Source organism: Neolamprologus brichardi, chromosome 3 (genome assembly GCF_056152115.1).
Source record: "Neolamprologus brichardi isolate AB-2024 chromosome 3, ASM5615211v1, whole genome shotgun sequence".
NCBI lineage: Eukaryota > Metazoa > Chordata > Actinopteri > Cichliformes > Cichlidae > Neolamprologus > Neolamprologus brichardi.
In genome coordinates this window covers 22,772,301-22,916,479 of record NC_142106.1, presented here as the reverse complement: position 1 = coordinate 22,916,479, position 144,179 = coordinate 22,772,301, and the positions used below count along the sequence as shown (strand labels likewise).

General features: G+C 39.4%; 5 protein-coding genes and 1 long non-coding RNA gene across 7 annotated transcripts in view; 4 read left to right on the top strand and 2 right to left on the bottom strand.

Moving 5' to 3' along the window:
* The first annotated feature begins 21,740 nt into the window (after nt 1–21,740).
* Nucleotides 21,741–27,840, top strand: LOC102779111 (uncharacterized). The gene is made up of 9 exons (XM_087839228.1): nt 21,741–21,929; nt 22,019–22,206; nt 22,419–22,553; nt 23,440–23,578; nt 23,681–23,861; nt 23,993–24,134; nt 24,656–24,799; nt 26,764–26,852; nt 27,782–27,840. The coding sequence occupies exons 1-9, from the start codon at nt 21,786–21,788 to the stop codon at nt 27,838–27,840; spliced, it is 1,221 nt and encodes a 406-aa protein (XP_087695354.1). The 5' UTR covers nt 21,741–21,785.
* A 6,843-nt stretch (nt 27,841–34,683) lies between these two features.
* Nucleotides 34,684–39,752, top strand: LOC148103932 (uncharacterized). Its single transcript, XM_087839226.1, has 8 exons — nt 34,684–34,696; nt 34,871–35,026; nt 35,113–35,288; nt 35,493–35,660; nt 37,882–38,014; nt 38,105–38,285; nt 39,227–39,368; nt 39,605–39,752. Exons 2-8 carry the CDS (start codon nt 34,886–34,888, stop codon nt 39,750–39,752), a joined length of 1,089 nt encoding a protein of 362 aa, XP_087695352.1. The 5' UTR covers nt 34,684–34,696; nt 34,871–34,885.
* Nucleotides 39,753–63,408: 23,656 nt separating this feature from the next.
* LOC118455175 (uncharacterized) lies at nt 63,409–64,673 on the top strand. Of its 2 annotated transcripts, XR_004844051.2 has the most exons (4): nt 63,409–63,600; nt 63,743–63,788; nt 63,877–63,904; nt 64,043–64,673. It is a non-coding gene; the product is annotated as an uncharacterized LOC118455175 (long non-coding RNA). The 2 variants fall into 2 exon arrangements; XR_015718633.1 differs by having other exon boundaries at nt 63,409–63,788.
* Nucleotides 64,674–78,351: 13,678 nt separating this feature from the next.
* On the bottom strand, nt 78,352–89,917 carry zgc:77880 (zf-DHHC domain-containing protein). Its single transcript, XM_087834925.1, has 9 exons — nt 89,697–89,917; nt 88,487–88,575; nt 87,922–87,995; nt 85,021–85,133; nt 84,843–84,904; nt 84,511–84,631; nt 84,359–84,431; nt 83,725–83,902; nt 78,352–83,647 (listed from the first exon to the last, which is right to left on the bottom strand). The coding sequence occupies exons 1-9, from the start codon at nt 89,915–89,917 to the stop codon at nt 83,556–83,558; spliced, it is 1,023 nt and encodes a 340-aa protein (XP_087691051.1). The 3' UTR covers nt 78,352–83,555.
* Nucleotides 89,918–92,947: 3,030 nt separating this feature from the next.
* Nucleotides 92,948–138,782, top strand: stk26 (serine/threonine protein kinase 26). The gene is made up of 12 exons (XM_087834922.1): nt 92,948–93,234; nt 125,387–125,455; nt 125,629–125,790; nt 125,995–126,051; nt 126,480–126,588; nt 127,516–127,673; nt 133,681–133,866; nt 136,171–136,313; nt 136,416–136,521; nt 136,949–137,005; nt 137,230–137,357; nt 137,598–138,782. The coding sequence occupies exons 1-12, from the start codon at nt 93,214–93,216 to the stop codon at nt 137,611–137,613; spliced, it is 1,212 nt and encodes a 403-aa protein (XP_087691048.1). The 5' UTR covers nt 92,948–93,213; the 3' UTR covers nt 137,614–138,782.
* Nucleotides 138,783–142,064: 3,282 nt separating this feature from the next.
* The window catches only part of LOC102797882 (FERM domain-containing protein 7), a 22,359-nt gene continuing 20,244 nt past the window's right edge, over nt 142,065–144,179 (bottom strand). Inside the window, exons 10-12 of the mRNA XM_006803427.3 lie at nt 144,075–144,143; nt 143,772–143,847; nt 142,065–143,462 (exon numbers count right to left, since the gene is read on the bottom strand). Of these exons, the coding sequence (XP_006803490.2) occupies nt 142,227–143,462; nt 143,772–143,847; nt 144,075–144,143 (1,381 nt within the window). The 3' untranslated portion in view covers nt 142,065–142,226. The remainder of the gene's footprint in view (nt 143,463–143,771; nt 143,848–144,074; nt 144,144–144,179) is intronic.

Sequence of the window (144,179 nt, the reverse complement as noted above, 5' to 3'; positions counted from 1 at the left end):
TGTGTGTGTGTGTGTGTGTGTGTGTGTGTGTGTGTGTGTGTGGGGGGGGGGGGGGGTGGGGGGGGGGTCAGAGTGTGACCCCATAAAGACTTCCCTAAACCTGCTGGTCTGGAAGTCCAGCAGTTCATCTAAACAAAAGGCACTTAGACTAAAACTGACATAGATACGTTTATCCTACCACAAAACAATAAGAGAAGGTATGACCTCTCCCATGCTCCCAGCATGTGGGTGTGAATGCCAGAGCACTCTGGAATGCAAGTCTTGTAGTGAACAACAGCCTAAGTCATCAAAAGGTCAACATGCAGTATTCCACCATATGCAAACTTATATTATTAAAAGATTATACTGACTACTAAGTACAATTTTCTATTGACAGCCGGAAAAGGTAAGTGACACTAGAGAATGCTGTAGGTGATGTCAGATGCTGGACTCTTGGCAGAAAGAAAGCAAATGGTAGCTTAGAATTTAACAAATGTTTTTTTAAGCTTCAGTTATATTAACATTACATCATGGAGAGAATCTAAACAAGAGGATATAGTGATGAAGAAAGCCCAGAACACAGCCTCCATGGCCAAAATTAGGATGCCATCATCGAAAAGATGTCGCCAGGCAGACTCCCCCGGCACAGCATCGCCTGACTTTGCTAATGTCCTGGAGTTAATCGATATGCAAATGCCAGCTTCGATGCAAGGTTGTCCTGGTGGAGGTTTTACACCATGAATTTAAATCTGTGAGAGAATCCATGGAGTTCAACCAGCAGCAGGTGGAAACGCTGCTGAAAAAGCCACGCTATGGGAGCCGGTTAAGTCTCTTACCGAGAATGGGACCCAGCTGAACTTAGAAAATAAAAAAAGAAAAGACTGTTATTACACTGCATGCCAGTAGTACGATAGACAATCTTGTGTTTTCTGGTATCCCAGAATCTGCTGGAGAGGACACAGAAGCAACAGTGAAAAGCTTCATTAAAACCCACCTGAAGCTTCCGAGGACACCATAAAGAACAGTCACGAAAGATTATCGGAGCTAAGAGAGGGCTGGGAGACCACATCCAATTGTGGCCAAATTTGGCCATTTCAAGTAGGAGGAGCAGGTGAAGTGTCGTAGCAGGTAGGAAAGGAAAGGAAGTCATTAAGTAGTGTTGAGAATAATAGATTGCTTGGTATACATTGGAGTTAGAGAGACTGTAGTTTGTGATTGTTTGCAACATTATAATATGGCGCAGGGGCGATTCTAGGATCAGAGCTTTGGGGGTGCTGAGCACCCAGAGAGCTGCCCAGCCAGGCCAGATAAACTTACATACTTGTCACAATGAGACTTCTTCCCCATCTCTGTCAGTCCCTGCATCCCTAAATGCCTCCAGTTGTCCCGAGTTCTCTCTGACTGTCTTCTTGGTGCATTTAAACCCCTGTTCCTCCCTGTCCTCGTTGTCTGTTGTCTTTGTCTCCGTTATCAGTCATCATAATTTTACCATCTCTGTGCAAGTCTGCAAATTTCTTAATTAAATCATAAGATTCTTAAATTCATCAAGTCTCTCTGTGCCTGGGTCCTCGTCACAAAACATGAGATCACTGTTTTGTACATTTTAACACAATTTAATAAGGATAACGTAAGGTTAACAGTTACTGTTTTGCCTGTCTGTTTTCCTACCTGGTACTTCCTGATCTTGTACTTTCTCCTCACATTCCCCTCTTTCCTCTCTCCTTCTTTGGGACTGACAATCATACCCAAATAGATTGTATTAGATGAAAAAATTAAATTAATTTGAAAAAAATACTATTGAAATCGCTAATAGAAAAGTCCTCTCTCAGTGTACTTTCGACCAAAAGGCAAATAACCAAACCACAGGAACATCTAATAAAAGATATAAATACTAAAACACTGATACAAAGTTATCCTATATTGACGGATTATTTGTTCTTACACTTTTACCTGAATGTGGCTCCTTTTTTTTGAAAAAACTTATATCCATTATGAACCTGGCTGTCTCTCTGTACACAAACACACAAACACACACACACACACACACACACACACACACACACACAAAACAGGAGTTATAAGGTTAATGGGAATCCAGTCAGTTAGCTAGTAAGTACCTTGGGTGTAATATCGGCACATATGACAAAATAACCAGATTCTCTCATTCCTTTTCAAAAAGGACAGTGGTAACAACAGCAAGCTACAGATAATTTTAAGTTTTATATTTTAAATAGGCTAAATACATTTCAATGCGAGCAACAGGACAGTCAAATGTCACTGATTTTACTACAGAGTAGGACGGATTGTAGGGTAGCAAACATTGTCGGAAAACATGTTTTCAACACAGCAAGTTACCTGGGTGTAATGTTTTTCAGCTAAAAAGAAACATGGCCTGACTCCTACCTAACTATATAAAGAGTAACTGAAGGTTAAATGCCGCTAACGTGTCCTGTTTAAAGCAAGGCACTTACACATCCGCTCCGCTGCGTCTCAGCCACCATCGCTCTGGCAGCAAGAGCACTACAACCAGAGCAGGGGAGAGGTGAGCTGGAACAAATCATTTTGGGAGGGGGGGTATCTATACTTTTGTTGTTAAAATATTACATCTCAACAAAGTACTGTATGCTACTGAAATCTTTGGGGGTGTTTTGATTCATTTTGGGGGTGCTTCAGCATTAGTAATTCATTTTGTGCATAATTTTATATTGCTATTAATGATAAATTAATTAAAGCAACAAAACAACCTGAAGAGCCACTTTTGAGCCGAAAGAGCTCTGTTTAGTGAGCCGAGCAGAAAGAGCCAATTCTCTAAAGAGAGCTGGAATTCCCATCACTAATCCAGAGTAAGAATCTGGTTAGATACCATGTTTTTAAGGTTTTCAGGGCAGAGTGCAATAACCTCAGTTTTCACTGAATTGAGAAGCAGACAGTTAGAGGCCATCTAGGTATTGATGTCTTTAAGACAATTCTGCAGTTTAACTAATTGGTGTGTGTTATCTGGCTTCATGGATAGATAAAGGTGGGTGTCATCTGCATAGCAGTGAAAATGTATACTATGCCTATGTCACCGGTGTAAGTTAGAAGGGAACCCCTTCTATAACAGGGAGAGCAGGAGGGGGTGATCACGGAAACAGAAGACGTAATACCCAGTTGAAATAGTCAATAAAAATAGTACACTAAAAATGCCCTGATCAGGGGAGAGAAAAATAAAAATTTGAGAAAAACACTGGAATAAGATATCAACAAGATACTGTACACAATAGAATAGAATACAATAAAATAAAATACTATATACAATTAAATGAAATAGAAAAAAATAGAATACAGAGGCTGCCATCCACTGACTCTGTGGTTTGCACTACCTTTAGCAGTGACCTCCTGGACAGCCACTTCTTGTGGCGGCGTCTGCCGCCATGCTACTCCATGACTCTCCTGCTGCCCTACGTCCGGCCACATAAGTCTTTCTCTGACCTACCAGAACCTCTTATTGGCTGCTGCAAACAAAGGAGGCCCAATTGATTCCTGTCCCCTTTGCCCTCCAGGTGTATCTAATTGGGGAAGCAAGGGGGGGGGAGTCTCTCTGGGAGAAGTCCCAATAAATATAATAAAAGCATGCAGCTAAAATACATTCAACATTAAAACACAAATAATGCAACCATTCGATTATAAAATCCTGTATGACACCTACATATGCAGGCTGTAATGTTCATACATGTTACAAATACGTGTAAATAAAATGAGTTCAGTGACAATTACTGTTTTTTGCAATCAATTTATTCATAAAATTAAATTGAAACAGCACATATAGCAATGTAAAAATATATTCAAATAAATACATTTCTTAATGCATAACCCATTTTGGAACTAAACTTTCAGGAAGAGAAAACAGTTTGTCCCTCCTTCCCCTGCTCTCTCCTCTTCTCAGCCTCTCTTTGCTGCCCCATGTCCTCTCTAATGAGATCAAGCAGCTCATGATCCCTGTCTATTGTCCTCTTTCTCCCTGCAGGCCCATCTCTTCCAGAATTGTCCTGATAACACACAAAAGATAAGAGAAGAGCGAAAACCATGGCAACTATTTAATCCCTAAATCCAAATGTTTTCACAGCAGAACACAAGAGGAACACCATCTGGACATTACAGGTTCTGTACAGCATGAGGGCTAATAAAACTGGGAAACAGGGTAACTATGTGAGAATGCTGTTTGTTGATTACAGTTCAGCATTTAACACAATAGTGCCCTGCAGACTGTTCACAAAGCTCAGGGATCTGGGACTCAACAGCCGTCTGTGTGCATGGGTGTTGGACTTCCTCACTGGCAGAACTCAGGTGGTGAGGGTGGGTAGATGCGTCTCTAACAGCATCACCATCAACACAGGAGCACCTCAGGGATGTGTCCTCTCGCCACTGCTCTACTCCCTCTACACTTCAGACTGTGTGACCATCCACGGCTCCAACACCATTGTGAAGTTTGCTGGCAACACAGTGGTGTTGGGTGCCATCTCCAACAACGATGAGGCGGCCTACATGGACGAAGTAAAGAATCTGGTATCATGGTGCCAGGACAACCACCTCCAGCTGAACGTCGGCAAGACCAAGGAGCTGGTGGTGGACTTCAGAATGAGTCAGCACAGAGACTACAAGCCCATTATCATCAATGGAGCTCCAGTGGAGAGGGTGCAGTCCTTCAAGTATCTTGGTGTCCACATCTCCTCAAACCTGACATGGTCTGCCCACATTCAGGTCAAGACCAAAAAGGCTAGGCAGCACCTGTACCACCTACGACAACTGAGGAAGTTCAGGGTCTCTCCAAAGATCCTCAGGATTTTCTATACAGGCGCTGTGGAGAGCATCCTCACACAGAACATCTCATCATGGTTTGGGAACAGCTGTGTGAAGGACCAAAAAGCTCTCCAGAGAGTGATCCGTACAGCAGAACGCTGCTGCAGGATTGCTCTCCCCCCGCTTCAGGACACCTACACCAGGAGATGCCGGACTAGAGCAGCGCAGATACTGAAGGACCTGTCCCATCCTGGCAACAAACTGTTCCAACTTCTGCAATCTGGTAGAAGGTTCCGCATCATCCGGGCAAGGACAGAGAGACTCAAGAGGAGCTTCTATCCCCAAGCCATCCGGGCCCTAAACACACACACCCGCCCACTCACATCATCTATAATTGACTGAGACAGGACTCTCTTCCAAACACTCTAAACCCAGGCACAATGTACATGTCAAATTCCTTTAATTTTAAATATGTTTATATTGTCTATTCTGTAAAATAGTCAGATGTCTATTCATATTAATGTACAGAATTCACCTGCTTGCTGCTACTGCTGCACATTCACCCAATGTATATACTATAAATATATAATGTTCTTCCTTGAACCTTGAACCTTGAAACTTAAAACTGTAATCATATGAATATGATGTGTAAATTGATATATTCTTGTACCTCCAAGAATGGCCAAGTTCTTCACCCCCGTGAAGAGGTGATCATTTTCTCTTTTCATTTTAATAAATTGAGCTGTTTGCTCTTTGGTCCCTAACTAATATAGGGTTAAGGTTAATAAGGTTAATTCACATAAATCAAAATTAGCTATATGTAAGCAGCAATACATGAAATACCGCCATACAAGTTAATTTACAGGCAATTTTTACAAAGATTATTTTAAATTTAAAAATAACCATACACAAATGCCCAAAGCTGCCTAAAAATGTACGCTTTGTACCACCAGTTTTTTATATACTTAAGTGTATTCCTCTCCCGCATTAACTCCCGCTTCATCTGCGATTGTTATGAGAAAAATTCTCCTGTATGACACTCAGTTAATCTGGGGATATGTTGGGCCACGAACGATATACCGGACCCATCCTTCAAAACTGGGGAAAAGTAGGACATCGGGCCATGTGTAAACTTCCCTAAACCTTCGTACTCCCTGCTTCCTTCAACTTCCTGCATCCTGCATTGTTACCAGGTGTTAGAACTATTCACAAAATTACCTATTGGGGGTCCTAAAGGGAGAGCTGCACTAACACTATCAGCACAAGAGGGAAACCGCATGCATGCAAAATGCTGCAATAAGAGTACTAACCACAGACTGTATATAAAACCCAATGTCGCCAATGTAATTCAATTCAACCTCATTTAAATCTCTTCACCGTGTTTCTCTTCCATTTGCACATAAAAGTAACTGATTTGAGATTGAGACTGTACCAGCACTTTGCAAAATTAAATAATTTATCTTGTGTTAACTGTGTCATAGTTCTCACTATTACAACTAAAAAATTAAATTAAAAACAAACATGTGCCAGAGGTTTTTTGAAAATGTTTTGACAAATAAAAACAACCTTATTTAAATATATTTAAAATAATTTAAAAAAATAAATATAAGATAAGATAACCTTTATTAGTCCCACATGTGGGAAATTTGTTTTGTTACAGCAGAAAGTGGAGAGTGCAATGTTATATAGCAAAAATGAGAGACCACTGGAATAGAATAAGAATAAGATACTGTACAGAATAGAATAGAATAAAATACTATATACAATAGAATACAATAAAATAAAATAATATATACAATAGGATAAAAATAGAAAACAAATGCTATATACAAGTGAGTAAAATTACAACTTTGTCAGAAAAACAGTATTGTGTGGTGGATTTTTGTATGATGTGTATAACTATGTAACTATATACACTATATGTGCACTGAACATATATATTTTAACTTTCATGTAGAGTCTTAAGCACAAGACATTTTGCTTCTCCGAGGTTTATTAAGGTGGTACAGTAACAGGGCAGTTAATGTAAGGGGAGAGTTCTCCTGAATAATTTACTCTCCGGTAACTAACCTTCCCTAATACACACTCAACGTCTTTCATGCAGCACAACCAAAACAGTAACATTGTAACAGAGATCCTGAACACATCACGATAAAATATCATACGATATAATCACACACACACACACACACACACACACACACACATTGAACTACACTGAAGTGTTTTGACCTATGTAGCTATAAGATTATATATTATGAGATTGTGCCACTTGCTGTGTAAGATTTAGTAATTAGGATTAACGTGTGATGTTTGACCGTGTCATGACCTGTTGTGATAAGCCAGAGCAAGGGGTAGTCAGAGTCCTGACTGGCCTTTGGCCAAGACCTTGGCCACTACCTGACCCCTGCAGCTGTGTTTGAACAGGTGGGAAAGTTACCCAGCAGTAGCGGGCGGGGATACTGGTCCCTCTATATTAGAGGACCAGAGGACGCCCCCAGCACTTTTTCCCCTATGTTGTTTCTCTCTGTCCGGCTCTGTGTTGCTCTACTGTCTGTGCTTAAGGCTGTACACCCCAGGGTTTTGCTTTGCTTGCTTTCTGCTATGTAATTCTCTTGCTAAATGTCTGCATGTATTTTTCCCGCTGTTCATATGATTCAGTGTATTAAACTCTGTTCCAAGAATTCTACTCTTTTCCAGAGCATCTTTTTGAGTGTCTTGATTTTAATTGGATCTAAAGAGGTTGGATCTCCACATCGTTGGTGGGAGAAGGTTGTCAGGATTCAATTTTTGCAAAATTTGGTCGCTTGAAAAATTTGCGACCACATTTGGTGACGTACGAAGGGACAAGGAATTAAGGTGATTACTGGGAGCCTTGGGGAATGCCAAAGCCTTGCACATCAGAGAACACCAAGCGGCCGCTATAATAAGGTCAGCAGAGTTTTTTTCCTGCTCAATGTTGGTGTTGTCTGAGTGCGGGGGGGTTCCCACCTTGGCTCCAAGTAGATTTCACCTAACCTTGAAAAGGACTTTAATCAAACGGTCGCTGTTATTCTAAGTGATAAAGTGTTATACTTTAAGAAATAATGCTAGCTGCAGATGCTGAAGGAGCAGAATTTAATGTTGCATCATACGTGTGTGTATGTGTGTTTTTCCTGTAATTTGTGTGACCCGCGGGGGGAGTGTGAGTGATCGCTGTGTGTGTGTATTTGGGGTTTGTGTGTGTAAAAGGCTGCTCTGCCCTGTACTGGAGTTAGACTCCAGGGCTGTGTTGGGGGAGTTTGGGTTTATTTTTCCGCTATTTTTCAGTGTATCTGAAGAATAGGCGTAAGTTGCGCAGAAGTAAAAAGTTGAAGTGATGAAAAGTCATGAAAAGTGAAGCATATGTCGGCACCCTCAAAGTGGTTACCGCTGGAAACCTAGTTATCCATTTAGGTTGATAAGTTGACACAGGCTAACCTGTTAACTGGTTGACCTGGTTAACCCAAGTGAATTGCTAGGTAGTCAGGTCTGCTCGGGTTTTGGGGGATTTTTGAAGATAAATTCCTAGCAAGTAACACGGGGACTTGGGGCTCACAGTAGGAATCTGAGGGCCTTCGAGTCCACCAGTCTGGACAGGCCAGATGAACTGCTCGCGTCGCTGTATGAAAGGCGACACCTTCGGCAAAAGTGTAAATATGTAAATAGCTGTTACTAACCCTTAAGTATAATCACGGCTGTAAATATTGCTAAGTAGTAGTCTAGAGTATAGCCATGTATTGCTGTAAATATTGCTTAAAATAACTCTTTCTGTAAATGAGAGTTAGAGGAATATGCGTAAGGGGTGGGTTTTGACAAATGAATAAGAAAAATGGGAAGTTATTAGGTAGATGAATAAAAAGTTGTGGAGGGACTGTTTTGAGAGACTAAAAAAAACTGAGTTCACTGTGCTGCAGAGCGCTGTGTCTGCAGGCAGGTTGTGAATCTTCCCTAAGATATGTGGACGAGTGAGAAGAGCATCAGAGCAGTGAAAAGAGATAAATCAGCAAAAATTAAGAATAGTTGAATATAAAGAGGAAAATAGACACACTGTTGCTGAAATATAATGTTGTTGTTTACGGAATTTAATCAGAAAGATCTGCAGAAATAATATTTGTTAAGCAGCAGTATGAAGTAATGAAATTTGTGGGTAAAATTGAGTAAAATATAATATTAATTGCCAAAATAGGGATCATGAGTAAATAGGGATTGCAGGATTATTAACTTAATGGAGGTATGACCAAAAGGTAAATAAATTGGAAATAGAGCTGCTTAACTAAAGTTACAAAAAAAGGATAACCTACACTGTTAAAAAAAAAACAACCTAAAACAACGGTAATATTCCGGCAGCTGGGGCGCCAAAATACGACCGTGAAATAACAGAAAATAACTCCCCATAAAAATACGGTTATTTCCAGTAATGAAAATACAATTAGTTGCGCTAATTTGACATGGGATCTCGCCTTTTTCAAGTGTCGCTAAACATTAAATTAGGAACATGTTAATGTGATTAAACAATAAAATCATCTATAAATAGGAGAAAAAAACACATCTTAAAAAAACGGTAATATTCCGGCAGCTGGGGCGCCAAAATACGACCGTAAAATAACAGAAAATAACTGTCCCATAAAAATACGGTCATTTTCAGTAATGAAAATAGAGTTTGTTGCGCTAATTTTACATGGGATTCTGCCTTTTCCAAGTGCTTTTAGACATTAAATTAGGAACATTTTAACGTGATCAAACAATGAAATTACCTATAAACAAGGTGAATGAATGTGGCAATATGAATCATAATACGTAAATGTACAGAAATATACAGTTAACAGTTGGTTTAAATAATAATGGATTGCACGCCCTAGGACAGACTGACAGAGGCGAGGCTGCCATATCGCGCCATCGGCCCCTCTGGCCATCGCCAGTAGGCGGTAGATGAAGTGTCTTGACCACGGACACAACGACGGAGAGTGTCCGAGCCGGGGCTCGAACCGGTAACCTTCTGATCACAAGGCGAACTGCCAACTCTTGAGCCACGATCGCCCTAACTAGCAATGATAACAATACTTATGTGATGTAACACAAGCTTATAGGGATCATGATATATGCTTTTCCATGGCATTACATTTGAATTCAACAGTTCGATCTTTCAAATAACGGACAGATATTTGTGAAATCATGATACATTTGTGAATGTATTTTAACAATCTAAATATGCATATGTACAGACAGATACATTTAATAATCATGAAAATTATGTTTCATTACATTACAGTGATTTAACGTTAATTTACATTTGAAATGTGAAGTCAAAGTCTATTTACGTAACTTTAATGATATTCTAGAAGAACAGACCGTTACTGTAAAATGCACAATAAAATACCTTCATATTAGGATTTTTTCCTAGGGTCGCAGCCATACCCGCGACCTGGTTGTTAGTTCACATTCATTGGCCGATGCTTAGCGTCATGTTATTATGTGTCCCAACATCCAATGGCATGTCACATTGTTTTCTTGGCCACACCCTCACCCCAGGTGCAGAGGCCTATTTCTGTTCTGAGATTTATATTAATTGCAATTCCTAACTCTACATTTCTTGTTCAAAATTTATAAGTAGCACAGCATGGCCTGCAGCATTTTACATTGTGGCATGCAAAGAAATCTTAACAAAGAAGCTCACAGAGAGAGATTGAACTTGTCATCCAACCCCAAGCTGGTAGGGGGAGCTCTTTATTAAAACATTTGCTGGTGCTACGATGTGCCTCAATGTTCAACAACAGCACAACAGAAGTCGTCAAAGGAGCTTGCAAACAGACATATTGCCGTACATTTTGGGAGGAACACCCTTCAACTGGTGCGGGAGTATGAAAGGGAATCAAGGAAACTAGCGGATTATAGGAACCATCTCCGTTTCAACCTAAGATGCAGACAAACCAGAGTTGTTCCTAAGAGCCTGCGCCTTGGATCCACTGTCAGGGGATACAGAACAGACTTGATTCTACAGAGAGCGCAAAATCACCTTTTAAGTGAAAGGATAAGACAGGTCCATTTCACTATAGATGCCCTCCAGATCAAGATCAGCCAGACTCTGCAGGAACTGGAAACCCTTCTACCCTCTCCAATCTTAGAAGAGGTTTACAAGTTTGTGGACAAGGCTCAGCGGGCCCAACACTCGAAAGGATCTACGATGACCTGGATGACTGAGAACCTTCACAGCCACAACAGAAGTCATTAATGGTACAGCACTCCCCCTACAAAACAACAACTGTCAGTGCACTCTGCACCACGGCATAAACACAACATTCAAGATAACAGTTAAAAGTAACGTAACCATAAACAATAAAACAAGAACATCTAAGCAGCACATGTCCCAAGGCATGATGGGAGAGAACTAGCTGTTCCCCCAACACGCCACAATATGTTTTTTTTAGTTTTTATTCCTATTAATTATATTTTCACTAGTTACCTCTTAATTATTGAATCAGACCTAGGTGACATGAAATTTTCAGCAAAATTATAATTCAAATACTCCTTTAATTATTGATTATTCTCATTAATTTTCGATCATTTTATATATTTTTCCATAGTATTACATTTGAATTTAACAGATCATTCTCTCACATAACAGACAAATATTCGTGAAATTATGATACATTTCTGGATGTATTTTTACAATCTAAATATGCATATGTACAAAAAAATATATTTAAAAAACAAGTAAATTGTGTTTTACTATATTTACAGAGCTGTTACGTTATTTTACCTTTGACATGTAAGATCACAGTCTACTTATGTAAATTTAATGATATCCTAGAAAGACAGTACAAAACTGTAAAATATACAGTAAGATACTTTGACATTACTATTTTTTGGAACAGTGTAACCTAGGGCTAGATTGTAACATATCCAAACTAATAACAGTAAGAATGAGAACTATAAACTAATTCTAATAATAAAACATAGCTGGGATAAAACCCAGGCCTAAAACAATTAGAGGAAAAGTAAATAAATCACACAAACAAATAATAAATGAAATAGGGAGGTTTGTGTTGTGTTTGGAGAAATATAGAAGGTAGTGGTGATGATCTAAATTAACATCTGAACATCTTAGTAAGGAACGAGAGATAGAGACCAAATAAATAAGAACATGTTTGGGTTAGAAAGAATATAAGAAGAGAGTTAAAACAGCATCCATATATTGATCTCAGTAAAATGCAGGAATTGTAGAAGAATCTAATAATGTCTCAGAGTTTGCATGTGAAATGTATATTGAGGGTTTGTTATCACTCACCAAAGAGGAGTGCAAGAGAAGTAAATAATGAAGTTTTGCCTTTGTTAGAAAGTTCTGCAGAGGGCTCATGAACTCACCCAAAAGCATACAGAGAGTGCAAGAGGTACCTGAGTAATATGATCTGAAAAAAATGATTGTTGGAAATAAGTTGTGTGACACTTAGAGGAGTTCAGAATAAATAGGCTCACATGTGGGGTGAAGTGGTAATGAGGACAAATATGAACAAATTAACAATTAGAGACACCTGCTAGAGATCTGTTTGAAATGCTGCCGTCACAAATAAGTAGTTGGGAAGAGAAAAGAAGGTAGACAGGGTTTAAATGCAAGTAACTGATATATTAAACCCAGAGCATAATAGCTAAAATCACTGGATGGATAATAGTGACTTGAAATAGAAGAGTTTTGTTAGAGATGATGGTGGTGGTGGTGGTGGTGGTGGTGGTGGTGGGGGGTGGGGGGTGGGGGGGGGGGGTTCAGTTTTTGGACTTAATAATTTAGAATCAAGTTGCTCTGACTGTGGAGTGTGTGGGGTGGGCCCTGACATGCTGCCAAGAGTGTCCTTGACCAGTGCACAGGCTTTCAAATGATCTAAGCCAAATGCAAGTGTGTGAGAAGAAGAGTAAAAGACTGACCTGCATGTCTCAAAGAGGTTATTGTTATGGTGAGCTTGTGCGAAGCTCAGAGGAGTCACTTGAGACAGGAAGCAAAATTGTTTGCTTAAAAAAAAAAGAAAAGAAAAAGATGTAACTTGTTTCTAAAGTTTAGGGCCCACATCAGTGAAGATGCTTAAACAAGTGATCAAATGCTGAGTACTATGAACAAAAAACATCAAAAAATGTCAAAAAGAATAGTGCCCATTAGAGTGTTATTTATTTATTATTAAATTTAAAGATAAAGATTATTTGGCTGGGAAAAGAAACAACAGAAATAAAAGTTGTGGGATACATGGCTGGTTAACCTGCAGCTGTGGATCATTAGAAATGCTGATCAAGAAAGAAAAGCATGGTTAGATATTGTGCAGGGGAAAGACTTGATAAAGGGATCTTTGGTATCTAAAACACTTGCCTTGATGCTGGTCAGACTGTGTGCAATCCTTCTTCTATAGCTATAAGAGAAATAACATTTAGAAGAGATTCAGAGGCACGTGACACAAGAGGGCCTTAACCCTTTAAGGCCTAGAGGGTCAGGCTTGAAGTTTTAAGAGTCCCAAAACATCAGAATGATTTTTACCATCCAAGAAAGTAAATAAATAAATAAATTGCACTTCATACGTTTAAGGAATAACTTGCAAAATGCTGTCTTTAGCAAATGCAATATGGTAACTCTTACATATGCAAAATTACTATTGCTTTAAATTTCTTCAAGTTTAATAGGTATTGTGGCAAATTTTGGGGTAATTGTTTCAGGAATCAGGGTTTTGAATAGTGACAGGGTTGATCCCACAGCTGCATCTTGTCACTTACAGGAAAGTTGAGCAGAAAAATATAAAAACTGTTGTATATGATAATAAAGCCCCTATGATCTTGTTTTAGTTTTACAAGAAAAATAAAGAAGCAAATATAGATGAATCTGTGCTGCCAGTAGGAAACAGAAAACTCCCTGAATAAGCATCATGCAGGTGGAAATACACAGGAGCAGGGTTTGGAGGGGATGACAGAGCCTTTGTTCCAGCAAAAGCTGGTAATTAGAAAGAAAACACATTGACCTAAAATGCAATGAGAAAAATCAAAAGTTGAGCCTTTGTATTTAGAAAATGTTAGAAAAGTGATTATGGCTTAGAAGAGGAGAAGTAAACATGAGAAAGTCTGAAATGTAGGAAGTCAGATAAAGGAGCTGAAGAGTGAAGAGTGATTAGACAGGTGTCTGGGGAAGTTTTGAGTTCCCTCCTCAGACGCCTTAACACCCACTCACATCCTGGGCCATCTGACCTCAGGAATTTGCATGATAAGGTGGGGCCAGGTTTCACAATGAGCTCACCCGAAACTCTGGCTGATTGGGACCCACACCCAGTTTCACACCTTGGCTCAGGTGATTAGAGGATCATCAGGGGGTCCTTTTGTCCCTCTGTGGGGGGATACTCCCACTAGGTTTAAATCTGGGACTCTCCACCATTTGACCTTAGAACTGAAGAAGCTTCTCGGATGAGAGGTGAAACATCTTCAAGCAACTTAAAGAAGTCCAGACGCTTTTCTTTGCAAGCTCCTTTGACTTAGGGTCACATGACTATGTGAACTCTGCCAATTTAACCTTTTAGTTGTAATTTTTCTGGGTGCCTGTGAATTTACCAGGGTTGTGTTATTCATGGGCTTGTGTTGCTCACAGAGATCACTGTGAGAAAGTGTGTATGTGTGTGTTTCTACCACAGGATTACTGGGTTCATGTGTGAAGGAAACTGTTTACAGGCTGTGTGTTGGTTGTGCTATTACACTGTGTTGTTGAGAAAATGTTGAATATTATCGGGGAAAATGTGAATGTAGTGCGAGACACATCCTGTGTTGAAACCAGTGTCATGCTTTTTACAGCAGTGTTAACTTTATGATTTTTTATAGCACCTCTGGAACCTGTTGACCTACATCTGACCACCAGGAGGATCTGTGTGTTTTGTAAATGTTTGTTTTCTTTATGAGTGCTTGTAGAGGATTCAGCAGAGACAGACACGTGACATGAGATAACAAATAAGAGATGCAGTGTTTATGGAATAGTTTAATATGGGGCTCATTAGATGACCAATATAAAGCTCATAGTGATAAATGAGTGACATTGGTTAAGGAAAGTCACTGATTACAATGTGAAATAAATTGGGATGATTCATGATTTGGGGCAAATTATGGCAATAATTGTGGTTTAATGATTTGAGAAAACCTGCACATGATACTTGTCTTTTATGCTGAATACTTTATTACGCTTATGAGCTACAGTTGGTTGCAAATGTGAAGTTTGATTTAACGTACAGAATTGTCTTCAAGGATACAGGCTCCAGGTGAGGCTGGGAGTTGAACAATCTTGACATTTATCCACTGGCTAATGTTTTCTTATGAAATGGATACAGGCTTGGAGTAGAGTTACTCCAAGGGAGAAGTGTCACGATTAGCGGAGCGGACTCAGGCACAGACCACAAGTTCCTTCAAATCAAAAGTGAATTTATTTACAGTGTTCTCCACAGTGAAATATATATACACACAACGGTGTCTGGGGAAAAGGGGCCAGGGTTCCAGGGTCCGGGAGTGAAAGGGGCAGGAGTCCAGGGAGGGGAGATTCCCATACAGCTCTCACAAACACACACAGCTCTTCTTCTTTCCTCTACCACTCTTGCTCACGCTCAGTCACAGTGCACAGGGAAACGGGTCCGGGGGGGGGGGGGGGGGGGGGGGGGGGATCTATACACAGACAGAGAAACAGTTAGTCTCCAGGTTCAGACGTGCTCACGAACAAAACTTTGCAGAGTGCAGGACGACTGACGCTGATGGCTCAACGATCCAGCGACGAGTAGAGCAGACTCGCCATCTTAAGTAGGACTCTAATTCTTGTAATCAGCGGCAGGTGTGCTGATCATCCCCAGGTGCGTGGGCCAGGGGCGGGAGCCCATACTGAGCTCTGCCCCGGCAGGAGAAAGAGAGAGAGGGAGAGGACGAGAGAGGAGAATAAACAAAACAAAACATAGCGCCTGACTGCTGTCAGCTGGCGAGGTGCGGGGACCATGACAAGAAGCCCTGGGAATTTTTTGAGAGAATGTGCAACTTTCTTGTGAATCTCTAATTGTGTGGAGTTGACGCATGGCGAGGTCCATGTGCCAAAAGAGGGTTTTCTGGGGAGATTCGTTTTTCAGTTACAGGTGGAGCGATGGAGTTATGGTTCTGTAAGCAGTACAGACACCAGGAGCATGCAGTGCCAGAGGAGAAGTGGGTCTGTCGGAAAGGGTTCAAGAGGAAGTGGTCAGGCCCAAGCTGGACCAGACAATTCGAGGTGATGGAAAGGATCTCACACCCAGTCCAAAGTCAAGACCTGGCAACACGGGAACCAGTGTGCTGTGGCGGAAGAGCCTAGGAGGTCTGGAAGGCTCTAGGCCAAAAAGGGGGACTCAACTAATTACCCATACATGGATCCTAGCCCAGTGTCAGAATAAATCCCCTGATCCATGTAACGAACTGAAGGGTAGTCTACTCCGGAAGTTGATGAAAGAAGAGGAGCAGAAAATCACCCGACTCGGAAGATAGAAGGACAGACATTAATTCACTCCAGCAACTCTAACATCACAGGTCAGGGTGGAGCAAACCAAACGCAGACCCCATGATGCCACTTTTGGGAAATGGGGAGAGCCTCTATGAAATCAGTTTGTTAACAGATTTAGAGTAGTGTCGATCTGCCATGGGGCCAGCTCCAGTATTCAGGATGCTTTGTCCATAATCTGGAAGAACACCAAATGGCCAGACATCATGCTCCTGGGGAGCCAGCTGTGGGATGTCCAGAGGACAGGTGGGTGTCACCAATGGAAAAGATGTACTCCTCATCAATGTCTCAGGGGTTTCCCTGGCTAATAAAGTAAAATGCTGTGAGCCTAGACATAACACTCAATGATCATGACCATCCTCTAATGGCATCAAAATTCCACAATCCAAAATACTCCAAACAATTTTGGGATGTAGGGGCCCATACTTCTGGCAACAAAAGGGCTAAAATACGGACTATGTAATGGAATGCAGAGATACTTAGTAGGACATTAGGAGTTCACATTAAATGACATATCCTGGTCAAAATTACTCCAAGATTTCTTATAGTGTTACTGGAGGCTAAGGTAATGACATCAAGTTAGACATCATGTTTCTACAATTGTGGAATTGATTCTACAAAGTGGAATACCTTGTTACTGCTTGTTCATGTTTCTAAAGTAGAATAACTGTGGTTATTGTTAGTAGGTCTTTTTGAACTGTTTTTTAACTTTTCTTTCTCTTGTCAGCTTTGTGTTCACATGTTAACACTAAAAAAAAAGATTATATAGCCCCTTTTCCATTAATCTCAGATTGTATCGCCACAGTCCAGCACAGTTTTTTGGGTTTTCTATTAGGTCATAGAACCTGGTACCACTAGTAAAATAACATGCTCAGCCGGTGTTCCAAGTGATCAGAGCAGGTACTAAAATATCACTGGTCAGTTGTGTCACTCAGTGTGGCATGAGGGCGTCTTGTTCATGAAAATCATCACTGTCATTTTTGAAACCCAGCAATGGGGAAAATGGCTACAAAAAACATCGCCATGGTCCCCGAGTCTGACAAAAAGCCACAGCAATTATATTCTTGCTTTGATGTCCACCTGTGTTGTAGCGTTCGCGCCACAAATTAATTACGTCACCAGACGTTTGGATGCATTGCTATGACAACGATAACCCACATTAGGTGGTACTTGATGTACTTGTAATGGTAAACCAGTCAATCTGAATTGATCTCTGTAGGTACTAATGGAAAAGGGGTAATTTCCTCATCAGGAAACAGTGTTTTTGTTTATCAGATGGACTGTAGCGTCAGGTTTATGTTGTTAACTTGCCATTAAGAATTAATGATAATTTAATGGAGTAAAAAGAAAAGTAATGTAACGAGCAGTGTGACAAATTACTTTGTCCAATGAGTAATTAAATAACATGCTCTGTTACTTACCACATTCCAAGTTATTTTTAATACTTTCCTGCTTTTTTTAAATTAAAGACAGCAACACTGACTGCCACATTATTCCTGATCTGCAATAAAAAAAAGTGCTACCACTACTCTCAATCAGAAGACAGTATTTTGTTTGACTTTATTTTAACTTCTTGTTTTTTTTTAGCTTTGGGAACAGAAAAGATGGAAGTGACATCACAACATCAAACTCATCCAAATGAGATGTTCAGAGCTTTTCATTAATCATAAACAAAGTACGTAAAAAGTTAAAAGTGAGATTTCTGTCACTGTTGCTGAGAGTTCAAGGTGCCAACAAACATCTTGTGATTATCCCTGACACTCAAAAATCTCACAAAGCAGCATTAGATGATACTCTAGGAATGATGCCGCTTATTGTGTTATCAGTTCTTGCACACTAGGGACCTTTGACAGGAAGTAATGTCAAATATGAGAAAAATGTTGTTGTTTAAACGGGTTATGTAAACAATTTTATTTCATTTATATAGTGCCAAATCACAACAACAGTAGCCTCAAGGTGCTTTGTATTGTAAGGTAAAAAACCTAAAAAGTCTAGTTTTGTGGAGAGAGTAAAAAGAAATAAATTATATAGTGTTCGCAGATGGCTCTGAGGCCATTACCACATGAATAAGAAACATACTTAAACACATATAAACTCAAATAAGTGGCAATATAATAAACAGGGAGCAGGGCATCTACAGGTTGGGCCATTTATATGGATACACCGTAATAACATGGGAATGGTTGGTGATATTAAAGTCCTGTTTGTGGCACATTAGTATATGTGAGGGGGCAAACTCCTCAAGACGGGTGGTGACCATGGTGGCCATTTAGAAGTCGGCCATCTTGGATACAACTTTTGTTTTTTCAATATGAAGAGGGCCATGTGACACATCAAACTTATTGGTAATGTCTGGTAATGTGCTGCAAAATGGTTTGTGGCACAATTTGCATAGTACAGTTTTCTAAAAAAAAAAAAAAGAGAATAATGTATATCGTTTCAGTTTATTTTGAGAAGTCTCAACAGGATCTTTAGCTTTATTGTGAAAGGTTTATGTAGAAAATAAGCAAGCAGATGGTGGAGCCACGCAGTGGTTTTACCGTCGTTGTTGCTAATGAAATTAAGCATAAAAACAGCCGCTCGTCAGTCCATGGTGTGGTTATTTTAAATATAAGTGAAAGAGAGAAATTTAAGAAATTAATATAGCCACTACAGTGACCATCAAAACCATGAAAAAATATTGCTGTAAACATTTTGCGACACCACGAAACCAACAATAGCGTATAATATGAAACAATAGATGTTATAATATCTTCAGCCAATAAATATCATCATATCGAACAGCCCTAGAGTGTAATGAAATTTTTTAACATAAAACACTACCCCCCCCCCCCCTCCCCATGGGGAGGAGTTGTGTTTTGATTTTAAGTCCAGTGTCATTTAACATAAAGTGGAAAAAACAAACAAACAAAACACATAATTTTCAGCAGAACTGAACAAACTGACGTGCCAAAATCATAACTGTAATCTGTATTCCCCACAGAATTACTTGCACTCTTCAAATATGCCTTTACCCTCATAAAATTAAAAATTGGATTTTTTATTTCTTATTTTTCCTTAATTTGAAAGGTCTGTGAGTTGTTTACCCCAGTGACTGACATCATACTTTACTGTAACAACCGTAGTTAGTTCACCTACTTCCTGCATTGAAAGGTTGTATGGTTGTCACATCTGATGAAGATGTGAAGGGTGTCAAACCACAAAAGAATTACCCGTTAAACAACAATCCACACAAAGCATCCAAAATTATCTGATGTCAGATAACATTCTTTCAGTTTCTGTTGATAAGTTGTCTCATTGTCTGTCTCAGTTGTAGCCTTTTGTAAAGAACAACGCACATTCTCACACTGTGGTGTCTAGTGAGGACGTGTTTGAGGAGAGATCTCAGTCCTTATCGAATTATTCACATTCTCCGACATCTAAGCATGAGCGTGCTTTTGATTTTACAAAGAAAAAAAGTGATTGATCAGAACAGATAACAGTTCAGACTTTCCAGAACAAGTTAAGATTGTGTGAGCTCACATCTCATCATTTGCTGATGTGGTGATTTGTGTTGGTTTGTCAGCATAAAATAATTTATCTACATGTCACTTAAATCATTATGTTGATAATTAGTATTATTAAAGAACATAGAGCCTTGTTCCTGGATTGTTACCATCCCAACTAATTTCCTCTCATCTGAAGGTGACAGTTTGGGTTTTCTTCCAGACACACAGTGTGAATAACTTATACTTAGGTACATTTGTTTGAGCTGATGATCTTGAATGCATTTATTGGGGTATGAATGTTAGATAGGATGTAGTTAGTTTAAGTAAATGGGCAATAGAGACATGCATAAAAAACTTCAAGTTTTTATGCACAGAAAACACGCTATGAAAACAGTCCGTTTAGAAATGGCTTGTAAATCTACATTTCTCTGTCTAATCGCTTCACTGGCTACATCCATACTAATGCGTTTTCATTTGAAAACGCATCGTTTTCTCTCCGTTTTGGCCTTCCATTCACACTGAGACTGTGTTTTCCCAAGGAAAAACGCATACATTTCAGAACAGAGCTGTCCCGTAGCAGTGTGGACACTCGAAAACGCAGACTTTCTAAAACGATGACGCATTTTATTCATGTGATGCAGTCATGTGACCAATTAAACTAGGATAGCAGAGGGCATTATACTGCAGTTGTTTGGATTGCTCTCAATTTTGACAGCCCTAAAAAAGATTAATATCAATTTGTACATGCTCCAGATAGCTTTTCTTCCAATTCTTTAATTCTCACTCACTTTTGCGCATGCGCAGGACTGGAATGTAAGTGTTTTCGGCGGTTTCAATGTGGACGCACAACTCTGTGAAAACAACTGAAAACGCTAGTGTGGACGCAGAGCGTTTTCAGACAAAAACACGAACACAGTGTGGACGTAGCCTGAGCTCCCTGGACATCTCCATTGCTTTTTGGTCAGTGAAATGAGTAGTTCAAACAAATCATTTTCAAGCTGGTAAAAACTATCAGTCATAACCTTCAGCACCACCTACATATGCTTATGAACCTGTTTGGAAAATCCTAAATAAATTCAAACTTCTACAGTCAATTCTTGTATTCTTGTTATTAAATTTCAATAAATCATTAAAAGTCCCATATTATCATGATATTCCTTCCCATGATTAGTCGATGAAAACTTCTGACTTACTGTGCTCTTAGATGATTTTCTCTACATGAGTAACGTAAGTCAGTTTAATGATATTGTAATAGAAACTTTAAAGGTGAGACTGGGAAGTCAAGGAAGACATTCTGGTCAACAAATTGTATTGAACAAATTATCATCTAGCTAGTTGGACAGTGGATTTGGTCTGTTGCAATAATATCTGTCTTTTACTATAGAAATTGTACATCAGCAGTTTGCAGCTGGAGGTCTGGTATTGCCTATGCCTATTCTGGCATGAATAGGCAAAATAGATGCAGAAGTGATAAAATAACAATGAGATCAAATTCTAAATAGCAGTGCTTTAAAAATAAAATTAATACACACATTAAAATGCTTTATTACATTTGGTTGAAGCAGCAATTAAAACATTTCTCTTTTTAGTTTTGAAACAAATCTCATTTACTAACAGTTGGTTGACCCAGGACACGTTGGAGCGATTATATCTCTCGGTTGGCCTGGGAATGCCTTGGTGTTTCCCTGGATAAGCTGGAGGAGGTGGCTGGGAAGAGGGAGGTCTGGGCTTCTCTGCTTAGGCTGCTGCCCCCACGACCCGGCTCCAGATAAAGCGGAAGAAGATGGATGGAAACTAATCTCATTTACTGACAGTTGGTTGAGACATTTGTTCATTATCAGTTATCAGGTACCATCTCAAACTCATGAGCATGAAACATTTCCTCATACCAGAACAGTTTACTACATAGGATGCGGGAAACAGCAAGTAGATAAAAGGAGGAGAGTCAGAGAGGGGCTGTATTTGACTTACAAGTGTCTTTGTGAAGACAGACTAACAGATTGACCATGTCGCTCTCCGCAGTGCTGCTGCTGCTGCATCTGACGGTCTGCAACTCGCAGAATATTGATTTCTTCCTTAGCAATTTAAATGGCTTTGTTAGCGCAATCAACTTCTATACAAAAGAGAAGTTTGTAAAGGATTCTTCCTCGGTATGTACAGGTTTTTTTTTTCTAAAATGTGTTTATATTTTGAAATGTAGGTTTACTTTACTAAATTCCAATTCACTGTGACTCCACAGCTGACCATTCGCCTAATGGGGAACAGTCTCAACTGCACTCCCAATTTCTCATTTGATTGCCAAAATAGCAACTGTGGGTTTGTGAGCACTTTGGTACACAAGGTCGACCAAGAAGGCAGTGGAGAGTGGTGTCAGAATGAACTTAGGTCTGTTCAGCCATCTCCCATTAATGTGGTTGGTTCACTCAGGTGAGTGTACCTCGAAAATATATAAAACGAACTTATTACTCATATTGTTATCATTCTTACACACACACACACACACACACACACACATATATATATATATATATATATATATATATATATATATATATATATATATATATATTAGTCCATGTGTTTTGCTATATACAGTGTAACACGCTGAAAACTGACTCTCCCACTATTTTCTATTGAAGGGTCCCTGGTGTTAATTGGGTGAGTGGCATCAAAAATAACAACTGGACAACTGTAGTAGCATTCGACCTGAGGAACCGCTCTGACATCAATAAAGAAAACTCCTCACCCCAGTCTACCGTGATCCCATTTGTGAGGTGAGCCAACTCACTGTTTGTGTCTCTGCTAAAAAAGCAACAGCAGTAGCAGGACAAGAGTGACTGTGGCATTACTGCAAACTTCAAATCTGATATTGTTTCCATGTAGAAGACAAAACTGCTCACAGTATAAGGGCAAAGTCTAAAAATATAGACAAAACATTATTAATGTTTAACTTGCTGCATGGTCAACTTTAACAGCCATTGCAACCACTTCCTCTGTAATAATATGGCAATAAACTAATTAAATGAACAAAAATAATTTACCAAAAATAGTTTTCACACTAAAGCTTTTGCATTTAAAGGTTTTAATTGTAATCCTATAACTCTTTCCTTAAAGAGCTTCTCTTACAGTACCCCCAGGCTCCAAATAGGAATAAAACAGAAAATGAGGATGAGTATGAAGATGAGTTAACGTCTATGTCACCAAATGACAAAAATCTCTTTTAAGTTTAGTTTAACAAACAGACTTCCTGTCAGAAACCTCCCAAAGAGAAAATATGCAGTTATTTTGTACCTGTGGCAAGTTTAAATTTAAAAAGATATTTTATTTGTCTGTTGTTGTTCCTTATGGCAGCAAATTATAGAGTAATTTTAATGTTCCTCCATGTTTGCTGTAATATTTAAGTAGTTTAGTGATGCTTTAAATTAAATCTCGCTTAATATATAAACTATACAATTTAAAGTTTTATTTTGAGACAGTGAACTGAATATTGCCATGTTTAAAATTACCTTGTGTGGTTTTTAACCAAAAATATTTCAGTTCCAGTGATCAGGCTGTGGCTGTATTTTGCAGATTTTAAGAGTGAATGCATGGAGCTGCACATTAACTTCACACTAAAGTGAATCCTGGAAAATGAAGATTGTATTTGTAATTCTTTCTCAGAGTTCCTTCAAACTGTCGGAGAGATTTCAGCCTGTTGATGTTTGACCCTGATGGGGATCAGGTTAAATGCAGATATGGAAACTCCTCACTCTTTGAGTGTAACGGCTGTGATCCACCATCTGTCCTCAGCCTCTCATCAGTGAGCATGACTGTTAATCTAGTGTTTAATGAGACAGAAGGATAGTTGTAATAATAAAAATTTGCTCATTTGATCTCTTTTCCTTTTTTATTCCTCATGCAGTCCACTTGTACCCTGTCGTTCGGCCCCACTGCCGACAGTAATGTGGGCTCCTATGGAGTACAGCTGCTGATGGAGGACTTTCCCATGAAGAACATCACCATGACTGGAGTCAATGGCACAAAAACAACACAAACACCTAACGATGCTCTCAGCAAAGTACCGATCCAGTTTGTTCTGATAGGTACAAGTCCATATTTTAATAGATGGAGTTGAATCTGTAAAGATCTGATCTAAACTTAGAAATACTGTTCTAACTTCGAACTATGAATTCCACCCCGAAAAAAAACTTGTTGGTTTTCTGTCATCTTTCAGTGGATCCCCAGGTCTCATCCTGCACAGAGGGAGACTTTTTACCCAAATTCTTGCCTCCAACCCCAAACAACAGAGCTCGGCTCTACACGCCTGTTGATAAGACTCTGGAAATCAGCATCAGTGCAGAGGCACAAAACTCCACGTAAGTCAAAGAAAAACACATTTGACATTCTTGACATTGTAAAGTAAGGTTAACTATGTCCCACAGAACTGTTTTCAGGTTAGACAAGAAATACATTCACACGTCAGTCGATTCCGGTCATGTTTCTGTTCATTGATCAAATCAAGATTTTATCCGTTGTGTTCTGTTTAATCTGTGCATCAGTCCTGCACTGGCACACAAAACAGGTTTAACAAGACACGTAAGAGCGTAACCCAGTCAGATATATACAAGGCTGTATGAGCTATAAAGAGTAGGTTCAACACATATTTAATCCAAAGTCAAATCTGTTTTAAGGCTATTTTGCTTTAATGCAACATGAGTAATTAAAAACTCGTGAAATTATGTTTAAGTAAAATTAGGCTTATTAACTCAAACCCTTAAAACCAAACAGAAGTGAGTCAAAGTGATGCTCATTCACAGACAAACACTTTGCTTTGTGCGTAGTTGAAGAAGCTATGAGAATTAAGTTGATTCATTTTTTGTTTTTCTCTTCGTTGAAGGATCTCTGAGCTGCTGTTCAGCGGACCATATGATGCAATTCAGAATAAAACTGGACCAGGAAAGTTCACCCTGACATGGACGCCATCTAAATCACAAGACAATGACACCCTCCCCTTCTGCTTTGTTGTCCAGGCGCTTTCCAAGTCAGTACCTTTTTACAAATTCATCCCTTAGAGCATGAGTGTTAGGCAGAAAGCACTTAAGCATAGACAAAAGAGCTTGTTTGAACGGGTGAATGAGGCGTGCTGCATAAAGCAGAAAAGCACTAAAGAAGAATCAGTCCATTTACAATTTTGCAGCCATAAACTATATTGGTGAATGTTTAAATCTGACTTTTTATTTAGACCCCAGGCCCAGAAGGAGTCATGGCAAGAAAATTAAATCCCCACCAAAAACCAAAACCCCTTCCTCTGCTTCCAATGACCAACCAAAAAGTTATTGGTTTGTCATAAACAAAGTTTGTTTATGTTAAACTACATCCTAGATAATAAATTGGAGTTTTCCCTTTGAAGGTATGATGTGAGGCTTTCATGCTTTAGTCATATGTGGTTACATTTTAACATCGTGACATTTGGAGCGGGTGTGAAATTACAGATGAGCCCAAACATGTTTTTCAGCCCTGAAAATTTCATGTGAACATCTTCTGTACTTACCAAGATATACAGGCTGTAAAATACAACAGAAATTCAAAAATAATAAATATCAGCCAACAAAAACAGATAACTCTGTGGGGGTTCACAAACAGATTTTTCATTGAATCCGTCTACACTACCGGCATTTGAAATAATAATTACTAAAATGAAAAAGGTGAACTCAAGGACAAATTTGACCTTAGTTAGACAGTTTGACCTATATGCTTTATTTTGCAGATTTTACACAAAGACCCACTTTAATGTTGACTCGAAACAATAACTTATTACGCATTACTCATTCCTTTTGTTAAAAGAGATAATGTTCCTTAATTACCTACTTATTTAGAACAGTAACATATATTATGCTGTTAGTTAAAAATATAATCAGATTACAATAACACATTAGTTTGAAATGTGTTGCGCCCAAAACTGGTGATTGACAGGTTTAGCTGTCCTAGAAATGTTTTTATTGTTTTGTTTTGTTTTATCTGAAGAGATTATAAGATTATGTGAAAAACAAGAAACTATCTAAAACAGGAAAAATAGCGTATCTGTTAGAAGGGGAAGTTGCAGTGCAGGAAATGCTTTAATCAGGCAGATCTGTGTATGAGTCTACTTACTGTCAACAAACCAAGGCTACGTCCACAACTACATGGGTATTTTTCATTTTTTCCAAAAATCCCGTGGACACGTGTACAGTTTTGAAAAAATACTTCTGTCCACAATAAAACACCAAAAACGCATTCAAACTCTGTCAAGAACATGCCAAATCCTAATCATGTAGAAATGTTGGCCAATCAACATTTGGCCAAGTGTAGAAGCCTGGGAGGGAAAAAGAAGTTGGAAAGGCAGCTAATTATGTGCCACTGTTCAAGTGCCTTTATAATTTTGAATGTTAATAACCAAAGTATTAACAGTATTTTGGCTGGTGTAGAGTAGCAACCTAGGAAGGAAAAAAAATGCATAAATTTATTCAAAATCATGGTAACGGATTTGGGTTGTGAGAGCGTCTGTGTTGAATGGAGAAGTTCACTCTGACTCCTCCGTCCTTTTAAAATGGAGGGACAGTAACTGTGTGTGTATATGTAAGTGCGTAAAAACTGTACATAGTAAGATTAACAGCAACAGTATTTTGTCTATATCCACCATTGCAAAAATTCATCTCATGTAAATAATAACGTGGCACACAGCGTGACGCCAAAAACGTTGTGAGTAAATCTCAGTTTTCCTCACCCACAGCTAAACGCAAAATGCAGTTTACATGTGAACGAAAGGCCCAAATGCATAGAAAAACCTGCGTTTTCAAAAATACCTGTGTACATGTGGACATAGGCTAAGGGTCATTTAGAACTGTTAATCAAACACACCCATATTGCTTGTACATATACGTTGTGTCATTAACAGAAAAGACGATCTTAAAATATAATATAATCTCATGGAAATAATGTAATCACTGTTCTGATTTATTTCCGTAGGGAAACCAAGTATCACTCAGACCTTCGATGTGTCAGCGTGACTGTTGGAAATAGTCCTGTTAGTAGTGCCCCAGCCAGTGCTTCAGCTTGTAAGTATCAATGCCAGGAAGTAACTGTTAACAAATATATAAAGTTGCTAAATGTTTCTAAATCTGCGTATTTGTAAATAATTTTTGACATTGTTGCAAAACTCATTCTTTAGAAATGAAAAGCTAAAACAGGATAAATCACTGTAGATTATTCAAATGTGTTAAATATTTTACATTTTATTCCCTGGTCAGAGTATTCAAAATGACACAGAAAACACAACGTCTACATGGATTGAGTCTTTACAAATGCCACTGATTTGTTCTCGAGCTCTAGCTAAGACTAAAAAAAAAAAGGTAATGTACCATGCTAGCAAGTTAGTTGGTGAACACAAGAGAGTTCAACAACTGGCAAACAGAAATGAATTTCTCTTCATATTTATCCGTTTTCTTAGAGGCAGAAATTATTTTCTGTTAGCTAGTTATCGAACAGTCTGACGTTCAGCAGCTAACTTACTAGTTGCTCATTCTGCTATTAACAGGCAATAATCATATTTAGCATTGCATAAATATGACATATTTGTTATGTCAATTTATGTTATATCATAAATATGACATAAACATATTTAGCATACTCAAATTAATCCTTCACCAATTTTCACTGACACAAATCTACACCAGTTGTGTTCCTGAATATCTGATGGATGAATTTTAACAGGGAGAATGCTAACAAGGCTACACCTAACTAAAACTGAGTTTATTTTAAGTCAGCTTTATAGCCGTTTACCTGCTCATAAAATTGTATTGCATTTGTATTGCCGGGGCAGTGCTCAGACCTTAATTTATCTTTAAAAGCCATATATAGATATAGTTTTTAAACTTTGTGACAGCATTTGTCAGCCAATCAGGTCGACTAAATCTTGTGTTTGTTTCTAAATGAAAAGTCTATTTGGTTGGTCAGAAGTTCTTTAATCATTTTCTACTTGTTTTAGTTGTCCTGGTCATGGGATCTTTCCTTTCAACTCTTGTTCTTGCCTTACCTTCCATGTAAGTATGTGTATGCTTATTAAGATCTTTTTAAGTCAACATTTGACATTTTGTGTATTTTTTAAACCTGTTAGGCCCATAAAATTATCATTACTATTGTTAACTTTTAAAATGAAACAAAATCAACCCCTTTGATCATCATTCTGATGTTTAGTTTTTGTCTCTTGTCTCAGATGAATATGGATAAAATCAGAGGTAAGTCTCTTCTATAATCAGATTTTCTACCATAGCATCAGATACCTGCTGTTTACCACTAAGTACTAATAGTACAACTGGTATTGCTAAAAGTAGTAGTGTTGATGTCCAGTGATTGAGCTACAGAAAACTATGAACACACACACAATGGCTATGGCAACCTCTGTAGCAGCATACAAATAATTCGCAAAATATGCTAACGCCACACAAAGCACAATTTATTCTATGACATATTCAAGAAATGAATCACATCATCCAATCACTAAATAACATATCAATCTGAGGATTATCTCAAATGTAAAGAAAAGAAATTATATGAATTAACTGTTTCTAATTTCATTCTAGATTGAAGATGTACCTGACTCTGGATTGATGCAACAGTATCACCCTCTACTGTTACAACATGAATGTCATCTGACTCTGCACAAATAACTTTTTTCAAGTTTCTTTAAGTTTTATTCCAACCAATGTAATCCAAGCACTAAGTGGAGTTTTTACTCACTTGTCCTCGCTTGTTCCAGTCGATTTATTGAATTGATGTAAATTTCATTTCTGATAGTTTACCTTGATTTATTATATCAAGTTATTAATCGCATCATCTGTAACAACACCTCCTATTAGTCCATTAAGTTTTGTTCCAACCAATGTAATCAAATTAAATAAGTAACGTAAAAAATATAATGTTAAGTGCAAGGTTATATATCTGAATTGATTTGATTCTGTCATTCTTTTCATTTATCAGTACTTTTAATCTGTGCTTTGGAACTGTTTTTTATTTTTATTTTACTGTGGTTTTATTGATTTTACAATCTTTTGCGTTTATATTTGGAGTACTACTGTATTCAACATAAATAAACATAGTACTCATCACCCAGTAAATCATTGTCCTAGTAAAGTGGAAATTATTGTTAATATAATTACTGGTTTTGTAACCTTGCTTTTCGAGGAATGGAACAATTACAAATCTTGAAATGTTGTAAAACTAATAATAGTATGAAGAGCTGACCTAATAACACTATCACACTGATATTTATCTGGAAACAAAATCCATCAAAATATTTTTAAGCTGTTAATAAGGTATAACATAACATCCAAAATGGACTCGTGGTATTTATTTATTTGCAGAGTGCTGGGCAAGTATGACTGATCTTTGAAGTGTCACTGTTGCAAACACTGATTGGAGTCTTTACTAATTTGTCCTCATTTGTTTCAGGCGATTTACTGAATTGATATAAATTTTATTTCTGATAGTTTAGCTTGATTTATTTTACCAAGTTATTAATCAGATCATCTGTAACAACACCTCCTATTAGTCCACAAACTACTGCACTTTAACCAACACTTTCTAGTCAACTAAACACTACTTTTACAAACCTTTCAAAAACAACATTCCCAGGCAATACTCCTGTTTATGAGTATGAATTACAGATAGTAACTGTTACCAAACACTAAAGCTTCATAGACATGTCGCATCAAGAGCAAAAACTAAACTTGCATGCTTTAATGACCATTAAAATCTAAACAGCAAATTTTTGTATCAGTTTTACTTGATAGAAATCCTCATCATTCTCTGATGGCAGTGCTGATCTTTGAGAGGAAAAACAGAGAAACACTGACTTGGATTGGATGTGTGTGATGATGTTGTTATTGTCATGTTAGCATTGAATTGTAGGCGTGGCAGGGAAGATTGGAACAGATAAATGGATGTAACATCACTTTTACTCAGATCATGTGATCAGTTCCATGGATGCCAACTTCCACCCCGACCTTGCATAAATGATTTGTTAAAAGAAACAACGATTCCTATGATGACTTTCTTTTTAACTGAGTATGTCTGACTGAGGCAAGTGCTTTTTTGCACTGATGAACACCAAGAAGTTGGTAAAATACAGATTTTGTGTTGCAACTTACCCCAGTTGGGTACTGGGATGTAACAGTGAATTAATCATGTGAAATATTTAAAGAAGTTAAAAGAGATTGCTATTTGCTGTAGACAAATAAGGATATCTCAAAATTTAAGAATACTAGCACATGTATTCTGTGAGTTGTAGGTAGGTGATAACATAAAAAGTGTAGTAATCATCTAAATTTGACAAACTATTAGATAGGAGTGACAAAACTATAGAGGCTCTGGTGCCTTGCTAGCAGGTTAGCCAGTGGACTAACGCTTGATGATTATTTGAAGGTCTAGTTAGATAAACAGCCAAGACAAAGTTGCTTTTCCTTGATTGCGCAAAGTCAGTTTAAAATGTCACCAACTTTCTAGAGCAAGCGCTTTTGCAGAGCTCAATTTTGCAGCACCACATTGTAGTATTACCAAGTTATTATGTTACAACCAGCTTAGAAAAGCTCACATGTCATACATGGCAGCAATCCAGGCTGACAAACGTGGAAGTTAGACAGTTTGTTAAAAGCACCATTACCTTTAACTCCATGATGCATTGTTATATCAGGGCGACTCTCCAAAACATTCAGAGATTCATTATGCAACAGGAATACGCATGGCAAAAGTGAGGGTGTTAGACCTAGTGTTATGGCTCGTCTAGGCGTGGCCAGACCATAACATAAGGGTGATCCATCCCTGTCCAACCCCAAGCAGCACATCACGCAAATAATACTTTTTGGCAGTGATTTATTTACAATGAGTGAATTTAGAAACAAAGGAAGGGAGCGAGTTATAATTTGGGGGTGAGCCCAAGGCCAAAAAAACAAACAAAAGGGATCTCCGGGGTAAATCAAACTTACCTATTCAAAAGAATTAAACCAAACGACAATGACTTACCTCCCTACCTAACAAAAACAGGAGAAAACTGTATTCAAACAAAAAGGCGGTCCACCCCTACATGCTCCTACATTAAACAAACATTGCTAAACAGTGAACACAGTCTGCCGGTTGGGTTGGGCCGAGGATGAATCCCCTGGCAGTCCATGGCGGTCTCTTCTTATGTGCTGCCTCAGTATGATCCGTCCACTCTGGATGCACCAATCATGAAGAAGCACCTGCACACTCAGATTTACATATTAAAATTACAACAACAGTCGTGACAGTATCTATAGAAATACTCACAAGAGCTGAAATTTTCAGTAGACCCACCAATCGTGTGGGAGCCCAGATATTCTCCCAATATGATTAACAGTATAAGAGATGCCCTTTACTTGCCACTCACATAAGCCTGACACAAGCTTACTGAAAACTTTATCCACAACAGAGCAGTTGCAAACTTCCTCTAGACAGAGCCATGCCAACTGTATTTGGTCAACAGCTGATTGGTGGTGTGGACAAACTATGGCTTGAAGTCTGAAATGATCTGACCAAACTCAAACTTCATACAGGATAATATGGGATTAATGCCAAACAGAGCAAGCTTAATTTAAGATAAAATATCATGGACTTGACATCAGATTTTAAAAAAAAATTGCGGTTCGCTGCTGTAAAGTTAGTTCAAGTTTGAATCACAGAACTGTCTGCCAGAAGAATGCTGTCTTGGTTTTTGGTTTTCATTCCTGGTTGGATTATGTTTGCTAAACACTGGTCGTTAAAAAGGAATGCACATGTGCCTGCATGTTGATATTAAGAGTACCTAATGGGCTGAACATTCTCAATATGAAACCCAGTGAAACCCTATCGTTGCACAAAAAATCCCAGAGCGCAAAGATATCTTTACCAACATCTGTCTGTGATGCCACAACTTTCGCAAAACACCAGCTCTTGACTCGTTGGGAACTAACAATAAAATCATGTCTTTATTGTGTTTGGTTTATGAAAAAAGCTCAATTTCTAATTAATTTTAAACATGCTCTTGGGCACACAAAGTCTTGATGACTGGAATGTAAAGAATTACACATTACAGGTCCATCTACACATACAAATGCATTGCTTTTCAGTGATTATTTCAATGTTGGCGATGGGACTGGAATGACATTTACAGTCAGGGGTCATGATATTAGCTTGGCATCAAGTAACACTGTGAGGAATCTTGGAGTCATTGTTGACCAGGATATGTCCTTCAGTGTGTACATTATACAAAGTTGTTTAACTGCTTTCTTGCTTTTGGCCTGTCCTAAAATCGTCCTGAAAAGTACTTGATCCAGAAAGAGAGAGAAGATTTCTTCCACACTGGCTATTCTTCACTGGCTCCCTGTTAAATGAAGAATTTAACATTTAAAAAATTTAAAATTTAAAATCCTTCTCCTCAAATACAAGGTGTTGAATAATCAGATGCCATCTTATCTTAATAACCTTATAGCAGATCATTACATGAAGGAACCTTTTAATACAAGCGCGCTCATGCTCACAGGTCTACACACGGGGACTCACACACAAACTACACCCTTTTTGGCTCCTACCTCGAAGCACAGTGTGCGCTGTCGATCTTACGTGCTGCACAATAATGTTTAATATTTAGTATTTACTGTTACATTCCCATAGATCATCGTGATGTTGTTTATTATGTTGCTCTATTTTTTTTCTTCTGCTTGTTTTCTCTTTTTTTCTTTCTCAACAGGTGATCCAGGTGATTGATATATGTATTTTTTGTCTGCTTATTTTGTTGGTTTTTGTTTTTTGCCCCATCCCTCTTCCCCGCTGTTTTTCTTTCCCTCTTTCTTTCTCCTCTTTCTTTTCCCCAGTCAGGTCTGTCCTGTATTTAGCAGGTGAAAATAAAATAAAATAAACAATAAAAGGTGAATCAAATAGACCATTACTGCAAGGCTGGGATGGTCCATTTGGTAAAGTAAATCCGTTGGGCATCTTTCTTTGCCTTTAGACAATAATTCTGATGGCAAAAAACGGGACAGGCAACAAAAAAATAACAATAATAATAACCTTATAACACCATAACACCCCATTAAAGAACTTCACTCTCAGACTGCAGGCTTACTTGTGGTTTCTAGAGTATTTAGAAGTAGAATGTGAGTGTATAGCCTTCAGCGCTCAGGCCCTTCTTCTTCTTCAGTTGCCTTTTTCTGTTACTAGTGTTTATAATTCTCTGTGCATTTAATTATCAGCTATTAATAATCTCTGGCCCTCTTCCACAGTGTGTGTTAGCCCTGCCTTCCTCCCCTCACCTTCAACCAGTGACAGCAGGTAGCTGCCGCTCCCTGAGAGTGATTTCTGTTTTTCTTTCTTTTTAAAGCCCAAAGACCTAAAGGTTGAGGAGCTCATTTACCTTCAAATTACTTAGAAATTCGAATTCAGCCACTGACAAAACCACAAGCAGAACAAAATGATGAAAAACTTGGGGGCAGATGTGTGCTCAAGTCAGTTTACCTTTGGAAACGTCTGATCTCATTGAGTAATGAGCAATGAGTGAATCTGATCTGTGAACAAGTTTCAGTATCTTCACTCAAAAAATAAGTAAATAAAACTATACCATCTTCAAATCCTTAAATGTGACACATTTTTCCAGTATTATTATTTGGGACTGATAATAAAACCACATTAATAATTAATTATAAAACTGTTCATGTTCATAACTACAAAAAATATAAAATTAACATCATTTATGAGGAATCAGTGTCAGATAGGTAGCTCAGATGCAGCAGGAGGGGAGGACTCAGAGAGAGACTCAGAGTGTATTGAAGAAAACCGTCAGCGAGCAGCTTAAATTCACAGACTCCGTAACCATGGTTTTTGGCTCAAGTTAACATCTCTTTCTTTTATATAAAAGCAGGAATTTCTCTAAACTCTGGTTCAAGAAACTGCAATAGGGCACCTAGAGAGAGCCATGTGTGCCCTCTTTACCAGCTTTGTGTTTTAGTTTCGCTTTTCACACTTAACTCACTGTGTGAGTTTGTTTAGGAAACACTGAAGCTCTAGGTTAAAAACCTGTATACATAAAGTGTTGATGTATGTTGACGATGCGGGTACCAAGTGCGTTGAAGGGTGCTGATCAAGCATTTCATGGTGCTGCTGGTGTCACTTTGTCAAGGACAAAAGACATAAAGACCCCTTTACCAAAGTCTCGTTGTCTTATCTAAAGAAACGCACACAAAATACTATTTAACATAACTGAATAAACACCTTATTGCATTAGGTATTTTCACATGCTGTATTTACCTGTCAATAAGACCCACCATATTGAGAGGTAACAATATTCTGCTAACAGTTTGGAGTGAAATAAGTAAAGTCAATTTGTAAGTAAGCATAGTGCCACATTTATGCAGGATAAATATTGAAACATACACAGCGGCTGCAAATCAGGAAATTATATCAGTGTTTAAAACCTAAATTATTCTCACTGATCACAAGTCTGCACAGAAATTATCACAGAAATTCACATTAATACACTGAACAGCCACAAAAGACATTCAGGTAATGCAGTTGTTTGAAAAATGACTGAAAAGATTAAAATGCAGACATTTGACCAATCAAATCAATTGTTAGGCAAAAGAAAACATTTGACAAACATATTACGTACAAATAAAACTAATTTCTGCCGCCTGTATGAGGCAATCACAGCACATTAGGATTTGTCATTGCTGACCTCAGTCCTGCAGGCTAGTTATGGAATTTCTCACTGATGTGGAATAAAATCTTGTATACTGTAAACTAAATCACATGCCATGTTAAAAATACATGAGTCAGTCAGAAAGAGGCTGTCTTTGTAGTTACAAATGAATGACTTCAGTTGCTTAGCGAGGTTTTACTCAAGTGGTTTAGTGAGGTATTTTTTTTTTCTATTTTCACCTCTTTTGTAATTTTTGTATTTCATCCCCTTTTTAACCTCTGAGTTTTTTTGAGCTGTAATATTTTATATATTTCATTGATTTTGATATTTTGGCTGTTGTAACAGTAATTTCTCAGCTTAGGATAAAAGTGCATCTTATCTTATCCACAGACAAACAGACTCACTATGTCGCGCTCTGTGCTGCCGCTGCTCTTCTTTGGGGTTTGCAGCACACAGGCTTTTGACTTCTTGAGTAACCAGCATCCTGGATTTTATGGCACAGCTACATACTACACAAAAGACGCTGATGTAAATGGATCTGCTATGGTATGTGTGCTTTCTTTTGTAAAATGTGCTTACTTTTTAAAATTTTCTTGTCCTTTAGTAAAAGCATACTGGCTGTTATTCCGCAGCTGACTGTTCGTTATACACTGAACAACCGCTACTGCTACAATGCTTCCTCGTATAACTGCCAAGATAACAGCTGTGGAAATGTGACGAAAAAAATCAGTGAAATCAGTGGAGAGTGGTGCCAGATGGAGGAAATCTATTATGGTAGGGTTCCTGACAAAGATGTGCACCTGGTTATGTGAGTACATCTTAGGAATAACCTTCTCTTAAACTTTAATATTTCAACTAAACATGAACTTTATTAAAAGAAAAGTAAGCGATTGACTCTGATGATATAATAACACATTTTATATTAGGTTTGATTGTCCTAGTGTATAGTACATACCTAATATACACCATGGAACATAGTGAAAACTCAATCTCCAACAAATTTCTACTGAAGGCTGCATGGTGATAATTGGATGTATGCCAGTAACTTGACTTCTGGTGCTAACAAGACAAATGGAGTCATGAGCAACATTACAACTGAAGCACTGATAGACCTGAGGACCCGCTCCGACACTGGCAAAGAAAATTCATCTCCACAGACCACCATCCTGCCAGTTATGATGTAAGTTTGCTGACTGTTTGAGTCACTGTTTTACAGCTGAAAGCTTTAAACCGTTGTGTGTGTGTGTATGTGTGTGTGTGTGTGTGTTTTTTTTTTTAGATTTGGCCCTCTCTGTGCTTTTGTATAGTTCAATTTATCCTAAAATTAAATTACAACATTTCACATTTCTCTGGGCTGTACTGACATCTGCATCTGTTTTATTCCCAACACAACTAGAATATCTCGTTTTGGAGGTAGTCCACCTTCTTCTATCCACTTTGTGCAATATATACCAGGAAGCAAAACAATTCCAGAGTATGATGCTACAACCTAGGAGTGTTCTTAAGTTTGAAAGCCTTACCTTTACTCCTCCACACATGCCGCTTTTCATTGAAGCCAAATAGCTCAGTCTTTGCATCATCTGACTCTAAAACTCTTCTCCAGAAGGCATTTGGTTCATCAGTGAGGTTGTCTTGGAACTTGAAGTTGTGGATTTTAGACCAGGGGCTTCTTTCATTGTAAACACTTTGTCAATTTATGTCAGGCTTGAGCCTAGGTGGTTACTGGGTCATTCCTGTACATCCTAACCACTTTCTTCTGATCTGAGGGTGACCATTTGGGTCTTACTCCAAATCTTTATAAAATGGTGAAATATCCAAATAACTTGCACATAAATGCTGTTGTTTGAATTGATCATATTGTGTTGTCTTTATAGCACTTGTCAAAAATAACACAGCATCCACTTATGCTTTGCAAACTACTGCTCCAAACATTTTATTAACATCATTATTAGTGATGTGTCGGTTGCGAACTAAATGGCTCTTGTTTGTTTTTTTTTCTCTCACCCCCTCTCTCACACTTTTTTTCCCTTGTGCTTTGCGCTGGGCAGAGGGGGGAGGGGCCGTAGTTACACTCTCAGTAGCACAGGAACAGAGCAGGAGGGAGAGAGAGAGAAAGAGAGCCAGGGACAACAACGTCACATTAGAAAGGTATAGTAATCATCCACAACTATTTTCAGTTGCAGATGATAAAGGATTCAGAAAGCTTATTCATGCAGGCCCATATGACAGAGAATATGCATCTTCTTTTTGTTTTCATATTTTAATTTATATTTAATTGTGTTGTGGTTTGCAGTGTTTTGTGTTGTTTCACTTTAAATTTGTTTAAAAGGAAAAAGCTGAAAATTTAAATAGTTAAAAGTTGAACTGTAAATAGTTGTTTTTGTATTATATGATTTATTTATTACATTTTATGTGGAGTAAATAAATAAAAGTATATTTACGGTGGCCCCTAGAGACAAAGAACGTACAAACTCCAAAACACAACAGAAGTGCTCCAGGATGCTAGGTGCAGTGTTGAGCTTTTGTTAACTAGTGGCTACACAAGCCAGCAAGTACCAACGACCGGATTTGGTGTGTGGTAGTAACAGGTAAATTAACTTTTTTTTTTAAAATTATTTGAATATATATGAGTGCTTGTGTATAAATACACAAACCATACACATATGCTTTCAATTGTGTAATTTAAGTGATCTAGGTAGCTCTGCTTTTGAAGTTCAGTTAACGCTAGAAATGTTTTTTGGAGTTTGTATGTGCTTTGTCTCTAGGGGCCACCGTATATATTTATATATAAACATATATAAATAAAACCACTTTTTTTTACATTAGTAATTCCTTGTGCATAATTTTATATTATTGTTAATAATAAATTAATTAAAGCAACAAAACAACCTGAAGAGCCGGTTCGGAGCCGAAAGAGCCGGCTCTTTCTAGTGAGTCAAACCGAAGGAGCCGGTTCTCTAAAAAGAGCCGGAAATCCCATCACTAATCATTATGCAACATCACAGACCAGTCTTCTTTTATGTGCTCCCCTCGAGGCATTCATGAGCTTTCTTAAATACAGTGCCCCCTGCTGGTAAACCCTATCATTACATCAACATCTACATATCAACACAGATATTGGAATCTGTATTTTTTCGAAATGCTTCCACGTAACCTTCCCAATGTACAATTCTTCTTCTTAGAGCTTCTCTGAGTGCTTTGTACTTTTCCAGTGTTTCGAGCATTGGTCGATCCAATGACTGCTGACTAACAAACCTTTTTGACACCAAAGAGAAACTACTAACTTCATGTTTAGTGGCCATGAATAAGCTCAGTAAAAACTTACTGCTCTTCAATAAAGTTGCTAACCAAAAACTGTTCCAGTTGAGCTGCTTAATTAAGTGGATATTTATAATTCACAGAGTTCCTTCAAACTGTCAGATGAATTTCACCTTGTTGATGTTTGATCCTGATGGAGACAAGGTTAAATGCAGATTTGGAAACACATCAGAGTGTCAGCCGTGCAATTTGTCATCTTTCCTCACCATTTTACCAGTAAGTATGGCTTTCATTTAGAGGATAGTTGGCCCAAAACTAACTTATTAGGCTACTTTGACCACATGTCCTTTTTCTGTCCTCTTGCAGTCATCTTGTACTCTGTCATTCAGCCCCACCAGCAGCACTACTGAAGGCGTGTATGTAGTACAGCTGATGATGGAGGACTTTCCCATAAAGAACATCAGACTGACTCAAACTAATGGGACAGAGACAGAAATAACGACCGATGATGCTATCAGCAAAGTGCCAGTCCAATTTATTTTGAGAGGTATATGTCTATATTATAATGTTTTCATATTTTATAAACATTTAAATATTTGGCAACATCAGTGATATGCACTAAAATATTGTATATATTTGGGCTGATCTTCACAGGGAGTGAAAACATTGTCTGTCCAAGGTTGCATCACTAGCTTAAACTGTGTCACTTATTAAGTTAAGACCGACACTGACAAAAAGAATTCAAGCCTCTACAGTTTCATTAAAACCACAAAGCTGGGAGTTGACTGTAAGGGGATGGTTTACATCATACATATTAAATTATGATAATAACAACTCTTGCTGTAATGAATTGCTTGCACCTTTAATTTGTGTAACTCAATGAGCGATTGCAAGCATAAATCATAGGATACTGTTTGTATCATGAAATTTGCAGAAAATGTGTGGATGTCACTGGGTTTAATTAGCTAAGGTCACCATGCTGCACAAGCCTCCTCAAATCACTGACTTCCTGTCTAGTGATGACATCATTTCCTATTACAGACTACACTGATTTAAAGGGGCCAAGTAAAGTCATTTTAAAATGAAGACTCACCCCAGTCACCTACCCATACCCAGACCATCACAAGATGCTGCTTTCAATAGGAAGATTAAAGGCTGTACTCCCCTAAAGTAGAGCCCAGCCCCCTTTGAAGAAAACCATTTTCTAACCGCTTATATCTGCAATCTAGCTGAGGGTAGTAAAATAGATTCACTGGTAAACTGACAGCTTCACATTCATGCTCAGCTCTCTTCACCACAACATTAAAAAATTACATTGGTGTACCCAAAACCTGTCAGTCTATATGCTCCACTAGGTCCTCACTCATGAGCAAGACCTCTTATACTCCACCACCTGGGTAGTAATGCATCCCTGACCTGAAGTGGGCAGTTTATTTCAGTATAAAAATGTCAGTATGACTTACAAATTTGTTTTATGTATTGTTTCAGTGACTACTGCTGTGACATCCTGTGCAGAAGGAGAGTTTTTGCCCAAGTTCCTGCTTCCAACACCAGCCAACGGTGCTCAGCTCAAAAACAATGCCAATCAGACTCTGGAAATTAACATCACTGCAGAGGCAACAAACTCTACGTAAGTGAAAGGGAAAGGTTAATAAGATCTTCAGGGCTGAACTTGTTAGAGATATATCTCTACAAATCATCTGTGGAAGTTGGTAAGGATTTTCCAGGTGATTAGTTGAGCAATCTGATTTCACAAGGCAGCGAAGAATGTGACAAAGGAATGATATTATTTGTCTCTATTACATCTAATATTGAATTCATAATACATCTTTGTAAAGAGGTGTTTTGCTTTTCTGTTTGCTGAAGGATCTCTGAGCTGCTGTTCACCGGTCCATCTAATGTAACTGTGAATAAAACGGGACCAGGGCAGTTCAGTCTGGGATGGATGCCGTCTGAAAGAGAATATGTTGGAAGCTATCCATTCTGCTTTGTTATACAGGCAGACTCCAAGTAAGTAACTTGATTTATACAGTACTGTGCAAAAGTCCTGACTAGCTCTTATTTCATATTTTGCTTGTAAGGAGGTTTCGAGTAGAAGGGCTTTCTTATTTTTTAAGTGAGTGTTCTCCAGGTTTTCTGGAGGTCTTTTAAAGTTTTCTTAACACATTGGCTGGTTTTTCACAAATTTTCAGTTTAGCCCTTGTACCTGACCATTTCCAGAGAAATGACCTATGAATTATCAAAGCATTATGGGTGCATCCCAACTCAAGGAAGTAGTAAGTATCTAGCTGTACTCCCCTATAGCGAGTTTTCAATTGTATCTTTAGGCTCTTTGCTATACTAGCATCCTGTTTCAAAAACACAATTTTTTTCTATTTCTTCAATTGATTCCATAAAAAATGCCAAAGATAACATAGTTTGACAGAAATAAAATAGTATTTTTGCACCAACAAGACGATTCTCAGATAGCTATGAGACTCAAACTTTGAATGTCTAAGCTTGATGTGTGGTGCACCCTTAATTATTTTTTAAGTAGTGACAGGTTTAAAAATCTATCAAAAGTACATGAATATTATTTGAAAATCATGTTTTGCATCTAGCCATTCAGTTGAGCTTTCTACTCAAAACACAGACAAAAGGACTGATGTATACCAAACTGCAAAATAACTGCACTAAAAAGCAGCTATTAATTTGATGGAGGTGGTCAGGAGAGAGGTACAACAGTGGTACCTATGGCTATTTGCAAAAATACTGACATCACATGTGTGGTCAAAAGTGAAGGAGTTAAGAATACAGAAAAGTATCAGCAGATTTTGCTCAACAACACAAAGCCATTTGAAAAGTGTCTGGTTAACAACAAATTCATTTTTGAGTACAACAATAATCCCAAACACATTGCAGTAAAAAACGCACCAAGGAAAACTATCAGTCATCAATTTGCGCCCCAGAGCCCAGGCCTTGACATTACAGAAGCAGTGTGGGATCACCTTGACAGAGAATGGATCAGAAGGTAGCCGACATTCAAAAAAGAGCTTTGACTGTCCTTCAAGAAGCCTGGAGAACCATTCCTTGAGACTGCTTAAAGAAAGTATAAGAAAGCTTGGCTGTGTTGAAGTGTAAACTTTTTTAAGAGTGAACTTCTTGCAGATTTTATAAAATGACCTGTTTTGATGTTGGTCTTTATATGAAATCTACACTGTCTAGAAGTGTTTGCTTGTTTACTTGATTATTTTTAACATGTATTTTCACATTTGAAATTTTGCACGAATCTCACTTTTTTTTCCAGTAAACGTTTTCATCTTTTGAGGTTACAGTTGGAGCCAGAAGATGACATGAAGTCCTGGAAATGTCTACAATACTTAAAAAATTTATTAGACCAGCTATCATAAAAACAAACAAAAGAAAAACCATAAATGTTTTAGAAACCTGCCAAAAACATCTATAAACAATTATTATATTAGTATTTATTAGGCAAATAAAGTGCATGTTTTGGGCCACACTTAAATTCAGACAACCCCTTATGTTGAGCAAAAAACCAAGGGTCCAGGTGCACCCTGCCTAGGGCAGGATTACAAGGGTCCTACCCTGGAGCCAGGTTTGGGGAAGAGACTCCGGGGTGAGTATCTGGTGGCTAGGCCTTAGCCCATGAGACCTAGGTGAGCTCAGTCTGAAGAAGCTACAGGCAAAAGATGGATGGACAGACTTCTCTCATTCTGCTGTTGGCCAATGCAAGCAAATGACTATAACTTGGCATCTTAATAAGAAAGAAATAGAAAATTATACAACAGCTGTGCCATAAAGATTACATAAGGTGGTGATTTAATAAATCTATTAAGCACTGTATGACTAAAATTCTTTGAGCTCTGCTAAACTGTACAGCACCATATTTTTTAAATCTGATAAACCATTAATTATTTACAAGATTAAGAATGAAAGTAAATACTTTGGGAACCAAAAGAATTGAAAAAAAAAAAATACAATTTGTACCACAAATACTGATGCATCTACATTAATTTATAGCCACAGTGGAACCAAGTACTACTCAGAGCTTCGATGCGTCATTGTGAGCGTTGGAAACAGTGAGCAAAGCCGTTACCCTTTTCTCCCAAGTCTTACATTTTGCTACTGATGTACCCAATTCATGTATTTAAGTTAACATCTCTACTTAACTTGATTCACAGAGTCAGAAATAATTATAACAACGACCACTGGAGCAACTCTTACAAGTGAAGCAACTACTACAACTGGAGGAACTAATACCACTAAAGCAACTACTACAACTGGAGCAATTCAAACAAGTGGAGAAACTACTACAACTGGAACAATTCAAACAAATGGAGAAACTACTACAACAGGAGCAATTCAAACAAGTGTAGAAGCTCCTACAACTGGAGCAATTCAAACAAGTGGAGAAACTACTACAACAGGAACAATTCAAACAAGTGGAGAAACTACTACAACAGGAACAATTCAAACAAGTGGAGAAACTACTACAACTGGAACAATCCAAACAAATGGAGAAACAACTACAACTGGAGCAATTCAAACAAGTGTAGAAGCTCCTACAACTGGAGCAACTAATACCAATAAAGAAACTAGTACAACTGGAGCAATTCAAACAAGTGTAGAAGCTCCTACAACTGGAGCAACTAATACCAATAAAGAAACTACTACAACAGGAACAATTCAAACAAGTGGAGAAACTACTACAACAGGAACAATTCAAACAAGTGGAGAAACTACTAAAAAAGGAACAATTCAAACAAGTGTAGAAGTTCCTACAACTGGAGCAACTAATACCAATAAAGCAACTACTACAACTGGAGCAATTCAGACAAGTGGAGAAAATATTACAACTGGAGCAATTCAAACAAGTGTAGAAGCTCCTACAACTGGAGCAACTAATACCAATAAAGAAACTACTACAACAGGAACAATTCAAAAAAGTGGAGAAACTACTACAACTGGAACAATTCAAACAAGTAGAGAAAGTACTACAACTGGAGCAATTCAAACAAGTGTAGAAGCTCCTACAACTGGAGCAACTAATACCAATAAAGAAACTACTACAACAGGAACAATTCAAACAAGTGGAGAAACTACTACAACAGGAACAATTCAAACAAGTGGAGAAACTACTACAACAAGAACAATTCAAACAAGTGGAGAAACTACTACAACTGGAGCAATTCAGACAAGTGTAGAAGCTCCTACAACTGGAGCAACTACTACCAATAAAGCAACTACTACAACTGGAGCAATTCAAACAAGTGTAGAAACTCCTACAACTGGAGCAATTCAAACAAGTGGAGAAACTACTACAACAGGAACAATTCAAACAAGTGGAGAAACTACTACAACTGGAACAATCCAAACAAATGGAGAAACAACTACAACTGGAGCAATTCAAACAAGTGTACAAGCTCCTACAACTGGAGCAATTCAAACAAGTGGAGAAACTACAACAACAGGAACAATTCAAACAAGTGGAGAAACTACTACAACTGGAACAATTCAAACAGGTGGAGAAGCTCCAACAACTGGAGAAACTAATACCAATGAAGAAACAACTACAACAGGAACAATTCAAACAAGTGGAGAAACTACTACAACAGGAACAATTCAAACAAGTGTAGAAGCTCCTACACCTGGAGCAATTCAAACAAGTGGAGAAACTACAACTACTGGAGCAATTCAAACAAGTGTAGAAGATCCTACAACTGAAGCAATTAATACCAATAAAGAAACTACTACAACAGGAACAATTCAAACAAGTGGAGAAACTACTACAACAGGAACAATTCAAACAAGTGGAGAAACTACTACAACAGCAACAATTCAAACAAGTGAAGAAACTACTACAACTGGAGCAATTCAAACAAGTGTAGAAGCTCCTAAAACTGGAGCAACTAATACCAATAAAGCAACTACTACAACTGGAGCAATTCAAACAAGTGTAGAAGCTCCTACAACTGGAGCAACTAATACCAATAAAGAAACTACTACAACAGGAACAATTCAAAAAAGTGGAGAAACTACTACAACTGGAACAATTCAAACAAGTAGAGAAAGTACTACAACTGGAGCAATTCAAACAAGTGTAAAAGTTCCTACAACTGGAGCAACTAATACCAATAAAGCAACTACTACAACTGGAGCAATTCAGACAAGTGGACAAACTATTACAACTGGAGCAATTCAAACAAGTGTAGAAGCTCCTACAACTGGAGCAACTAATACCAATAAAGAAACTACTAAAACAGGAACAATTCAAACAAGTGGAGAAACTACTACAACAGGAACAATTCAAACAAGTGGAGAAACTACTACAACAAGAACAATTCAAACAAGTGGAGAAACTACTACAACTGGAGCAATTCAGACAAGAGTAGAAGCTCCTACAACTGGAGCAACTACTACCAATAAAGCAACTACTACAACTGGAGCAATTCAAACAAGTGTAGAAGCTCCTACAACTGGAGCAATTCAAACAAGTGGAGAAACTACTACAACAGGAACAATTCAAACAAGTGGAGAAACTACTACAACTGGAACAATCCAAACAAATGGAGAAACAACTACAACTGGAGCAATTCAAACAAGTGTACAAGCTCCTACAACTGGAGCAATTCAAACAAGTGGAGAAACTACAACAACAGGAACAATTCAAACAAGTGGAGAAACTACTACAACTGGAGCAATTCAAACAGGTGGAGAAGCTCCAACAACTGGAGCAACTAATACCAATGAAGAAACAACTACAACAGGAACAATTCAAACAAGTGGAGAAACTACTACAACAGGAACAATTCAAACAAGTGTAGAAGCTCCTACACCTGGAGCAATTCAAACAAGTGGAGAAACTACAACTACTGGAGCAATTCAAACAAGTGTAGAAGATCCTACAACTGAAGCAATTAATACCAATAAAGAAACTACTACAACAGGAACAATTCAAACAAGTGGAGAAACTACTACAACAGGAACAATTCAAACAAGTGGAGAAACTACTACAACAGCAACAATTCAAACAAGTGAAGAAACTACTACAACTGGAGCAATTCAAACAAATGTAGAAGCTCCTACAACTGGAGAAACTAATACCAATAAAGCAACTACTACAACTGGAGCAATTGAAACAAGTGTAGAAGCTCCTAAAACTGGAGCAACTAATACCAATAAAGCAACTACTACAACTGGAGCAATTCAAACAAGTGTAGAAGCTCCTACAACTGGAGCAACTAATACCAATAAAGAAACTACTACAACAGGAACAATTCAAACAAGTGGAGAAACTACTACAACTGGAACAATTCAAACAAGTAGAGAAAGTACTACAACTGGAGCAATTCAAACAAGTGTAGAAGTTCCTACAACTGGAGCAACTAATACCAATAAAGCAACTACTACAACTGGAGCAATTCAGACAAGTGGAGAAACTATTACAACTGGAGCAATTCAAACAAGTGTAGAAGCTCCTACAACTGGAGCAACTAATACCAATAAAGAAACTACTACAACAGGAACAATTCAAACAAGTGGAGAAACTACTACAACAGGAACAATTCAAACAAGTGGAGAAACTACTACAACAGGAACAATTCAAACAAGTGGAGAAACTACTACAACTGGAACAATTCAAACAAGTGGAGAAACTACTACAACTGGAGCAATTCAAACAAGTGTAGAAGTTTCTACAACTGGAGCAACTAATACCAATGAAGCAACTACTACAAATGGAGCAATTCAAACAAGTGTAGAAGCTCCTACAACTGGAGCAATTCAAACAAGTGGAGAAACTACTACAACAGGAACAATTCAAACAAGTGGAGAAACTACTACAACTGGAGCAATTCAAACAAGTGTTGAAGCTCCTACAACTGGAGTAATTCAAACAAGTGGAGAAACTACTACAACAGGAACAATTCAAACAAGTGGAAAAACTACTACAACTGGAGCAAGTCAAACAAGTGTAGAAGATCCTACAACTGGAGCAACTAATACCAATAAAGCAACTACTACAACTGGAGCAATTCAAACAAGTGTAGAAGCTCCTACAACTGGAGCAACTAATACCAATAAAGAAACAACTAAAAAAGGAACAATTCAAACAAGTGGAGAAACTACTACAACAGGAACAATTCAAACAAGTGTAGAAGCTCCTACACCTGGAGCAATTCAAACAAGTGGAGAAACTACTACACCTGGAGCAATTCAAACAAGTGTAGAAGCTCCTACAACTGGAGCAACTAATACCAATAAAGAAACTACGACAACAGGAACAATTCAAACAAGTGGAGAAACTACAACAACAGGAACAATTCAAACAAGTGGAGAAACTACTACAACTGGAGCAATTCAAACAAGTGTAGAAGCTCCTACAACTGGAGAAACGAATACTAATAAAGCAACTATTACAACTGGAGCAATTCAAACAAGTGTAGAAGCTCCTACAACTGGAGCAACGAATACCAATAAAGAAACTACTACAACTGGAGCAATTCAAACAAGTGTAGAAGCTCCTACAACTGGAGCAACTAATACCAATAAAGAAACTACTACAACAGGAAAAATTCAAACAAGTGAAGCAACTACTACAACAGGAACATTTCAAACAAGTGGAGAAACTACTACAACAGGAACAATACAAACAAGTATAGAAGTTCCTACAACTGGAGCAACTAATACCAATAAAGCAACTACTACAACTGGAGCAATTCAAACAAGTGGAGAAACTACTACAGCTGGAGCAATTCAAAAAAGTGGAGAAACTACTACAACAGGAACAATTCAAACAAGTGGAGAAACTACTACAACAGGAACAATTCAAACAAGTGGAGAAACTACTACAACTGGAGCAATTCAGAAAAGTGTAGAAGCTCCTACAACTGGAGCAACTAATACCAATAAAGCAACTACTACAACTGGAGCAATTCAAACAAGTGTAGAAGCTCCTACAACTGGAGCAACTAATACCAATAAAGAAACTACTACAACAGGAACAATTCAAACAAGTGGAGAAACTACTAAAACAGGAACAATTCAAACAAGTCGAGAAACTACTACAACAGGAACAATTCAAACAAGTGGAGAAACTACTACAACTGGAACAATTCAAACAAGTGGAGAAACTACTACAACTGGAGCAATTCAAACAAGTGTAGAAGTTCCTACAACTGGAGCAACTAATAAAAAAGAAGAGACTACTACAACTGGAGCAATTCAAACAAGTGTAGAAGCTCCTACAACTGGAGTAATTCAAACAAGTGGAGAAACTACTACAACAGGAACAATTCAAACAAGTGTAGAAACTACTACAACTGGAACAATCCAAACAAATGGAGAAACTACTACAACTGGAGCAATTCAAAAAAGTGTAGAAGCTCCTACAACTGGAGCAATTCAAACAAGTGGAGAAACTACTACAACAGGAGCAATTCAAACAAATGGAGAAACTACTACAACTGGAGCAAGTCAAACAAGTGTAGAAGCTCCTACAACTGGAGCAATTCAAACAAGTGTTGAAGCTCCTACAACTGGAGCAACTAATACCAATAAATCAACTACTACAACTGGAGCAATTCAAACAAGTGGAGAAGCTCCTACAACTGGAGCAACTAATACCAATAAAGAAACAACTACAACAGGAACAATTCAAACAAGTGGAGAAACTACTACAACAGGAACAATTCAAACAAGTGTAGAAGCTCCTACACCTGGAGCAATTCAAACAAGTGGAGAAACTACTACAACTGGAACAATCCAAACAAGTGGAGAAACTACTACAACTGGAGCAATTCAAAAAAGTGGAGAAGCTCCTACAACTGGAGCAACTAATATCAATAAAGAAACTACTACAACAGGAACAATTCAAACAAGTGGAGAAACTACTACAACAGGAACAATTCAAACAAGTGGAGAAACTACTACAACAGGAAAAATTCAAACAAGTGTAGAAGTTCCTACAACTGGACCAACTAATACCAATAAAGCAACTACTACAACTGGAGCAATTCAGACAAGTGGAGAAACTATGACAACTGGAGCAATTCAAACAAGTGGAGAAACTACTACAACTGGAACAATTCAAACAAGTGGAGAAACTACTACAACTGGAACAATTCAAACAAGTGGAGAAACTACTACAACTGGAACAATTCAAACAAATAGAGAAACTACTACAACTGGAGCAATTCAAACAAGTGTAGAAGTTCCTACAACTGGAGCAACTAATACCAATAAAGCAACTACTACAACTGGAGCAATTCAAACAAGTGTAGAAACTACTACAACTGGAGCAACTAATACCAATAAAGAAACTACTACAACAGGAACAATTCAAACAAGTGGAGAAACTACTATAACAGGAACAATTCAAACAAGTGGAGAAACTACTACAACAGGAACAATTCAAACAAGTGGAGAAACTACTACAACTGGAGCAATTCAAACAAGTGTAGAAGTTCCTACAACTGGAGCAACTAATACCAATAAAGCAACTACTACAACTGGAGCAATTCAAACAAGTGGAGAAACTACCTCAACTGGAACAATTCAAACAAATGGAGAAACTACTACAACTGGAGCAATTCAAACAAGTGTAGAAGCTCCTACAACTGGAGCAACTAATACCAATAAAGAAACTACTACAACAGGAACAATTCAAACAAGTGGAGAAACTACTACAACAGGAACAATTCAAACAAGTGGAGAAACTACTACAACTGGAGTAATTCAAACAAGTGGAGAAACTACTACAACAGGAACAATTCAAACAAGTGGAAAAACTACTACAACTGGAGCAAGTCAAACAAGTGGAGAAACTCCTACAACTGGAGCAATTCAAACAAGTGTTGAAGCTCCTACAACTGGAGCAACTAATACCAATAAAGCAACTACTACAACTGGAGCAATTCAAACAAGTGTAGAAGCTCCTACTACTGGAGCAACTAATACCAATAAAGAAACAACTAAAAAAGGAACAATTCAAACAAGTGGAGAAACTACTACAACAGGAACAATTCAAACAAGTGTAGAAGCTCCTACACCTGGAGCAATTCAAACAAGTGGAGAAACTACTACACCTGGAGCAATTCAAACAAGTGTAGAAGCTCCTACAACTGGAGCAACTAATACCAATAAAGAAACTACGACAACAGGAACAATTCAAACAAGTGGAGAAACTACAACAACAGGAACAATTCAAACAAGTGGAGAAACTACTACAACTGGAGCAATTCAAACAAGTGTAGAAGCTCCTACAACTGGAGAAACGAATACTAATAAAGCAACTATTACAACTGGAGCAATTCAAACAAGTGTAGAAGCTCCTACAACTGGAGAAACGAATACCAATAAAGAAACTACTACAACTGGAGCAATTCAAACAAGTGTAGAAGCTCCTACAACTGGAGCAACTAATACCAATAAAGAAACTACTACAACAGGAAAAATTCAAACAAGTGAAGCAACTACTACAACAGGAACATTTCAAACAAGTGGAGAAACTACTACAACAGGAACAATACAAACAAGTATAGAAGTACCTACAACTGGAGCAACTAATACCAATAAAGCAACTACTACAACTGGAGCAATTCAAACAAGTGGAGAAACTACTACAACTGGAGCAATTCAAACAAGTGGAGAAACTACTACAACAGGAACAATTCAAACAAGTGGAGAAACTACTACAACTGGAGCAATTCAGAAAAGTGTAGAAGCTCCTACAACTGGAGCAACTAATACCAATAAAGCAACTACTACAACTGGAGCAATTCAAACAAGTGTAGAAGCTCCTACAACTGGAGCAACTAATACCAATAAAGAAACTACTACAACAGGAACAATTCAAACAAGTGGAGAAACTACTAAAACAGGAACAATTCAAACTAGTCGAGAAACTACTACAACAGGAACAATTCAAACAAGTGGAGAAACTACTACAACTGGAGCAATTCAAACAAGTGTAGAAGTTCCTACAACTGGAGCAACTAATACCAATAAAGAAACAACTACAACAGGAACAATTCAAACAAGTGGAGAAACTACTACAACAGGAACAATTCAAACAAGTGTAGAAGCTCCTACACCTGGAGCAATTCAAACAAGTGGAGAAACTACTACAACTGGAACAATCCAAACAAGTGGAGAAACTACTACAACTGGAGCAATTCAAAAAAGTGGAGAAGCTCCTACAACTGGAGCAACTAATATCAATAAAGAAACTACTACAACAGGAACAATTCAAACAAGTGGAGAAACTACTACAACAGGAACAATTCAAACAAGTGGAGAAACTACTACAACAGGAAAAATTCAAACAAGTGTAGAAGTTCCTACAACTGGACCAACTAATACCAATAAAGCAACTACTACAACTGGAGCAATTCAGACAAGTGGAGAAACTATGAAAACTGGAGCAATTCAAACAAGTGGAGAAACTACTACAACTGGAGCAATTCAAACAAGTGTAGAAGTTCCTACAACTGGAGCAACTAATACCAATAAAGCAACTACTACAACTGGAGCAATTCAAACAAGTGTAGAAACTACTACAACTGGAGCAACTAATACCAATAAAGAAACTACTACAACAGGAACAATTCAAACAAGTGGAGAAACTACTATAACAGGAACAATTCAAACAAGTGGAGAAACTACTACAACAGGAACAATTCAAACAAGTGGAGAAACTACTACAACTGGAGCAATTCAAACAAGTGTAGAAGTTCCTACAACTGGAGCAACTAATACCAATAAAGCAACTACTACAACTGGAGCAATTCAAACAAGTGGAGAAACTACCTCAACTGGAACAATTCAAACAAATGGAGAAACTACTACAACTGGAGCAATTCAAACAAGTGTAGAAGCTCCTACAACTGGAGCAACTAATACCAATAAAGAAACTACTACAACAGGAACAATTCAAACAAGTGGAGAAACTACTACAACAGGAACAATTCAAACAAGTGGAGAAACTACTACAACTGGAACAATTCAAACAAGTGGAGAAACTACTACAACTGGAGCAATTGAAACAAGTGTAGAAGTTCCTACAACTGGAGCAACTAATACCAATAAAGCAACTACTACAACTGGAGCAATTCAGACAAGTGGAGAAACTATTACAACTGGAGCAATTCAAACGAGTGTAGAAGCTCCTAAAACTGGAGCAACTAATACCAATAAAGACTCTACTAAAACAGGAACAATTCAAACAAGTGGAGAAACTACTACAACAGGAAAAATTCAAACATGTGGAGAAACTACTACAAAAGGAACAATTCAAACAAGTGGAGAAACTACTACAACTGGAGCAATTCAAAAAAGTGTAGAAGTTCCTACAACTGGAGCAACTAATACCAATAAAGCAACTACTACAACAGGAGCAATTCAAACAAGTGGAGAAGCTCCTACAACTGGAGCAACTAATACCAATAAAGAAACTACTGCAACAGGAACAATTCAAACAAGTGGAGAAGCTCCAACAACTGGAGCAACTAATACCAATAAAGAAACAACTACAACAGGAACAATTCAAACAAGTGGAGAAACTACTACAACAGGAAAAATTCAAACAAGTGGAGAAACTACTACAACTGGAGCAATTCAAACAAGTGTAGAAGTTCCTACAACTGGAGCAACTAATACCAATAAAGCAACTACTACAACTGGAGCAATTCAAACAAGTGGAGAAGCTCCTACAACTGGAGCAACTAATACCAATAAAGAAAATACTACAACAGGAACAATTCAAACAAGTGGAGAAGCTCCTACAACTGGAGCAACTAATACCAATAAAGAAACAACTACAACAGGAACAATTCAAACAAGTGGAGAAACTACTACAACAGGAACAATTCAAACAAGTGTAGAAGCTCCTACACCTGGAGTATTTCAAACAAGTGGAGAAACTACTACAACTGGAGCAATTCAAACAAGTGTAGAAGCTCCTACAACCGGAGCAACTAATACCAATGAAGCAACTACTGCAACTGGAGCAATTCAAACAAGTGTAGAAGCTCCTACACCTGGAGTATTTCAAACAAGTGGAGAAACTACTACAACAGGAACAATTCAAACAAGTGGAGAAACTACTACTACAGGAACAATTCAAACAAGTGGAGAAACTACTACAACTGGAGCAATTCAAACAAGTGTAGAAGTTCCTACAACTGGAGCAACTAATACCAATAAAGCAACTACTACAACTGGAGCAATTCAAAAAAGTGGAGAAGCTCCTACAACTGGAGCAACTAATACCAATAAAGAAACTACTACAACAGGAACAATTCAAACAAGTGTAGAAGCTCCTACAACTGGAGCAACTAATACCAATGAAGCAACTACTACAACAGGAACAATTCAAACAAGTGGAGAAACTACTACAACTGGAGCAATTCAAACAAGTGTAGAAGCTCCTACAACTGGAGCAACTAATACCAATAAAGCAACTACTACAACTGGAGCAATTCAAACAAGTGTAGAAGCTCCTACACCTGGAGCAATTCAAACAAGTGGAGAAACTACTACAACTGGAGCAATTCAAACAAGTGTAGAAGATCCTACAACTGGAGCAACTAATATCAATAAAGAAACTACTACAACAGGAACAATTCAAACAAGTGGAGAAACTACTACAACAGGAACAATTCAAACAAGTGGAGAAACTACTACAACAGGAACAATTCAAACAAGTGGAGAAACTACTACAACTGGAGCAATTCAAACAAGTGTAGAAGCTCCTACAACTGGAGCAACTAATACCAATAAAGCAACTACTACAACTGGAGCAATTCAAACAAGTGGAGAAACTACTACAACAGGAACAATACAAACAAGTGGAGAAACTACTACAACAGGAACAATTCAAACAAGTGTAGAAGCTCCTACACCTGGAGCAATTCAAACAAGTGGAGAAACTACTACAACTGGAGCAATTCAAACAAGTGTAGAAGATCCTACAACTGAAGCAATTCAAACAAGTGTAGAAGATCCTACAACTGGAGCAACTAATACCAATAAAGCAACTACTACAACTGGAACAATTCAAACAAGTGTAGAAATTCCTACAACTGGAGCAACTAATACCAATAAAGCAACTACTACAACTGGAGAAATTCAAACAAGTAGAGAAACTATTACAACTGGAGCAATTCAAACAAGTGTAGAAGCTCCTACAACTGGAGCAACTAATACCAATAAAGAAACTACTACAACAGGAACAATTCAAACAAGTGGAGGAACTACTACAACAGGAACAATTCAAACAAGTGGAGAAACAACTACAACAGGAACGATTCAAACAAGCGGAGAAACTACTGCAACAGGAACAATTCAAACAAGTGGAGAAACTACTACAACTGGAGCAATTCAAACAAGTGTAGACGTTCCTACAACTGGAGCAACTAATACCAATAAAGCAACTACTACAACTGGAGCAATTCAAACAAGTGGAGAAACTACTACAACTGGAACAATTCAAACAAATGGAGAAACTACTACAACTGGAGCAATTCAAACAAGTGTAGAAGCTCCTACAACTGGAGCAACTAATACCAATAAAGAAACTACTACAACAGGAACAATTCAAACAAGTGGAGGAACTACTACAACAGGAACAATTCAAACAAGTGGAGAAACAACTACAACAGGAACGATTCAAACAAGCGGAGAAACTACTGCAACAGGAACAATTCAAACAAGTGGAGAAACTACTACAACTGGAGCAATTCAAACAAGTGTAGACGTTCCTACAACTGGAGCAACTAATACCAATAAAGCAACTACTACAACTGGAGCAATTCAAACAAGTGGAGAAACTACTACAACTGGAACAATTCAAACAAATGGAGAAACTACTACAACTGGAGCAATTCAAACAAGTGTAGAAGCTCCTAAAACTGGAGCAACTAATACCAATAAAGAAACTACTACAAATGGAACAATTCAAACAAGTGGAGAAACTACTACAACTGGAGCAATTCAAACAAGTGTAGAAGCTCCTACAACTGGAGCAACTAATACCAATAAAGCAACTACTACAACTGGAGCAATTCAAACAAGTGTAGAAGCTCCTACACCTGGAGCAATTCAAACAAGTGGAGAAACTACTACAACTGGAGCAATTCAAACAAGTGGAGAAGCTCCTACAACTGGAGCAACTAATACCAATGAAGCAACTACTGCAACTGGAGCAATTCAAACAAGTGTAGAAGCTCCTACACCTGGAGTATTTCAAACAAGTGGAGAAACTACTACAACAGGAACAATTCAAACAAGTGGAGAAACTACTACTACAGGAACAATTCAAACAAGTGGAGAAACTACTACAACTGGAGCAATTCAAACAAGTGTAGAAGTTCCTACAACTGGAGCAACTAATACCAATAAAGCAACTACTACAACTGGAGCAATTCAAAAAAGTGGAGAAGCTCCTACAACTGGAGCAACTAATACCAATAAAGAAACTACTACAACAGGAACAATTCAAACAAGTGTAGAAGCTCCTACAACTGGAGCAACTAATACCAATGAAGCAACTACTACAACAGGAACAATTCAAACAAGTGGAGAAACTACTACAACTGGAGCAATTCAAACAAGTGTAGAAGCTCCTACAACTGGAGCAACTAATACCAATAAAGCAACTACTACAACTGGAGCAATTCAAACAAGTGTAGAAGCTCCTACACCTGGAGCAATTCAAACAAGTGGAGAAACTACTACAACTGGAGCAATTCAAACAAGTGTAGAAGATCCTACAACTGGAGCAACTAATATCAATAAAGAAACTACTACAACAGGAACAATTCAAACAAGTGGAGAAACTACTACAACAGGAACAATTCAAACAAGTGGAGAAACTACTACAACAGGAACAATTCAAACAAGTGGAGAAACTACTACAACTGGAGCAATTCAAACAAGTGTAGAAGCTCCTACAACTGGAGCAACTAATACCAATAAAGCAACTACTACAACTGGAGCAATTCAAACAAGTGGAGAAACTACTACAACAGGAACAATACAAACAAGTGGAGAAACTACTACAACAGGAACAATTCAAACAAGTGTAGAAGCTCCTACACCTGGAGCAATTCAAACAAGTGGAGAAACTACTACAACTGGAGCAATTCAAACAAGTGTAGAAGATCCTACAACTGAAGCAATTCAAACAAGTGTAGAAGATCCTACAACTGGAGCAACTAATACCAATAAAGCAACTACTACAACTGGAACAATTCAAACAAGTGTAGAAATTCCTACAACTGGAGCAACTAATACCAATAAAGCAACTACTACAACTGGAGAAATTCAAACAAGTAGAGAAACTATTACAACTGGAGCAATTCAAACAAGTGTAGAAGCTCCTACAACTGGAGCAACTAATACCAATAAAGAAACTACTACAACAGGAACAATTCAAACAAGTGGAGGAACTACTGCAACAGGAACAATTCAAACAAGTGGAGAAACTACTACAACTGGAGCAATTCAAACAAGTGTAGACGTTCCTACAACTGGAGCAACTAATACCAATAAAGCAACTACTACAACTGGAGCAATTCAAACAAGTGGAGAAACTACTACAACTGGAACAATTCAAACAAATGGAGAAACTACTACAACTGGAGCAATTCAAACAAGTGTAGAAGCTCCTACAACTGGAGCAACTAATACCAATAAAGAAACTACTACAACAGGAACAATTCAAACAAGTGGAGGAACTACTACAACAGGAACAATTCAAACAAGTGGAGAAACAACTACAACAGGAACGATTCAAACAAGCGGAGAAACTACTGCAACAGGAACAATTCAAACAAGTGGAGAAACTACTACAACTGGAGCAATTCAAACAAGTGTAGACGTTCCTACAACTGGAGCAACTAATACCAATAAAGCAACTACTACAACTGGAGCAATTCAAACAAGTGGAGAAACTACTACAACTGGAACAATTCAAACAAATGGAGAAACTACTACAACTGGAGCAATTCAAACAAGTGTAGAAGCTCCTAAAACTGGAGCAACTAATACCAATAAAGAAACTACTACAAATGGAACAATTCAAACAAGTGGAGAAACTAATACAACAGGAACAATTCAAACAAGTGGAGAAACTACTACAACAGGAACAATTCAAATAAGTGGAGAAACTACTACAACTGGAAAAATTCAAACAAGTGTAGAAGCTCCTACAACTGGAGCAACTAATACCAATAAAGACACTACTACAACAGGAACAATTCAAACAAGTAGAGAAACTACTACAACAGGAACAATTCAAACAAGTGGAGAAACTACTACAACAGGAACAATACAAACAAGTGGAGAAACTACTACAACAGGAACAATTCAAACAAGTGTAGAAGCTCCTACACCTGGAGCAATTCAAACAAGTGGAGAAACTACTACAACTGGAGCAATTCAAACAAGTGTAGAAGATCCTACAACTGGAGCAACTAATACCAATAAAGAAACTACTACAACAGGAACAATTCAAACAAGTGGAGAAACTACTACAACAGGAACAATTCAAACAAGTGTAGAAGCACCTACAACAGGAACAATTCAAACAAGTGGAGAAACCAATACAACTGGAGCAATTCAAACAAGTGTAGAAGCTCCTACAACTGGAGCAACTAATACCAATAAAGAAACTACCACAACAGGAACAATTCAAACAAGTGGAGAAACTACTACAACAGGAACAATTCAAACAAGTGGAGAAACTACTACAACTGGAACAATTCAAACAAGTGGAGAAACTACTACAACTGGAACAATTCAAACAAGTGGAGAAACTCCTACAACTGGAGCAATTCAAACAAGTGTAGAAGCTCCTACAACGGGAGCAACTAATACCAATAGAGAAACTATTACAACAGGAACAATTCAAACAAGTGGAGAAACTACTACAACAGGAACAATTCAAACAAGTGTAGAAGTTCCTACAACTGGAACAACTAATACCAATAAAGCAACTACTACAACTGGAGCAATTCAAACAAGTGGAGAAGCTCCTACAACTGGAGCAACTAATACCAATAAAGAAACTACTACAACAGGAACAATTCAAACAAGTGGAGAAACTACTACAACAGGAACAATTCAAACAAGTGGAGAAACTACTACAACAGGAACAATTCAAACAAGTGTAGAAGCTCCTACACCTGGAGCAATTCAAACAAGTGGAGAAACTACTACAACTGGAGCAATTCAAACAAGTGTAGAAGATCCTACAACTGGAGCAACTAATACCAATAAAGAAACTACTACAACAGGAACAATTCAAACAAGTGGAGAAACTACTACAACTGGAGCAATTCAAACAAGTGTAGAAGCTCCTACAACTGGAGCAACTAATACCAATAAAGCAACTACTACAACTGGAGCAATTCAAACAAGTGTAGAAGCTCCTACAACTGGAGCAACTAATACCAATAAAGAAAGTACTACAACAGGAACAATTCAAACAAGTGGAGAAACTACTACAACAGGAACAATTCAAACAAGTGGAGAAAGTACTACAACAGGAACAATTCAAACAAGTGGAGAAACTACTACAACAGGAACAATTCAAACAAGTGGAGAAACTACTACAACTGGAGCATTTCAAACAAGTGTAGAAGTTCCTACAACTGGAACAACTAATACCAATAAAGCAACTACTACAACTGGAGCAATTCAAACAAGTGGAGAAACTATTACAACTGGAGCAATTCAAACAAGTGTAGAAACTACTACAACAGGAGCAACTAATACCAATAAAGAAACTACTACAACAGGAACAATTCAAACAAGTGTAGAAGCTTCTACACCTGGAGCAATTCAAACAAGTGGAGAAACTACTACAACTGGAGCAATTCAAACAAGTGTAGAAGATCCTACAACTGAAGCAATTCAAACAAGTGTAGAAGATCCTACAACTGGAGCAACTAATACCAATAAAGCAACTACTACAACTGGAACAATTCAAACAAGTGGAGAAACTACTACAACAGGAACAATTCAAACAAGTGGAGAAGCACCTACAACAGGAACAATTCAAACAAGTGGAGAAACCAATACAACTGGAGCAATTCAAACAAGTGTAGAAGCTCCTACAACTGGAGCAACTAATACCAATAAAGAAACTACCACAACAGGAACAATTCAAACAAGTGGAGAAACTACTACAACAGGAACAATTCAAACAAGTGGAGAAACTACTACAACTGGAACAATTCAAACAAGTGGAGAAACTACTACAACTGGAACAATTCAAACAAGTGGAGAAACTCCTACAACTGGAGCAATTCAAACAAGTGTAGAAGCTCCTACAACGGGAGCAACTAATACCAATAGAGAAACTATTACAACAGGAACAATTCAAACAAGTGGAGAAACTACTACAACAGGAACAATTCAAACAAGTGTAGAAGTTCCTACAACTGGAACAACTAATACCAATAAAGCAACTACTACAACTGGAGCAATTCAAACAAGTGGAGAAGCTCCTACAACTGGAGCAACTAATACCAATAAAGCAACTACTACAACTGGAACAATTCAAACAAGTGGAGAAACTACTACAACAGGAACAATTCAAACAAGTGGAGAAGCTCCTACAACAGGAACAATTCAAACAAGTGGAGAAACCAATACAACTGGAGCAATTCAAACAAGTGTAGAAGCTCCTACAACTGGAGCAACTAATACCAATAAAGAAACTACCACAACAGGAACAATTCAAACAAGTGGAGAAACTACTACAACAGGAACAATTCAAACAAGTGGAGAAACTACTACAACTGGAACAATTCAAACAAGTGGAGAAACTACTACAACTGGAACAATTCAAACAAGTGGAGAAACTCCTACAACTGGAGCAATTCAAACAAGTGTAGAAGCTCCTACAACGGGAGCAACTAATACCAATAGAGAAACTATTACAACAGGAACAATTCAAACAAGTGGAGAAACTACTACAACAGGAACAATTCAAACAAGTGTAGAAGTTCCTACAACTGGAACAACTAATACCAATAAAGCAACTACTACAACTGGAGCAATTCAAACAAGTGGAGAAGCTCCTACAACTGGAGCAACTAATACCAATAAAGAAACTACTACAACAGGAACAATTCAAACAAGTGGAGAAACTACTACAACAGGAACAATTCAAACAAGTGGAGAAACTACTACAACAGGAACAATTCAAACAAGTGTAGAAGCTCCTACACCTGGAGCAATTCAAACAAGTGGAGAAACTACTACAACTGGAGCAATTCAAACAAGTGTAGAAGATCCTACAACTGGAGCAACTAATACCAATAAAGAAACTACTACAACAGGAACAATTCAAACAAGTGGAGAAACTACTACAACTGGAGCAATTCAAACAAGTGTAGAAGCTCCTACAACTGGAGCAACTAATACCAATAAAGCAACTACTACAACTGGAGCAATTCAAACAAGTGTAGAAGCTCCTACAACTGGAGCAACTAATACCAATAAAGAAACTACTACAACAGGAACAATTCAAACAAGTGGAGAAACTACTACAACAGGAACAATTCAAACAAGTGGAGAAAGTACTACAACAGGAACAATTCAAACAAGTGGAGAAACTACTACAACAGGAACAATTCAAACAAGTGGAGAAACTACTACAACTGGAGCATTTCAAACAAGTGTAGAAGTTCCTACAACTGGAACAACTAATACCAATAAAGCAACTACTACAACTGGAGCAATTCAAACAAGTGGAGAAACTATTACAACTGGAGCAATTCAAACAAGTGTAGAAACTACTACAACAGGAGCAACTAATACCAATAAAGAAACTACTACAACAGGAACAATTCAAACAAGTGTAGAAGCTTCTACACCTGGAGCAATTCAAACAAGTGGAGAAACTACTACAACTGGAGCAATTCAAACAAGTGTAGAAGATCCTACAACTGAAGCAATTCAAACAAGTGTAGAAGATCCTACAACTGGAGCAACTAATACCAATAAAGCAACTACTACAACTGGAACAATTCAAACAAGTGGAGAAACTACTACAACAGGAACAATTCAAACAAGTGGAGAAGCACCTACAACAGGAACAATTCAAACAAGTGGAGAAACCAATACAACTGGAGCAATTCAAACAAGTGTAGAAGCTCCTACAACTGGAGCAACTAATACCAATAAAGAAACTACCACAACAGGAACAATTCAAACAAGTGGAGAAACTACTACAACAGGAACAATTCAAACAAGTGGAGAAACTACTACAACTGGAACAATTCAAACAAGTGGAGAAACTACTACAACTGGAGCAATTCAGACAAGTGGAGAAACTCCTACAACTGGAGCAATTCAAACAAGTGTAGAAGCTCCTACAACGGGAGCAACTAATACCAATAGAGAAACTATTACAACAGGAACAATTCAAACAAGTGGAGAAACTACTACAACAGGAACAATTCAAACAAGTGTAGAAGTTCCTACAACTGGAACAACTAATACCAATAAAGCAACTACTACAACTGGAGCAATTCAAACAAGTGGAGAAGCTCCTACAACTGGAGCAACTAATACCAATAAAGCAACTACTACAACTGGAACAATTCAAACAAGTGGAGAAACTACTACAACAGGAACAATTCAAACAAGTGGAGAAGCTCCTACAACAGGAACAATTCAAACAAGTGGAGAAACCAATACAACTGGAGCAATTCAAACAAGTGTAGAAGCTCCTACAACTGGAGCAACTAATACCAATAAAGAAACTACCACAACAGGAACAATTCAAACAAGTGGAGAAACTACTACAACAGGAACAATTCAAACAAGTGGAGAAACTACTACAACTGGAACAATTCAAACAAGTGGAGAAACTACTACAACTGGAACAATTCAAACAAGTGGAGAAACTCCTAGAACTGGAGCAATTCAAACAAGTGTAGAAGCTCCTACAACGGGAGCAACTAATACCAATAGAGAAACTATTACAACAGGAACAATTCAAACAAGTGGAGAAACTACTACAACAGGAACAATTCAAACAAGTGTAGAAGTTCCTACAACTGGAACAACTAATACCAATAAAGCAACTACTACAACTGGAGCAATTCAAACAAGTGGAGAAGCTCCTACAACTGGAGCAACTAATACCAATAAAGAAACTACTACAACAGGAACAATTCAAACAAGTGGAGAAACTACTACAACAGGAACAATTCAAACAAGTGGAGAAACTACTACAACAGGAACAATTCAAACAAGTGTAGAAGCTCCTACACCTGGAGCAATTCAAACAAGTGGAGAAACTACTACAACTGGAGCAATTCAAACAAGTGTAGAAGATCCTACAACTGGAGCAACTAATACCAATAAAGAAACTACTACAACAGGAACAATTCAAACAAGTGGAGAAACTACTACAACTGGAGCAATTCAAACAAGTGTAGAAGCTCCTACAACTGGAGCAACTAATACCAATAAAGCAACTACTACAACTGGAGCAATTCAAACAAGTGTAGAAGCTCCTACAACTGGAGCAACTAATACCAATAAAGAAACTACTACAACAGGAACAATTCAAACAAGTGGAGAAACTACTACAACAGGAACAATTCAAACAAGTGGAGAAAGTACTACAACAGGAACAATTCAAACAAGTGGAGAAACTACTACAACAGGAACAATTCAAACAAGTGGAGCAACTACTACAACTGGAGCATTTCAAACAAGTGTAGAAGTTCCTACAACTGGAACAACTAATACCAATAAAGCAACTACTACAACTGGAGCAATTCAAACAAGTGGAGAAACTATTACAACTGGAGCAATTCAAACAAGTGTAGAAACTACTACAACAGGAGCAACTAATACCAATAAAGAAACTACTACAACAGGAACAATTCAAACAAGTGTAGAAGCTTCTACACCTGGAGCAATTCAAACAAGTGGAGAAGATCCTACAACTGAAGCAATTCAAACAAGTGTAGAAGATCCTACAACTGGAGCAACTAATACCAATAAAGCAACTACTACAACTGGAACAATTCAAACAAGTGGAGAAACTACTACAACAGGAACAATTCAAACAAGTGGAGAAGCACCTACAACAGGAACAATTCAAACAAGTGGAGAAACCAATACAACTGGAGCAATTCAAACAAGTGTAGAAGCTCCTACAACTGGAGCAACTAATACCAATAAAGAAACTACCACAACAGGAACAATTCAAACAAGTGGAGAAACTACTACAACAGGAACAATTCAAACAAGTGGAGAAACTACTACAACTGGAACAATTCAAACAAGTGGAGAAACTACTACAACTGGAACAATTCAAACAAGTGGAGAAACTCCTACAACTGGAGCAATTCAAACAAGTGTAGAAGCTCCTACAACGGGAGCAACTAATACCAATAGAGAAACTATTACAACAGGAACAATTCAAACAAGTGGAGAAACTACTACAACAGGAACAATTCAAACAAGTGTAGAAGTTCCTACAACTGGAACAACTAATACCAATAAAGAAACTACTACAACAGGAACAATTCAAACAAGTGGAGAAACTACTACAACAGGAACAATTCAAACAAGTGGAGAAAGTACTACAACAGGAACAATTCAAACAAGTGGAGAAACTACTACAACAGGAACAATTCAAACAAGTGGAGCAACTACTACAACTGGAGCATTTCAAACAAGTGTAGAAGTTCCTACAACTGGAACAACTAATACCAATAAAGCAACTACTACAACTGGAGCAATTCAAACAAGTGGAGAAACTATTACAACTGGAGCAATTCAAACAAGTGTAGAAACTACTACAACAGGAGCAACTAATACCAATAAAGAAACTACTACAACAGGAACAATTCAAACAAGTGTAGAAGCTTCTACACCTGGAGCAATTCAAACAAGTGGAGAAGATCCTACAACTGAAGCAATTCAAACAAGTGTAGAAGATCCTACAACTGGAGCAACTAATACCAATAAAGCAACTACTACAACTGGAACAATTCAAACAAGTGGAGAAGCACCTACAACAGGAACAATTCAAACAAGTGGAGAAACCAATACAACTGGAGCAATTCAAACAAGTGTAGAAGCTCCTACAACTGGAGCAACTAATACCAATAAAGAAACTACCACAACAGGAACAATTCAAACAAGTGGAGAAACTACTACAACAGGAACAATTCAAACAAGTGGAGAAACTACTACAACTGGAACAATTCAAACAAGTGGAGAAACTACTACAACTGGAACAATTCAAACAAGTGGAGAAACTCCTACAACTGGAGCAATTCAAACAAGTGTAGAAGCTCCTACAACGGGAGCAACTAATACCAATAGAGAAACTATTACAACAGGAACAATTCAAACAAGTGGAGAAACTACTACAACAGGAACAATTCAAACAAGTGTAGAAGTTCCTACAACTGGAACAACTAATACCAATAAAGCAACTACTACAACTGGAGCAATTCAAACAAGTGGAGAAGCTCCTACAACTGGAGCAACTAATACCAATAAAGAAACTACTACAACAGGAACAATTCAAACAAGTGGAGAAACTACTACAACAGGAACAATTCAAACAAGTGGAGAAACTACTACAACAGGAACAATTCAAACAAGTGTAGAAGCTCCTACAACTGGAGCAACTAATAACAATAAAGCAACTACTACAACTGGAGCAATTCAAACAAGTGTAGAAGCTCCTACAACTGGAGCAACTAATACCAATAAAGCAACTACTACAACTGGAGCAATTCAAACAAGTGGAGAAACTACTACAACTCGAGCAACTCTTCCCAGTATAGCAACTACTGCAAATGCAGCAACTCACACCAGTAAAGCAACTTCAACTCTTTCATTTACCCCTCCAGCTAGTACACCAGTTTTGAAGTGTCATGCAAGCCATTGTTGATAAACATTTTTAATCAAGATTAGCACTTTTAACTTTCAATGTTTTTTGTTTTCTATTCCTTTCAGTTATTCTGATCATGGGACCTTTACTTTCAACTCTTATCCTTAATAAGTAAGTATCTATGCGTCTATGTGTATATACATTAACAGTCAACTCTTCTTTCTATCATTATAATTTTGAGTCTTTGTTTCTGTCTCAGGTGAATGTGGACACATTCGCTACCTGAGGTTGGTATATTCTTATAAAGCCACAGAACAGTATCACATAATTTCTTTTTACAACTCAGGGAAAGTTTGCATTAGTAGTCATGATTAATGACAGTAACACCTGAAGCTCACTGTTCCTTTTTATCCATGTGCTGACAGGACCAGAAGATACCGCACCAAACCTCAAAAGCAGCCAGTGCAGATGAGTGTGGCACCACCTAAACACGAACATCTACCTGCAGGAAACTCTTGAATTCTATCTGTTTATTAAGTTTATTTACTCATTCATTTTTGTTCTTCTTTAATATTGAATGAAATCGAATGAAGTCTATTATTGTTAATCATTTATTTCACATTTTAATTTTTTATGTAATGGTTGTTAAATGGCTGTCCTCTTTCTTTCATGTTATACCTTCTCTAATCAGTTGTTGCTATTAGAAATACAGTGTCATGGTCCCCGCACCTCGCCAACTGACAGCAGTCAGGCGCTATGTTTTGTTTTGTTTATTCTCCTCTCTCGTCCTCTCCCACTCTCTCTTTCTCCTGCCGGGGCGGAGCTCAGTATGGGCTCCCGCCCCTGGCCCACGCACCTGGGGATGATTAGCACACCTGCCGCTGATTACGAGAATTAGAGTCCTACTTAAGATGGCGATGCACTGTGACTGAGCGTGAGCAAGAGTGGTAGAGGAAAGAAGAGGAGCTGTGTGTGTTTGCGAGAGCTGTATGGGAATCTCCCCTCCCTGGACTCCTGCCCCTTTCACTCCCGGACCCTGGAACCCCGGCCCCTTTTCCCCAGACACCGTTGTGTGTATATATATTTCACTGTGGAGAACACTGTAAATAAATTCACTTTTGATTTGAAGGAACTTCTGGTCTGCGCCTGAGTCCGCCAGCTAATCGTGACATACAGTGGCTAAAATAAGTAATAAATAACAACACTACAGATGACAACAGAGCTGCTATTGACATGAAATTCTCACCAGATATTGGTAACATTCCGTCCAATCCACACATGCAAAGAAATGAAACCACAGTTGTCCATGAGAAATAACACAGGGAAAAAATTTTGAACACGTGAAAAATGGGCCGTGCAAAAGGGTATGGAAAGTCATAAAAACAGCTAAAATATATCATCGTCTTTTATTTATATAGCACTTTAAAAATACACCTGTTAGACCAAAGTGCTGTTCAATACAAACATAAATATAGTAATAAAATAGCAAAAATCAGACATAGCAATAAAATTAATAAAAATGTTAGTTATCCACAGAGTTAAAAGCCAGAGAATAGAAATAGGTTTTTAATGTGGACTTAAAAACTAGCACTGATGTAGCTTGTCTAAATTGAAGAGCAAGATTATTCCAAAGCATCGGAGCCTTAACAGAGAACGCTCGGTCTCCTTTAAGTTTCAGCCATGACTTAGGGACTAAAAGCCACAGCTGCTCAGCTGACTGAAGTGAATGAATGGGGACATGGGGCTTCAACAAATCAGACAAATAAACAGGTGCCAGACCATTTAGAGATTTAAAAAACAATAACTTTAAAATGGATCCAAAATTCAATTGAAAGCCAATGTAGAGAGGCAAAAACAGGAGTGATGTGGTCGAATATCCTTCTGCCAGTTAAAAATAGGGATGGGTACTGGTATCCGGTGCCATTATGGCACCGGTTCTGACATAAACGGTAGTAACCAGTCCAAAAAGCAGCGCATATTTCGGTGCTTTTTTTTCCTGAGATGTCATACACTTTGGATTCCAGCCAATCATTTTAGCATTGCAAGCGTAGTAGGCGGGCCCAGGTGCGTACGTTCTTTTAGAGCAGAGCTACAGATTAAAAATGCCCAAGGTGAAGCGGTCAAAGTCTGGCTGTACTTCACAGCAAAAGATGCAAACTCAGCAGCCTGCAACAAGTGCTTTAAGGTGATACTGTGCAAAGAAGGTAACACCTCGAATCTGATGAAACACCTGGCGATGCATAGCGTTTTTTTAAAAGCCGAGAAATGCTCCGTATTTGGTTGCTTGCTGCGAGACCTCACACCGAGCACATCTATTGCGGGTGTGGTGCCTGTTATCGGACCCGGAGTTAGCAACATCCCCCAAAAACCCGAAGAGGAGAGTCCTGGCCCCTAGCCCTGCCAGTGTAGCAGAAATGATGAGGATGATGATGGCAGCAGCAGCCGTTCTTCTCTGGGTGAGTAGCTTAATTTTGTTTGTGTGTAATTCACGTTGAGGAGGCTAACCACGTTATTACATTAATGCACGTAAGGTGAAATAGGAAACACCGTCGTAGTTACATGCGGCTGTCTTCTTGTTTGATGGCAGATACTCCCTTCACCCTGGCCAAAAAAGCTAAAATGACCAAAGAAAAAGTGGGAAACAGCTAAACATGAGAGGTTTTTGGACAAAGTTGGTGTTTTTTCCCCCCATTGATTAAGCACTGCTTCCAGCCAAGAGTGATGCCATAAATCCCCCATATCTGCAGAAAATGCTAACATGAGAGGTTTTCGGACAAAGTTTGTGTTCTTCATTCTTTAAGCACCGATTCGAGCACCGTTTAAGCTCCGGCACCATTTAAAAAAGTATCGGTTTGGTACTGATATCGGATAAAACCTAAACAATACCCATCCCTAGTTAAAAATCGTGCCGCAGCATTTTGCACTAGTTGCAAACGTGGCAAAGTGCCCAGTTCAGTTAATCTTTGGTTCTACTCCTGCCACCTCCTTTGCTGTTGTACCTTCACTGTCACAATAAAGCTCACTCTCATCAGCCAGTGCTTGCATCTTGGGTCCTACTTCCAACCGTCTGCCACTGTGGAAGTGACATAAAGGCATGAATAACACTTTAAAAGTCACACTTGTAAAGAAAGGGCTTAACCTTCGATAAATGTCTGAGGTGATAGAATGCTGATTTTACCATATATATCAGTAATTAGAAAGCAGTCCTGCCACTCAGAGCAAATTGATATCAGCTGTTTCAGTTCAAACTATAAAAGATGTCTCATTAAAAGAAACATCCCATAATTTAAAACAGTGAGCTATCTGAAGACCTATGCAACCTTATTTTTGCAATCACAAACTTGCAACAACCAGGTGCTCCCTGCAAGATTTTAGAGAAAAGAGTGAAAATGTATTTTTATTGATTAAATGATTGATAATTTGTATTGATTGTGATTGAATAAATAATTATAAATACTTTGACCAACTGAGTTGTGTCCTCTCTGTCCAGTAAAAGAATAAAAGAACGAGATGTAATACTGTAAATGGAGGTTTTGAATATACAAGAAAATAACTCATAATAACTTGTAGTCATTTTACATGAAAACTGATATCATATCAACTGGTTGTCCTGAAATTAATTCTTATCTTTCATAGATATTACTAGGATCCATCCATTGATCATTAGTGTCCCATATACACCAGCATGGTGTTGTTGTCTTGTAGAATGAATTAGAACCGCATTTCCACCAAATTCAAAGAAAAATTGCTAAATAAGTATATCTTTACACTTGTTCAGTAGAAATGTCACTGTTTGTGGGTAATTTTTCCAACAATCTCATTTGTTAGCATGAGGTGAACAGAGTTTAACAAAAAACTTGATTGAGGTGATGCAGACCATGGGGAGAAAAAGAAACAAAGTTCAAGAGAAAAATAATTAATCTCACTATTGGGCTTGGAAACAGTGTGAAGAAAACAGGAACAGAATGACACTAGGGAACCAGGTACTCTAACAGGACACTCTAACAACCACAGAAGAGAAGACACCTATAAATAAACAGAGGGGCAGAGATACTCCGACAGTCTATGGCCTATTTTGACAAGAATGTGGCAAATGGTTGATAGAAACTGGACAATTTGATGATTTGTGTTGTCTTGCTATTCTGTGTAGTGTGACATTCTTTTTTGCTTTCTATATGATTCTGTTCAATAAACTCTGTCTAAATAACTCTGTTTTTCCAGAGAATCTCTCTGAGTTGTTTAATTTTATTTTGATCTAAAAACCGGAATCTACAAGTTATTGGCTGGATAAAGTTCATCACTCAAAGTTCAAAATTGTGACCTGACAAAAGCTACTCCAATGTTTGTTCTCATTGTGTTTGCTCTTGTTGTGATTACACATGATTTTGTGTAATCATGATTTCTATTTGAAAGCTGATACTTGGAGTTGGTGCATTGTTTTTTCTTCTAGGTCAAGTCTCAAGCTTTTACACTCAAAATAGGTTTAACAAGACAGGTACAATGGCTGTATGACTTTATTTTCATGCAACAAAAAGTACATGAGTAACTTAAAACCAGACACAAACTCCCTTAAGTGGAAAAAATGTAATTAAGAAGGGAATGAGATGCCAAATGGAAAATAAAAACAATCTGGGTTCATAGTTGCTGAAACATTACAAATATGTCATTACAAAAACATGTTCCTTTGTTTGTAGGTGAAGAGGCATTGAAGTTCTCTAGTATATCGAGACTATCTCTCCACACCGTTACATATTCCATATGTACGGGGTATGACCCCCCTTGGTCGTGGCACATGGATACTTCTTTAAGACACTCCAGCTTGCCCGGCCACACCCCAGAGTTCACGTATAATACAGCTGTGCAGACGTGACACCGGTGATTGTTTGATCTCAACTTGTGCGTGTGAGTGACTTTTCTTCGAGAGTGCTGTGTGTGTGTGCACGTACATCCGTCCGGAGCCTGTTTCGGCAGCCTCCCTGGATGCTAGCCTCTCCCCAGTCATTTCCCTTAGCTTTCTCTCGGCCCCAGTCTCCCCTAGTTGGTCTCCCGTTGCCCGGCTCCTTTGCCGATTGAGCTGGCATCTGTGTGTGTGGTGATCGGCCTGTGATCTCTCAGCATCTTGCCTGCTTCGCAAGCTTCACACCGCTTGGACCTCGCTGTGCTTTGGTCCGGCGAGTGAGCATTCTCCGGTCTGTTAGCCTGTCTGTGTTTACCCGTCACTTGGGTTACCGCAGCCAGCGTGGCTCCGCTCATAGCTCGGCTGCATTGGGGAAAGGTGTCAGAGTTCCAAGCATACACTTTCACCTATCAGCACTGTGATGCAGAAGCGCCCCTCCCCCATCTCATGCCTCTCAAGCTACTATGGCGAAAATGGCTGACATTGCTGTGGAGACCAGATAGGCAGGCCATGGGCTGGATCCCCTCCCACCCCTGTTTGCTGATTCACTGCTGGCCCTTCCTACAGTGTCCCAACCATGGCTCTTCCTCTGTGAGGCCTGGGCCAGTTTTGGTCAATTATCAGGAGGTGGATGTTGAAGTAACTTCCATCCTCTCCTCCGGTGTCACCCAACTGTCCATGGGCTGCCCCCTGCTGGTCCCCAGACACGGTGTTTGGCAAGATGGGTTCCTTCAGCTCTAAATTGCAGCATGCTGGGTATGTGAACTAGCCATTCCTGAGGTCCCAGTAGAGTCTAGTAGAGCGGACATCAAGGTTGATGATGTCACGCAACCTCAGCGGCTCCTATCAGCGGCATGCCCTCACAGGGGTGTGAGGGTTACTGATGCCCTGCTGGCATCCAGTTGTCACTCCCTCTATAAGGATGGAGCTTGACACATCAGTTGCAGGCAGGCTGGGGATACGAAGAGTCCTCCCCCATTTTGTGCCTCTCGGGTTAACATGGGGATGATGGCTGCAGTGTTCCCTCCCATGGCCCCGCCTCTGTGAGGCCTGGGCCGGTGAAGGTTGATTATCATGAGGTGGAGGTTGAAGAAGCTTCCATCCTCTCTGGCTGCCACTGGAGCGGTGCCTGGACGGGTGGACCCATGTCTGGGTCGCCTGATTTCTGGGTGATAGCCAGTTGCTGAGCTCAAGTGGCTTGGTAGGCTGTGCTCCCCTGGCGTATTTCCTGCGTTAGCCGGCTTACACACAAGTCATACCTCGCTGCGACGAGTGAGAATTCTGTAGCCTAGTTTAGCCAGTTTTCTGTCTGGCGTGTTACCCACAGTGCGCAGCTCACACGACCAGCGGAGTTCCTGTCATAGCTCAACAATTCACAGTTATTGCAGATAGACAAGGAGTCACTATGGCGCTCTGTGTGGCTCCTGCTGCTGATGGTCTGCAGAAGACAGGCTTCTGTTGTCTTCAACGTCCAACAGGCTTATTCTTATGGCACAGGCACCTACTATACAAAATTCACTGAAGCTCTGCCAAGGGTGATCATTGTTGATCTGTTGTTGCCATTGTTGTTGCCTCCTTGTACTTTTCCACATTTTTTCACATTACAGCCACAAGCATGAATCAATTTTAGTGGAATTCCACGTGAAAGATCAATACAAAGTGGTGTACACGTGAGAAGTGGAAACGAAAATCATACATGATTCCAAACATTTTTTACAAATAAATAACTGAAAAGTGGGGTGTGCGTAATTATTCAGCCCCCTGAGTCAATACTTTGTAGAACCACCTTTTGCTGCAATTACAGCTGCCAGTCTTTTAGGGTATGTCTCTACCAGCTTTGCACATCTAGAGACTGAAATTATTATTTTTTTTTTTTTGTGTGTGTCCTGTTTGGATCTTTAGCCATCAGAATTGTTGTCTTAAGGCCAAGAAAGATGCCAAGCGGATTTATTTTACCAAGTGGATCATCATGGCCTTGCCATATTGGTCCATTTGATTGACCTTTATTATAATTATGAATTTATTTTATTTTGGGTTGCTACAAACGGGACAGACATGACTGGGGGACAGGACAGGGAGAAAGAATGAAAGAAAGAGGGAGAGAAAGAAAACCAAAGGGGAGAAGAGACGGTGAGAAAGGGGGGAAGAAAGAAAGAAAAACAAACAAAACACCTGGATCACCTGTATGGAGAAAAAAAAAACAGAAGAGAAAGCAAACAAAAAAAGAGCAACATAATAAAAAAAACACCATCCCAATAAACTAGCTAGCAGTAGACAACAGTAGATACTAAATATTAAACGATATTGTGCAGCACACAAGATAGACAGTGCACAATGTGCTTTGAGGCAGCAGCCAAGAAAGGTGTAGTCCGCATCTGTGTGCATACCAGTGTGGATCAGCATGCTTGTATTCCAAAGGTTTCTCCATGTAACGATCTACTAGGGAGTGTGGGGAGCCATAGCCCCGTCCCCCAGGGTATGAAGCAGGTATGGAGGAGATCCAGGCCCCAGATATCCAGAGGCCCCAGAGTACAAGGACCCGAGGAGGACCACCAAAAGGGGGGGAACCGTGCTACCCTCCTGGGAAGAGCTGAGTAGAGCCCCAAACGAGAGGTCACCCAGCAGCTACGGAGCAGAGGCCAGAGGGGGTTGCAGTGGCGTGCCCGAGGGCTCTGCCGGCAGCCAACTGTGCCAGAGAGGACCGAGCGTCAGGCCCAGAAGCCAGAGGCCTGAGGGCATCCCACCCCTGGAAGGGGCCCAGCCGGGCCACAGGCGCCAGGCCCCGCCAATCGGCCACCAGGAGTGAGCCAGTACATACATGAGCGCCCAGCCCCAGACGACAAGGACCACCAACACACCAACGTCTGAGAGCATCAGCCACCGGCAGGGAGTGTGGTGAGGGGAGATAGGCCTCCGTACTTTGGAGGGCCTGAGATGTACCCAGAGAGGTTGCGTCTAAGACCCAACCTGACATATAGACACAGATGAACAGGCACACGTGGACACAAACGTGCATTCCCACCCCATATGCACAACCAAATACTCGGCACTCACCCAACGTGTAGACAGACACAAATAGACACTGCACAGACAATCACACTCCCCAAACATACTCTATATCCCAGGTCCAGGTACCCCCGCCCCCAGAGGGGCAAGCCGCACCTAAACCCAGGAGATGTAACCCTTCTCTCTGGGGTGGAGGCAAGCGGACCACCTCCTTATCTGCAGTAGCAGGGAGGCCCCGCATCCCAGACCCCAATCTGACGGCCAGCACCTCCTCCCAGCCCCCCAGCCCTGACGGCTAACAGAACCGGGGTGAGTGAAGACCTCAAACCTCCCTATGCCCGCTCACATGTAGTGTTGCTGTGTGCTGTTCTAAAGTGCATTTAAAACTCAGGAGAGCATGGTACTTGCTTCCTCTCAGAGAGCAGCACGGCTCCTCCCGAAAACCCTTAGTGTCTATATGCATTTAAAATTGAGGGTAGGGCACCAGCGCCAGAGGTGGGTTGGAATACACCGACCATCCTCTGGATGCTGTAAAACGTGCCCACCCCCAAGGCCCTATATGTATGTGTTATGTGAGAGTGTGAGTAATGTGGATGTCTAGGTTGCAGAATAAAATTGAGGCACAGGCGGCCAGAAGGGGACAGAGGGGGAGTGCCTCCCCTGCACCTTGGTGACATACCTGCACCCCAAGCCCTGCGTGTGTGGGTGGGTGTGGTAGAGCGGGAATAGGGAGGCAGCTGAGGATGGGGAGGGAAGAAAGGGAGGGGCAAGCGGCCCTTTTAAAGCATTCATGTCGTTTGATGTTTGAGCTGATAAATGGTAGGTCTGAAATTTCTAGGTTATTACATAGTGCCTGTTCTACATCTATCCAAGGTTCATCTAAGAGGGTGTGTTTAAACCATCTAGAGATGAACTGAAGCCTGTTGGCTAAAAAATAGTGATTAAAGTTAGGCAGATCTAATCCTCCTTTATCCTTGGTCTTTTGTAGTGTTTTTAAGCTGATACGTGGGGGTTTATCTTTCCAAAGGAATTTAGAAATATATGATTCTAGAGATCTGAACCAATCTTGTGATGGCTTATTTGGGATCATTGAAAATAAATAGTTTATTTTTGGCAAGACCATCATTTTTATAGCGGCGACCCTTCCCATGAGTGATATGGGTAAAGATTTCCATCTAGCCAGATCGCCTTCTACTGTCTTTAAAAGTGGGATGTGGTTTAATTTAGTCAATTCTGAAAGTTTAGGAGAGACATTAATACCTAAATATTTTATATTTCCACATTGCAGTGGGGAAGGAGAAGAATTATGGAAGGAGCAATTAATCTGAAGAACTGTTGATTTTGACCAGTTAATTGAATAATCTGAGACACTTGAGAAAGAATTTATCAATGCAATTACCCCAGAGAGATTGGTTTGTGAATTTTGGAGAAAAAGTAACACATCATCCGCTTAAAGGCTGATTTTATGTTCTACATTCTTACATTTTATGCCCTTATTTGTTTTAGCCTGTCTAATTTCTGCTGCTAGTGGCTCAATAAAAATTGCAAACAGTGAAGGGGAGAGTGGGCATCCCTGTCTGGTGCCCCTCAGAAGAGAGAAGCTGGAGGATGTTTGGTCATTTGTTCTGACACAAGCTGTTGGGGAGTTATATAATATTTTTAACCAGTTTATGAAAGAGGATCCAAAACCAAATTTGTGTAAAGTTGCAAATAGAAATTTCCAGTTAACTCTGTCAAATGCTTTTTCTGCATCTAAAGAAAATATTATGGTTTCAATGTTTTTACTGCATGAGTAGTCTATTAAATTAAGTAATCTACGTGTATTTGTTGATGAGTGCCTACCTTTTATGAAACCAGTTTGGTCAGGATGAATTAAAAGGGGGGTTATTTTCTCTAATCTTTTTGAGAGAGCTTTGCAGATTATTTTAAGGTCTACATTAATAAGGGATATTGGACGATAGCTTGAAGGAAATACAGGGTCTTTGCCTGGTTTTAGTAAGAGACTGATATTTGCAGAGTTCATATTTGGTGGTAGTCTACCATTTTCTTTGATTTCCTGCAACATCCTGTGAAAAACTGGTGCCAGAATTGTCCGGAATTCTTTGTAAAAATCTGTTGGAAAACCGTCTGGACCTGGAGCCTTATTATTGGGCATACTTATCAGAGCTTCCTGGAGTTCACCTGGCGTCAGTGGCGAATCCAGTGCAATTGCTTGGGTGTCTAATAATTTTGGAAGAGTTAGGTTGTCGAGAAATTGATCAATTTCGTTTTTAGATGGGTTTATTTGTGGTGTATATAAAGTTTCATAGAAATCCCTAAAAATTTGTTTATTTTTTTAAGAGCATATATTGTATTCCCAGATAAATCTTTAACAGCACATATAGTTGTTTTTTCTTTATTGATTTTTAACTGGTTAGCAAGAAATTGTCCGGATTTGTTACCGTGTTCATAATTTTGCAGGCGAAGTCTTTGTACTAAGAATTTAGTCTTTTTATTAATAATTTCATTTAATTCTAGTTTTGTCTTGCGTATTTTGTTTAATATTTCTTGATCTTGGTGTGACACATAGGCTTTTTCTAAGAATTTGATGTTTTTTTCTAGTTCCTGAATTTTTTTGTTTTCTTCTTTCTTCTTATGTGATGAGAAAGAGATTATTTTACCTCTCATCACGGCTTTCCCTGCTTCCCAGAGGACAGATGCTGATGTTCCAGGCATGTCATTAAAGCCTAAATATAGAGTCCATTCTTTTTTAAAGTATTTGATAAACTCTTCGTCTTTGAGCAGTGATGTATTAAATCTCCAGTTTTTTCTTGGTGTAGTATTATTCATCTGTATTAGTGTTAAAGATACAGGAGCATGATCGCTGACAGCTATAGGATGAATCTCAGTGTCTGAAATGTTACTCAGCAGTGAGCTGCTGACCAGAAAATAATCCAGACGAGAGTAGGAGTGATGGACATGTGAGAAGAAAGAATATTCCTTACTGTTGGGGTGAAGGGAGCGCCATGCATCGCAAAGACCAAAGTCGTTTGATTATATTTGTGGACTGCCAATTACGCTGAGTTCCTGCTGTATTGAGCCTATCCATTTCTTCATTTAGTCCCAAGTTGAGGTCTCCCCCAAGAACAATTGTGCAATCTAGGTGTTCGGAGAGTGTACTAAAAAAACCGTGGAAGAATGAGGGGTCATCAACATTTGGACCATATATACTTACAATACCTGGCTTTTGGTTAAGTATAGATAGTTTGACGATTAGGAATCTGCCCTCTGGATCTATAACTGTATCGAGTACTGTGAAATTAATATTTTGATGTATTAGAATTGCTACTCCTCTTTGTCTAGAATTATAACAGGCTGAGAACACATTAGGAAACTCAGGTGTTTTAAGTTTATTCAAACCTGTGCCAGGCATGTGGGTTTCTTGTAATAAAACAACGTCTGCCTGTAATTTTTTAAGTTGGTTAAGTATTTTTAACCTTTTTTCCCTAGAGCCAGCTCCATGCACATTCCATGTGACAAATCTTAGCATGCCCATAGTTGTGTGTTTGTGGCTAATGATGTACGCTGTGTGTCTCGCTTAGACGGGTGAGGAAAATGGAAACACATCTTTTTTTTTTTTTTTTGCAAGTAAAGAGACGAAAATGCGCGGCGAGAAGCTCCATAGGTCTGACTATGTGTGTGCATAATAACTAATATGAGCAAATGTGTGCGTGTGTCCTATATCTGTGTGCGCTGTGTGATTGATAGATTTGGGGCAACAGTGACTTGTTTGTTTCAGGTAACTCATAGCTATTAAACAAAGCCCAGAAGTTAATGTAAAGTAAGTTATGGAGTAACAAATGTTATACAGGAGCGGTGAAATTTTAGGGGCTTTTATGTCATCTAGCTAGGAAGCTAACCTACATTGTGAATAATGATCAGACAAGTTCCTGGATTAAATCTTTTATGGTGTTAAATTTACCTTGTATATCTACCATTGTGTTTTATCTAAACGTAAGATCCACTGATTTTTGTCAAATGCAGCTGCTTGCAGCAATGTTAGCTGTGTAAAGCAGAGACTCATGGACAGATTACAACACACTGTATGACTGGTTTGCCTGTCACCAAATTATAAATGGATTTAGGCAAAATTGCTTTTCATGTTTTGAGTGATCTCTGATTAAACAGACAGAAGACAATTCTGACCTATAACGTGGAATTTTTGTATTTCCAATGTTAATTGGGGTTGAACCCAGGACTGTATAGGCGTTGGAACACACAGGACGCACAGATAAAGGTTATACTGTCTTTACTGTGATTCCTCAGCTTAACAGCACAGTACAGCAACACAGTAATGCAACCGCAGGCTTACAGAGTGGTGAGGGGTGTGGGTGTGTGGTCTGTGAACAGAACATATACAGAATACTGAATGTAATAAACATCTAAGTCGTGAATTATGATTCATTAGCGTTCTTCGAATCTAACCAGAACTACAAATGGGAATTCCTATATGAACATCTACATGCACGAGTTTCATACACTACTCCTAAACCCTTACAGTACATGACATTGATTGCCAATACACCCAACAACAATATATCACAAACACCAAATTGTTTAGCTCACAGCTAGCAGGTATGTAGCATAACAGGTAGCATTAGTAGCATGAACTAGCCACATAGCGAACAGGTCGATACACATTGCACTTCTACATCCACTAAATGTCTAATTGGCATAAAAGGCTAAAACTGCCCTTTCCAGGCAGGGCTCCACGTCTACTCACAGTTCTTTAGCGATGCACACAACTCACACCGTGTGTAGACATCCCCTGCTGAGTCAGTCTGCCAGGTGGCTCTTGCTATGTGTTAGCTCCAACTCTGATCACTGGAACATGTGCTCAATAGTGCAACTGTGCTCTCTCGCCACAAGGGGGCTCCCCCACACAGCTGACAGCCTTTCCAACACTAGATGTTGCAGGTCTGAGAATGAAGCTTTCCTCTTTAGTGGGCTTGTTTCAGATTGATAAGGACACCCTCCTAAATCAGGTTAGTCTGTTCTTATCTCATCTGAAATCTTAGTACTTGGGGAAAACTGAAAAAAATTGTAATCCCAGACTGATATTTTATAGATTAAAAAATGCAAAATTTGCTCAAAGTCTTGCCTCTTAGATCTATTAAATGTTTCTCTGAGTGTTTTCTTGTGCTCTGCTCTAAACACTAAAGATCCTAGTCTAACTCATTGGCATTCCCAGTGTGCCCGATAGTGACATTTTGTCCACATAATGAGGCATAAAAGGACCCAGTGGACCTGAGTGTAGCTTACACTAAGCAGAGAAAGTAGTGACTCTAACTCGGTCTTCCTTTTTTTAATCCATAGATTAAATCAGCACTGGTGAAAAATGGACTCTCACAGGACGTCATTCTACATCTGAGAAGCAGTGACCTGCAGATTGGTGCAGTTGCAGCGCCCTCTAGTGGTGCAACATAAACAACTCCGTGACTAGTGTGTGATGTCTGCTGAGGCTTAATAATATACTTCTGATATGATTTCTCAGCATTAGCAAGTTTTGAATTTGAAAAAAATCATTGATAATGCCAGATGGTGGTTGTTGTACTGACAGAGGTGTTTCGTTTAGAGTTAGCATTATTGTATTAGCTAATGGTGTTCTGGGCACATTTCCAATTTAGGTAGGACTTTAGGAAAACATTTCCATATTAAGATAAAGAGACAGTATTGTCCATGAATGTAATTTACTATGATGTGGCTACAAAAAGTGTGAATAATATATTTGTGGAGTAGCAGTCACTCTCCTTTATCTCTCCGGGGTATTCATGTGTATCTAGGAAGTTTAATGCTTCTTAAAGGTTCTGGGAGGGACCAAGGAGAAAGTTTGGTGCTTGGATATTTTTTTTAGCTGTTATTGGGGATTTTTAACATTAAATGGTTTTAATTCAGATATAGGGTTCATGTATACCTTGGCTGATTGTTTTAATCATGAAATATGATATAAAATGGTTTCATGGCTTAATTGCTGTTTCGGAAAGTGTGAAAACACCCCTGGTACGTTATGAGCAAAGTGTGGCTCATTAGGTCAAAGTTATCACACACAAATGGAGACCACGTGTAAAAGCGGTGAACCTACTCAGGAGTGACTGAGTAGTGTCACAACCCGGCTCATAGGAAGTGACAAGCAAGTGGGAGACCACACACAGGATTTTAAAGGCTGTAAGACATATTTAATGAAAATAAGGTAAAGCAACTTAAACACAATTTAAAGGACATAACAGCCATAACTGAAACTTCCAAATGAACATGGTGAGTACCAGACAGAGAGAGCCAGAGTCTCCGCTGGTTCAGTCAAGGTGTCTTTATATACACTGGGACTGGCCTCTCAGGTGTGCTGCATCAATAATTGGGTCAGCTCCACCTACCTGCAAGAAACAGGTAACAGAAAAAGCAAAACACAAGGCCAGCCCACTGGCCGTCACAGTAGGTTCAATTATGGATTAAATATTCATGTTTCAAAGCTTAGTGCCAGACTTGTTTTCTGTGATCACAGCTCTGGAAAAAAATGCCAATTGCCAAAAAAATGTGCTGCCACAAGATGTCACTATGCTGAGAGGCAGAATGTCTCAGACTGGTGCACCTGCAGCGCCCACTTGTGAGACAGCAAAAGCAAAAACTTAAAAAGACTCATGTTTCATGTCTGATAATGTTCAGAATATTTAGAAATTCCTGCCTTTGTTGTTGTTACCGCTATTTGATGTACATGTAATGCTAAAATAAAGTAAAACCACACAAACCACCGTGAAAAACCAAAAGGAGCCAAAGTAGTTTAAAAGACATCAGTTTAATTCCAGGTGAACGATCCAGAGCAGCATATCAAAAGAAATGATACACAGGTCACGGTTTCAAGGTTGTAACATGACATAAATAAAACATCAGTGAGCTGTAAACTTGTTCATCATGAAGCCGCATGATATTAAACTCTGTTTTTTGGGCTCTGAAACTTTTTTTTTTTAGCCAACCAACAACCCAATCTGAAAACACAAATCTTCCTAGATCTCAAAATACTGTTTTTCAGTTTTTTGGATTTGGTTCAAATAAACAAAAAATTACAAAAAAAATATCTTCTGATTTAGCGCTTGTGTTTGACTGGCGGCTAGCTATTAATTTCAGGCCCTCTTCGTGTGTGCGCACATTCCTTCTCACTGTCTAGTAAAACAGCACCGAGATGCGCCCGTTTTGTTTTAGCTAGCAACATCTATGCTGGATTTTAATAGAATCAGTTATGAGGAGGCGACTGTCCCGACATAGATCAACAAAAACAAGCGCTGATGATACAAACACACACCTGGACAAAAACATTTACAGTTTAAAATGTTTTTTTTGTGGGGGGGTTTTAGGTGTTGGACAAATTTGAGGTACAGTTGGTTTCGTTTGTGAGTGATGTTTTGGACTCTTTGTTCAGCCCTGAATAAACCCTCAATTAGACCAAAAATAATTTTAAGGAGAGAATAATTAAAACATCAAACCTTGTGTACCTCTGGACTTCTCTGACGTTCACAAGATCAAAAACATTTCAAACCTCGTTTTGCTTCAAACTGATCAAAAACAAGAAAAGACTCCAGGAACTGTCCCTTCATGAGAATTGCACATCATTGATAGAAAATATGAACTTTCCTATTTACAGCTAGCAGAGACCCAACCTGGGCGGACTGAGTGTTTCTGTCTGTCATGAGAGCAGTTACGAGAAACTTTCGGGAAACCTTTCCAACATCCTCTGCAGTCACTATAAAAGTTCAAAAACCCACAGAAATAAGGCAGCGAACAGCTCGAAGAACCCCTGGCTCCAAAAACGTGCTTTCACACTGTGAACAACATGCAGCTAAACTTAAAATCCAATGTGCAACATAATTCTAAATAAATTAGAATGAGACGAACAGTAAAAGCCTCCTACACACGTATGATTTTTCTCTTTAAAAGGTCTAAAAGCCTTGGAGAACTGTTCCAAGCATTTGTAGCCTTTACACGGTCCACATGTTGCATTTACCTGGCAGTAAGGCCCGCCTCACAGCTGAGCAACACGAGATTCTACTTTCTTTGACAGTTTGGAGGAAAATGATGAGCTTAAAGGCAAAATTTAAACTAACATCTGAAAGTTAGAAAATACTGAATCTTTAATAGTATGAATGTTCCAGAAGCCTTGTATTTTGCCTCATGTGGGGGGATCTTTGTGAGAATCACCCAACTGTGCAAGTGTTTAAGAATAATTCCCTGGTGTGCACTTAAGCTAGCAGTTTATTAGCTTATCTTTCCGTAAAGCTTTGAAACACCTGACCCCATAAGTCTACGGAGTTCTTAATAAAGCCTATGCTGGTTGTTAAGCCTTAATTATACTTTCTGCAGCCAGTCCGCTGGTATTTAAGTGACATAAATTTTCTTCGTCAGACAGTGAGCGCCAGGGTCTATCCAGACATCTGCCGACCTGCATGTTTCTTCTGACTTAACGGACTCATCTGCTGAGACATTACATTAAAATATAGCAACTCTGCCATCATGTCTCCATCTGTCCATGTCCGATTATAATCAGGACTTAAACCAGCTAGCCACCCAGTTACACTGAAAGTGGCCAGTGACTGGTTCAGACTGAGCCAGTGCAATGCCACAGTGGCCTCCAGTCTACCTCAAATCAATTCCCATTTAAAGATGAGCTCCTCTCTGGAAATATTGTCATAGCAGACTTAACTTGTAACAAAAATGCTGGTGTTTCTTTTGGAAAATCTTACTATGTTAGTTAGCCGTGACCCTGAAAGGATGCTTGAATTCAACATTCTGACAAGTTTATTGCAATCAATTTCTGTCATGTTGTTGCAGTGCAGGTACATTTAGCCTAATTTCTCAACTTGCACAGTCAAGCGATCTTTTCTTTAGCATAGCAAAGTAATTTTTCTAGCTAAATCTAAAAAAAAAACGAAAAAAAAAAAACCTTGCGATCATCCAATATTGTGTGACTATGCACCAGCTCCAAAGAAGACACCTGCAGGCTAGACAAAAGTGGCAGTAGTAGCACTTGACGTAGAGCTCCACCTTTGGCCTTCAAGAAACTTTCATTGGTTGACACCACACATTGCTATGCTGATTTTGGATAATCTTATTTCTAGGTCCAATGCTAAGCTAACCAGCATTTTTTTTGACTCATTCTTACTGTAAAAATATTTAGTATAATTTGTTTATATTCACATAACCATATGACGTGTAACATTTAAAGGTCAAAATAAACTATGCATTTCTGCACCAGCAGCCCCACGTTGTTCACAATGTGAATGCAGAACTAGAAGTCTTTCTACAGCTGTTTCATAACATCTCTCTAATCTTTAATATTTTGCCTTTAAATTGTTAATAAATATCCAAAAACATGTTAAAATATAAAAAAGGCAGATCAACTCATGTAACTTCATCTCTCAGCTGGAAAGTTTTGATCGAAACCTCTGAGGGCTGCAGCGAGTACTCTGAGGAAATGGACAATTCGCAAAATATTGTTCAGCCCAGGTTGGACAAGGAAATGAAAAAATATATACAAACATACATAAAACACACAGAGGGTGGAGCTGCCTTCATGTCTGACGTCTGACTCTTTCCAATACAAAGCCACCAGTTTACTTTATAAAATGTATCACATGATCACCATCATCCATTTGAGACTGTTTCCTGTGTTAAAAAATACAATGTGCTGATAAATCGCCCGACTCTGGTCACTTAAGGTTTAATACTTTCAAATATATCCAAGTAACAGGTCAGCAGTGAAAGGCAGCCCCACCCCTCACATAAAAACCCACACTTGTTAGAGTTAATTCCACAGAATAGTTAGAAACCATAAATAAGTTAAGAGTCGTCCCTTCACTGAGATAAAGCAGAATACTCACTGGTGAACTCTGAGTTTGTGTTTCACTGTTAAACAGATTTCAGTGTAGTAAATCCTTTCCCCCCCAAAGCAGCTTCTTTTTTATACCTTCAATTGCACCAAACTATATGTGTGTGTGCATGTGTGCGTAATAATAGTGTAAGAAATCTGCAAACGTAACAAAGTTTAGTAGCACGTCAAACAGAAGAATGAGGAGTAAAACAAACAAAAACCCCAAAACAAGAATTCAGCATTCCCACACACGCTCGTCATCCTGGACATGACTGCACAGGAAGCTAATGCATTTATGTTTCAGAATAAAACAAATGAATGTTATAAATATAGAAACAATTTAAGATTGGTTGAGCATGAGAATAAAAATAGATAATTAATTGCCCTCCACGTAAACACGTTAATAAACTATGCGACTAAAAGTATTTGGATGCTTCAATTAGAGGGCTTATTCCCAATAGAGCCCCACCATCAAAACGTACAAATATCCCTGTGGATAAACTTTCTGGTTGAACACCAGCGTAGATTGAAGAAGCATAAGTACTTATGGCCACAAAGCATACCATGGTAAACAGTAGTTGCATAAACAAAATTTAAAGCTTGACATGTTTTGCACCACAAGGCGTCACCAGTGTGGACGGAAAACAAACGGAAACCCAGTGCATCCCGAATAATTAAAGCTCGACAGTACATAAAAACTCAAATAGTCTCTCTTTCGTGCTGCAGTGTATGATTAAGAAACACTGAGATGAACCAGAAAGCTGAACTGACCTATTTTAGAAACTTCCTGTGGAGGCTAATGAAAGCTTGAGTGGTAAAACAATCACCAGCATAAATACTGGTTGAATAAAGCAGTAAAGCACTGGGATTTGACTGATATGCGACTATTAGTGGACATCAGCTGATCACAGTGGCTGAAATGTCACAGGCATTTTAATTAAAGAGTAACTCAAAGGACGGGTTTTCCTCTTCTTACACTCACGGGGTTAAAGAACAGCTCCATACCCATATTTGGAGGAAGCTTCGGACACATGAGGTTACACGCTGTCTGTACAAATGATACGTTTCACACATACACAAATGCACAGAGTGACCAGGGGCAGCCAATGAGAAGAAAGCTGTCTTAAAGTGGGAGGAGCTTTATTTAATATAAATAAGGCTTATTTTTAATTTTAAATCATGCAAAGCTGGTCGTGTAGTTTCACCTGCTCACTGGGGTCATGTGATTGTTGGGATTTTCTCTGTATTACTGGAGGGTCTTTACGTTACAAGCCCCTTGAGCTGACTGTTGCTGTGATTTGGCGCTACGCAAATAAATCTGAATTGAACTGAATAGAAAAGTAATTTCCATGAATAAAAATCTGGAGGTTTAACTAAATTTTAAGCAGAGAGATGTCTCACAAGTATGACGCCAAGCTCAGTTTCATAACTCAGCTGATATGAAATCTATTGTTAAAGGCAGAGCTGATGGTGATCAGTGTTTCAACTGAACATGAAAGACAGGCATCGACTCACCCTCACAACACGAGGAATCACAAGGTCATGTTCTTCGCCTGTCAGGATTTAAACCCTGGTCAGGTGACTTGTACCTGTTTTTGAGTTACTCTTTAAAGAACATTGAAGCGACTGCGCATCTCATTTTCCCCCCTCCCACAGCTTTGGATGCACTTGATGTGCATGTTGCATTTACGTCTCTTTAGCAGCGTCTGTCGTTGGGTTTAGTGGACATTATATTTAGACCTTTTTAATTCAGTCTGTTTAGTGTGAAACTGTCTAAAAGCCACACCAGTCACACCAGTAGCTCTTTCCTATAACTGCTGGTAATAAAACTGCACATCAGGAGACATCGGAGGGGGCGGTCAGTGCTCTTTCCTTGTGCCGGGAAAGATGAGAAATAGGTTTTCATGAGCAAAAACATTGTGTTTAGGTCCTGGAGGAGTGTCACACTTGCATTATTCATTCTTCATTCATTCATTCACACCTCGGCCTTCATCCCTTTTACTCTCACCCCCTCAGTTCCAGAGATAAGACATCATAAATATGCAAAAAATTCATTCACGCGCTCACACAAGCACACAAAAACCTCCCTCGCCTTCCCTTTTTCTTCTCTCTCCTCTCCGTCCCCTCTTGTGCCCACGGGTCAGACGTCGTAGTCAGGCAGGGCGGAGTAGGTGATGCCTCCAACTGACGGAGGGCTGGAGTGGAGCGGGAGAAGCCAGCAAAAGACCGACCCTGCAAAGACGGAAAGAGAGATGAAGCAGTGCTTTATGTATTTGGAGGTGTAGGTAGGTGTCAAAAAACAAGCGCACCTCTCCCAAAGACCTCCCGCAACAGGGCCAGCTTCGGCTTGCGGGTGTGTGAAGGGTGGTGAGGCAGCTGTGAGGAGGGGGTGGAGGAGGATGAAGAGGACGAAGAAGCCCTGTCTTTAATCATCAGCCTGTTTCTCATCTGCTCGATGGGAGTCTCGTCTGTGATTATGGAGACCAGCTGAGAGAAGACAAACCACAAACGAGGGCACATGATTTTTTTTCCTTTTGTTTCTTTGAGCTTCAACGTTACTGGCAGAAAACAGACACAGTCATCTTCTTAATTTTACATGTTTGACCTGCGCTACCCACTGGTCAAACATGCGATATAGTAATATTTCTTTAACACCGTTTAGGGTTTTTTAATGACAGCAGTGTTTTACTCTACTAATCCAAAGATATACATAATAGGAATGCAATCTGTATGTGTAGGGCTTTTATTGTGAAAGACAAAGACAGGAAGAAGCTGTGTACTGCACAATAGGGACGACTTAAAACATGCCTGTATCACCTCTGACTGACGGCATGTTTTCATTAGACTGATCTCTAATACTTAAAAGTGTGTATGTCTGTGTGTGTGTGTGTGTGTGTGTGTGTGTGTGTGTGTGTGTGTGTGTGTGTGTGTGTGTGTGTGTACCTGATCGTAGAAGATGACCATGACAAACACACCAAACAGCACCGACTCCACGAGGAGGATGATGTAATGCGCCCTGAGACAAAGAGAAGGAAACTGTCACAAGCCTGACGCTTCACCCTGAAAACCAGCCGTCACAGGTCGCTTTGACTCACACTATCAGGTGTTTGCTGGGCGTCTCCTCGCTTTCCTTCTCTGCGTCACCGCCTCGCTCGTTCCTTATTCTCCACACCCACGCCGACACCACCAGCACCATGGAGTACAGGCTGGCCATACCTGCGCACAGACATCACGTCACAGCCTGAGAAGCTCTACCTTCACTTTTCAGACTGAGGTGAAAGCAGCAGCAGCAGCTCACCACATTCTCAGAGCGGACTTTTGTCTGTGTTTTTGTGAAGACCTCCAGCTTGTGAAAACTTTACACAAAACTTTTGTGTGTTTTCTAAAAAGTCATCATTTCAACAGGCAGTGTGAATTGTGTGCTCACCAGTGTAGAAGAGAAACTGGATGAAATACTTCTGGTTTAGCTCCCCGACACAATTATTGATCCTAAAAATGACACACGCACATCAGAAAAGCACAGATGAGAAGATGCTGGAGGTGTAAAAACAGAGCGTAAAGGTGGGGGGTGGCAGGTCGACGGACAGACGAGGGCGTGTTCTCACCAGGGACAGTGGTGGTCCATGCGGCGTATGCACCTCTGGCAGACGCGGCAGTGATGCGCTCTGGGGGGTCTGTAGGTTTCGCAGCGACTGCACACCGTCCAGCCCTCGCAGCCCTGAACACAGCAGTGCAGCAGTTCATGTGTTAAAACCTCAAGCACTCACAAGTGCAGGCTGAGGGTGAGGAGGAGCAGCTGCACGTGCACCAATCATTTCTGCTTTAAAGTTTAAAAAAATAAAAAATAAAAATCATACAATATGATCTAAACTTATAGTCACACATTCAGGGTTTCCTTTTTTGGCAGGAACACACTTTACAGACAGCTGTAAGCTCGTAAGCGCATAATAACACGCTGGGAAGCAGGCACGAGTGCAGCTGCTGGGACGTGAATGAAGGAGCGCTGAGATAAACACGGTGCAAACCTGGTAAAATTACAGCTCAGAGAACAGCTGCCATCCACCGACACTCCCTCTCTGTCATTAGCGTTCGGCTTGTTTTTGCTTATTTTCAAGCCACAAACATCACTGCTGAGTTCAGGTTGGGAACAAAAGTAGGAATTTGGAGCTCTTCCAGTGTTTGTTCTTTTAGCGTCAGTATTGCTCGCATACAGGTTTTTATAATCTGTGGGATTAAAAAAAAAAACAGCTATCATTCTGGTTCTGCTCTTAGCTGTAAAGAATACCTTTTTAAAAGCTGCCCAGTCTTACTTCCTACATATACAAATTAGCACTTTCCCCCCTCAAACCTGCAGAAATCCATCCACACGTTTCAGTTCTCCCTCTTTCTCTCACCTCCAGGTCATTAAAAATGCAGACGGCGTCACATCGCCCCGACTCGAAAGGTTTCACTGATACTGATAGGTGAACTGCTGTCAGCCTGCAGCAAACTACCCTACAGATTAGTGACGGATCTTTTCAGTCAGTTTGGTGTAGGTGAACTCGATGGATGGAAACGCAGTCATTAGTCCAAATAGGCCAGCAGCCGGCCAATTAGGTTACCCAAGACTAGGGCTGTGCGATATGACCAAAATCTCATATCCCGATATAAGAATTCTATCGTCCCGATAACGATATAAATCACAAAAATGTAACATTTTCTGTAAATTCTGTGAATCTCGGGCAGCTCGACTTGCGTGAAGTGTTTCCAGCTGCGCGTCATGTACCTGGAGTCGAGTGTTTTAACAGATGCATGAAACTACACATTTTTAGACATAAGTTGTAACGGCCGCCGTTTTCTTTGTATTTATTACACGGCGTGCTGCGGGGAAAAGCCTGTTCTAACGTTTAAGTCTAAGGTTTATTTTTTAGCACCTGGCGGCTCTTTTTTACTTCTCATCCGTAAGTAATCTGCTCTTTCACGTGATTTAGTTTATTTTGAAAAGTCTCAACAGGATCTTGAGCTTTATTGTGAAAGGTTTATGTGGAACATAAACAAGCGGACACGCGATGGTGTTACCGTCATTGTTGCTAACCACAACGCATAAAAACAGGCGCTTGTCTGTCTGTAGTGTGGTTATATTAAATAAAAGAGAAAGAGAGAACTTTAAGAAATGAATATAGCCACTACAGTGACCATCAAAACGATGAAAAAATATTGCCGTAAACAGTTTATTTTGCGACACAACGAAACAAACCACAGTGTAAAATGAAACAATAGACGTTTTTATATCGTCATCCGATATATATCGTTATATCGAACAGCCCTACCCAAGACCCTGCCGTTTTTACCATCATCCTCAGCTGGCATGAACTGACACTCAGCTTTGCCGCATGTCATCTGAATTTTTATTTGACATCATCGCTATAGTGACACTGGCTGCACGTTTATGTTTCGTAGCGTGCGCGACGAAACAAGGCCGAGCACGACCGACAGTGAGAGCGGTGTGGCAGCCAGCGATTTCGATTTAGTACCAAAATAAAAGAGCCGCTTCAACCAAACACAAACTGGTGTGGGAAAAAATTAATAAACACCTGTCGAGTACAACCAGGCTACCAAAGAGGTGATGCTAGCAGCTGGAGACATGTGACCTAAAAGACCTGACCATGTGACCTGGAGCGCTTGTTAGCTGTGCTCCATACAACAGGAAGCTCAAGCTGCTTCTTCTTTTAGGAGTGATCACAATGGATTATCTCCATCTCACTATCACACCAACCCCTGCATGTCCTCCTGGCCGGCAGCTCCATCTTCAGCATCCTTTGTCTAATATATCCACTCTCCCTCCTCTGCACACGTCCGCACCATCTCAGCTCGACCTGAGCCGTCCCTCTGACGGACTCGTTTCTAATCCTGTCCATTCTGCTCACTCCCACTGAAAATCTCAGCATGACAAGAAGTGTCATGCTAAAGTGGGAAGCACTTATTTTATCATTTTACTTAAACGCTCCTGTGAAAGCACAACATCAGCTACTTTTGTGCTTACATTTGACTCGTGCTGTCATCAGTGACAGCAGCTCATCAAAGGAAGGATGAAAATGCCTTTTATTTAGGCAGGCTTCAATAAAACACTGTGCGGTATTTTCTCTACATCGTCAGAAATATCCGATTTCCCCGCTTGCAGTATTGTGATATCATTTTCAGGCTGAACTTGTTTTTCAACCTGCCGGCTCTATGATCTCAGCCTCCGCTCGTGTGAGAATCACATTCTTCTCCCGAGCGAGTGGGCGTCATCTGTGCCGCCTCCTTCCTGCTCTGTCCTGGCGGCTTTCTCCCCTAAACCACACGGAGGATTTTTCCAGCAGTACAAACGCGTCTGATGCTGTCGTTACGCTCTCGGTGCTACACGTGACCGAGGAAAACTGCGGAAAACGTCCCCAAACCCATTCTCCTGAAACTGCCTTTAATTTGCGTAAGTGTGCGTGTCTCATCAGGAGGATCACAAAGATTTCTGTGTTCTTGCGACTCACCCGCTCGTTCATCCGAGACGACTGAGAGCGGAGGTCCGAGAAGTCGATGGCCGTGTCAGGAAGAGGCACCATGCCTAAACACACAGACACAAAAGACATTTGTTTGGATGTTTCCACCCAGAACCCACAGCGTGTGTTTTCTTTTTCTTTAAAAAGATGGACTAGCAGTGAGAAACTCGTGCTACGTGTTTGTGAGCTGAATAGTGAAAGAAATTATGATGAAGAGCTGAAAAACTTTCAGAGAGGAAAGTTAGCGGTTCATAAAAAGATATCTGCCTTACCCTGAAACAAAGAGAGACTGCTACCAGCCGTGAATGAACTATCAGTATGTTAAAAAGCGACACAGTTTCAGTTATTGTGCCAATGTACTACTTATAGGGTTGGGGAAACCTGCAGTGAGATGAGACTGAAGAAGTCATTCGGATGAGAGACCAAATGTTTGTCCCACTGAAAACGCTACGTCCAGATGAACAGAATCAACTTTTGGGGGTGTAAAAGACAGACTTTAACTTTATGAGAGCTAAATATGACACACAGGGCGTGTGTGTGTGTGTGTCTTACTGACCAGGATCTGAGAAAACAGCTTTAGAGTGGCAGGCTAGCAGCAGCAGCAGAATCAGGTTGAACACTGACCCGTGGAGAGTACACCACACACTGTCAGAGACACAGAAGAGACATGCGGTTATTACACTTCATCATTTAATCTTCTTAATAGAATTCAATTCAATTTTATTTAGATAACGCCAAATACCAACAGCAGTCACCTCTGGGTGCTTATGTTTAAGGTAAAGACCCTACAGCAATAAAATGACAGAAGTAAAGCAAGTCATTAGAGCTTCAGGGAGTCCACCATACGTTTCAATTCAATTCAATAAAACTTTATTGATCCTGAAGGTTGACCCCGCGGGAAATTGGGTAAATATCCTGTAAATGTTCATGATCACAAAAGACAAATAAAAACTGATTTTTTATTTATTTTTTATTATTATTATTATTTTTGCATTAAACTACAACTTAACTGAGCATAAGTTTCTCTGAAGGGGCTGGATGACTGCTCTGTAACTTTGACAACTTTACAATTTTAATAAAATACGTTTTACAGCAGAAATATTAGCCCTCATCAATGTCTCCTTTGCTTTCTAAATAGTCCTGGTTACATCCAATTCCATACAAAACTGCACAAAATAAGCACAAAGCACTACATTTGACTGAAAATAAGAGTACATACAAACATTTTTGTGACGCTAACCTTTAAAATATTTGGGTTAAAATTGAGGAAGTGAGCGCTTCTCAGCTCAGGAAAGTCTGAATTTGGCATGAAGACTTGGTTAACGCAGTTTTGAATTTAGGACGAATTAAAGAGCAACTCTCGTTGATTTAGGAGAAGCTGTGATTCTGGTTTTAAAGAGGATTTTTGTTCTCAGACACGCAGAGCAACTTTAAATCACCCAAATTCTTGAACGACAGCTGGACTCGTCGGCTCCGGAGCAGGCTAATGAAACGCCTCAGCTACGAAAACAAACCGAAAGCCACCTGTGATGGAGCGCGAGCCCGGTTACAAAACCAAAGACGTGAATGGGAACGCGATTAAAGCCACATTAAAGTGAGAACAAACGAGATTTGATTCAGTTTCACTGCGCCGAGGGTGAAATCGTGAAGATGCCGTTACTGTTGATCTGTTTGCTGTCAAATGAATGAAGGCACAGCAAAGAGGCGGACGACATATTGAGGGATTTTAAGGGGTTTAAAAAGGCGTGAAAATACAAAACACCCACCTGTCCGAGTACGCGGGGATGAGTACGTACTGTATGACCACATAGTCCGCATAAAACACGCTGAAATAAGTTAAAATCAGGCAGATAACGCCGCAGGGATCTCGCCTACAGCGAAAAACCGCCATCTTCTCCCGGGCTCCACCCCCCGTCCCCCGCTTCCGGGTGACGTCAGATGGAAACTTGAAGCTGCCTTCCAGGACCGTCGAGAAAAGGAGATTCATGTTTAAAGGGCCAGTTCATCTTTTTTTTCTTCAAAAGAGATTAAAGAATATTTGACTCAACAAATAAATCTTCACCTCTGATCTGATCTGTTTCTTCTTTACTGATACCCTTAAGCAGATTTGTTTTTCAGATCACAGAGCTGCCAGTCAATCTAGTAGACGGGGGTAAGCTGTGGTCACCATGGAATGGACATGGTGAACAGTAATACTATGGTAGGCTGTGGTACTCAGCTGGTATAGTGGGGTGCCAAGAGTGGATACATGTTTTCATCTTGTTTATGTCAAACTGTGACCATACCATTGGAATGTTTCAGCAGACACTGACATGCAAAAACACCAGGCAATATTTGTCCAACCTTCTATGGTCCAGTTTTGATGAACTCATGTAAATTATAGCCTCAAGTTCCTTTTCTTTGCTGAAAGGAGCAGCATAAAAGACCGGTGAGGTCTTCTGCTGCTGCCAGGTTTGAAGTCAGCCAGAGACGCTCTTCTGATTTGACTTGAACTTCAGTGGGTCGCGTTGAGCACAGTTGCCCAATTCTGTCGGGTTGCTCCCATGTGATTGGCTGAATAGATTTTGTCTTTAGCAATCAGTTACAATCTTAGAAACATTGTCTCTAACTAGACACTTAATCTGGATGGCATTACCTTGGCCTCCAGTAACACAGTAAGGGATTTTTAAGCATGCTAAACCAATATATTTCTTATATTTCAATAAAATGCTTTCTTGCATTTGGACAGTTTCTCTAAAATTAGAAACATCCTGTCTTTAGCCGTGTCCAAGTTCATAGGCTGCATCCTCCTGAGGACCCGGCCTTCACAGTCTATGTGGACCAGGTCCTTCGAAGGCTGGAAGTGAGTGGCTGTGAAATTGGACCTTCTAGTCTTCAGATTTGCATCACCGGCTGTTTCAGTGGAGTTTAATAAACTCAGCCGTGTGCTCCCCTGCTATCTAAAATATAACAGGATATTGGTGTAAATTCTCAATCATGTCACACTTCTGTTTAATCAGTTTTCCGTTTGACATTTATTCAGCTGTAATCTCAGCCAAACCAATTTTCTCACAAACAAATAAAACACAGAAAAAGCCAAACAATAACATTTTTAGGTTATCTAAGTGAATATATTATATTATATTATGTTTAACCTGAGTAGCGAAAGACCGCGGGGGACTGAAAACGATGTGCCGGGAGTTCGCTGTTCCCGCCGGCTCTAGTGAGCCTTGATTCCCCGGCTAGCTATCAAGCTGGTGGGTAGCAGACGTCTCCGAAAAAAGTCAGAGCACTTTTGCAAATAGTGATGTCTTAATAAATCGAGCAGATATTTGAAGTTTACACAGCTACATTCTCGCCTGAAAATATGTTAAAAGTTTATTTTGTCACCCAGAAAGAGTAATAAGAGTAATATTAAAACTAAGTAGCTTCTGCCATTGTTGGAAAGTGGAATTGGCTGGGCCGCGCTATGAATTCTGGGATATGGTGGGCCATGAAGGATACACCCGACCCATCCTTCAAATCTGGGGAAACGGAGGATGCGTTTGTCGGCTGCATTTGGAGGAGTCTACGAATTGGGACAGCCGTCGACGCGTCGCTGTGACGTAATCGACCTACAAATGCAGCCTCAGGAGGATGCAGGCTATGAATTTAGACGCCCGCTTAGAATGATGCTGAAAATCTAGTTCATGCATTTATTACTTCTAGGCTGCACTACTACAATTCAGTATTATCAGGTTGTCCTAAAAACTAAAATGCTGCAGCAAGAGTACTGACAGGGACTAGAAAGAGAGAGCATATTTCTCCCATACTGGCTTCCCATTGTTGGCTTCCTGTTAAATCCAGAATTGAATTCAAAATCCTGCTCCTCACATACAAGGTCTGAATAATCAGGCCCCATCTTATCCTAATCCATATCACCCCATTAGAACACTGAACTCTCAGCCTGCAACCTTACTTGTTGTTCCTAGAGTATTTAAAAGTAGAATGGGAGGGAGAGCCTTTAGTTTTCAGGCCCCTTTACTGTGGAACCAGCTTCCAGTTTGGATTCAGGAGACAGACACTATCTCTACTTTCAAGATTAGGCTTCAAACTTTCCAAGCCTGGCCAGCTCAGTTGGAAGAGCATGAGCCTCTTAATCTCAGAGTTGTGGATTGGAGTCCCATGTTGGGCATTCCTGTTACATATTTGTCCTTAGGGATTATTACAGTATTTTAATAAATACTACATAGTTTTATATAGTATAAAAGGATTTTAATAACCCAAATAGTTAGTGTTGGGTCAGGTGACCCTGAATCCTCCCTTAGTTACTCTGCATTAGATCTAGGTTTCTAGTTAGGTATCTAGAAACCACCTAAATACCAGCATTGGTGGTTAGATACCACCAATGCTGCTCCCCGGGCACTGCATTGGTGGCTGCCCACTGCTTCACTGGGTGAATGGGTTAAACGCAGAGAAGTAATTTCCCTACGGGGACTAACACATACACACATTTTTTTTTCTAGTTTCTTCTTCAGTCGCCTTTTTTTACACACTGTGTATTTAAATATTAGTTGTTATTAATCTCTGGCTCTCTTCCACACTATGCCTTTGTCCTTCCCTTAACCCTTAACCAGCTGTGTCACATGGCCGCCCCTCCCTGAGTCTGGCACTGTTGGAGGTTTCTTCCTGTTCAAAGTTTTTCCTTCCCACTGTTTCCAAGCGTCTGCACATAGTGGGTCATCTGATAGTTGGAAATTCCTTTTAAACCCTTCAGTATAAAGCCCTCGAGGTGCCTCCTGTTATAAATTGGCGCTATATAAATAAAATTGAATTGACCTGAACCGATGTATCTAATGAAGTGGCCGGTAAATGTAGGCAGCTGTTGATTCGAAGCAGATTTGGACTTGCACCTGAAGGCAGCATGAACCACAGATAGGAACAGTTATGAACAGCAGGTGGCAGTAGAAGTGTGTGCGAAGCTGACATTCACACACCGTCGCTCCTCCCTTGAAGGAGGCAGAAACCTGCGCGTCATCCTCTCCGTCCACTTCTTCTTCTTCTGTGCTCACTTTGTCACTGTGTGTTTGTAGTTTGTTCTCTTCAGCCGCCTGCAAGTTAAACCGCCGTTCCTCTCGGATACAGTTCCTCCACTTCGAAGTCAAACCTCGTTACTTATTTTTCTTTCGAGAGGTTTATTTTATTGTGAAGAAGCTCGACGAGGATTAAAAAAAATATATAGAAGAAGGCAGTAGTCAAAGAAGGAGGAGAATAAAAAGTGACAAACCTGGAGGAGGAACAGGGCGTTCATACTTCGAAGTAACCATGGAAGTTCCTGGTATGCAGGTAAGGAGAAAGGTGGACGTGCTGCTGCTGCTCTTCTCTGGGTTTTCAATCGTCCTCATGAGAAAACTGAAGCGGGTCTTTATGAGAAGTGGAGGGGAGATTGTGCAACTGCTGCTACATGTTTCTTATCTTTGTAAGAGTGATTACCTGTTGTGTATAAGAGCTATAGGAACATACTAACATACAGCACTGTGTATTCAAATAAACAGACATAGGTCTCCACATCCAGTTTAAAAAAAACATCAGGGAAAAGTGACTCGTCAGATCTTCTCTAGCTGTGGAAAATGAGTTTATGGTCAAAATCTCACATAGTGTCTAATTGTGTATTTATACCTGTTTATTCGACCTTTGATGTGCATGTGCTGACTCATAAAGTGATGTAGCTTCCCCAGATTGTGGCTCTGCGCTGTGAAATGAAGCTACACTTGTGTAAAATGTAGCTTTGCTTCCTTAAATCGAGCTGGCTTTTATTTTATGGTGTCTAAATCCCTTAAGTTTGAGTATTATATTTACAAAGTTGCTCAAAACCTTGCTCTATCAACCTTTGGGTGTTTACATCTCTAATAAGTGTAATTCCAATACCTCTGTACCAGCTTATATCATAACTTTGGTGCTCAAAGTTTAGTTTACAGGGCCTGCTCTCTTGATGTGACCTATAGTGTGGATTTAATGACCCATAAAGTTATTTAGCTTATTGAAATTGTGAGGTTGTGGTATTTTATATCGTTTAAAGTGTACTCATAATGGAACTCTGGGGCCATAATTTGAGTTTATTTTTATTTTGTGCTTTTTATATCACTTTAAAGTTGGGTGTTTTACTCAAATAATTGCTTAATAATGTGACTTAACTTCTCCAAGTCGACTTGAAACTGTAATCTTCATAGAAAGGTTTATAAGGTGGCTCGGCTTCTACAAAATAAGCTTACAGTAACTTTTTAGGGTGTTTTTGTGTCTTCAGTGGTAACTGTGATACTTGCATACACATAGTTCACAGTGCCCTTACCTCTTAATGCGACCTATAATGTGTGTATGATGATTTATAAGGTGGCTTTCTGAACTAGTGAATTTGTAGTGTTTATACAATTTAAGTTGTACCCATGATGTCTCTCCGGTTCCCTAAAACGAGTTTTATTTCATGGTGTTCGCATTTTTTAAAGTGAACTAATATTTATCGATATTACCTCATTATTGAGTTTACTGTATGTTTAAGGTGGTTACAGCTGTAAAAGTGTGAAAATAGTGTTTCTGTAGTGGCTTATGTGTTGGCTTTGTTGCTTCATATGTACTTTACAGTGTCCTGTAATGTGTCACGATGGCTTGTGTTGTGACTTTGTTTTACCAACCCAAGCTGAAGTGTGACTCTGTGGTTTACGTACCGTCGGATATATACATGCAATGAATTACAGTGTGACTCTGCTGCTGTATAAACGAGTTTATTTAACTCTCTTATGTATTTACAATTTAAGACTCCTAAATAATCCAGATTTACTGTGACTTAATGTGCTGCTTGTAATCCAGGCACACTTTATGATGACACAATGTTTCTGCCTCTTATCACATCCATATATTTAGTTATTATCAGCTGATATCGCAGACTCACATTATATTGACCTTAATTCTCCTGAACCTGACATATTTTCAGATTATATCACTTTTGTGTTCATGTAATGTTTCCATAGTGACACATTTTATAGTCCTCTGTCTTTATCTCCTTAATGATGTGAGCTATGCGTAACTCAAAAGGTGTGTCTAGCCTTCATTATTTCCCATAACACTCCATGTGTTAATGGCCCATTCTGTATCTGTTGCTCAGCAGCATTGATTGATATATTTTACAGGACATCCACTGCCTTTAGTCTAGTTGATTAAAATCTACTCTGGGATCATCCTTCCGTTTGGAAGTCATATTAGAGGAAAATCTTCAGGTATGCCAGACTTGTGCCAGTAAGAAACAAAAGGTGTCTAACGTGCACTAGAAGTGTGTAAACGCCTCCAACCTGTTGCTCAGCCGGCTTTCAGGTGTGTCTACCTGTGGGACTGGCTCGCCGTGTCTGCTCTGTGCGTCCCAAGTGGGCGGGGCCACAAATGGTGTCACAGGCTGCTTACCTCAACACACCCGACGCCTGGCACCAGCTGCCACAGCATCGAGGCAGACAGCAAGGTTTGCTGCCAGCAAGAGCAATGATGCATAGTGGAAAGTGCTGTGCAAGACTGGAGCTACCTGATCAGTGGATTAGGTGATAGGAAATGTATCACTTGTTGGGTAGTTATTCTTTTAAGCATAAATATCAGTTATGGTGGCTTTCAGATCGCTTTAAAAAAAAACCAATATGTATATATTTGCTTATGTGGCTGGGAATCTCTTTAAGCAGATGATAGCCAGTGGGGTCCAAGATTATGTATTGTTGGCCTAAATGTATAACTGACTTTGCCACTTTGATCTCTGGTAGCTTAAAGGTGATATAGATAATTTTTTATGTTAAGGAAGAATTGAATTGCTAAGTGCGTTAAAGGGGTGCTAGTTATATTATAACCACTCGGAAATAATACCAGAATTTGTAGTGAAGATGAAGGTACCTAGTAGGGATGCAAAGAAACCAATTTTTTCAAACCGATACTTGGATCTGAGTACTTGCCGATACTGAGTACAAAAATCGATACTTCTACCACACACACACACACACACAAATGCAATGAATTGGAAGACAGGTTTTATTTTATTCTCTGCCGATAAAAAATAAAATCGTAATAAAAATGACCACAAAAAAAATTTCAAGTGAAAAATAAACACTTCTGTTAAATTATTGCAGAGTATCCACAATGTAATTTAACAAAATATCACTGAACTATTGGGCACTGTCTCGAGCTTTCAGAATAATAAATAAACACTTCTGTTTGGAATAAAATAAATACAAATTAGGTTTGAGAATAAAATAAACGTTTAAATTATTGCAGAGTGTCCAATTTCATATCGCGGCTCGAGTATGCAGAGAAGACGGTTCAATCCTATGCTTTCCACGACCGGCATTGGCTGGTCATCCAGAGAAATAAAATGAGTCGGAGCCTCTGTTATTTTAACTGCCAGTGGATTTTCTCTTGACATTTTTCATCGCTTTTCCAAAACCTGAGTTAAAGTTGGCTGTTCCGGTCCACACTGCTGACATTTTGTTTAGCCTAGCTACAGCAGCCTCCAGTTTCTCTTTTTTATCTGGAGCCGCCAGTCTCACTCGTCTAACCCTGTGCCTGTTTAGCGCGTAACTACAACAGAAATAACCAGCCACCCTCTGACTAATGAAATAAGTTAGTATCGGTTCATAGTATCGGTTAACTTTTACGAGTATGAGTACACACACATTTTACAGTATCGGACACGATACCCGATACCAGTATCGGTATCGGTGCATCCCTAGTACCTAGCATCACTATAATGCTAACCAACTGACCATTGGCATCCAGCGTACAACTAGACATGCAGTGCAAGCTGCTGTGGCGAGCCCTTGTGACAAGATTGGTTATCAAGCTAAATTTATAGTGTATGAAAGTATCAGGTGATAAGCATTTCTGCTAATTTCATGCTAACTAAAAGAAATGATAAAAACTTTACTAAAAATGATGATAATAACAAAATGAATGGGCTGGTGGTCTAATAAACTGCAAATCCAGTAATCGTATTTAGCAGAAAATGGATTAAAGGTGTTAAAGTCATAAATAGAGTCAAAAGGTCCAGTACAGTGACTTGAATTAGCCAAATGGGCAAAGTTACCTAAGCTAAAGGGCTTGATATTTTTTCCCCGCTAAAGCAAAACAAACTTGGAAGAGGAAACAACATATCTGTTTTGCATAATGTCTAAAACTTGTTTTGACTGCCCCTAGGTAGCCAAAAATTCCTTTTAAAGCAAGTTTAAGACGCATGGTTGCCATTATTGCAACATTTGTTGGATTAGACAGCTCAAAAAATAACCCAAAATTTGTGCTGGAGTGCCTCATTTTGTAAGAATTATCCTGTAACAGGTGGGGTACAAGAGCATAATGGATGATTTGTGGCTCAGGATATCAGTTTCACACATACTTTGAACCTCTAGTTCCTCTAGTCCTTCCTTTCTGCTATCAGTGGAAGCTGCTGAGAGATCCCAGCTCCGCGGAAAATGTTGTGTAAAGCCTGAACAATATCACTCGCCTGACTCTTACGTTGGTTTCTGGCTTGTGACCATGATTCAGAGCCTCTTTTGAAAGAAATCTTACATAATCCAGAAAAATAAGCTTGATATCATTTGAAACAGTGCTATCATTATAATTACACAAGTGCCCCCAGCTGACTCCTTTGTTTATGTCTTTTACAGTCTGTTACGAATAATAGGTTCACTGTCTGACTGTGATATTTGCTGCCTTGGGCATCACATCGTTGTGTCAGCTCTTTCATGGGTTTCCACACTATGTTAAAATGGAAATGACTCGCTTAACAAATGCCCTCAAAAATACATGTTTATTATATTGAAACGCTTTCTTCTTCTTTTTTAACCGTGCAGACATGGCAAAACTTAAGATTTCAATTTTACCAACATGGGGGGGGAGGAAAGCACAAGATAGTCACATCTGAGATCACTGAACTTATAAAGTGATCGACAAACTTCCTCTCTAATATCAATAGTCCTACATTACACAAGGTTAGGCGAGGCCTAATCTTCATTGATCATAAAGTCTCATTAGCGGGATTGAACGCTTAATTAGTGGAAAATTTTGCAATGTTGGGATATAAAAATTGTGTTTATTTTTCCACAGAATCCTAACACCGTTCATCTTTGGTGAAATGTACAAATTTCCACTGATGCCTAAAATCAAATCTAGTGGCACCACAAAACACAGCTACTAATGCATGATGTCACACTTGCAAATCAGAAGCATCTTGACAGTATGGTTTGAGTTGTTGGTTATCACAGAAGAAATATCCAATGACTCAGCTGATATGGCACAGTGATTTGATTGTATAATGCTGTGATTGATTGCGTGCTGCCAGGTATGCAGGAACATGTTTTTATGATGTTTGTTTTTTCAGTAATGGGCTTTCAGTTTTAGTGCCCCATGGGGGTTTTAGGAGGTCATTCCCTGTCAAACAGAACAAACTTGAGGCAAATTCCACAACTTAAGGGTATTTCCCCGAGAGTTTGATTCTGGACATTTGCCTACCTTCCTCCTCGGGCTCCTGCCTCATGCTACACTAATAAATTTTGTTGATCTAATATGAATTTATGTTTAATTCGCAGAATATTATTAGAACTGTCACTCTGTTGGGCTTTGAACCAAATGTGACAGTTTAGTTGAATCACATATTTTGTCAATCCAGGTAATCACCCTCAAAGTCAAATATACTTAGGATTTCCAGCCAGCCTTCATTTGGCCAAGAAATGGCAACCAGAGATGTACCAGTCCTACTTTCTACAGTTCTGATCTGATAAAGATCAATGACTTTGGGTATCAGCTGAAATCCAGTAGTAATCGGATAGCAGTGGCACATTAATGAGCTGTGATTATGTTTTTAAAAAAGGGACACATTCTTTTGTGTAAGACAATGAATTGAACACTGCTTTCGTAACTTCGTAACTACAAAACAATTATCTCTAAAAGTATAAACTGTACTGGTAATAGGTTTTTCTTTTGTTTTTTCTAAATTTAAGGTACAGATGAACATAATAAAACAAAATTAATTTATATTATCCCTTTAATTTATTCACTCTAGTTTATTTTCAGCTGTCTGTTAGAGTCTTTGCTGCTGTTAATAATGGCCACGTTAGATTCTCCTTCCCTGGTTCTCCCCTGTAGAGAGGAAGCTGAAAAATATAAAGTCAGGTGACGGCTGAACATTATATTACCATAAGTGTCATAAAGTATTTCAGCAAGTCTTACACCGCTTGTAACGAAAGTGACTGCGAGAGAGAGAAACCAGCGGAGAGAGCTTCATCGGAGGCCTTTAAAAAAATATATTATTTTTTTTGGTTGTGTCAGCTAACTTGACAACAGTTGCTGGTTTTAATTAGTGTCATGGCACTAATTTGTGCGACGGGTCAGATCATTTTTGGTGATACCTAGGGATGGGTATCGAAAACCGGTTCTTGTTGAGAACCGGTTCCCACTGTTTCAATTCCTTGGAATCGTTTGCCATTTTTGCAAACGATTCCCTTATCGATTCCAGTCGCCCTGAATGACGTCACCACGTTGCGGAGCGTCATTTACCTGGCAGGAAACATGGCGGCTCAAACGCTAAAAAGTTTGGTTATACTTTACGAGAACGGATGACAACAGGGCAACTTGCAATACTTGCAAAGTAGATATTTCATTTAAGGGAGGAAACACTACGAATATGCAAAAGCATTTGCTCACAAAACGCGCGATAACCTTAAATAAATGTCGTGTTTTTAATTCCGCTCCGGACTCGTGAATCTCAACCCAGCAGCAGCGGTAACGTTTGCACGTCCTCTCCCGTTAATACGGCAGGTAAATAATCAACTAACAGTGCATATTATGTTAGCGCGATCTGCCTCATTACAAAACCTGCCATTACTATGCATTTAGGTGACCATGATGAGACAGACAGAGTCTGGCTCAGATGCTGGCAGTTCTCGCTGCAGTCTACCGGTAGCGTCTCCTTTCAGGCCAGGATAGACGAATGTCACCGAGCAGTGACTAAGTTTGTGGTAAAAGGCTTGCACCCATTTGCCACAGCAGATGCCCCCGATTTTCGGTAAGTGAATGTGTTTAATTGTAGGCAGGGACATTATTGGATATTCTTGTGTAATTGCTACAGAAGAATATTTATTTTATTATTTTACATTCACAATTTTTTTTCCTGGGGACCCTGTGACACCCCATTGCAGAGCCGTAGGTTGGATCTGTTAAGATCTCACTGTTGGGTTTGTAAGGCCATGTTACTCCTAAATTTCTATCTTGTTCAAAGAGAAGATATAAAACAAAGATCTAAGCTAATTGACCTTAGTGTTCTCCTTTTTTTAAAAAAAAATAATCGATAAGAGAATCGATAAAGAATCGAATCGTTAAACAGAATCGAAAATGGAATCGGAATCGTGAAAATCTTATCAATACCCATCCCTAGTGATACCTGATCCAGCTTTTAGATTGGACTGATATCCAATCCAAATATCAGATTAGTGCATCCCTGCAAAAGATTAATGGAAGGTTTAAAATTATTTCATTTTGTTTCTGTAATGTTCCACTGCTGTTGATGTTAACACATTGTCATTTCTCACTGAAGCTGATGCTCGGATTCCTCTCACTGATGAAACTGCGCCCCTCTTTATCTAAATAAGTATCGAAGCGCTGCATTGTACCACGAAGAGTTGAATTCACTTGATGAGAGAAAAAAAAACTAGTTGATTGAACAATCAGATGAGGCCATGCAACTGGCTTCACCCCAATCCAACAATAGCATTTTATCAGCCTCGCTGAATAACAGTTGTGTAATTTTAGTACCTGAAGTATGGCTGGTGTAGATTTGGAGTTTTATTAGATTGGAAGTGCAGCAACTTAAAAACCAACTTAGTTAACTCAGCTGGCAGACTAGCATAAAAAATGGAGCTACGTATGGAGAGAGAAAAAAAAAAACTAAATATGGGTTTAGGTGTTAAACGTCTGGCATTTTCCTGTTCCTGCCATTTTTTTTACTTGGATTCCTGCTCACTGATCCACTACAGGACTTTACTGGCCTTAAAATACAAAAACAAAAAACCCACATGTGTGGATACATCGCTTAATTATTTACAGACACCAACTCTCATAAGGTGAACTACTAAATTAGCAAAATAAAACTGTCATTAGAATAAAAAACAATCAGCGATTGACCCAGCTGGTTGCCTGAAGCAGATATATTTCAGTCACACAACCCTAATGCACTGTAGTGTAAAAGAGCCTCTTGAGGCCTCTTTAGTGCGTTCTTTAGTGCGTTTATTCAAACTTCATTTAGACACTGAGTTTTTGCAGGACATTTAGCAGCAGTGAGAATTTCATGGTTTGATCCAGGGGATGAAGCTGTTTCATGACTGCTTTCCTAAAGATTTCAGGATGTCAGCGCAGCATCCAGCTGTGTGTCAGCTAAAATAGTATTATTTTACTATTTGTATATTGAGTACCCGTGTGTGTGTGTGTGTGTGTGTGTGTGTGTGTGTGTGTGTGTGTGTGTGTTTTGAGCTACAAATCCACACAGACTTTGTTGCTTGGACCCCTCTCAATGAAGAAAAACAGAACTTCCTCCTTAAGGGGATCAGTTCAGCAGTTTGAGCCAGACTTTCCCGTGCTCTTCTGTTGAAACTTCCTGTTGTAAACAAGTCGGATCCTCCGGTTCTGATGTGAACAAGGCTATTGTCAAAGTGGCATACACCTGATCAAACACCTGGGAGTGGCCGCTTCTCCTTCTGCTCTTTGTCATTTTTACGGCTGCACCTTTTCAGCGCTCCAGTTCTCACAGCCTGTACGTATGTGTGGCTATATATAATCACAGGCTCCACCACCCTGAAGGTGGTGTGTTTGTGTTTTCCTGGGTGAGGAATTATCAGCAGCTACCAGCCAGCTGCCTGCAAGTTTTGATTATAGAGCGTGAGTCAGTCTTTCTGTAGCCTGAATCATAGTAGAGCATTCTCACACCCCTCTGTTCATGCGTTTGTCTTGTTTATCTTCACATTTTCCTGGATGAGGACGTATAAACAGAAACCGCCTGACGGCACAAGCAGCTCCTGTGTTGGACAGAGTTTGAGTCATTCAAGTCTTCAGTTTCACTCAGTGCCGGCTTCAACATCATTTTGAGGAAACAAAATGATGCAAAATATACAGAAATGACTGGCAAGTTATAAAACCAGCCACTTTGTTGTAATTGAGATGTTTTTTTTTATCTCTTGTGTGACTGAAATTGGTCATTTTTGTGGTTTGAGTTGTTTTATGTAAACCTACTGAACAATTAGTTGATTCTTTTGAAGAATTGATAGATAAATCAGCCATTAACCCTCAAACCAAAAAGAGTTGGTGGTCTTTCAAAGCCACACAGTAACTCAAACAAGGCAGCAGCAGATTGGTAAGTCCTGTGAGGTAAAATGACAAAATTACTGTTGTTGTCTGAGGAGTCTGGGGGATTTTGAGAGAGCAGTATAATTACTTTAGTTCCCCATCGGAAACGGCTGTCTGATGAAATGGTGAAAATACTCTAAATATAGCTAACACTTATAATTTGTGGTTATCTTTTTTTTCAGTTGACAGTAAAATATTGTGGTGCTGATTGTTCTCAGCATTGCATTGCTTATCATCTTGTGCAGCTGCCTGCGTTTAGATTAGGGCATCATTTTTAAATGTTGGATTAGTTATAGGCGACACAGTAGTCTGGTGGTTAGCACTGTCTCGTCTTAGCAAGAAGTTTTGTATTCGCCAGCTGAGTGGGACCTTTCTGTGTGGACTTCTGCATGTTGCCTCCAGGTACTCCAGCTCCTTTCCACAGCTCCAATAGCTTATGGGACCAATTATTGTTTTTAAATATGTTTTTTTTTTTTGTTTCCTGCTTTAAAAAAAAAACAGCTAACCACTAAAGAGGATTTTATCTTCCACCAATGGAAAAGCACCAAATCTGTGATAAAACATTATTTGACCAGTCTTTTTTAGCATAAAATGGTTTTTCAGGTGGCAAAAAATAACTGGACTGCACCGGGCTTCCTTTAGATTCAAAGTTAACCTAAGAACCACAGACTCAACTATTTACAGACCAGTCAACCTTATAAACATAGTTATTCTAAAGCTTCAGTTTGAATGGGTGAACAACATAGAAGCTAGTAAGGTATAAGTTCTCTGACAGCAGGTTAGCCAACAAAACTACTTCCACGCACACGGGTATTTTTTCTAAACAGAGATTTTCTGTTTTTGTTTATAAAAAACAAAATCCCTTTCACACGTGCAGTTATGGAAAAAATATCTCTGTCCGCATGTAAATGCAAAAAACTAAGTCAAAGCTATTAAGAGCACAACAAAGCAACAGGTGGCAAATCGGGAGTCTATGGGAATTCTGTCTAAATCAGTGGTGCACAGTGTGACGTCAAAAAAGGCCGCACTCCTTTTACATTGCGTGACTAAATCTCTGTTTTCCTCATCCACGCCTAAACGCCCAGACAAAGTTTTTGAAATTTTTCACATTGGCAGGACTTCTTAAAACTCTCCATTTACGTGTGGACGAAAGGCCCAAACATGTAGAAAAAGCTGTGTTTTCAAAGATGCCAGTGTACGTGTGGATGTAGGGGTGGGCGGTATAAATGGTATACGGTAGAAACGATATAAATTTGGCCAACGGTAGAGATTTTGACTATACCGCTCTACCGCGATAGCGCATGTTGGAGTCATCGAGCTGCGCCTGTTTTGGTCAAAAGCATTGCAGCGGCTGCAAACAACATCATCTGCAAATTATGCCGGGCGACAGTCATAGCAAAGAGACGAAGCACTTTTGGAATATGGGGAAAGCCAAAAACAGCGCTTCCTCCACTTCCCTACCATTGATTCATTAGTGCTGAATTCTCTCGCAGCTGCTCTATTCCCATGTTGTTGCAGTAACCTGACTAACCTCGTATTGTGGATGTATTATCTCAGTTGTTCTCTTGACTGAAGTTTGGTCTGTTTATAGCATTTTGCCATGCAATTGCATTTGTCCCTAACCACCCGAAACCCTCACATTAACTTTTACCGAGTGGTAAAAAGTTTGCGTTCATCTTTCAGCTTCACTGTGCTAATGTTATGCTAACGTAGCTGTTTTGCTAGCGATCACGTAGCACATCATTATATACCAGCTAGTTCGACTTCAGTAACCTTACAAAAGTCACTGCTGTTTAGTTTTCTGTCTTTATTTATGTTGGAAGTGGTAGCAGAGCTTTACATTTAAATTTTTTTAGAAATCTCTCAGTCAGGACATGCTAAATCATGTTTTGGTGGAAGCTAGCGAGCTAACTTCCTGCTAACTTGTAACTCTGTTGAATTTAAAAAATTCAGTTTTCATGGATGTCTGGATTAATTGTTACACCTGGTAAAGCAGCAATGCCAATCATTTTATCAAAGATGAAAGAATTTAGACAGTTTTTAACTCTGTGCAGTGTTCGTTTGACTTTGGGACCTGAAGTTAATGGAGTTTAGGACCCAGATTACTCCGTGAGGCTCCTGACTACGGCAGCCGTAATGCTCCAACAATCCATCAATCAGTGCGGCTTCATAGCTTACCAAAGTCGTACTAAAACATTTTTGACAGATTTCTGTGCGCTGTGTACCATATAAAATCGGTTCGAGGTCCGTAAGCACAACCAGAATTCCTACATAAGGCACACTGTCGATTTTTGAGAAAATTAAAGGATTTTAAGTGTGCCTTATTGTGTGTAAAATACGTTATACAGAAGAAACGAATATATCGCAATATATATCGTTACCGCACATGCTTCAAATTATACCGTGATATGGATTTTAGGTCATATTGCCCAGCCAAATGTGGTTCCATTTTTATACATTGACAAGATGTTCGATTAGCTCCAAGTCTTTCAGTGATTTTGGCTTTCAGACTACAAAACATAGTACACTTTTCAGCTTTCAGCTTTCTACTGCTGCCATTGCCCTGTGTGCTTGGTGCTTGTTTTTCTTCATTATATTGCATGAGTGACGTCACATGGTCTTGCAATCTTCTAATCTGAATGTGTTCTCCTTTGGAAATTTGGCACAGGTTGATTTAGTGTGAATCGGTGCTCTGTAGTAACAACGTAGTTTACTGCCCACTTACTGTACGTAATACACAGCTAGTGCTGGCAGGTGGCAGAAATATGTGCCATTTCCCAGCCTCAAAATTCGGATAAAAATTCATTAAAATGCCAGATACTGCCAGATAAAGCTTCCAGGAGCTTGGAGTAAAATCTTTGGATAATAGTTAAATAATATTATTTGTAGATAATATGTACTTATTTTTGATATATATTTGACTAAATGCAAAGCCATTGGTTTACTTATTTACCTAATTTTATCTGGTTCGAGAGCGGGAGGAAACACAAATTCTTTGGAGACCGCGTCATGAAGGGCATCTTGCAAAAACATCTGGCAAATAAAAAGTGCAGGGCCAACCACAGTAGTGACCCATTGTGAAAAAGAGACCAGCCAGAAGTAGATATTATTTTGGCTGCACATCCCTAGACTTTACTTGTTTTTAACTTGTTTTAATAGTTAACTTGTTGCCAATCACCTATTATTGGCCCTACTTGTCCCTGATTTTTTTTCAGTACTGGCTGTAGGGCAAAAACAAGAATCCTAAATATCGTTCACCTGCTCCCCACATAGTTGCTCATCCTGCAGCTGGACATACGCCAATGTATGGAGCTGTAGCTGTCAGCTATAAACTGTCTTCTGCTCTGAGGATCTGCTGTTAGCTGGAGAGCCAGTCAAACCAGAATCTGCAGTATGCTGAGAGCTGTTCACATGCAGCCGCTCACCGAGGTTGCTCGAGGACAAAGAACTGCCATCTGCACCTGCAGTCTAAGATGTGGAGTTGTAGTCCCACCATAGGAGAACAGACAGATACGTGTTGCAGAAGGTATTTGCCACAAAGTAAAGAAAATATTTTCAGAGGAGTAACATGTTCTTAGAAAAGCATGCAGAATATCCGTAGAAATTATAAGTGCTTAAAAAGTCTTTGTTGGTGGCTTTTGTAAGCTTTGGATGAGGGCTGTAGTCAATCATTGTGTAGGTGGTAGAGGTGGGCAGCTCAATATAAATATTGATAGTATCGATACTTGTGCTAGTATCAATCACATACTGATACCAGTGCAATTGGATCGATATTTTGTTTCTCTCCTCAAAGTCTAGTATGTGGAGGGTGGGCTGGGCCTATCCCTGCTGTCTTAGGCCAAGAGGCTGGTTGCACTGTGGACAGCTCGCTAGTCTATCGCAGGGCTACCACAAAGAGATCATTCACACTCACATTCACACCTGTGGGGAATTTAGAATCACCAGTTAAGCTAACACTACTGCATCCCACTGAACTATTTGGCAAATGTACGATGATTCAGCACATGAATCATGACACTGCTTTTTTTTTTAATTTTCAAATAAAATATACATGCATACATACATACATGCACTGTGTGCAGCATACATACATACATACATACATGCACTGTATGCAGCATACATACATACATACATGCACTGCTGTATATTTCTCATGGTCGCAGTGCTGTTTATGACATGAACCACTCTCACCCTCCAGCTGCTACTCTAGAGTTTTGACTAAGAGGAAGCAGTAGTGAAGGGCTTAACTTCTTGTATATAATAAAATATGTTAGTATGTAAGGTGAAAGCATGGTGCCATTATCATTTTACAAAAGTTGTTTTGGAAATTTCACATCTTGGATGATTCAACGCATCACCTCATGTTTAAGAGGAAAGAGGAAATGTTAAAGAGTGCTGAGAGTTTCACATGATGCTGTCTGCAAAGGTCATTTTGGAGAATGCTGTGTTTGTACTTCCTCCTCTAGCAGCTGTGACCTTTGACCTCCAACAGGGACATACTTGTACACAGACTTCTCTTGTTTTTGGACAGCACTTGTTAGTAAAAACATGGTCCTTTCTTGCTCAGTTGCACAGTTTCCACAGCTTTGTCCAAGTTTTCCAGGGCAGTGTCATGTTTGTGTTAGCAGCTCACTGACCTCTAACAACCCAACTTTAAACGCTTCTCTTTAGTGTTTCTACCTGACCCGACTCCACCTCTTATCACCTGCTCTGAGGCATGTGTGTCGTCACTATATATACATCATCAGTCTCTGTGAGATCAGTCTAAAGGGATATAAAACACGGCGTATCTTATCTCAGAAGCATATAAGAGGCTATAAAAAGAATGGAAAAATGGGCTCTGCTGATTAAACAGGAATTCCGTCAGGAAGTTTGGAAATGTGAACCAGTTCCAACTTATATTAAAGAAACCCATTTTATTATCTATATCTGGAAGTTGTAAATAATTTAATATATAATTACACTTGCTTACAATTGGGTGTTTCCGCTTCATAGAATGAGTGGCGCTATGTTATTAGCTGAGCGATCGATATACTGATACACAAAGTCAGTGTTTTCCCAATGATTCGATCAGAAGATTCACTGACTGTTCGCTGTTTGAACAACTGTGAGAAGCAGGTGTGTTTTAGTCGTGTTCAGTCATGCAGGACCAGATAAAGTTCCTCTTTTACTACATTTATTCTATTTTAATTTGTAGTTGTGGTGTTATTTTTAGGGCATGCTTCAAGCTTGGTCATTTGCATATAAACTCTTAAATTCACTTCAAAAACCTTTCACACGCCTATCTTCTGTTTGTCACATAGTTTTAAGGAGACACCAGTGCATATTTATGGCAGTCTGTAAATTTAAAGTCATTTACAGTAAGCAATAACCCTCAGAGAATATTTACTTTTCATATTTGCAAGTTTTTGCTGTCATGCACCAGATAATGTATTAAACCAGTGATCCTGCTGACTGGTTAGCTTCCCAGCAGTTTCTTCAGGTTAATGGCGCTTGTGACTTAATGGTGCTGGTTATTTAATAGTCTTCCAGTGTACCCACTTGATATCAACATAGTTAAAGCCAGTTAAAATGTTTATCGAAGTGACAAACAGAATGCAAATACACCTGAGCTATTTTGCATTTGCTTAAACGTTAACATGAAACGCCTTTTTTCTGAGTATGGGAACTTGGTTTGTTTACCTTTTGTCTAATTCCTGAATGCCTCTAACTGATAAGCCAACATTAAAAATTCCCCTGCTGCATGTCTAATCAGACCCAACGTGAAACAATAACTAGAGCCATTTTTCTTTTTTTGAAGTCTTATAAAAATGGATAATTTAACAGTAACTTAACAGCCTGTATAATGGTCAGTAATGGTTGAGCAGCTGTTGAATCTTTAACTTCCTCCTGTTACCCAACTGTTTTTCTTTGAGCAACCGGGGACAGAAAGGGCAAAGTGTGACCTCTCAGGGTCATGTAATCTTGCTTTTATTATGATCTATTTATAATTTTATAGTGTGAACCCCAAACCATTTTTTCCCTGTCAGTGTTTTCACATGACAGGTGAATGTTAGCACTGACCTCCTGATATATTTGCTTCACAAATTGTTGGATTTTTTTATTTTTAATTTTGATGCTTCATGATTCAGTTACATCTATGAAAAGGCAATTCTACACCTTTTTACTATGTCGATTGTAGTTTATGATCAGCATATACAATATGTCTGTATTTACCACGCCTCCTCCTTAAGGGATGAACCTATCTGAACGAAACTTTGCAGAAACATCATAACATCTATATGAACGTCGACATGTTTAAAAAAACAAAACAAAAGTAACTCCCCAGTTGTTGGGATTGAAATGTACATGTTCATTTCATCATCCCCATGTCAAAATGAGTTTTTCAACTTTACATAAACCTCACAGTCACCACAGTTTGGATGCATGATGGAACTTTGAGTATTTTATTTATTGGCTGAGTATATGAAACCATCTACCATTTCACATTATACACTGTTTACGGCAATATTTTTTCATGTTTTTAATGGTCACTGTAGTGGCTATATTAATTTCTTAAGTTCTCTCTTACTCTTATATTTAAAATAACCACCCTATGGACGGACACGCCACTGTTTTTATGCGTACTTATGTTAACAACAACAACAATGAAACTATTGAGTGGCTCCGCACACAGAATTTACAGAAAATGCACTATTTTGTTATATATATCGTTATTGGGATAAGAAATGTTTATGTCAGGATATGAGATTTTGGTCCTATCGCACAGCCCTATTTTGAATATGAAATAAAGAATTGAAAAAGTGTAAATGTGCAAGGACTTGATGGAAATATATCGAACTGTATATGAGTTTTATACTCAAACTAACTCTTTCTGTCTACGCTGTTGCTTTAAAGGGTAGAAGTTACAGGCCTTTAAGCTACATGAGGGTATGGTTTGTTTGTTTTTTTTTGTTTTTTTACAGCAATCTTGAAAAAACACATTTCGCAGTGGGTTTACTAAGCAGGGCAAAATAGTGATTACATGCTCTCAGCAGACAGCGTTACAGGTGAATTACAACAGTTTTGCAGTCTTATTTTTGCCACTTTATAATAAAATGAACTTGTTTTTGTTGGTAAACATCGGCGCAATTATCAGTAAATTTCATGTTGTGAACGTTAAATTAGTTGATTTAAGTATTCTTCTTCCTATATTTTGCACTTTGTTAAAGGAACTCCTAGAAATACAGCGTCTGTCACAAAAATCCCTCCTAAATAAATAAAGACATTTATAATGAAGAAAGTTATGCGATATGAACAAAATCTCATGTCCCGATATAAGAATTCTATCGTCCCGATAACGATATAAATCACACAAATGTAACATTTTCTGTGAATTTCGGGCAGCTCGACTTGCGTGAAGTGTTTCCAGCTGGGCGTCATGTAGCTGGAGTCGAGTGTTTTAACAGATGCATGAAACGATACATTTTTAGATACAAGTTGTAACGGCCGCCGTTTTCTTTGTGAGTATTTATTACACGGAGTGCTGCGGGGAAAAGCCTGTTCTAACGTTTGAGTCTAAGGTTTATTTTTTAGCTCAGGTTCAGTGTTTCAGTAGCAAAACTGATCCAGTTTAATGTTTGTGATGTGAAGGAACAATAGTAAAAATTGGTACGCTGGATGCTTTACCTGTTTTCTGATAATTCACATCAAAACTTGAAAGGGTCATATCACCGTGTAGCACAGGTCAAAACAGGCTATAATGTATGGAAGGGCTTTTTTGAATTTATAGGTCATTGGACTTGAAATGAATAACAAAAGCATTTTTTTAAACTTTTACACAAGTTACACACTAAACTTTAGTAGTCTTTTGTTTGATTTTTTTACTTTGTTCAAATTAAGTGGTAAAATGCTCGTTAAGAATAAGATGGTAGTAAAATTCTCAGTTTAGTCATGGCTACTGTACAGGTGTAGATAGGAATGCTTGCAAAACTGACGGTGTCTAAAATATTTAATAGTTTCTTTTTTTCTCCCCTCTGAAGACTAAGGTCTTAGTTTGTGCTTTAGCTGTTTCTATTTTAAGCTGTGACTGTTTGCTTTCCAAACCTTTTGATGGAAACACAGAACACCCGACCAGAACAGAGCTGTCTCTGTGTCGGTGGAAACGCCCCCAACTGACGTGCTTCCTCCCTGAAGGCAGACGTGAGCGCGCTGCTGCTGCTGAGAGATTCAGGAGCTCCAGCTTTCATACAGACTCTCAAAACCACCCATAGAGACCACCAGGGGCCTGTGGGTGCTATTCTTGGTTTTACCGCCCATTAGTGTTTTTGCATGTTATTTACTTGCAGTTAAAATTACATTTATGCTGCGGTGATGACAAAAATGCAGTTTGAAAGATGGTGGATTTTAGTGTATTTCCTGCGACTATACTAAATGTGAAGCCTCTGCACTTTTACTGCACAGAAAGAAAAGTTAAAACATCTGCAGTTTAATGTTTAAAGACCTCTATTGTTTAGTTTCACATGTAAGAGTCGCCTAAAGTCTGTGGCCTGAGGAGGAGAACACCCAACACTGAAAGTATTTGAAATATGAACATTTAAAGGGCCAAAGAGGAATAACAGCACTTAAAAATCCCCAGTCTGCTCATACTTCTAGATTCGTGGGGTTAAACATAACATCTGATTCAAACATTTTTGTGCTAAAGTTTTGTTAAAATCATTTGGGTGAAACCATGAGGACCAAGAACTCCAGTTTTTCTTTGTTGTCATCAGCAGGTTTATGATGGCTCGGGGGTAAAAACAACGCTGAGCTCAGGCTGCTAAAATAATGTGACTGAAAATGATAAATAATGCTGATTGGATAATAGAGGAGGGACGGGAGAGACACTTTCTCTCCATCTGTCTCTGTTTGTCTTTGAGGAAGCCACGTGGCTCTTTTATCAGATTCTTACATCATAATTGATAAATAAACAGTCACTTTCAGGACTTCCTTATTGGCTTGAAGTGAATTATGAGGCAGGCGATTATGGATTTCACAGATGGCAAACAAGATTGTACCAAAGGCTTTAATTGCTTTTGGTAACTTTTGCCTTACATTTGTTTAATATGTAAAAAATATTAAATGCTGGAACCTGAAAATATTGATCCTTTAAAGAGAAGGAGTGGCTAATTTACAACCACAAACAGCTATGTAAACTGAAAATATGTCAAAGGGCTGTCACACTCACACAGGTATTTTAATTGGCTGTGACAGGTGGGTGTAGCTGGGCTGGGAATTACAGGAAACGCATTTAAGGGAATGATAAAGAAGTTCACCATGTTTCACTGCCTTTTGTAAAACAAACAAGAACTGATGCTAAGAAACATTTTTTTATTTTTTGAATTAATTTTTAAAAAAAACTTTATTTCCCCCTTAAAGCTAGCCATCTTATGATTGACTACCACTGATGATCAGAAGGTTTGAACAGCAGATACGAGGAGTTTCTGTGCTCACAACCTGAGATGACCATATAAGGCATACCCCCTCACTGTGATATCACTCAGATCCAAGAGTAGAAATAACTATTTCAGCCTGAGCTGGAAAAGAGTAATCTTTTATTTTTTCTTTAGCCTCTTCTTGTTTTTGTTCAGCCTTTTAAAACTTGTTCATTTACGGTTCAGTTCATATTTCAGTTTTTGGCCTGCAGTCTGGAGCTCTTTCTGTAAAGAGGTCAACTACATCAAAATTAGAGCAAAAATATTTTGTGATGTTCTTTATTCTTTATCAGAAAAGATCCTTTAAAATCAAGTCTTTTACCAAACTAACATGCTTTAACAGCTGCATAAACAACATGATCATGTGACTAGTATACAGATACATGTTTATAATACTAAAGCATTTTCAGTGTTGGGAAGGTTACTTTTAAATGTATTCCACTACAGATTGTAGAATACAGGGCCCAAAATGTAATTCTGTTACTCAATGTGAGTAACGTATTCTGAATACTTTGGGTTACTTAGTATATTGTCATGCTTTCCACAATGTAGCAATGACATCCTGCAAACTCTTGTTTGTTTTTCTCTACCAATTGGCTTGTAAGCCCAAATCTCGCTGAGTAGACAATATATTTACTTTAGAGGAGAAAAGACGTATGTCAAGATAAGATGCTAGCTCGGTGGCGAGTAGCCTTCAGTAATAGTAATAAATCACACAGCAATAGAACATTGAAAATACTAAAGTATAACCCAGGGAGCTACCACAACTAAAGCAAGGTAGTTGCAGCAGGCTAACTTTAGTTTTTAAAAAGAACTTCTTCCAGATGTTTCTTTAGGTTGGAGCCTTTTGACGCTGAGAGCAACTTGTTTGCTGGCAGAGTTTGCATTGCATGGTCAGATTTCGCTCATCCCTTTCTTTAAATATGAAGTGATGTTGGAATTTCCAAATAAGAAATGCATTCCTGCCCGTGCACTGCTGGCGCTGTTGTGCTGGCTCCAGGTCCATTGTGTAACTGACGCCATCAACATACACAGAATGCTTACATTAGTCTCTTATTGCGTGTTTTGTTTTGTTTAAACCGTAACTGTAACAAAATACATCCATATTTTGTATTTTAAATACATAACGCCGGTACATGTATTCCATTACTCTCCAACAATGTGTATTTTCTTTACCTCAAACTGTGTTTTACCACGAAGCTCAACTCAGTTAAATGCTGTCATGTAATCCTCCTGATCCGTGTTTCTTAGTTACGTTCTTGATGACCACCCTAAAGTCAAATTTAAAAAAAAAAACAAAACAATCAGGCCAGTTGACAAACCTAGAAGCAGTTCAACATTTAGACAAGAGTAAAAATGTTTTTATTGACACCTCTATAACGACTCTTTGTGACTGGTTTCTTGTCATGAAAAGATCTAGATTAAAAAAAATTACTTACTGTACTTATACTGGCAGCAATTTCTCACCTTTAATCACGTTTTTCAATAACCAAATACATTTTATTCCCTCCACTATAGCAGGGGCGTCACCAGGTTTGTTTGTTTGTTTTTTTAATAGGGTGTCATGAGGCTCCAACAACTAAGTTGGTGGGGAGGTTGTGGGAAAAGCCATACCTCTGCTTCCCTTTAGATTCAGACAGGCACCATGGCCTGTATAAAAATATGATTTAATTATCTCCTGTTTCTATTGCATCTTGTCACGTTATTCCCTTGACTTAATTATCTATTGCTTTTTATTGTTTTAATGTAAATTTTAAATGGATTTACCTTTTTTGAGCACACAAACTGTTTTCATAATCCTAGTCACATTCATACAGTGCTTTTCTCTAAGATTCACAGACCGATGGATGCACTGGGGGCAACTTGCTTTAAGTATCTTGACAAGCTGAGTTGGTCAATCCGCCAGTCTTCAGATTGCTAGATGACCTGCTTGACTACCACAACTGCCCTGTCCTAGTGTGCCTAGGTGTTAAATGTGAAAAGAACTGCAGTTTTTGTCATTTCAACTGTTAGTTGTACTTTCATCCATGCTGAAATGTTTTTTTACTTAGTCACAGAGGCATGTTTTCCTTCAGTTGCTCCTGCGTCATGGTGCTTTTACTGCTTTGTGTTTGTTGGTAGCATGCTCTTTAGGTTATTGTACAGAAAGTCATTGTCATGCTCTGCATTGCTGTGTTCTCCTTTCTGCATTCATCCTTTTTTTTTTTTTCTTCGCCCCTCTGCACCAAGCTAAAAGTATCATTAAACAGTAACCGCTGTATTTGCTGACAGGGTGTGGCAGCATTGTGGGTACTGAGTGCGCTTCTGTGTGTGCGTTCTTTTTTTAGTCCAGAGAGGAAACTCAAACAGAATCATAGGAATATCATACACTTCTGTGACCAGCACGTTTGTTACATGTTGTCTGAGGACAAAATGTGAGTGTAGTTTCATAACGAGTGCATGAGGCCACTTAAAAAACAAAAAAGGCCCAGAGTAGGGCTGTTCGATATAACGATATATATCGGATGACTATATAAAAACGTCTATCGTTTCATTTTACGCTATTGTTTGTTTCGTGGTGTGGCAAAATAAACTGTTTACGGCAATATTTTTTTCACCGTTTTGATGGTCACTGTAGTGGCTATATTAATTTCTTAAAGTTCTCGCTTTATATATTTAATATAACCACACTTTGGACGGACAAGCGCCTGTTTTTATGCATTGTCGTTAGCAACAACGACGATAAAACCATCCCGTGTCCGCTTGTTTATTTTCCACATAAACCTTTCAGAATAAAGGTCAAGATCCTGTTGAGACTTTTCAAAATAAACTGAATCACGTGAAAGAGTTTGCAGAGTATTTACGGGTGAGAAGCAAAAAAGAGCCGTCAGGTGCTAAAAAATACCCTTAGACTCAAACGTTGGAACAGGCTTTTCCCTGCAGCACACAGTGTAATAAATACTCACAAAGAAAATGGCAGCCATTACAACTTGTGTCTAAAAATGTATCATTTCACGCATTGGTTAAAACACTCGACTCCAGGTACACGACGCCCAGCTGGAAACATTTCATGCAAGTCGAGCTGCCCGGGATTCACAGAATTTACAGAAAATGTAAAGTTTTCGTAATTTATATCGTTATCGGGACGATAGAATTCTTATATTGGGATATGAGATTTTGGTCATATCGCACAGAGTATATCACACTGAGAGATAGGAATCATATTAAGGGCCAGATATATATACACTTAATGGACGCTTAATTGAACTGAATATGCACATCGCACAAAGCCTTCACGAGTGCCTGGCAGCACAAATAAACCAACTGCTAGTTGACGAGAGACACCCAGAATGGTTAACCGAAGGCCGGACAGTCCTGATCCTCAAGGACCCCCAGAAGGGACCGGTCCCCTCCAACTACCGACCAATAACCTGCCTCAGCACCACGTGGAAGCTCCTGTCAGGCATCGTAGTGGCTAAGATGAACAAGCAAATGGGCCAACACATGAGCGGGGCACAGAAAGGGATGGGCAAGAATACCAGAGGCGCAAAACACCAGCCACTGGCAGACCAAGCAGTCAGCCAAGACTGCAGGACCAGACTGACCAACCTGTCCACTGCCTGGATTGATTACAAGAAGGTCTATGACACAATGCCCCACACCTGGATCCTGGAATGCCTAGAACTATATAAGATCAACAGGACCCTGAGAGCCTTCATCGGGAACTCAATGGGGATGTGGCGGACAACACTGGAGGCCAACCTCAAGCCCATAGCACAAGTCACCATCAAGTGTGGGATCTACCAAGGAGATGCTCTGTCCCCACTGCTGTTCTGCATAGGCCTGAACCCCCTCAGTGAGATCATTAACAAGACTGGCTACGGATACCGACTACGGAACGGAGCAGTTGTCAGCCACCTCCTGTACATGGATGACATCAAGCAGTATGCCAAGAGTGAACGAGACGTCGATTCACTGATCCACACCACCAGGATATACAGCAATGACATCGGAATGTCGTTCGGGCTGGAGAAGTGTAGTTGGATGATAACAAAGAGAGGGAAGGTAGTCAGAACGGAGGGGATCAAACTACCAGAAGGCAACATTGCAGACATAGAGGACAGTTACAAGTACCTGGGGATCCCGCAGGCAAATAGGAACCATGAAGAGGCCACTAGGAAAGCTGCAACCACCAAGTACCTGCAGAGGGTCAGGCAAGTCCTGAGGAGTCAGTTGAACGGTAAGAACAAGATCCGGGCCATCAACACGTACGCCTTGCCCATGATCAGGAACCCTGCTGGGGTAATAGGCTGGCCAAAGGAGGAGATAGAAGCCACTGACATCAAGACAAGAAAGCTCCTTACCATGTATGGAGGGTTTCACCCCAAGTCCAGCACCCTGAGGCTGTACGCTAAGTAGAAGGAAGGGGGCCGGGGACTGGTGAGTGTCAGCACCACAGTCCAGGATGAGACAACGAACATCCACGAATACATCACGAAGATGGCCCCAACTGACAGCGTGCTCAGTGAATACCTCAGGCAGCAGAAACCCAAGAAAGTGGAGGAAGGCGAGGAACCATCATGGAAGGACAGGCCCCTGCACGGTATGTACCACCAGCAGATAGAGAAGGTGGCTGATATCCAGAAATCCTACCAGTGGCTGGACAAAGCTGGACTGAAAGACAGCAGAGAGGCACTAATCATGGCAGCACAGGAACAAGCACTGAGCACAAGATCCATAGAGGCTGGGGTCTATCACACCAGGCAAGACTCCAGGTGCAGGCTGTGTAAAAATGCCCCAGAGACAATCTAGCACATAACAGCAGGGTGTAAGATGCTAGCAGGCAAAGCATACATGGAACGCCATAACCAAGTGGCCGGCATAGTGTACAGGAACATCTGTGCCGAGTATAACCTGGAAGTCCCGGGGTCAAAATGTGAGATGCCCCCAAGGGTGGTGGAGAATGACCGAGCTAAGATCCTGTGGGACTTCGAGATACAGACGGACAAAATGGTGGTGGCTAACCAACCAGACATAGTGGTGGTAGACAAACATGAAAGGACGGCCATAGTGATCGATGTAGCGGTTCCGAATGACAACAACATCAGGAAGAAGGAACACGAGAAGCTCGAGAAATACCAAGGGCTCAGAGAAGAGCTCAAGAAGATGTGGAGGGTGAAGGTGACGGTGGTTCCAGTGGTAATCGGAGCACTAGGTGCAGTGACTCCCAAGCTAGGCGAGTGGCTCCAGCAGATCTCGGGAACAACAGCGAAGATCTCTGTCCAGAAGAGCGCAGTCCTAGTAACAGCTAAGATACTGCGCAGGACCCTCAAGCTCCCAGGCCTCTGGTAGAGGACCCGAGCTTGAAGGATTGACCGCCCACTGTCGCCCGGCATAATTTGCAGATGATGTTGTTTGCCGCAGCTGCAATGCTTTCAACCAAAAAAGGCGCAGCTTGATGACACCATCAACATGGCTATCACAGCAGAGCGGTATAGTCAAAATCTCTACCGTTGGCAAAATTCATATAATTTCTACTGTTTCTACCGCCCACCCCTACTGTACGCAATGATTAGTAAACAGTTAGTGTTGTTTTAAGTGATCTGAAATGTAAATGTGTCCATTTCTAAAGTGTTAAAGAGAGGCCTGTCTCTCCCTTATCTTAATTTTTATCTCCCTTCAGTGTGAACTCTCCTTTTTCTCACATTCTGTGCTGGAATGCTTGATCTCCGTTTAGTCTGCTGAAGGGCAATTTACAAAGAGTCTGGACTTTAATGTGTGATCTATATTATACATGATGTAATCTAACTAAATTGAAACATTTTATTGTGAAAGGTTTTAAAAAACCACATGGACAAGTTACAGACTTGCTTCTCATCTGTAACTCATGCAGTAGACCACATCCTTACCCACAGATTATAATAGAAGTGGGTCGATAAAACCCGCTGCAAAAAAATGGCCGCGAAATAAAGATGAGTCAAGTGAGGTCAGAGGAAAGGTAAAGCATTGCTTGTTTGCAGGAAGTCGGTTATGCTGTCATGCTGTTGACTGACACGGATAAAACCAGAAAGACCAGCAGCAGCAGCAGATTTGGTCCCATAACTTTGGTAAAAATCAAGAAAAACAGGCAGGAAACTGCAGCAACGATTGCCTCAGAGATCTAGATCTATCAGATATGTCTGTTTATGGAGTGCTCAGAGTAAGAACGAGTTACATGACGTAACCCAACCGCGAACTGTGGCAGTGAGGCTTTGATAGCAGGTTTGAGAGAGCGTAGGTGGGAACAGTCCGAGAGTTTAGAGCTGTTCTTCATAGAAATGTAGGAGAATTTGATTGTGAACCAGAAAGAAAGCTGGTAAATAGGACTGTTTTTTTTTTTTTTTTTTTTTTGTTGCCTAGCTGAGCCTCTAATGGATTGATATTATGTCATATGTCAGCCACCGGTATTCTTCACTCTTCATGGTAGGTAGTTGTTCAGTCGCTCGTCTAGAAGTTTATCTTTGTCCACATCCTTTCAATTCTTTCGCCCATCGTAGCGACAACATTCTGCAGACTTTGGCCATCACTTCGCTGCAAACGGCCTCCTGCATGAACGTAGCTTTAGACACAGAGTGCTAGGAAGCTGATAAGCCCGAACATCAGTCATGTTTTCTCACAGTGATGTTGGGGAATTGTTGATCCAGTCATTAAACCTAGTTACAAAATTAACCAGAAAATAAAATATCAGATTGAAATCTCACCATTTGCCAGGCATTAGCCAGTGACGGCATCCTGGATTATCCTCTTTTGTGACTTTTAGAAGTTTCTTGATAAAAGAAAAATCTGCAGATTTACTTTGTATTTTATTCTGAGACTGAGCTTATAAAGAAAAGGTGTTTATTGTGGTCACAGCAGAGGGACATTTTTCCATTGGCTCCTTTTTTAATTCAGATGAGTTGCCTCCTGCTGGTCTTTAACAAAAATGCAGCTTCCATGTTTGCAAAACTCGAGCCATTTTATGTCCGTGATACTCTGAGAAGACCTAGTTGTAGAAACTGCTCAGAGAATGGTGAATTACACGCAGTGTAGGGGTGGGCGATATAAACGATATACAATAGAAACAATATAAATTTGGCCAACGATAGAGATTTTGACTATACCGCTCTACCGCGATACCGCATGTTGACGATGTCATTAAGCTGCACCTGTTTTGGTCGAAAGCATCGCAGCGGCTACAACCATTATCATCTGCAAATTATGGCAGGCGACAGTCATAGCAAAGAGATGAAGCACTTTTGAAATATGGGGAAAGCCAAAAACTGCGCTTCCTCCACTTCTGTAACATTGATTCATTAATGTTGAATTCTCTCGCAGCTGCTCTGTTCCCATGTTGTTGCAGTATATTAATAACTAACCTCGTATTGTGGTTGAATAATCTCAGTTATTCTCCTGACTGAAGTTTGGCCCGTGTATAGCATCCTGCTATACGATTGCATTTGTCCCTGACCACCAGAATCCGTCACGTTAACTTTTATCGAGTGGAAAAAAAGTTCATCCTCCAGCTTCACTGTGCTAATGTTATGCTAACATAGCTGTGTCGCTAGCAATCACATAGCACAACATTATATACCAGGTAGTCCAACTTCAGTAACCCTGCAAACGCCACTGCTGTTTAGTTTTCTGTCTTCATTTATGTTGGAAGTTGTAGCAGAGCTGTACGTTTCAATTAGTTTCAAAAATCTCTCAGTCAGAACATGGTATGAAATGTTTAGGTGTAAACTAGCGAGCTAACTTCCTGTTAACTTCTAACTCCGTTAAATTGAATAAATTCTGTTTTCATGGATGTCTGAATGTTAAACTTAATTGTTACACCCAATAAAGCACCAACGCTGATCATTTTATTAAATATGAAAGAATTTAGTCAGTTTTTAACACTCAGTGTTCGTTTGACTTTGGGACCTGAAGTGGACGGAGTTTTGGACCCAGATTACTCCGCGAAGCTCCTCACTACGGCAGCCGTAATGCTCTGACAATCCATCAAGCAGTGCGGCTTACCAAAGTTGTACTAAAACATTTTTTAACAGATTTCTGCACGCCAAAATCGGTTCGAGGTCAGTAAGCACAACCAGAATTCCTACATAAGGCACACTCTCAATTTTTGAGAAAATTAAAGGATTTTAAGTGTGCCTTACAGTGTGGAAAATACGTTATACAGAAGAAAAGAATATATCGCAATATATATCGTTACTGCACGTGCTTCAAATTATACCGCGATATGGATTTTAGGCCATATCGCCCAGCCCTAATGCAGTGTGTGACACAGAATTAAATGTGTGTGTTTCTGATTACTTTGCACAGCAAAATGAAGATGGTGTGCTTTACATTTTATTGGTTTAGGTGAGTGTCAAGGTAGGTAAGTGTCAAACTTTTAAGTGTGGCTTGAGTGTAAATGTATTTCCCAAGAACGTTGCAGTCTTAAAATATAACTGGAAGTTGCATCAGTCTGAACTGCTGAGCTCATTCTACATGTGAAGCATCACAATGATAAACACGGATTTTTTCTTCCTGTCGATCAAAACTTTCTTTCTTGTTTTTCAAGAATTCTGTGAAATTGTCTGTGCCTACTTGTCAGTTTTCAGCTTTGAGCACTAACTCCTTTTTGGGCTTCTTTTTTTTTTTTTTTTTCACGGCCACGACGGTTTTGATTGGAAACTCGTGCAGGGTTTTGAGTCTGCGCGAATGCAGAAACGGGAGAAATGAACTGAAATGACGTGTATTCCAGTGTAAGTGCTGCGCTTTGAGCCGCAGCAGCAGCTTTTAGGAAATGAGTGTAACTCAGATAAGTACTGTGCGCGCGTGTGTGTGCTTGTGTGGTCGCGCAGCTGTGTGTGTTCAGTTCCTGTTATCTTCAACTGTCATGCTTGTTTCCTTCTGCACCTCATTGCTGTTTGTGTGTGTCTGTGTGACTCTGTGGTAACAACATTGCATTCATGTTGCAAAGTTTTGCGTGTGAGGAAATAAGGCAGGTCGCTGGGAATGTGATCAAGTTTTTTTGCGGGTTTTTTTGTTGCTCTAATAATTCATCTTTTATCTGGTTTCACTAATGGCTTCATATTGATACAGTCTTATATCTTATAGGTGTTTTTGTTTTGTTCTGTTTTGCTGTTTTCACTGCCTTTTAAAGTTTTCATTTTTGTTGTTAAGTATATTTAATTTACATGACAAGTCAATGTGCTATATAAATAAAGTTGTCACTCTCATTACATCACATGATAAATACTGTTTTAAAAAATTCTCTCTGTGTCCTCAAAACGTTTTAGTTTGCTTTGAGGGATGTAAAAATACAAATGTTTCCATCCGTCCATCCTCTTCCGCTTACCCTTGTCAGGGTCATATGGGTGGTGGGGGGGCAGAGAACACCCTGGACAAGTTGCCAGTCTATCGCAGGGCTAACACATAGAGACAGACAACTATCCACACTCACATTCACAACTTTGGCCAATTTAGAATTACTAATTAACCTAACCGCACTAACTGCATGTCTTGGACTGTGGGAGGAAGCTGGTGTACCCGGGGAGAACCCATGCATGTTTTAAAATATAACGTACAAAACATTTGGGCGGTGGAAAAATTGATACAGTATAGTGTTTGATATTTTTTACATTGTTATATTGTATCGATACAAGGATACTAATGTTGGGGGTCCAGACTTGCATTAACTCAACTGAAAAACCACCCAACACTGAACACAGTGGGTTTGCTCTGAATTAGAAAGTAGCTTTATCAAGCTAACGGCTCAGTCACACGAGCAAAAATACTACAACAAGCTCCGTACGTCTTTAAACTCCTGTGTCACTACGTATGGCAGGTTTTAATGACAGTGTTGCATTCTTCAGTCTCATTTTGCAGCAAATAAAATTGAAGTGAGATCATTCTTATTGAATAAATCAGATGTTAAAAGAGTTTAACTTTGAGGATGTAATTTGCATCTTAAAAATGATTATAAATTGCAATATATACTGTTTCAATACTCAAATTAATGCAAAATGTTAAAAGTCACTACACCAAAAGGTTGATTCTGTTCATCTGGATGTAGCGTTTTCAGTGGGAGAAACGCCCATTGTTCATTCAGTGGTGCTAGTTCCAGTCATTGTGCAATGACTTTATAAGATTGGGGAAACCTGCAGTCAGCTGAGACTGAAGAAGTCACTTGGATGAGTGACGAAACGCTGCGTCCAGATGAACAGTCAACCTTTTGGGATTTACTTACCTGGAAGATTGAGCATGCATCAAGTTGTTAAAAGTCACTATAATATCTTATTATTTGTCTTTCTGCCCAATTTCAGCGATTTATATTTAAAACAAATCCTGCAAAAACAACGGCAGCATTTACTCATTAGTAACTCTTCTGCGAATCTTTATAGCTGAAATATTTTGTGCATGATAAGCAGCTGTTTGTTTAGTGAATTCAGCTGAGGGTAGTTCAGCCTCGCTGACCTCATCATACCTGCTGCCGGTTAGGGTGGCTCTCCAGCTTGCAGCGAATCTGCAGAGCAGGCACCTGTATTTACACAGCAAGGTCAGCACACCCACAATATCTTTCTGTTGTCTGGCTTCGCTTAGACTAACATCTGCAATCAGGCTTAGCGACTAAAGGCGGTTATCAGCTGGATAAGTCGTCACTACATCAGAAACGTAGACTGGTCTATTAGCAGCTGATTTTTAACTATAATTAATTCTGTGATTTAAGACTGTTTATTGTCATTACACTAATGAAATAAATGTAATGCATGGTGCTAAAAAACATGTATTAAAGTAGAAAGTTTCAGAACATGTAGATTACAAATGTATACGCACACACCCAGTAAGACTGGAGCACAGTTGGACTGAACTTGAATTTCTTATCATGAATATCTGCATTTTACTACAAATCAAGTGGAAAGTCTCACCATTGCATTCTTTATGATTTGGTTTGTTGGCCATCATTGAATCACAGACAACAGCATTCATATGTATTTTTATATAAAGCGATACTCCCAGTTAGGGCTGGGCTATATTCTACCGTTTACGGTAATACCGGTATAATGTTAGGCAATGATAAGAAAATGAAATATCGCGATAGAATATGGGTAAAGCACGCAGTGCCTTTGTTTTCATACGGACATGGCGGAAAAAGCATGGTGGTGATGGAGAATTTGAAGAGCGAAAGCGGATCGTTGAATGAAACAGATGAACCAGAATTGGTTTGTAAAAATGCTGCAACTTCAGTGATGTGGACGAAACCAACTGGTTTGGTTTTCGTCCATCAGATACACCAAAGCACAATATTTTTTTTGGTAGAACATGCAAGCGGGCCGTTGGTATTACTGTATTTTTCGGACTACAAGGCACTCTTAAAATCCTATCATTTTCTGAAAAATCGACCGTGCGCCTTATAATCCTTCTGAATGAATTCTAGTTGCACTTACTGACCTCAAACTGATTTTATGTGGTACACGGCACTCAAAAATCTGTCAAAAATGTTTTAGTACGACTTTGGTAAGCTACAAAGCCGCACCACTTGATGGATTGTCGGAGCATTACGGCTACCATCGTCAGGAGCCTGGCGGAGTGATACGTACTGTACTTCAGCATAATATTATCGCATTGTGTGTGTATAAGGACCCCAAAATGGCACCTATTAAGAGACGTGTATGAAGCAGATTTCAAATTAAAGGCTGTCAGTCACGCAGTAGAACATGGAAGTAGAGCAGCTGCGAAAGAATTCAACATTAATGAATCAATGGGACGGAAGTGGAGGAAGCAAGAAAAAGTTGAGTAAAGTTTGACTTATCTGACTGTTTTGTTTCCCTTAATGCGCCTTATGGATGAAAACAGACCCGTTCATCGACAGTGCATCTTATAATTCCATGCTCCTTATGGTCTTGACTTATGACTTATTTATTTGGCACACTGCAGTTTCATGTTGCAAAGCACCTCTTTTTATATTGTGTGGATATTATACATGGTTATGCTCGGGATATATCGGCCCATTTCCAATGGAAATGCCTTTTGGTTAAACTGTCATCAAGGAATTTGCATTCGCACTGTAAAGTTTTTATATCGCTTTAATGTAATTATAAAGAAACAGCTGCTTGTTTAAGTGAAAATAAATTGATGCGGGTTTTTTGCACTAATAAAGTTGTAAAGTATTTTGTCTCGCGTCAATTATATTGTCAGTTATATCGTTATCGCAAATTATCAAATATATATCGTGATAAATATTTAGCAATATTGCCCTGCCCTACTCCCAGTTTGTCTTCGTACCCAGTAGGCACCAGCAGTGATGCTCTGATGGTTGCTTTTTGATGTGCTGAAGGTTCTGGTAGATGTGTTATGCACCTTTGACAAGGAATAATTAACACACACCTGAACTTTTAAACATCCCTGCATCTAAAGCATCATCAGGTATGCAATGAAGGAGGCCGGTGGATGTTTTTATTGAAAGGCCTGTAATGTTTTATGCTACAGCTAGGGTGTGGATGCTACCTTGACCAGGTCTTTCTTAGAAGTTAGATTTATAGAGCAAACAAGGGAGGATCTAACAGGTGATAATCCATTACATTAACTGGCTGTTTATTGACATGCTTAACAGAGTTTTAGGCCTGTTCTTTCCAGCTGCGATGGCAAATGAAGAACAATAGTCTGTAAGGTCACCTGGTACAAAGAGGTTCCCTGTTTTACAATTATATTACCATATTTAGGTTCTTGGTTTTTGTTTTTTTGTTTTTTGTTTTAACTAGCTTGCAGCCAACAGGGAAAAAAAGGATCCTCATATAAATCTATACTTCTTAATGATGCTCATCAGAGACAGACAAAAACTTTAGACACTCTTGAAACCCTCCTGGCACCTGAGCGCTGAGATCCGCAGGCCTTTCTTGGAATAGACGCATACCTGTTGAGCTTACACGTGACCTGCTCTGGAGGAGGTTTCATCTGCAGCTCAAGTTACCATGGTGATGCACCTTGGGAAGAAGCACAGTGTAAAGCACAGGTTGAATGTGAAGTTAAGAGGATAAGTCCCTAAACTAAGGAAGGAGCGAATAGAACTGCCTGAACTTTCAAAATAAGAGTTAATTATTTACTAGTAATTCCTGATCAGTTTACACGTGATTGTTACACCTGGCGCGCCTGAATAGGCTCAGTGTGTCGATGCATTAACACTCATGAGCCAACAGTTTTACTGGAAGTTATATAATATTCAAATGTGTAATAAACACGCAGGATGTGCAAATGTTTTTGGATCCATTTGACCTTAAATGTCACAGCGCTGCTGAGCTTCAGTAACAGAAATCTGGTTTTCTGTTGCTGTTGTTGGAATTGTAAAAATACATTAAATTTCAAGCTACAGATTATTTAATAAAAAGAGAGATGTTTGTCTGAACCAGACTGGCCATTCCACGTCATGATGTCTGTCCAATATTCCCAGCATGCAAATGACTTAAGATATCTGATTCTGGATATTAGAAATGATAGAAATGTGTTTTTAATCTATTTGCAAATGAGCAGCATGAGTCTGTTTGTGTTTCAGCCCGTGTGGTGCTCTGCATTGAGACCTGTAGTTTTGCTAATAGTTTATTATTTTTATTATTATTATTATGGAGCTGTTAACTCTTTGTTCTTCCTCTCCTCAGAGTACTCAGCTTGATCCAGAGGAGCTGTTCACTAAATTGGATCGCATTGGAAAAGGATCTTTTGGAGAGGTGGGTGTAATTTATTATTTTTTGTCATCTTCTCTCCTACATTCGCTTCCTTTTTTCCCCTCATTTTTATTCTTTATCACCCCTCTCTTTCTCTTCTTCCTCTCCTGGTGATCCTCTTTTGTTTTCTTACATCCATGTTTTTTCACTTCTCTGCCTCCCGTTCCCTCCTGCAGGTCTTCAAAGGAATCGATAATCGCACTCAGAGCGTCGTCGCCATCAAAACGATCGATCTGGAGGAGGCCGAGGATGAAATCGAGGACATCCAGCAGGAGATCACGGTGCTCAGTCAGTGCGACAGTCCGTACATCACCAAGTACTACGGCTCCTACCTGAAGGTAAGGCGGATATTTTCATTCAGCCCAGAAGCCGATCTAAGTCAGGTTTAAAAGGAATTCCACGGGAGTGGAGAGGGTTATTTTTCCACGGAAAAATTTTCACCTACTGCGAACTAAGGATTTTTTTTTTATTCCCAGTATATTGTAGTTGAGTCATTTTTATAGGCACATTGTTGGAAGTTTATTTGTAATTCTGTCTTTCAGGGAAGTAAATTGTGGATCATCATGGAGTATCTTGGAGGGGGCTCAGCACTCGACTTGGTGAGTCTTTATGTCCATTTGTAGGGGATTTATTGTCCATGAAACCTAGTAAGTGAAGTAATATAAAGTAATGACTAGAGCCAATGTTTGTGAGGTCTCACTAATAGATGTAGAAAGCGTTTCATCTCCCATCCTTTAGTTTCATCCTCCCTCTTTTGGAGAATTCTCACTTATGAGTATAAACATCTCTTTGCACATAAATACAGAGAAATTAAACTTAAATTTTTTAAATCAAAATAAAAAACAAAGTTGTTAAAACTCTGTTTAAAATGAGAAAATCTGATTCATTAACATTTGATTGTCTAATTTTCTGTGTTGGGACTTGTCTTGATTGAAACTGGAATGGGGTGTGTTTGTGAGCCTCCGGCATATCAAAGTGTATTTTATACCCGTGTCATCACTCTGCGTGTGTGTGTGTGTGTGCGCAGCTGCGGGCGGGTCCGTTTGATGAGTTTCAGATTGCGACCATGCTGAAGGAGATCCTGAAAGGGCTCGACTACCTGCACTCTGAGAAGAAGATCCACAGAGACATCAAAGGTGCGGCAGGTGCTGGTTAGACTGTAGCGCCCGGACCTCCAACACCGATTCGAATATTATATAATTTAAATGAAAGTAAGATTCAGAATCTGAGAATCGGTGCAGGTGTTGGTGCCTTAGGGGAAACGAAACTTCCCACAATTGACGACCTCTTTCATTGGAAGCCAGTCCATTTAATTTACATCGCAGGATCCATGCAGAAAAATTTCTGTTGAAACTGATCGCTACTTGATTTTATCACATTTGACAAAAGATTTTCATATTCTGCGATGCTGTGACACTCGAGCGTTACTGAGCTGGGTGTTGAAGTAAACACTGTCATAGAAACAATGAAGAACTTCAACATGTTCTCATTACCAACTAGCTCTCAGGATGCTGATCCACCCACACAGGCCTGAGAGCAGGTTTAACATGAGGTCTGAGTAGTTTGATTCACCCTGATGTGTTTAAATCATATTTCAGCCTACTTATGGAACAAAATGACTGGGCGTGCATCAGAAGTTAGTGAGGGTGATCTCTGCCTTTGCAGATATTCTTGGAAAAGCGCAGAAAACCATCCTAATGTTCGTCAAACGATGTCTTTATTGATATATACTGATGTGTCAAAAGTCATCTTTAAGAGTACAGGGGAAGTCGTCAGAAGGAGGAAATGGAAAAAAATTATTTCAAACCCGTGAAATTAATACTTACTTGATACTTATTCTTTAATATGTGCTAACTTTCTAATCAACATCTTAGCTGTAGGGGTTCAGAGATGAAGGATGGCCGCTTTAGTGGAAATCTGGAATTCTTTCGCATTTTTTTATACTTAATTTGACAGCATTAGAATCAGAATTACATTTATTGCACAACATAACTACCATTAGTTGATGATGTTACTCAGTCTGATGATGTTGCAGAAAGGTTAAATTATTTGCTTCTCTGCAGCTGCCAACGTCCTGCTGTCGGAGCAGGGTCAGGTGAAGCTGGCGGACTTCGGAGTGGCAGGTCAGCTGACAGACACGCAGATCAAGAGGGAAACCTTTGTGGGAACGCCGTTCTGGATGGCTCCTGAGGTCATCCAGCAGTCCGCCTACGATTCCAAGGTAAGACTCCTGTTTATACCGTTGCAGATTTCATAAAGGCCATTCATAATCTTTAGCTTATAACTAGAAGGTAGTTGTGGGAATTTCAGAATGCAGAACCACCTCATATTCATTCAAAATGAGCAAACTCTGGCTGTAGAAATAAGAGACATTTAGAGGAAGTGTCTTATACAACAGTTCTGCTTGTTTACATTACCCGGACAGCGTGAACTTTTGAAAATGTCCATCAAAACCTGAAGCTTGTACTTCCACTTCCATCTTACAATGAAACTCTAACTTAAAGTCAACAACAGCCATGTAACAATGAGCTTGACGACTCTGCTGAGCATGTGCTTGAAAACAAAAGAAAACTGCCAAATTTGATCAGAATTACACTGGACCTGGAGGCATAACACGAGTTAAATGTAAAACAAACAAAATACTTTCTATTGTGCTGCCCTTCTTCACATCCATTCAGCCCCTCTTGGAAACTGTAATTATCCAATTATGTCTGAGGTGCCATAAGTATGCAAGGCACGACAGTCATACCTTTCTATATATGTCTTATTTGCACAAAAGGACAGTAGGCAAAGCATGCTTTCACATTTATTTTTAGACTTTATTTTGTTGTTGTTGCTTTTTGCATATAGTTTTTGGGTGTGTTTTTCCAAAAAATATACGCTAAAATTTGATTTCATTTAAGAGCTTGCACATGCTGGTGTATTAGCTATACTGTTAAGTTAGGCATTACCCTAATATTGGGTGGTTGTCTAATAAATTTGTTAAACTTAAGAGAAAATTGTTTTCTCATAAGTTTAATGACTTTGGGCAAGGTTCACAACAAAATAAAGTATAAAACTAGTCTTATGTTAAGCTAATAGCTTTTTATAGTCAAAAATACAAACGCTAAGGAATGGAGAAACCTGTGCTTGTTAGCATGTTAGCATGCATTTCTAAAAGGCCTGATTGTGATGCTGAATTGGTAGTCGTAGTTGCTACACAGAGATTTGCCGACGTTCTTCTACCTGTTGTAGCTGCATAGTGTCACAAGTGGGGCAGCTCTTGTGTAGTGATTTTTTTTTATTGGAGCTTTAGCTTAGCTCATGCTTCTGAGAAGATAGAATTTCAATAAGCCGTGAACGTGAGAACTGGAAAGAATAAAAACTGTCCACATGCAGCCATTGTTTGTTCATTTTTCCCCTGTTCAGTTTTTTTTGTTTTTTGGGTTTTTTTCTTCACGATTCTTCCTCTCACCCTGCGACCTGCACATAGCGTCCTCACTGTCAGGTGAAAGGGTAAGTGGCCTGGTGCTTATGTAGTGCTTTTCTACTCAATTTGAGCACGCATTTTTACTTTAACTGAGGAGTCAAAGCATTTTTTACTGCAAACCATATTCACCCATTCACACAGTACTTTATTCAGTGCCTTTAAGCACTTTAAAACTAACAAAATCACTGCAGTGGATGCATTTAGGACAATTTGTGCTCCGGTGTCTTGCACAAAGACATGACTGGAGGAGCTGGGATCAAACCACTGACCTTCCAGTTAATAGACAGCCCCCTCCAGGCGATCATGGTTATATTGGTAGCATATCCTTAACATCGGTCAGTCTGCATAGCTGAAGACGTACACAACCAGGCACCGGTGTGGTACCATTAGTCCTGCATCAGGTCAGGTTTAACAGCTGTGTACTGTATTTAGCAAGTAGTGAAAAGACAGAACCTTATTAGCCCCAAAAGAGAAAGTAGAAATCACGGACACAAAAACTATGAGGGACGGGAATTAAAACATGATATAATTGAAAGTTAAACTTTAATGCAACAGTCTTTACAGCAGTGGTGCTAGCGGTTATATCAGAGTTTAGCGTAGCATTAGCAGCAACTCCAAACTCTCATCATCCTCAAACATCTGTCTTGTTAATTATATGGTTTTTAAATATGCCCACACTTCTCTTTTTGTTTGTTTGAGGAACTGAGTAATTACATTCTATTCTATTCCATTAAGTTCTATGAGGAAAACTGAAGACTGCACATTTTAGCTGAGTAAGTCTTTGGCACCTTGTTTTGTTTGCCTCAGCCTGAAGCGAAGTTTCGGAAATAACTCTTCTCTTGCCTCAAGCATATTGACGCACAGTCTAACCTCTTGAAGCCTACAGGGGTTAGGAGTAGGATTTCAGTTTGCTCTAACCCCCTTTTTATTTATTACTATTACCTATGTGCAACACCTGAAAAGCCTTTAACAGAAAACTTCTAATCAGTGTTTGAGACTTATTTTGAAAGAACCAGATTTTAGATTAGTGCAAATTTTCCTAGTTAATTCAAACAGCACCTATCCTTATACCAAGACAGGCGTATCTCACCCTTTAAAAGTCTACCAGGTCTTAAAAAATAAAAACAATAGACTATCCAGCTTTGTGATTTTCCTCCTACTCTGTTTGCGTGTTGCTGTAGCAACCGAACACATGTGGATTTGTTGTTGTGGCCCACTTTGCATTATTTCCACAGTCCTCTAGGGTTTATTTGCATCCAATAGAGACGCTGCTGCCATAGTGGCGATTTTAGCTTTTATTTGATGATGATGATGATGATGATGGTCCACTTGGTCCCCAGTTTAGAAGGGATTCCCTCACCGTGTCCTTTGTTTGTGTATCAAAACAATGACTTCAGCAGTGAATGGAGTTAGAATGCACCTTGCACCTGCTGGCATCAAACACGCAGGTTTTGATGCCAGTCACAGAGCAAACAAAACTCTGATGAAATTTGTATAAAGAGGCGGAGCTGCTTTCTGTCTGCTTGTTTTATAAGTGTGTTCTTTGGAAATAAGGCAGATCCATTAGGGTGTTTTCACTTAACCTCTTGATGTGGTTTGGTTCATGTGCGTATATGTAACGCTGCCTTCATGTGCCTTTGTGATTTATATTGTGTATTTTGGCCTTAGAGGGATCAGGTAACAAAAAAGGTCTATAAATGATCTAGAAATGTGACCAAAAACTAATTTAAGCCAGACTCGTTCATTATCTCTCTGGCACAGTTTAATTGCTCAAATATCTGCAGGAGACCATCATTTAAAGCAGGGGTCCCCAATCTCAGTCCATGAGGGCCGGTGTCCCTGCAGGTTTTAGATCTCACACCTGAATCACATGATTAGTTCATTACCAGGCCTCTGGACAACTTCAAGACTTGTTGAGAAGGTAATTTATCCATTTAAATCAGCTGTGATGGATGAAGGACACATCTAAAACCTGCAGGGACAACGGCCCTCGTGGACTGAGATTAGGGACCCCTGATTTAAAGGGTTTTTTTTAGTTTTAAAGGAATAATCATGTAGTTTGTGAAAAACAAAAACAGGTTCAAGTATGAATGAATGTTTGAGTCTGTACTGTTTTGTTTTTTTTGTTTTTAAAACCCTCTTTAAAGGGAAGGAAGACAAAATGCAACTTGTTGAAATACCGAAGGCGGTTTGGTTACGTAAATGTAACCTGAGAAGTTAGAACAAGCCTGCAAACAGAAGACAGCCATTGTACTTTGCAGTGTGTGTGTGTGTGTGTGTGTGTGTGTGTGTGTGTGTGTGTGTGTGTGTGTGTGTTGCCTAATCTCATATCAGACTCGGTCACAGACTGTCAGTTGTCCTATTAATACATCGACCATGTGACTTTGACCAGAGGTATTTGAATCTCCGCACCATTTACAGAAGCACTTCCTCTGTCATCCAGCAGTATTTTCAACTTTCTCAAAATAATCTTGTTAGTTTATGTTACAGCCACTCATAACCCATAATTCAGTTATATTTCTAAGAAGTTTTGCCCTGTTTTTCAGTGACTGGCCTGAACAGCCATTAGCGTGAGAGCAGTGTAAATACAGAGGAGAAGCCTGCCAGAGGCTGATTCAGGACAGTGACATGACCGAGAAATGTAAATGTTTTTACAAGTTGAATATGTTTCTTTAACTCTGCCCTACTGTTTGCCACTAACACCACAGTTTCCTGTGGGGTTTAGTCCGTAGAAGTAAAAAAAAAAAAAAAAAAGCAGACAGGAAGTGGGGGGAACCTCAGCCAGATCGAACTGCAGATAAGTGTAAGGGTTCATCTGATGCACAGATCAGCTGCTCTGCATCACTGGTTGTATTAGAGGTGGAAGAGGCTTGGATCGCCTTTTTTATTTCTTTATCTATTTTTTAAATAATAGTGGTCTGCCTCCAGCTAGGTTAATAGTTCAAAAAGGTGGTGCCTCCTACACTTTATGTTGTGTTGAGCTACAGGTGAGAGTTGTGCATGCACTCACCTGGATAGTTTTTGTTTATTCTTCTACTTAAAAAAAAAAACCTTTCCAGGCACAGAACTAATTTTTGTTAAATCCTTCTACATATTACAGAATTTATGACATTACATTAGAGAAAAGAAAACACTGCAAAAGCTAAAAAATAAATAAATACATAAATGATGAAACAAAGCAGACGTGTTATTGGGGAAACAATGCAATGTTCGACCTGATGAAGTGACAAGCTAGCAGTAAATGGCTAACATGAATATACAGTATTATATGAATCACTGATTAAAACACACGTTACCTCGTCTTGTTTTCCTCTCACAACAATGATGAAATCTGTGCTTCTTTTAAGCGTGCCTCAGTGCAGTCCTTTACATGTTTTGCATTTTGTTTCTTCTGCCAGTGGTCCGTCACAATATTGTGTCCCCAGAAACCTTCCTGTTTTTGCCCTGTCTTTCTTCCCTCACACCCAATCTGTCACGGCACATTGCTGTTCCTGGTTTGCGCCAATATGAATAAAATTTTATTCTACTTTCTCTGTATTTTTAGTGCTTTTGCAGCATTTTTCTATTTGCTGGAGTTTTATTAGGTTTTTTTTGAGTGCAACTTAACGGGACCCAGACTCAGACACAAATTTGGTCTTTTTCGTCTTTAGATGGAAGAAATCTAATAAAACCTTATCATGAATAATCTCTAGATGAGGATTTTTGTAGGTATTTATTGAGGATTAACTTGTTTTCTACCATTTGGTTTCCATTGGGGGGGGGGGGGGGGGGGGGGTGTGTGTGTGTGTGTGTGTGTGTGTGTATTCCTACCACATGCTGCCATATGGTCAGTGTGACTGTAATGGAGCTGGCAGAGTTAACAGTCAAATAGTGACTGAGCATCTTGTAGTAATGTGACCCTGAACAGCACTGCTACAGCTGAAGTCTGTGTGTCTGTGTGTGTGCATATATAAGACAATGTCTGCTTCTTGCCTGGTCTGCCACATGATTGTTAGAGCAAGTTGAGAAGATGGGATATTCAATCTTTCATGCATGAGTAACTGCTGTGTGTGTATGTGTGTGTGGACGGGTATTAACATCTTCATGGGGACCAAAAATTGGTAGTTTACTATACTTGTGGGGACAAACAGCCCTCGTGGGGACCAAAATCACAGTCCCCACAAGTTTGAAGGCATTTTTGAGACTCAAAATGTGGTTTTAGTGTCAGGTTTAAAATTAGGTTATGGTTAGGTTTAGGGTAAGGATCAGGGTTAAGCATTCATTTTTGAAGGTTAGGGTAAGCAGCTAGGGAAAGCATTATGTCAATGAGATGTCCCCACGAGGATATAAATACAGGTGTGTGTGTGTGTGTGTGTGTGTGTGTGTGTGTGTGTTCCTCCTTACCAGCTTGACATATGTTTAGTGGGTGTCCCAGCCACCGTGCAAACAAAAAGTCAGCCTGACTCAGCATGTTGGCGTGTTTCTGCCTTTATATATTAATAGCTGTACAGCCTGTATTCCTGTATCAAAGTTATGCTAAAATAATCTTTAACCAATCACATGAATGTTTAAAGTCATTTATAAGGTTAAAAAAAAATTCTGATTCCTTCATGTGTCTCTGTCAGTTTGTTGTCAAGAATACAAAATCCCCTGTGTTGTCTGGGTATGAGTATGTCTGCTTTACATAGCCATAATCCACCTATAAACATGCAAAAAGTCTGTTTAAAACTTTGATCACTGTCAATAACATGTAAATGTGTTTATTGTTTGCCCCTCCCAGGCGGATATTTGGTCGCTGGGCATCACGGCCATCGAGCTCGCCAAGGGGGAACCGCCGAACTCCGACATGCATCCAATGCGAGTGCTCTTCCACATCCCCAAATCCCCTCCTCCAACACTGACTGGTGATTTCTCCAAAAGCTTCAAAGAGTTCACAGAGGCTTGCCTCAACAAGGACCCTTCTTTTGTAAGACTCACAGCTGACATGCATTTAATGCAATAAACCTTTGAGGGCTTTGTAATTTAAAAGTATTTAGCTGCCATATCCTTTGAGTTCTATTCACATTAAAATCTATGTTATTTTAACACTGGTGGAAAGTGCTTAAAATTTTCTCTCTGCATTTCTGTGACATTTCTGGTTTTACTTTAGCGCTTTATCCCTTTAATTCCTACTTGGAGTAATCCATATTTCTCTTTTCTGAACTAAGTAATTTCTGTCACATTTCGCTCCTGCTTGTCGAACAAAATAACTCTGTGTGCATCAGAAGTTAGTGAGGGTGGTCTCTGCCCTTGCGAAAAACCCAGAAACGATCCCAATGGTTGTCAAACCGTGTCTTTATTGATATATACTGAGGCATCAAATGCCATTGAGTGTACAGGAGAGGTCGTCAGATCTTGTTTTTATGGGGAAAGAGAGCAGTTGCATTTATGTGACCAACAGTGTTGGTAACTTTCTGAGGTCGTTTTTTTTTCTTTCTTTCAATTACCCAAAATAAGCTGCCTTGTATGTTTTGTTGTAAACCCAGAGTTCATGTAGCCTTCTGTACATTTACCTCTAAATGTGAGTTTAACTCACTGCTTAGCGTTTTGATATTTGCAGCATTTCTTTCACCACATCACGAGAAACTAGCTTTGATTTCCCTTAATTTAGCCCACTCGGTCTGTATGTCGCTGGCTGATGGAGTTCCTTACTAGCTGACAGTGTAAAAGATGCGATGTTATTATAGCTAGCTAAAACTAAAACTCATTGTGGAACATACAGTTTAGTTGACTCAAATAAAATAAAAAAAAATTACTTTTGAAAAAAATGAAAACTAAGTGAAACAATTTTGTGAACTTCCTAGAGAACTAACTAAGCTAAAAATAAAAATGTAAAGGAAAACATCCTTAGTTTTAGTATCTCTTAGTTTGTGAGTCACCGAAAGACTCTGGATGTCTATGAGACGATGACACATTATGAGTCACCTGCTTTCAAAAAGTTCACTGTTTTTTATCGCAATACCTCGACTAATTTTTCCCCTAATCTTGCCTCTGGCACGTGTGTTTGTCACTGTTCAGCTAAAAAGAAGTCTGAGAAACTGAATAACATTATGAGCAGCATCCAGAAACACTGTAACAGAAGCAGATTGGTTATTTGAAAAATTAACTTAATAACCAGTAGGTTGAACTACAAAACTAATTTGCTACTTGGTATTTGTTACACTGGTGACCACATACAACTAAGAAAATTGTTAGATTGTAACAAGTTCCAGATGGCAGTCGCTTCCAGGTGTCAAACCTGGGCTACGTTTGGCGTTTACAGCTCATTTATGGACCTAGAAGTTGCGTTAGCTCAACATTGTCCAGGTATCACCACACACCTGACATCTGGCTGATATAAGGTGAACCTGGGGCTGAGTTAATGTAGCCTGAGTCAACACCATCTGCTTCCCAGCTGGGCCCACCGGGGTGTGGGAAGCACTTGGATAAGTGGCGCTGGTGTCAATACTTAGGCACTATTTACAGTGTTCTGTATACTTACTAGCAAAGCTTACGAGTTAAATTTCCTGGCAGTGACGAGGCTATCGGCATACACGTCTTAGACTGTGTTTACATTAGCTAGTAATATGAAAAACTAGCACAGCTAAGGAAGTTAGTTTACATTTGTACTAATGTTGTATCAGTCATAAATGTTAGCATTTTCTGCTGTAGGGAGAGACGCGCTACCACATATGTGGCTTTATTGACCCCAGATTATTCATAAGCTGTGTCAGTGTTGGGAAATGGTAGCATGGACTGGGACTTCTATTGTGCGTTTTTACTCTGATTGAGCACACAGAGTGCTTTCTGCTAAAAGTCCCATTCATGCAGCCCGTAATATCTAACAATCACCCACACACAAACTCTATTGGGCATCAAGGGCAACTTAGGCTTCTCATTGGTGGCTTTACCTGCTGGGCCGCCATCCTTGTAAACTCCCCCTTCAGTATTTTGTGAGCTTGGCGCAGATGGCTTCATTTCCTACAGTTAGGGTGGTTTGAATATTTCAGGACAGCTTCCCTGTTCTCTGTGTGTGTGATTTAAGTTGGATCCTGCTGCCCCCTGCTGGTCACTTCTGTTTTCAGCCTATCTTTCTGATATTCTTTTTCTCCATCTCCTCCAGGAAAGCTGAAGCTTTTTTAACTTTTCATCTTAAATCTATAGACTAATAACATCATGACCTGTTTTGGGTTTTTTTTTTTAATCTCTTTTCTAAAAAATACAAAATACAAACAGTTTTCTTGTCCTGCAGCGTCCCACAGCCAAGGAGCTGCTCAAACACAAGTTCATCGTCAAACACTGCAAGAAGACGTCCTATCTCAGCGAGCTGATTGACAGGTACAGGAGGTGGAAGGAGGAGGACCACAGTGACAACAGTTCAGATGACTCTGACAGGTATTGTCTCTTGATTTAGCTGGAACTTCGTCTTCAAGTGTGTGTGAGCAGAGAGGTCCGACATCTATCTGTGCATTTAAATGTGTTCATTTTTTCTTTAAGTGAATCTAGTAATAAGGAAAACAACGAGTCTCCAGAGTGGTCCTTCACCACTGTCCGTAAGAAGAAGCAGGACAAGTCAGATAGCAGGACCATCCTCAATGGAAATGTTAGTACCACCTGTGTGTTAGCATACATGGAAATAAAACCTGTGTGTGTTACTTTGTTTTTTAACTTGTAGTGGTTTTTACTTGTATTCTAAAGTCAAATCAGAAGTCTGGTCCATAATGGTCTCGCTAGCCTCAGTCTCAATCATCTAGCCTGACCAGCCACTTTATTAGTTACACCTTGCTAGTACTGGGTTGGACCCACTTTTTGGAATTCTGCAGTGTGTTGTCAAAGTACTTCTGCTCAATGTTAATACAGAGAAACCCTGCTTATGTGTCATTCACACTGCACAGATGACAGGTTACACCCTTTGCAATGTGTACACACTTCAGACATTTTTTTTAATGCAATATGAGGAAGTTGGAGGTCAGTATAACTCAGATTCTCACCGTCTTTTGTTTTCTTGTTCTCTTCATCCTTGGGTTCAGGATCAGATGAGTAAATCTGCCAGTCTCACCACAGTCATCTCCCCCGTCTTCACAGAGGTTGGTATACACAAGTCTCCTAAACATCAATACACTCATCCTTTTGTTTCAGACACTGTTTTTGGGACCAGGGAATATGTAGTTATCCTGCCATTGATTTTGGGCTTTTGTGCTGATTTTTGTTGGAGGGCTTTGTGGTAACCTGAGAGAAGTGAGCTAAAATTAAAAAAAAAAAAAAAAAAAGATTTTCAAAAATGATTCTTATTGTTCAACTTCTTCTGTAGTTGAAGCAACAGCACAAGGAGCACTCTGAGCAACGGTTGGCCATCGAGGAGCTGGAACGCAACATTCGAATAGCTGAAGATATCTGTCCAGGCATCACGGACAAGATGGTCACGCATATCATTGCCAGGTACCATAAGTGTAACCTTTTCTAAATACAGCGTTGCGTTCCTGTTTCTTTCAGTTATTTATGACAACCTTCTCTCATTACTCAATTTCTTTTATTGGAAGTTAATTATCTTATTTATGCCAGAATATGATGCTTTTATTTGCCCTTCGTCCTGTTTCTTTCTCCCTCTTTTACGTTATTCAGAACAGAACATTTGTATCCTCCTTCGCTCATTTGTTAACCAAATATCTTCCTCCTCAGATACACAACAAATTGAAAGACGGACGGATCGACCCAGGAAAAAGAAAAACCATGAAGAGAGAGACTGTGTTTCCTTTACGGTGACGCTGCTGGATGATGAAAACGAGGCAGATTTGCTGTGCAGTATCTGCTTGCTGTACACACACATCTCAACACACACTCACACGCATGCACGCACGCACACTACCAATGTAATATATACACTATATTATACATATACATATATATTCCCTGCTGCTGGTTGAAAACCTTTTAACTCCCAATGGTTAATTTAAAAAAAAAAATCCACAACAATAACGAAAATAAAATCTGATGTATAGCTTTTATTTCTGATCTGCCTTTACCATAATGTGCCTTAGTTCTTTTTGTTATCAGTCATTTTCTACATTTTCTGCTGTCACTTGTTTTCTTAAGAGGTTTTTGTAGAAATGGCTCACGAAGGAAATGTAATACCAAAGAAGGTTCTCGTCCATCAGCAGTGGTATGTTTTTGTGTCATGAGTTGCCTGGAGTCTGTAGGTGTCTTTATTCTTGTTTAGTAGCACTTGAGACAGATGATATGCCAATATTACATTTGTTTTTTATTTTTGTTTTTCAGTAATGTCTTTCAATTACAGTTCCCTGATCCCAGAATTCATTCAAGGTGGTTTCTGTTAAAGCACTGTAGATCCTTCAGTTTTACTGTTTTGTACAGCGACTTTCTTGAATATTCAAGGTGAAAAGCCTCCTACTCTAAAATGGTACAAATGTGGGGAATTTATGGAACTTTTTAATGTCCAAATGTTCCTAAACTTTTATATTTCCCCATCAAGTTTAACAGCTTATCTGCAGTTGTGAGAGCCACCAGTCTCTGGCTAGCTTGGCTAGGTAGCCAGTTGCTTGTTAACTGGTAGGCTAGCTATTATTGTAGCTACCCAAAGTTGCTGGCAAGATGTGAGTAGTTAAAATGCTGAAAATGGCTGCCATGTGAATAAGGCTGGTTTAGTTACTTTTAGTAAGAAAGCCACTGGCAGCACACAACTGTTAGTCCAGATTTATTTTGTTATGTTAGTCTTGCTAGCCAAATAGTTAGTAGCTTGCTAAACGGTAAGCTAGATAGCTGTTGTTGTTATTGCCCTTCTCTAATTAGCAGCAGTTAAGGCTTTAATCACAGAGGCTTAGAGACCAATCGGTGACCTAGTAGAGGGGGGGGCAAGTGGCAAGTGATCGATTGGCAAGTGGTTGCTGGAGTGTTCTTGCACTTGCTAGCTTCAATGCAAACCTCCTACCAATTGCTTTGGTTGCTAGCAGATTGCCACAGTTGTTTGTAGTTTGTACGGAAGATGCAAAAATTGTCTACACTGATCAACTACACCAAGTGGTAATGAAACCTTGAAAAGTGTGGTGCCAACTGGAAACAAAGAACGTTTCTTTGTAAGTTTTGCCTTACCACTGAAACCAATACATTTCATAAGGCACATGTCCTCTGTTTCCATTAAAAAAATTTCCAGTTTCACTACCACTCGGTGTTTGGTTAGTGTTTGCAGATAAGTCGCCATCTTCCATGCAGACTGCTGGCAACCATGGCAAGCTGCAAGTGACTGAAGCAATCACGAGTCTTTTAGTGCAACACACTCAATGCAAACACGTTTATCACTTGCCAACTGATTAGGAGGATACGCCTTCATTCTTAGCAACTGGAGGTTACCATGCAGTCACTGACCGGTCTTTTTGACTGAGGTACAGGATGTTAAAATGATGAAAATGGCTGCCATTTGGTGAGTGTAACTATGTTTGCTAACCCACACCCAGTAAGATTGAAGGAATCTTTTTTTTTTTTTTTTTTAAAGAATACATGTTGACATGTAGTTATGACACAAAGGTCTTCCAGTGGCTGCTTCATTATATGTAGCATTTTGGAAAACTTGGTAAGTTTCAGATTGTGTCAGAAAGTTTTACGACATCTTCCTTAATAGACAACATTGGAAAGTAGCGCAGGTTTTATCAAGGGCATGAAGGGACCTGCAGTTGAAGGTGTTACTGATAGTTTGTACCAAAGACACTATAAAATTCAGTCGCTGTATATTTGTTTTGTTTTTATATATATATCATAAGGGATACAATGCTTGTTGAGGGGTAGATGTAAAGTGAAAGATGTAAGATTTTACAGCAATGTACTCATTTTTTGTAGCGGGACTTAGAGTTTTATGAATAAATATTTAAGTTTGATTCAACTGCTTTCACTGGGTTTTATTCAGTGATTATGAGTTCCTTTATTATATATTTTTTACAATCTTGCACTTTATTAATTTTAACACAATTGTCTTCTTGTTTTTAATCCTTTAATGACAAAATCCAACTGTAATATATATAAACCCAAAGTTCACTTTTTTCTACAGAAGTAACAATACATTATATAACTACATCACCTAGAAAATGATTCCACCAACATTATAAAGGCATACCCACACACAAAGACTTTATATTTAAGTCCTAGAAGGTCTTTTTCCAACAGACATCAAGATTAATTTAGTCATTTTCACACAGATTAAAAATTATTTCTTTTTATTGGTGTTTGATTATTTATTATTATTGTTTTGCTCTGTTTTTAAACCATTGCCATTAGTCTGAAATGTCTCCAAATACAGCAGTATGGCAACATTAAATAACACAACGTGAAATTCAGATGATCTGATCGTGATCAAATTGACCATCATTTTAGTCTGTGGGAAAGATTAAAGCCAGCACAACTACCACATTGCTAATAGTTCGCTGGTCCAGTGGGATCAAAACAGACTCCACACGACTTCAGTCCAATCCACACAATCTGTGAATGTTAGATTCCAGTGCTTGATAGGCTGGATTAACTGGTAAGGGTATGGCTAGTGTTTGCATATAGCTATAAATGCATATAAACGGCAACAGGGATTTCATTCTCTCTTAGCATTTTTTTTTTCATGTAGCAACAAGGGTCTTTGTTGATACACATGTCGCTTATGTTTTACTTTGGACAGTCAGTGAGGACGATCACATAGAAATATAGACAATTATGGACGATTAAAGGCAATGCCAAGAATGCAGATTCTTGGCATATACTTCGTACTTTAAAACTCAGTTACACACAGATCGGTTGTTGTTCCCTTGGCAACCACTATTTACTATGTAAAAAAATATGTTTTCCCTTACCAGCTGGCAGTGGAGGTTGCTGCCTGTGGTTAGCAACATCAAAGATGATAAAATCAATACTCTTCAATAGATGCACTTTTCAGAGTTTCACCACCACTAGGTGATTGTTTGTAGACAAGTCTCCATCTTCCACGCAAACAGGATCACGTGGTGATCTGCCAGTGAGCAAATCAATCAAAAAGAGGTTTTCAGTGCAGTACCATATTAATTTAACGGCTCTCACTTGGCATCCACTGCCCAGTCAATTGGGGAATACAGATTTTCTTTATCAGGGGGGTTGTGACCAAACACTCTCCTTTTTTACCAGCAACTGATAACTTGTCCAGATATGGTAAATTCTGGCTCCAAAAACTAGTGTAACAGTGGCCGAAAAGCTAACGTCACAGTTGGTTCATCCATTTTTTTTTTTTTTCAACCTAGGTATGCTTTTCACACATGTACTGCACATAGCTATAGAGTACTTCAATGAAAGGGGTAACAAAGCAAAAAAAGCAACATAGGCACTGGTCTGCAGAAATGTGGAAAAGTGTTATGTTCTGGTGAGTCATCCTTAACCATACTGTCAATAAGTGAGAGACTGCATAAATGACACACATAACGACATCAAGAGAAAAGCACAGCCTAGAATGCTTGGCCATTAGAGCATCCATTGGCTCTATTAAGACATTTGGGGTATTTTGCGGTTTCCTTTTTCCGAGGGGCCACGTTAGAAACTGGGACTTTTTTGGATGGCCACACCAATAAGCTTAATTGATGCAGCCCTGCACAACAGTCCCAGTTTCTCATGTAGTCCCTTGGAAAAATTAATGGCCCACCCCTGCCTTAGAGGGAACAAAAAATGAAAACCAATAGAAAGTTGTTCTGGTTGACCAGTTGTATGGGATGTGAGTGGTCTATTTCAGGATGACAGTGCCTCCACCTATATATGGGCCTACCTTATAGTTAACACGGCTTAAGGAGTAGCCTATGAACTTCAGTCACCAGATCGCAACTAAAATTAACATCTTCAGGAGACCAATGTGTCTCCATTTGATGATCATCATCAAGGCATGAAATGAGGGAAAAATGGTGCCCATACCCCTCTGGTAAAGGAATGTTTGAAGAATTAATGTTGTAGTGGCTCAAACACCTTAACAAAAAATTTAAATTGTTGGCTGCTTTAATTTGTCAAACATCTTTAATTTCTAAAATACTAATTATTATTATTATTGTTATTTATTTACTTGTTTTTGTAAGCTTGCACCTATAAAATAGCCACTAAAACAGTAGCCCATTTTCAAAATCTGAGGTTTTCACTTGAAGAAGGCAAAAAAATACATTTCATCTGCCAGTGCACCTCAAAACGACACACTTCTTATCTAATACATTTATGGTGTTATCTACAGTCTGCAGAGGATGTGCTATTTTAAATTATCCTTCCAGTTTTGACTGTGATCATGAATCGCTGTAATGTTTTAATCTTTTTCTACAGCGTCACTTCAGTAACCTTTGCCGCTCCTTTCGTATCCTCTCCTCCTTCACTCTTTTCTTTCTTCTCCTCTTCACCCTCTGGCTCCTTCTTTGCAGTTTCTTTTGCTGTTGTATGCTCCCTCTCTTCCTCCTCCCCCTCTTCCTCCTCATCAAGTTGGAGACTCCCCGATGAAAACCTCATCCTGGCTAGTCCAGCGGACCGTACCATCTTGCCCACCTGAGGGGCAGGGCAGTAGTATGGATAGAAAACCTCCGGGTCTGAGTCGCTGTAGCTTCCCGCAGTGCTGCCAATCATACATAGTGAACTGGGGCGTTCAGGCAGAGGGGAAGAGTTTAGTGGGAGGTAGGTGGGTCTGGAGGGGCGCGTCAGGTGGGGGTAGTAACCAAGAGGGCGAAACTCAGAAGCAGGGTTAAAGGCAGTGTTTGAACTCCTCGAGAGGTTTAATTTGACATCAGGTTGGCTGGCTACACGGCGAGGCAGTCCAGGAAGGAAGTTGGAGTCATCGCTGTAATGGCCTGCCTCTGTATGTCCAACGCCCCTGAGTCTTGCACCATTGCTTCCTGGTTGGTACATTCTGGCCAATCCCAGCCCACCTGAACCACTGGAGCGGAGGTTTCTCCTGATTGGTGAACTAGATGGCGAATCATGACACACTGGGTAAAAAGATGGCCGTGTTATGCCATCCATTGTCACATAATCCCGCCGTCTTGTATGTGGAATTCGTTCCAGTGAGGAAACAGCAACAAATTCCGACAAATAGGGATGTCGGTTGAGTGGCGAGGAGCCAGCTAATGGGAACGATGGGAGGACAGGATGATACTGGTAGGCAGGGCTGTTAGGGTAGAGAAGGACCAGCTGCTGTCCTGCATCTGGATGTGGCTGGGGGTTGGGTCGACGTCTAGATCGGTTTCCATAGACACCAGCTAACCGCTGGGCTTGGCGCTGTGTCCCGATTCGTACCCCCCTTGTGTCCTCTACTACAGATATCGAAGCAGATCTCGTCTTCGGTGAGGGTGAAGGCAGCGTTGTCTGGTTGACAGATGGAGAAAGAGGAGTGACTTGGGAGAGGAGGCGAGGCCTCTGGCTGACCTCAACACATGAATGGCTGCGTTTAGCCACTCTTTCGTTGATTTCAATATCATTGTCTCGATGATGTGGGTCCAACTGATCCTGGCTGTGTATTGCCAGAGCACGACTTGACCGTGGGAATGGGTGGGAATGTTCGTACACCTGAGAAGAGAAGGCACGAACACTTGAGTTGTTTTTATTACTAATATTTTGATTATGCTACCATTAATTAATTTGCTCATATGATATCAGAGTATGTATGTATTAGATAATATCAGAGAATTGTAAAAAAAAGAGAAAAAACAGCCCAAGAATGTGATGAAATTTCTAAAAACCCAAAGATCTTTAAGTTAATTAAACAAAACCATTAAAAACAGATAATAGAACAGTAGCTGTTTTAATTTTGTCAGACATGAATATGCGTTGTGTGTCAAGTAATAGTTTTAAAGACTGAACAGTCATATTTATTACCTGTTTGGAGACATCTGTGAGGAGATCAGGAGAAGATCGACATTGTCTGGGGTCACAGTCTGTCTGACTGTACATCCTGGACAGACAGTGAAAGGAATAAAATAACAGATGTTATACACAGACTATAAAAATTGATCACAAAAGATTCCTCTGTTCCAGATCCTTTGACCTTTACATAAGATGGCTTAATAAAATATGTTGCCGTTTCAAGTACTTCAAGCTCCTTGCTTTTGAAGTACTTGCATAAGCAAGTTTCTTGCTTATGAAAAGGAAATTGAAGCATCAATAAAATCTCTCTCTCACTTTTCAAAGTGTGAAGGCTTCTTCTCCCCTGATCCCAGACACTCCAGCAGCTGCTTCTGGGTCCGACCACTGCCAAACAACATTACCAACATCAGATGGACACAC

Coding starts and splice junctions, on each gene's coding strand:
- LOC102779111 (XM_087839228.1), top strand. CDS start 21,786: ATGTCGCTCTCCGCAGTGCTGCTGCTGCTGCATCTGACGGTCTGCAAC. Junction 22,207..22,418: donor AATGTGGTTGGTTCACTCAG/GTGAGTGTACCT, acceptor TTTCTATTGAAG/GGTCCCTGGTGTTAATTGGG. Junction 23,862..23,992: donor GATCCAGTTTGTTCTGATAG/GTACAAGTCCAT, acceptor GTCATCTTTCAG/TGGATCCCCAGGTCTCATCC.
- LOC148103932 (XM_087839226.1), top strand. CDS start 34,886: ATGTCGCGCTCTGTGCTGCCGCTGCTCTTCTTTGGGGTTTGCAGCACA. Junction 35,027..35,112: donor ATGTAAATGGATCTGCTATG/GTATGTGTGCTT, acceptor GTTATTCCGCAG/CTGACTGTTCGTTATACACT. Junction 35,661..37,881: donor ACCATCCTGCCAGTTATGAT/GTAAGTTTGCTG, acceptor TATAATTCACAG/AGTTCCTTCAAACTGTCAGA.
- zgc:77880 (XM_087834925.1), bottom strand. CDS start 89,917: ATGAATCTCCTTTTCTCGACGGTCCTGGAAGGCAGCTTCAAGTTTCCA. Junction 84,432..84,510: donor CCCAGCAAACACCTGATAGT/GTGAGTCAAAGC, acceptor TCTTTGTCTCAG/GGCGCATTACATCATCCTCC. Junction 83,648..83,724: donor GCGGGAGGTCTTTGGGAGAG/GTGCGCTTGTTT, acceptor CCGTCTTTGCAG/GGTCGGTCTTTTGCTGGCTT.
- stk26 (XM_087834922.1), top strand. CDS start 93,214: ATGGAAGTTCCTGGTATGCAG. Junction 127,674..133,680: donor AGTCCGCCTACGATTCCAAG/GTAAGACTCCTG, acceptor TGCCCCTCCCAG/GCGGATATTTGGTCGCTGGG. Junction 137,006..137,229: donor TCTCCCCCGTCTTCACAGAG/GTTGGTATACAC, acceptor CTTCTTCTGTAG/TTGAAGCAACAGCACAAGGA.